Below are 144179 nucleotides of genomic sequence, written 5' to 3'. Positions count from 1 at the left end.
GTTGTTACAATGTAACACAAATCATTTTGTACAAGCAGGGGAAAATGTACATTGGGATAGTACAATAAAGTAACTACAAATATGTACATGAAATAAATAACGATGAATCAATCAGTGTACGTATATCCACCTGCACAAACATGCTATACATATATTTGCTGTAAAGCAAGATATTTTCGCGGCATGAGATTTTCGCGAATTGTCACTGACATTTAGTACATATAGTGTAGATAAGAACTTTCAAATATTATTTTGATCTTCGTGAAATCAATGAGAATTAAGACAGTACGCCTACTAATAATGATCAACAAAGATATATGTACATACATAAAAATACATAAGTAAATGACTGTATCCATATACTAACGTTGATACATGCATACATCATACAGATAAACAAAAGGATAACTTTTTACAAGATCTATTGATCAAGGGAATGCGAAAAGAAATCTGAAATGTATGTGTCCATCACTGCTACTACACAAGGGACTTAAAGGGGAGTGAAACCCAAATACATAGTCATGTAAATTGAGTGAATGCAGAAATATTAGTAGAACACAACAGTGAAGTTTGATGAAAATCGGGCGATCCGTTCCTAGTTATGAAGTTTTTAAGTTGATAAGAAGACTACAACAATTCGTGATGTCACACACTAATTTGGACAACGATATTAAGAAAATACAAAAAGAATTCAACATATTTTCATGTTTCTGGCATAATGAAAAAGCACTTCACATACCTCTTTCAGAAGGCAGGAGGAATGGTATTACCGTCAACATATGCCAGTAACAAGTGAAAAGAATACGTACTTGTCGTAAACTATGATATTTTGGGAATTTTATTTCTATTTTCTGTATATTGTTGTCCTGCTGTGACATCAGGAGGTTTATTCATTCATTTCTTTTTTATTTCATTTCCGGCCAAAGCATAATTTATAATATGAGAATTTCATATAAACAAATTAAGTACAATGTAACTATTACATTTCCAAATGAAATTTAGATACACGTCATTAAATTTTGTTTACATGTCATTTGTTTACACGTCATTTGCTTATTGTTGTCGTACTGTTGCGGTACCGAAATTTCAAAAAATCATAACTTTTGAACGGATTATCTGATTTTTCCGTAAGCTTCACTGATGTGTTCTATATAAGATTTCTGCATTCACTCAATATACTTAAATACTTCACTTAAATATAACATATACATTTTGGTTTCAGGCCCCTTTAGCGCACATTCGTATTCAGTATACGGTTAGCTGTGTGTGTGTGTATGTGTGTGTGTGTGTGTGTGTGTGTGTGTGTGTGTGTGTGTGTGTGTGTGTTTGGTGTGTTTGGTGTGTGTGTATTTGTAGCAACCCTATCGATGTCCTCTTTATTTTTTTTTCAATATCCATTGGGACATTAAACGTAATGTATCACGTGAATTCAGTGAAAGCAGCAAATCTAGGATAGAAACTATTAGTGAAGTTTGAGGGAAATAGGATTGTTTGTTCAAACGTTGTGAATTTTAAAAATATTTCCGACGGAAAGAAAGAGCAATTGACTTGCCTCCTGCAGAACATTGCAGAAAACAGTGGGAAAATATTACCCGTTACATATGCTAGTAATAAAACGAAGGAATGTGAACGTTTCATAAAAAATTAACATTTTGTGTCGTGAGATTCTCCTAATATTTTCTTTGTATGGTTCCAGTCCTGTGACTCATGGATTGTAGTAGCCTTCTTACTCAGCCATGACGGCACGTGGATTTAATCAAAACTTTGAAAATGCACAGCAACTTTGAACTGAGTGTCCGATTTCCCTAAAACTTCACTGACGTTCTTTTACTTTATTTGCATTCATTGGATCCACATAATAGTTGTTCATATGCCGCTTTTAAGGAGTAATGCGATGGCGAAGATTCTCAACGATATGTGAAACATCTGAACCGGGGAGGGGAAGGGACATTCGCAAAATGTATGTCTCAAAACTTCATTTGCGACACTTTACGATACTTTTGCAGGTGACTAGACGCGCCCAAATAACTTGCTATGCATTACAAACTTCTCAAATGTCATTATAGCCCAACATCTGAAGTTGCATGTGGGACTGACAATACAATTGGAAATATTGCTAAAGCTATGGAATATCAAGTCAAAACCAACTACTTTTGACAATGAGAGCCAACGAAGTAAAGTGTATAAGGAACCTACTAAAAAGCTAATTAGCTCGTTTAGTATAGTCCTTCGGGAGAGAGGGGAAAATAGAGAAATACAGACAGAAACATTGAACGTTTAACATAGAAATTTACAAACGCATATGAGTACATACATAAAACATTATGCACGCATATCTAAACAGTACAGTACAGATATTATACATTATTCATCTAAACTTTTATTTATGCAGAAAGATTTGAACATATAAAAACCGACAAACACAAACCTCCCCACTTCCCCGTCCCCGTTCACACGCTCATTACTAGATGTATTGTAGGCCTACATACCTTATGCGTATACCAATACCTCCTTGCGTATACTTGCAGGATGGGGTGATCGAATGGCAGAGAAAAGTACAGTAACCCTAACTACATCACCATGAGAAGACTTCCGTCAAACTACGCGCTGAGATCTGATATTAGATTCAGTACCTGAAATATCTCTATACAACTACGTGAAAGAACGCATGTATTTTTGTTTAATCGAACTAACACGAAGTGGATACAATACAGACAATTTTAATTCTTTGACTATAATTATAATCTAGCAAAACAGAGGAACAGAACGATAGATGAATGTGTTCATCTGATTCGGAACTGAATAATCTCTTAGAAGACGGACTCAGGAGGGAGAATAGTAAGACAGGTTCAGGTGTGCTTTTGTGATTCAATTTCTGGAGAAATGTAAAAGGTGACCATTATACCTCCTTGTTTATAGCCTCTGTTATACAGTAGCAAAGTCAACTGCTGCGTGAGGTAATGCTTTATACAAAGAATCGAGTTCGTTTATCAGTTAGGTTTATTTCAGAACAATTGAAACTACATTGATCTATTATAGCAGGGACAAGTAATTAAGTGTTACACACTTCTAACGTTGAGGTGAATTTCAGAAAAATCTGATGGCAAATTTGGATAGGAACTTTTGCGTAAATTAGTACAAAAACTAGTTACCGTTGTACACAGAAAGAAAACTCGGACACGTCATGATCGTTGACCTGATATTCTAGGTTTTGAGTGTTTAAAGCAAACGAATCATACGGGCCAATTTCTTCACGGATTTTTATGAGCAATTGATTAAAGGGGAATTCCACCGTGAAAATAGTTTATATGCAAGAATAGAAGCAGAAAAAAATAAAGGAACAGGACAGAGAAAGTTTCAGCAAATTCCAATCAAAACTGAAAAAGTTTATATTTTTTTTAAGCTGTGATCAATCAAACAGAAATTGGCAACGCCATGATGTCACACGTGAGCTCACCCTCATTTGCTCTGTACTATCATACAGGTATAACAAGGAATTTCCATTTTCCAATAAAAAAAAAATCCAATCGTAAATGCACCCCTATATACAGTCATTGTAAATGTAATTCTATACAACTCCTGCATGTCATAATATTATGTATATGATATATATATTCCGTTATCAATAACGCAAAATAAGATATGTTATGGAACCTTCTTTTTTTTTGCACAGGGCAAAGGGAAAGTGAGCTCACATACATGCTATATCAGTAACATTTTAACCCAAGATTACCCCTTCCGTCTCCTCCCCCAGTCCCCTATTTCGCCACCATGACCAGCTCTCACCATCATCGCTGTATGATCATGCAATATATACAATATTGCCCGGCCCCCGGCCCCCTCCCACCACCACCACCACCACCACCAACCTACCGGAGGGGGGGGGGGGGGGGCGGGCGTTTCATGAAAGTCTTATGAGAGACTTTTCGCTCATAAGACACACTTATGAGAGACTTCGTGAAATGGATTCGAAAGTCTTTGTTTGTTTGTTTGATAAGTATTTTATTTTCTGCAAATCAATATACATAAGTTACATAATAATGAATATGTGGGAAATATACAAAGTGAATTCAAAACAGAGTCGTTTGACTTGCATAAACAACGATATAATAGGAAATTAATGATATAATATACAGTATGCTTGTCTATGCAACAGGGATTACAATAACAAACTTTTTGTAGTTAAGAAGCGATTATGCAGAGGGCCGCCATTGTAAGCATTGCTTGAAAAAATGGCCGGCCCTAGTCTCATGTATATAGCTACATATGAGCGACTTTGGCCATTCTGAGATTTATGTAAAGACTTTTATGCGATGACGTCAAGAAACGGACCCTGTTTAGGAACAACATGCGCATTTGGATACAGGTTTACCAAGCGGAAATGAAATTGATTTTTATGATGCGTAATGTGTGATATTGACAAAGATTCTCTCTCGGGCGACAAAGTGGGTTGAGATCTGAAGCTGTTTATTGGACGCGCTTTTACTCCGGAAGGACACGAGTGGCGCCCCCTTTAGTCTACACCTGCTGATGTTCTCATGGCCTTGATACGCCTTGATAAAAGAGATAGGGAGATACAGACAAACAAACAAACAAACAAACATGTCTAAAGGTGTGATTCGTTTGATTCGTTAGCAAGCAACGTGGTAGACTAAATTGATCGCGTGTGACACGTAACAGATCAAGAAGGACGTGGGTATAACATGACATCGGGGATCGAAGCTTTTTTTTTTAACCAAAGGGTTATGCAGTATTTCATTGACAACAACAAAAACAACGAAAAAAAAAAAGAAAATCAAAATGGAGTCTCTGATATATTGTATGAGAAAACAGGTCCCAACCAAACAAACGTTTACCTTAACATTTTGGAAAAAGGACGAATGCAAGTATTAAGCAAAGATTGCTTATGGTGTAGGCATGTAGTGTCGAACTGGTGAGCATCTCTATGTATCTCTATAAAAATTGTGTATTTCCAATCGTAAGCTATATGTGATGTGTTATTAATGTTTCACATGATTATACTGGTGATTGTTTAGTTATATTGTGGCACAGGGCCCCAAGAAAAACAGTATACAACTTTCCACGGAGTGACTAAGTACCCTGTTTAAATAAGACGAATGAACAAACAGATAAATAAATAGATAATTTCACAATTGCTGCTGTCATGAAATCCACCTTGATTCGATATTATTACTCCTTTTTTTTGGGGGGGGGGGGGGGAGGCGGCAAAAACAAAAAATTTTCCTTATTTTCATATCTTATCCAGAAAACGTTACCTAAAAAATACCGAAAAGATACCTATCTAACAATTTGAAGTGAACTATTTAAGGCAGTCTTAAACATTTTTCATTTCATTTTTACACAACTAGTAAAAAAAGAACGAACAATACAGAATAACATGGCAATCATATGCAATACAGAATATGGAGGAAGAAGCAAAGGCCATTGACCTGTCAAGGCTTCTCCCTAGTAAAAGGTAACAATAATGATTAACACCAAGACAAAACAATACAAAACAAAACAAAACAAAACAAAACAAAAACTATTAATACAGGGCCTATATATACTAGCATCAATAATGAGTCTATTGCAGGTAGGCACTATTGCATATATATGATTTTACAATATAATTATTCTTTATGTTTTCTCTTGCATGAAGACATAGAAACACACTGCTTAAGATCATCTGGAAGACTATTCCACATCTTAGGGCCGAAATATGTCATTGTGGATCGTGAAAACTCATACTTAAAATTAGGTAATCTATAATCTTCCGCCTGTCTTGTACGATATTTATTTACCTCACTGTTCTTCACAAAAAGCAAAAACAAAAACAAAAACAAAACAAAACAAAATGGCAACATATTACTTCTAAAGAAATACATAAAACAATTTGGGTTTTGTTAAATATCAAATATCTAAAAAACAAAAAAATTCCGAACAGATTTTAAATGATATCATGAAGATTGGCGAAGTTGAAAATCCATTTTGGAAAGATGTATTTCATGCCATGTCCCTATTATGTCGTTCAGAGGGATCTTATTTTTTAACTTATCCATTGTGGAAAAATAGTTATATTCAAATCGGGCATTAAACTGTATTTTTCAAATCGTGGCATGAAAAAGGTATCAGATATATCAACGATTTGGTTGATCAAACAAGGGAAATTTGTTGACCCGGGAAGGCTGTGAACGGAAATTTTGTTTGAAACTTAATTACCTGTCACATTATTCGGTACATCAAGTAATTAAGGGTCGGTTTGGTGGTTACTTTCAAAGATGTGGACAAAATATTGTAGATCCATTATTGCCATCACATATCAAAATACTACTGCAAGAATTAAAGGGATGTAGGTGCATTTATAAAGCTCTTCTTGGAAAAACAAAATGTTTACCATTGATATGCTCTTAATGGGAACGACATTTGGAAAGTCCCCCTGAAACTGTCAAAATGGAAAAATATCACATTATGATATTTCGTTTTACTGTGGAAACTGGGTTGAGACATTTCAATATAAAATAGTAAATATGATTTTGTTTCTAAATAAGCAACTGTATAAGATGAAAAAAGTCAGTAGTGATAAGTGTTCGTTTTGTAAAGAAGAGTTGGAAGATATTGTACATTTTTTTTAATGAATGTGAAACTAGTAAGTCAATCTGGAATAAAACTGAAAATGGATAAAAGAAGGTTCTAGAGGACAAATAAAATTTAGTCTGGAAAATGTTATTTTTGGTTTTAAAGAAAAGAGAAATGATGCTCTAAATTGTGTTGTGATTTTGATTAAGCAACAACTGTTTGTACAAAAGTTAAAAAACAAAGTCACTAGGTTTAACTCTATGAAGAAAAAAAATTATGGAATATTATGCAGATGAGAGATACATTTATTCTGTATCGGGTACTCTCAACAAGTTGAGTTTAAAGTGGCAGTCACTCCAACATTAGTTTGTGTAAATGTTTACGAGAGAAATGTTAAGAAAAAAAAGGAGATTATGGTTGAATGTTTTGAGTTTGTATTATGTTGATATGGAGAAAATGAAATAGTCCATGGAGGCTAAAAAGTTTGGAAAAAAAAGATTGGCGAGCCTACACAATAGAAGTCTTGTGTGTTCTGTGTGGTGTTGATGCGCGTGTGTGTGTGTGTGTATTTATGTGTTTATGGTAGTCCAGCTTATCTCATTGTATATAATATGTTTAATTGTATTTGGTATAGGGCCCCACTCACAAGCCCTTACATATGCTTGTTTGTTTGTTTTTTGGTTTTAAATAGATTGAATTGAATTGAACTGAATTATAACGAGCAGTGATGAGCATCTAAAAAGCTGGCAGTATATGTGGGACGCGGTTACAGTCGACAATATCTATATATTTTTTTCTCTCTCTCTTCCTGAATGCCAAAGAGCATTGAAAAACACGTCGATGTACACTCGACGACTCATTTTACATAGTGATGTACCCTCGACATGATGCGAGTCCTCATCTGTGTCGTCAACTTGAAGTTGACATGAAAAAAAAAAGTGTGTAAAGAATAAGCTGGCATTTGCATACGTTTTCGTCTCATCTCGATGAGCAGCGGTCATTGGTGCCGAGGCGCCATCACTCCACCCACTTTTGTCGCAGAAACGTGGGAGCAACAATGCTCGTCATCCCTTAAATCAAGTGACATTACTAGAGTCGTTTCAGTTTGTTCGACCGCTGCCATACAGGTCACAAGTGAGGCCAAAGCTCCACACAAACACACACACACACACACGCATTCTCTCTCGTTGAGAACTTTTTTCAGAAATGGCGGGAAAATTGTTGTTTCTCTCTGCTTTGGTCGTCGTCTGCGTGTCGACCGCTCTGGCTACACTTGCGACGCCGCAGTGCGGCCCACCTCGCGTTAATGACTGCAACAACAAGGCAGTGCAAGGAGCGGTGTTCTGGGAATCCATGCAGTACGAGTACATCCCGAAGCGTCTCACTAGAGATGAGGCGGAAGCATACTGTAAGCCATGGGACGAACGAGTGTGTACAGCCACATCACGTTTCAGGGCCCACCTGGTCTCTGTCTTGTCCGAAAAAGAACTGACCAATGCAGCTCAGAAGGCCTATGAATCGGCCTGTATCCGCGAAGGCAATTTCTACTGGATCGGCGTCACTTCCATCTCCTATGGAAGACTTAGGTACACTGACGGTCTGTCCTCCAGATTCACGGCTTTCGGAGACAACAATATTTCTTCACTAGGCAGGGGAAGATGCTTGGCGATGAATGGCTTAACTGGAAAGATGGTGGAGATGTCGTGTGCAGAGAAAATCGGATTCGTGTGCAAGATCGCGCCCGTTGGACACTAGAAGCCACTACCAGACGGTCGTTCGTCGTAAGACATCAGGCATATTTCACCATGACAATCCTATGTATACTTCAAAACCTACCTTCGATTTGACTGATGACCACTTACTACTTGACTAAACTGCTAAGTTATTGCGAATAAGAATATATAAAACCTTCAAAACAGATACAGAGATTAAAGGAACAACAACAACTGAAGTTTCCATATATTTTCCTATCAATTCATTATTAGTCAGATTTTTTTTTTATTCAGCTACAACTTGAAAAGCATAATACCAATGACTCTTAAATCAGGAGCTTACTTTAAAGAAAATGCATCTTACTATCATCTTGGTATTATTTCATTCTATCTGGATAATTTATAGAAACAAATGTGGCTTGAAAAGCGCTTCTTCAAATAGAGGAGGTCCTCAAGAGGGAAATATTAGACATTGAGTATGTTTTGTCAACTCAAGGTTTTTAGTGCATCATCCGATACTCGTTAAAAACGTTATATTGCAGTATGAATCATAACCCCAAAGTATTTTCACTCATGCAGTTTTGCGTGGAGACCGTACTATTTCTCTATACTGCCCGAAACTGATGTCGTCGTGTGATAGAAGAAACATGATATTTTGACCTGCTAGTATTTCAGTACAATCAGAGGGGCTCCTCTATATTATAACCTAAGCAGTGAAGTTGACTCTTTTTGTAACTGAGAGTATACGAAGTGTTTTATCCCGAAACGAGTTACGAGCTAAGCGTCATTTCTAAGCATTTTTACAATAAATTCCTCGTTAGACAGAGGAATATGAAGCCTTTCCAGTGATACCGCAATAGTTGCATAACAAGTTGCGAATAAGAGTATTTTTTAGATTTTCTTTTAATTTCATTTGTTTTTTTAAGCAAGTTTAAACGCAAAATCTCATAGACAAGAAAGGTGTTGAATCGATTTCCGATGTTTTCACATTCTGCCTTCCGTTTTGCCAGAAGTAGAAAATAAAAAAGGTAAACGAATTTTGTTGGTCCTGCTCGTCAGAAGTATTGAAGTAGTGATTAGGTTGTAATGGAGCAGATTACCAAACTGAGCTCGAAGAACCATAATATATGACTATCATATACTTTTTTGGATTTTAGGGGCGAATCGTCATTAAAAACGTAGAAAACATAGCGTCATGGATATCATTTCTAATTCGATTCTGATTTATTCTAGTTTCATTACCAACTAATCTTGTTTGAAAAAATACGGAAATGAAACAAACAGACCAATTGATAAAACTGAGAAACCCTACATTTCAACAATCGGAATGGGTATGACAATGTAAACATAGACTTCCTTCTCTGTATTACTTTGACATTCTTGTTTTTCAGATTCATGTTAGCATCCATACCTATCAGCAAACCTAAATAAATACTTGTTTGAATATCACATATCAGTTTGATCACAGGAATCCTTTTAATCCCTCCTACAGGGAGTAGCACAGTGTTGTGAATTTGAGAAAAGCTTAAGAGGATAACACGCTTAGAACATAATGATGGAGAATTTTGATATTAGTTTCGAAAAGCTGTCAAAAGGTACGTTTGTTGGATTTCTATTCGTATTAACTCTTACAGCTAAGGGCGACGATTTTGACATGACACGCCAGCTGTGACTATAGGTCCAGTTCATTGTTATACTTGTACGAGTATTACTATATAGTTACATCATTTTCACACTTGTGTCGTACGTTTCACTTCTTTCGAATTTTGTCACGACGTTCTGTTATAGCGCCATCTGGTGTCCGATGAACAGTAGGCGTATAAAAATGCACTGAACACCGTCCGAACATCGTCATCTCGTTTGTGCTGATTTCATTTGACCTTTGTTGCATTTCGAATGCTGTGCCTGCATAATGAGCCCAATGTGACTTGTCAAGCCGTGTGCTCGTTTGGAGAAGCGGTTGAAAAGATCACGTTTCTTCTATGGATGAAAATGTGTGTGTGTGTGTGTGTGTGTGTGTGTGTGAGTATTTTTTTAAATGTTTGATTTTGCATATATGCATTTATCCTGATTTTGGACATCATGTTCCCCTGTGTGTGTGTGTGTGTGTGTGTGTGTGCGCGCGCGTTTGATGGTATATGTGTTTATTTTTTGGTGATCAATGATATTGTTAAATGTATATGTGTGCATACATTCAAGAGGAATGTTTTAAAATTGTCATAATTATTGGAAAAAAAGACATGTGTTTGCAGGAATGTATGTACTTGCTGGTTAATAGCCTTGTTTAGCATACTGCGTACTGGTGTTCTGTTAGTCACTGGAAGAACACAAAGTGAAATATATATATATATATATATATATATATATATATATATACATGTATATATATATATATGTATATATATATATACATATATATATATATATATATATATATATATATGTATATATATGTATATATATATATACATAGGTATATATATATATGTATATATGTATGTATATATATACATATATATATATATATATATATATATATATATATATATATATATATATATATATTGAAACAAGAAAGCGAAAACTGACCAGAAACAAATAATGAATAGTGAAAACTTTGAGCAAAGAAAATGGGTTTTCGAATCCCGATGAAAACCCATTTTCTTTGCTCAAAGTTTTCACTATATATATATATATATATATATATATATATATATATATTATACACACACACACATAGGTTGTATATAATATATATACAGCTGAAGTAGATTTGGTATTTTTTTAAAAAATTAAAACAAGTCTCACAGACGTCGATAGGTGTATGTTCTAAATTTTTAATCATCGGTCCTTCGTACCCTGATCGTGTGCATCTTTCACCACCAAAATGGACAATTTTAAACAATATGGATACAAAAATTAAATAAACAAGCAAACAGACACGCACAAAATAGTACACATACACAATAAAATAACATAGGCCGAGAGGATTGACTATACGTAGCCAAACAGGCAAACGTGCATGCATATACAATTCGTGCAAACTGGACACTGGGAAACAGGATTGGTTGATTCGGGGTTTTGATATTTCTATCATAACTTTCATATAACCTACAAGGATATTCATCCCCCAATTTAAAGTCGGTTCACAAAAAACGAAAACTAAGCCATAAAACTCGTCTCGGCCCCCGGCGTTGCACCTCGTAGTATGCACACGTCTGCTCATGCAATGCATTTTAACTGATCCTCAGTTCAGCTCAATTCAGTTCAATTTAGTTCCTTGACGTTTATTTCCAGGAAATTATTACCGATAACAATGCAATCATTGTGAATATGTCCGGGCAGTGGCGTATCTAGGGAAAACGGCGCCCGGGGCAAGCGCGAAAATTGCGCCCCTAATTTCTGAAAAAGACTAGAGTTCAACCCCAACCCCATCCCGGTAGGGACTTTAAGCAAAGTCCACATGATATGCTTTTCAAGCCCATATAGGGGTCTTTTGAGGGTGATTTAAATGTAATGAATTTTGATAAATTTTGGCGAGCGAGCGCAGCGAGCGAGCCGAAAATTTCTGTATTTCAGCTGACAAAACATGGAATTCTTGTCATTTTTTGCTTATCAAATCTTACAATTCTAATCAAGATTGTGACGGCCTTATAGATAACGATTTATCTATACCAACAAACTGAGTACTTTAAAAAATATTCTAAATCAGGGGGGCATTTCATGAAGCATTTTGTCCGACAACCTGTCGGACAAAATTTGCTTTCAGCCAATCAGAAGCAAGGATTTGAGTAGCTTTTAACAGTTTGTCAGACGAAATAGATTCTGACAAATTGCTTCATGAAATGCCCCCCCCCCCCATGTACGCGCGAGTGAGCCGAAATTTGTATATTTCCGCGTCATTATCATGTTTTGTTCTTATCTCCTTTTTGTTTAGATAAATTTTGGCGAGTGAGCGCAGCGAGCGAGCCGAAAATTTTTTATATTTCAGCTTACAAAACATGGAACTCTTGTCATTTTTTGCTTATCAAATCTTACAATTCTAATCAAGATACAATGTATAGTGACGGCCTTATAGATAACGATTTTTACCAACAAACTGAAGACTTGAAAAAATACTCTGAATTAGTACGAGCAAGTGAGCCGAAATTTGTATATTTCCGCGTCATCATCACGTTTTGTTCTTATCTCCTTTTTGTTTTGATAAATTTTGGAGAGCGCAGCGAGCGAGCCGAAAATTTCTGTATTTCAGCTTACAAAACATGGAACTCTTGTCATTTTTTGCTTATCAAATCTTACAATTCTAATCAAGATTGTGACGGCCTTATAGATAACGATTTTTACCAACAAACTGAGGAATTGAAGAAATACTCTAAATTAGTACGAGCGAGTGAGCCGAAATTTGTATATTTCCGCGTCATCATCATCACGTTTTGTTCTTATCTCCTTTTTGTTTAGATAAATTTTGGCGAGCGAGCAGAAAATTTTTGTATTCAGCTTACAAAACATGGAACTCTTGTATTTTTTTTGCTTATCAAATCTTTCAATTCTAATCAAGATATAGTGCCGGCCTTACAGATGACGATTTTTACCAACAAACTGAGGGCTTGAAGAAATACTCTTATTAGTACGAGCGAGTGAGCCGAAATTTGTATATTTCCACGTCATCATTACGTTTTGTTCTTATCTTGTTTGATTTTTTTGGCGTCCCCCTTCCCCCCGTATGTTTGAAACCGTTGGCGCCTTCTTTTGATCCAATTGGCGATCGTTTCAGAAGGAAAGAAATTGCAGCCGCTGCTCCGTGAAACATTTTGCCTGCTAAATATAAAATGACATGTGTGAACACCATAGACATTGTCATTTTGTCAGCGTCATCATCACATTTTGTTCTTACCTTCTTCTCCTATATAAAATTTAGAGAGAGAGCGCAGCGAGCGAGCCGAAAACTGTATTTCAGCTTACATAACATGGAATTCTTGTGTGAACACAATAAACATTGTCATTTTGTCATCGTTATGTTTTGTTTTTATCTTTTTTTGATTTGGTTTTCTGCCCCCCCCCCCCCACCCATCCTTCCTTCCCCCCTCCTTTCCGGTGAGTTTCTTCTTGTTCTTCTTCTTCTTTTCTTTTCTTTTTTTTTTCTTTTTTTCTTCGTTTTTTCTTTTTTTTCTTCTTCTTCTTCGTTTTTTTTTTTTGCGCCCCTAAGGAGTGGCGCCCGGGGCACGTGCCCCCCTTGCCCCCCCCCCCCCCCCCCTAGATACGCCACTGTGTCCGGGGCACATCTCCTGAGGGGCATTCCATGGAGCGTTTTGTCCAACAAATTTGTCGTTTACTCTCAGCCAATCAGATGCAAGGATTTCAGTACCTTATAACAGTTTGTTATACAAAATATCTGACAAAACGCTTCATGAAATGTCACGGGTGTGCCTTAACATAAAATAAAGATGATTGTGCTGATAGTATAAATACTCGTAGAAATACATGTTAAATTGCACCTAAGTCACTTACTCTCCATTAAATTCCACAATACAATCTTAACCCATTCCATACGGGAACCTGATAGCCTGTGTATTGAATCTATGAGGATTTCAGAATTCGGCATTTTACTTCCCCCCTCCCCAATTTATTAGATTCCTTTTGCTGAATTAAATCAGCAAAAAACAATTTTCAATGGTAAATTGAAGATTTCTTTGTCCTTCCCTTTATTTGTAGCCTGCCATTAGCTATCTCAAATTTGCGTAAATTTTGAAACTCCTGCATTTTTGTATCATTTAATTCTTTGATGTTATTGTATTTTTATACAATAATTTTTTTTTAAAAACCATTCACTGTGATACCTGTATAATATTACTAGGGCTTGCCTAATGCAGATATTCATTTCGTAGAATTTTGTTGAAATACATTTATTGTTAATTCAAGTATGATTTTTCATATAACAATTCTGATGGAAAGTGCAGAAATAAGATCAAAATGAAATTGGAAATGAAAGGTAAACGTATTCATTGTCTTTCTACCCCTCCCCCTTCCCCTCTAGCTCTCTCTAAGCAGTAGGGGATTTCCCTTGGCCAAGAAATTCATAAGAGGGCGCTTTTCACAAGACGACTGCATGAAAAGAATACAATCACAGCAGCGGACTTCAACTCAATTCAAAGTTTGTATCACTGGTTCATGGTTCCAGTCTACTAAACAGTCCACTTTGTTTGTAAACGCGGTGACAACGTGCTGCAGACTAAATTCAGTGCCCTGTACGTGGAGCGTGGTAAAAATCTCCTTGTTCTTTCATGTCATTTCCACATTTGGCATTATTGTATTTTTTTAACGGTTACTGACTGTGTGTCGTTCGTAAATAGACGTAGACATAGAATGAGGTATACCAATGGGTACTATACTATAGATCCTCCCCAGATCTATACTACCTACATACATTGTATTTGTAATATGACATAATGATAATAAATATAGATCTAGCTACTTCATTTATTACTTGCCTACTCATGCCTATCGTATTGTAATAAATGCATATTAATTTTACATGTGTTTGATTTAAAAACTTACGGTACAGGTGAATCGGAGCACACTCTAACCCTCTAACCCACCCTAGAATGAAAACCTGGGCTGTCACAACGAGTTTTGTTTGAAGATCTATACATCCAAATTTGGTATCAGAGGAGGGTGTCAGAGACAGAGTGTGTTAGGTTTTATGGGGGTAGATTATTTTGCAATCCTGGAGCTACAGGTGTATGGGGCAGAAAGCAGTTAATGGCTAAATCGTGATATCGGTCCCCTCTTGTTCTGCGTGTGTGTCTTCACTATGTGCAAAGTCTATGGAGCTTGAAATTAGTCACCGGCTATGACGAAATGAATGGCAGTGAATTGAGTTGTGGACTATTTCACGATAATGCCCAGTAATCAGTAATGACCCCACCAATTATTTTGGGCTTCTACTAACTTCAGCACAGCCATTCATAATGTTTAATACCCTATTATTACCAAACCCTAACCCCTGGGTGCTGTAACCTGGTGTGCAAAAAGGGATGGCTGCTCTGAATTGATTTAAATTAACCCGTAGTGCTCAGAGAATCACAGCTCCACAGCATGCAGGAGACTTAGCTGGACACCATGTTAACTGCAACCTGCCCAAACGCCAAGCAGATTTAGTTCTATACAATTACAAGGGAGCGCCCTGGGGTTGGACACTATGCACATTGATGCAGGCATCATTGTATGAATGAGGGAAAAACAAAATATTTTGAAGGCCCCAGACAGGTTGTGCATTTGTACTACTGTAAAGTGAAAAATGTTTGCGTGCATTTCAATTTCGCGTATTTCGCGAGAGTCGATATTCGCAAAATTAAAATGCACACAAAAGTTCTTGTCTACTTACCCATTGAGGACGGTTGGATTTTGCTTCAACACGCATTTCCCATAGACGCTTGCCCGAGTATACTCGGGACTCGTCCTCAACGGGTTAATATGCATTGAATGCCAGTGGCAATTCGCAAAAATTTTATGCCATGAAAAAGGCCATAGGCTCCAATTTGCAAAAATTCATGCTGCAAATATAACATGTTTTATGGTATATTCATCATGTTCATACAGTGGACTCCCGTTATAATGAAGTCCTCAGGACCGGAAGATTTCTTTAGTTATATCGAAATTTTGTGATAACCAAACAAATAAACAATAACATTTCGCAGAGTAGATAATGTTGCGGCCTGAATTTTTACTTCGTTGTAACCAGAATTTCCTTATAACCATGTTTGTTATCAGAGGAGTGCACTGTAATTCGTTTGGAGATCTTTGTTTATTTTAAAAACGTATTAATAAGCATCAACTAAACCTGATGATACGGAGTTGAATACGTCAGCGGAATCTAATCATTGATTTTCCATTATATGTCCTGTTGCATGGATCCTCCAGTTTAGGCAAAAGGAAAACTGGGGGAGTGAAATCAAGTTAATTTGTGTAAAGTTGTTTTTTTGTGGCTACACACCTCTTGTCCTGGAGGTGCATTTGAAAAAAGAGCATGTTCGATGCATTATTTGAATTACCATATTAATCTTGAGTTTATGAACCATGGGACTCTTCAAGAATTATGTTTGTCTACAGGTATCTATTATAGGGACGCTTTCATATGGAAGTGTAGTTTGAAACCAGTAGCATCATTTATCACATGTTACTCACCAATGAGTGGAACCCTATTGAATATATTGACAATAAATTTCATCTTCCACCTCACAGATTGGTTAAAATCACCACAGCTATGTTTCACTAATTACACTGACAGCAACTGTGCACATCCTGATCTAAAAGCAATCAAACAATATAATTTCCATAGGATAAAAGTGTATTGATTGAGGGCATCATAGGCAATACAAGTACAGGCCCTATTTATCTTTCATTCTACATATAAGGTAAAAACTGTACCAACAGACAGACTGACATCTGATGGGGAGCTGCATTTTATACCCATGGAGAAAGTATGGAAAAAGTGCATTTTTTAATTATCAGTGAATAATCTTAAAAAGCAGCAATTGTAACGCATATTCAAATATACAAGAAGCACATCTCATTAGATGATTTTCTGAGATGTCAAGGCTAAAATAAGTAGCCCTTCTATCTGAGCCAGTGAGTCCAAATGTGCACTGATTTCACACACATTCAGGCTGTGGACAGGAAATTGATGTCACACACTTAGGCCCAAATTCACGAAGGTGGTACAAATGAATCCATGGTTTAAACCATTGACCAAAACTATGGAGCGCCAAGTGTCGCATGGAATATTTTGTTACGAAATCAGTCATTTCGTCGATGAAATGATTATTTTGTAACGAAATGACATTTTGTAACTAAATGAACATTTCGTCCACGAAATTATAATTTAGTAATAACGAAACGGTCATTTTGTCGACGAAATGACCAATTACGTAATAAAATATTCTGTGCGACACTTAGCGCTCCATGGTTTTTGTCCATGGTTTAAACCATGGTTTCATTTGTACCACCTGCGTGAATTCGGGCCAGAGGGTCAATATTCAGTATCAACATCCTCAAGAATCAGCAGAAGGGCCAGTGCATTCACAGTAATTACATGCTCATTGGAATGTTTGCAAATCCACAATAAAAAGTTTGTGATACTTCGTCTAGTACCACTCGGTAAGCGGCATCAATGCAAACTTAGCTGTTACCTTGATGATACTATACTGGTCTTGAAACCATTGCTGGTTACACGTACAGCATCTCTGAAAAATGATTTAAATAACTATTGGGACTCAAGCCTCAAGATGCTATTGTCAGTAATGCCATTCAGTGAAAGTGTGAGAGAGAAAAGATATATCAGAATACTTTGCTTTTTGTTTTCTTATAATTTGAAGACTTTGCTTACACCATGCCCTTTTTGTTTGGAGTGTCATGATTCAAAAGCCCACATCTGTAAAGTATTGTAACGTAAAGTGCTGAATGTTGAAAAAAAAAACACCAAACAGAATCTTTTATCATATTTTCTTTCCCTCTAAATTTCTTCTTTTTTTCTGAATGTTTAAATGTTATGAACTTCACATTTTTTTGATGACACATGTTACAGTGGTGATTTCAGATGACCCATTGCATTTCAATGGCTGATCTTATACATAAGATTTAACAGTTGCGTGACTTGACTTAACCCGTTGAGGACGGTTTGATTTTGCTACAACACGCATTTCCCATAGACACCTGCCCGAGTATACTCGGGACTCGTCCTCAGCGGGTTAAAGGACAAGTTCACCTTCATAGATATGAGGGTTGAGTGAATGCAGCAATATTAGTAGAACACGTCAGTGAGAGTTTGAAGAAAATCGGACAATCCGTTCAAATGTTACGATTTGTTTAAAGTTTCTGCTCAGTCACGGCTGGATGAGAAGACTACCAAAGCTTGTGATGTCACATGTGTACAACAATATAAAGAAAGTATAAAGAAAATTCAACATATTTTCACTTTTCTCGCATAACAAAAGGTCACTCGACTTCTTTCTTGTAGAAGGCAGGGGTAATAATATTGCCCTTAATATACGTCAGTACCAAGTTGAAGAAATGTGCACTTTCTTCAAAAAGTACACTTTTGCGAAATTCTCTTTTTATTTTCCTTATATCGTTGTACGCATCTGACATCATACGCTGTAGTAGTCTTCTCATCCAGCAGTGATTGCGCAGACACTTTAAAAATTAATAACTTTTGAACAGATTGTTGGTTTTTCCCCAAACTTTCACTGATGTGTTCTACTAATATTGCTGCATTCACTCAACCCACATGTCTATGAAGGTGAACTTGTCCTTTAATGTAAAGTTAAAAATAGGCATTTCTGCAAACCGTGCTTGTCTGGGGGCTTGGCGTTCTTGCAGTTTCAGTATGATAGCTCTTTGGAAGTAAAAGTGGGACAACTTATGTGTCGTTGCAAAGCTTTGAAGAGCACCTGCCCAAATATTTCAAAGATGTGATTATCTCAAACTAATAAGAGCTGATTTTATGTGATGTCACTTTTGGCTTTTGTGGCAATGCATCTTATTTGACTTTAAGCCCAGGTTACTTCTTAAGATATTTATGAATGACAGGGGACAATGTAGGCTTAACTTGTTGGAAACACCTGTCTGCTATGAGGATGTTTTTGCTGAGCGCCCGTCATTGGTTTGGTGAGCTTGGCGAGTCTCGTGCAAGGGTCATGACCCTGAATCATTCAGAGGCAGACAACCTGGCCTAGGAAATGGAGTACTTCCTTGTTTTCATCGACCGTAACCCCTCAGTGTTCCCTGCGCGCCTCATGTGAACGATGCGTACATGTGCCTCATTGTCCTAGCACTCAGATGAGCAGCCGGTAACATGCTAACGAGCCATGCGCGCTGTCTTTCCACAAGAGTGGAAAGTCCTTCTGTCCACTAGTTCTCATGCTCTTACGTCTGATCTATAAGTCATACTCAGATTTGTTTCATGTGAATTTTACCTGCCCCGTCCTTCCCTCCTTCCTATTCCTCTCAACCCTCCCCCTCTCAAACACCCCACCCCCTAATTCTCGATCCCTGGCAACTCTACTGCATGTTGCTATGGTTACCAGTGATTGACAACTGATGATTGGCTGGCTGGGGGGACAAAGTTGGGATGACATCACGCTTCCTGCCGAGCTTCCTGACTGATCTGGTCTAATTAGCCGAACTCGGCAGTCCGGGGCACAAGTATGGATGGTGAAAGATAGCGCCCTGTGAGGCTTGTAATACTTGCGAGGGTAGGGTGATTGCCAGCCATTGTCTGTACAGTCCGTTGGGCAGCACTTTATGTCGGTAAGTGTCTCAAGAAATATATCTGTGACTCGAGAGCTCTAGAGCACGATGATGATATCTACGAAATATTGTTTTACAGAAGGAAAGACAGTGACAGATCATATGTCTGTGTTCAGCAAAAATTTTGTCACTGTGATCGTTGTTTTTCTTTTTAATCTAATTATCTTTTTTTCCCTAAAGTTGTATTAGCTTTTAGCATCCATGCTTTTGTTGTTATTTGTGAAGCGTAGACTTAATTACTAGGTTTCTGTAGACTATCAAGTGCTGCAGAATCTTTGTCCATGCCTTTTATTAAATAGTACAACATTATTGATTGCATTATGCATACATGAATCATGCTATTATTATTTCTTAAAATAAACAAAGCAAACAAACAAGCCTTAATGCTGACTATCCATCCACTCACTATATCTGTCTTTCAATAAATGTATCCCTTAATTGGCATCGTAAAGTCAGTAATTGATGTGATTTTTTTTAATGGATCACCTGTTCTTAAGTTCACATTGATTTAATAGCTAAGTTGCTTAAATGTAACTGTTGAACAAATTTCAAGCCAAACTTGAGTTGTATATTGCACAAGCAAGTAATATCTGTCATTTTGCCAATGTTGCAGAGCAGAGGTAATATTGTATTCAGGTGTTTGAAATATTGAAGGTAGCCATTCATAACTCTTGAGTTTTCATTATCAAATGTCAGCCTCTGATTGGTGGAGTGAGGTTACCTGATCTTGCCCCCACCCTTGGGGCATTCCTAGGTCCTATCATGGCCCCAGCCAGCTCCAATCACCTGCAATTCTTTCACTATTACAGGAAATACTTGACTGGTTTCCTCTGAAAGTTTTCATTTGAATTGTATGCACACTTTATAACAAAGTTTGTCCCTGACTACTGGAAAGCTTAGTAAGTCCAAGGTTTGCCCAACATAGCAACAATTAATTCATGCAAATTTGATTCCCAATACTGAAATCAGTGAATGTTTACAGCTGGATGTGAAAGCTTGTTACTGAATCCTTACAAGAGGAAGAATATCTGTAAATTTGAATAGTTACGCCAGTTCGTAGTTCCACTATGCACAAGAGCAGGGAAAGGTCATTTGTGATAAATGGGCATGTTGGTTTTTAATTCACTGGATATTAAACATCTGTAACATAATGATTATTCATGTAATCCTTATAAATTATGGTTGCCAGCAAGTCCACATGACAGCAACAAAGTGTTCATTAAAGCCTAGTATTCGCAGATAATAATAGAAAAAACTTAATGCATTCAATGAATAACAATGACATGGATGCTTCCCCTAATGTTGAAAAAATTGATGGACCTTATACATTGTAAATGGTCATCTGGTCTATGAAAGTTCCTTCTTTGTTTGAACATGAATTCCACAGACTGCTATGTTGGGCAAGCTTAAATGCATTATTTGTATGTCACTTTAGAAATGAGTAAAGCACCTCACCAACTGGGGAAAAACAGAAAGATCATATGCGCCAATGTGCACATGAACAAATTATGAACTGGCTTATCAGTTAGCGTATTGTTAGCAGATGGCAGTGGACTGTAAGAAACGGTCCAGCAGAGGAGAGTATTACACCATATGTACTGATGTGGCTTAGGGAGCGTTGAATGCTCAATTTGCCAAGGCAAAATCAGCATTTTGTAATGCCGATCCAATCTGCTGATCCAAAATGCCCCTCATGGGGTTACTGTTTAAATGCCTAATTTTTTTTAAGCTCAAGAAAGAGCCGAGTTCATGAGCATACACTGCGCTTTTTTAACCTTGTAGCCACTGACGATTCTGTACATAATGGCCTATGGTTCACTAGAAGGTACAGCAATATTGCTCTATTTCGACAATGTTCTAATTGATATAAAATAGCTCACTGCATGATCATTTTTGTCGATTATAAGTTATGTTTATTTGAAAGCCTAAGACTTTACCAAGAGAATGGTGTGTCACAGAGGTTATTCTGACATACATTTGTTGCCCTTTGACCTTTTTCAAATTACATTTAATTAATAGGAAGACAAACGGTATTTAAAGCATAAAACGGACAGCATGCGGTTTCGGGCGTTTCAATGACTAATGCCAGTGGGTTAAAAAACTATAAACTCCTATTGTAGTGAGCTGTTCAGCACACAGAAACTTTGTGTATGTGATTTTTGTGTGTAAAATGCTTCCCCAGTAAACATGATTGGAGAGAATCGCCAATTGTAAACGTGGCTTGCATTTATGCTTCCCCGGTAAACGTGATTAGAGAAAATCGCAGATCGTAAATGCATCTATTTGTGCATTTCGAATCGGCGCTTTGAAACGGCGTTTATATCGCAGTGAGTCAGAACGCAACCGTGTTTTGCACTAATCACGTTTCAAACTGTGGATTATGGCCCAAAAAAAAGCTAAGCATAAACGCACCCTTAGAACAAGGAGATATTGTGCAACCCTGTCCATTGCATGGAGGAAAATGCAACCTCACATTAGGATGAGGCTTGGAGCATTTGCACTCTACATGTGAACCCCTCGGTGCTACAGAGTTTTAACAGCCAATTGTGATGGAAGCCATTGAATTTGTTGCGGAAATGTCAGAGAATTTTTAGGATTTGAGACTTCCTGGCATTAGTCAATGTATGGTAACCACATTCTCTTTTGTCCATTGATTACAAGATTTGTCATTGCCACATTAAAACTTCTCTCATACATGTATGAATGGAAGTCATTTCCTTTTCAAGGTCTATTTCTCTGTAGAGGTCCATTTTCTATTGCCATGGCTGATAGTCTTTTATCATTCAAGCTGTCACCATTCTTTCAATATTTCCCTGTAGTTTCAGTTTTGAAACTTTCAGCAGTCTATTGCTAATATACCTTAATATTTTTGTTTTTAATTTGAAATGACTTTTTATCTGGTATAAATTCCCTCATCATACAAGATTGAAAGTTAATATGGAGTGAAAAAAAAAAATTCATCGACCCAACCAAACAGTTTAATGACTATACATCAAAGTAAAAAAGCGGTCATTATTTGGCAATTGAAACAGATTAAGAACAGATATAGTCACTTCTTGATCTGAATAACAAATTACACAGATTAATTGTATTCCACATTATATTCATGGTCTCGTTAATTAAGATAGTAATTGCATACACATGGACAGTGAAATACCATGGTATTTTGTGTGGTATTTTGTAATGTGAATGCAATTACACCACAATTACATTGCAAAATACCGTGGTATTTTGGGTAGTAATTCAAACTTCGCATGAAATACACAAATGATGGAAAATTTGAGTGTAAGTCATGTCATGAAATATCACAGATTGTACTGTGGTACATTTCTCACATTACCCAACACTATTTGTGTCTTCTCCCGCTGGAAACATGCGCATGCGCAATGCGTACCAGAAATGCCATGGTATTTTGTGAATGAGAATGGTATACCAAATACCAAGTGAATTACCGCGGTATCTATTACGATGGTATTTTGCCAATGAGAACGGTGCCAACCGAATGTGAATTTGCATAGGGAAAACACCTTGTAAACCCGCCATTATTTAAGAGCTGACATGGCTTGCTGAAGTTGATATTTGAGACCTGTTTTTTTATCACTAACTGTTTCCTGTATAGTGAAACATAACCCTAGAGAAATCAGTGGAATGTAGCTAGTCAATATTAGCTATATTTTGGAACATTAACGATGATATGAGTAGTGAGCAGAAATTTTGTAGATATATTGCACTGTGCATTAAGGACACTAACCAAAAACTTACATCAATTTTTGGTTAGTGTCCTTAATGTGCCCCAAGAAAGTACTGAGCGAATTTGGAGAAATATTCTGTTAAGAGTTCAGTTTTGATATATAATTCTGGCTCTATTCTAAAGACTTTGTAATTGACATATCATAATTACATTCTATTACTTGATTCTACTGTCATGTCTACATTATATAAATTCAAATGTTGTGAAATGAAAGCATCTTAAATTTGCTTCATTCACATTAAACGCTGTATGTGGCAAACCTTTCCAGTTTCAAAATGCACATCTCGTTTAGTAAAAATAATTAATCTAATACCCTACTAACTTTAACAGCATTAAATTATTGGATCATGAATCCTTTCTTGATGTAAACATTGAATGTACAATTTGCCAGCATCAGCATATAACTCCTTGATAAACTTATAACAGTTTTATCATTGATAAGACTTGACTTATGTCCATTCATCCATCCGACACTAAATATTTGAAATCATAATTCAATTTTGTTTTATCATTGATAAGACTTGACTTATTTCCATATATCCATCCAACACTAAATATTTGAAATCATTATTCAATTTTGTTTCCACAATAGACACACAACAGGCAGAGAAATATTGAAATTCACCACAGTATCCATGCAGAATTAAGTAGATTCTGTCAATTGTAATAAGCAGTGAAAATCAGTTCAAACTGATGGAGCTGCATAACTTGCAGCATCATATTTTTCCTCGTAAGTCATATTGACATCACTGTATTAACCCACTGAACGCCATCTTAATAGAGCATTGACTTTCTACATCATAAGCATGATGCTGACGAGACTGAAATCAATTGATATCAGTTTATGGTAGAAAGTCTACTTCTCTAGGAGCAGTTGTAAAGTGTTAACATTTATTTTATTAAACACTTTTGATTGTGGAGAGAATTTCTATAGTGATGTCTCCATTAGTAGGTTTATTTATTATTTTTTTTTACTGGTCTTGGTTACTTTGTGAATGATATTGATTTTTGTGAGCACCTCCTTTGACTTTATTACAATCCTACTTTCAATTTATATAGCAATTATATCTTTTGACCCAAGCAAGATGAAATGTCATGATTTATTTGAAGTATAACCCAGAAAAAAAAAAGAGAGAAAAAAATACTAAGATATCATTGGTTGCAATTTCCGCTTGTCCACCTTGTTGTTGTTCATTTTCCATCTGTGAAGATGGCTGGATAGCCCATATTCAGCTACACTAAGCTGGTCTTCCATGGGGTCCAGTTGGATATGGGGTAGGACCACTTCATCGGGTTAGACACCCTGCTCTTTGCGATGAATGAATGAAGCGGGATCTTTTACGTGCATGAGCTGTGACTCTCTCATACACGGGACCTCCATTTTATGTCCTATCCGAGGGACAGAGTGTTTTGCCTCTTGCTAGAGGGGACGGTATGTTTACACACAACATTGCTCAGTCCAGACTCGGGTTCGAACCCGGGCCGCGTGATCGTGAGGCAGACGCGCTACCGACTGAGCCAACTCACCGCCCGGATTGAAAAAAAATATGTAAAATATTATCATTCCCCTAAAATTGCCTAATAGATAGAACAATAGAATGCAATCATCACAAAGTGTCACCAAATGTAACAAGTCACCATGGATTTTGAGATTCAAAAATAGCTGCAAGTTTGTCATATTATGATGTGTTGCTATTTTAAGCAGAATGTCACAAGTGCAGTATTGATTGACTCCGACTGTGATGAACTTGAATCAGGATCATTCAATAGTAAACATTGTACGTCATCTACAGTTGGATGCTGCAGCCTAATTCAACTTGAAAAGACATAATTGAAAAGTAAATCAGAATGTATCTTAGTAAATATAGTTAATATCACCCACAGATGTGCTGCTGGTGATGAAATTTAGGTAATTTTACAAATCAGGGTTCTTTATCTTTCAAGTGTCAGTACATTGAATTGAATTGAATTTATTTTTCATATCTCACAACAACAAAATACTATACATAATTGGACAAAGCAATATAAAAATTGTGAAAATGCAATGTGAAACAGAAACTGATTACAAAAGTGATTTTCATACAATGATAACAAAGGATTATATTTTGAATAAATGACATGATAATCATATACCCAAGCCTATGGATAATTTTTTGTTTCATTGGTAATTGTGATGTTTGTTATTCCAAAGGTTTGCTAATCTGAAGATGAAATAAGGTTTCTTATTCTGTGGGTTTTTTATTCTGAAACACACTAAATACCCTGTATGATGTTTGTCCATCCAAAACTGAAAGTAAAGTTTCTTATTCGGAAGTTTTGTTCATCTCAAAGTAAAATAAATCTTGTTAATCTGAAGGATCATTAATATGGAAATTAAATAAGGTTCGTTATTCCGAAGATTTGTTAATCAGAAAATGAAAAGAAAGTATGTACTAACGAACCTTGAGAATCATAAACCTAGTATTGTTTTTTAGATTGACACACCTTCAGAAGAACAAACTGTAGCCAAAAGGGGAAATCCCGTGTCAGGTTTTTGAGCGAATGATGTCGTCATTCCCATGAATTAGATTAAATTTCCCAGGAAACTGGCCGACCACAACAGGTCAACCCCTAGCCCTGTAGCCCTTCAATCTGAGATCTGGATTCTTATAGCAAAGCTATGATCTAGAAGGTGAAATTTTAGACACAAACAATTATCATATTCTCAGGTCACTTCCATTAATTGTTTAGTCAGTAAATATTGTCTCAAGGAAGGGTGCGGTTATTACTTACAGGGCTCGTCATTAATGGACTGCTCAATGAATATAAAGTGAATCAAAATTTTAAAAAATTCTTTAAGTATTACATATGTTTTGTGGGAGGTTGTGCAGAAGCAAACTGCTAAATTGTATGAAAATTTTCGAAAAAAACAAATCTCACCAAACTGTGATAATTTGAATCTGTCTGTAATACGTATAGGAGACTGATGGAAATTGAAGACTGAACATTCTAGGTTGATTTCTCCTTAGAAAATGTAAATTCTTGTGTACTCAGAAAGTTGAAGGCAGAGTTAAAGCTCAGGATTACTTAACAACAGTGTTGCTATTGAGCATTATTTACTGTGGTATTAATGTTTTGCAAGAAAGAGAGAGAGAATTGTGAAATTAACATTTTTCCTATTTTAGGAAAAAAATCTGTTGACACACAAAATTCTATTCAGGATGTTATTATTGCAACTTTCTGTTGATGTATTGTTGAAATTACCCCCCCCCCCCCCCCAAAAAAAAAAAAAAAAAAAAAAAAAAAAAGAAAAAGGAAAAAGGAGGAGGAGGAGGAGAAGAAGAAGAAGAAGAAGAAGAAGAGTTTGTAACAATACAGTGTGGAATGTAATGGTTAGGTACTGTGACATGTCTGACCATGGACCTACGTATTTCCATGGTCTGACCAAGAATTTGGAATGAGTGACAGGTTGAACAGAATGCTGTGTTGGATGAGACTGGTGTGATTCTGGACAATCAAGGGGGTAGATGAGTTTCTACAGCATTTGAATTGTGACAATTTTCTGTCTGATACCATGACATCAGATTGCTGTGTATGTTGCCTTTCTCAACCCATTCCACACCTGAACTTGGTGGCTTGTGTATTAAGTTTATGGGGATTTCAGAATTTAGTATGGAACGGGTTAATTTCATTTTGTTCCCTCCCTCTCTTCCCTCAGTGCCCTTATCATGGTCCTGCCATTTTGACTCCAACTCTCCCCACCCTCCCCCATCTCCCAACCCTCCTCTACCCCCCCCCCCCCCCCCCCCGAAAAAAGATAGAAAACTTGCCACATATATACTAAAAACTAATTGGAGAGGAAACGTCTTGTTCTATATTCAGGCTATGGGTCAGGATAGGATAACTAAATATGGAAAGTGACTAAAACGTTCTCGGCCGATCCTCATTCTATTCTCTCTCCCTCTCTCTACCCCTGGTGCTATTTTGGGTTCCAGCACAAACTGCAAATTGTGCTTTGCTGAACATAGCAGGGTTTTTTTTTGGGGGGGGGATGGGAGGGGTTATTTTTTTTTTCTTGTTTGCAATTTTCAGCTCAGATTGTGTAACTGCAAAACTGAGCTGTTATCAGAAATGAACATGTGAAAAAAAACAACCTTCAAATGTGGACATATTTTAAGAGAACAAAGCATAAAGTGAGCTACAGGGTACTTTGCTGTCTTCTTGAAATTTTTTTTTTCATTTTCTGATTTGCTGTTAATTCTTACTGACTTCACACAGTTTAGCAGTGTTCTAGTCGGGTCAAACAAACATCACATGACGTACAAGAATTGATTGTCTGTTCTTGTAGTCTGCTATAAGAACACAGTGAATATTGATGTGAAGTTACTCAAAATAGTGCTCACACTCATCTATTGCTCTTGTGATTCCACTCAAGGTAATATATTCAAATGTTGCTTCGAGAATAATCTTCTCTGCACTTGGAATAAACCTTTTGAGGACGAGTCCCTAGTATACTTGGGTAAGATCTATGCGAAGTGCGTGTTGTAGCAAAATCATCCCGTCCTCAACAGGTTAAAGGAAAATGCTTCATTATCAAGTTCTTGATGTAAATCTTGCAGTCGATGTAGCAATCCCCCATTTCGCCCCCTACTTTAATTCCTAACAGTATGAGGCTATCAGGGCATAGAGATGCCATTTCCTGTTCACCTGTTGCTCATGTTCATTTAACCCGCTGATGACGAGCTGATCTTTTGCCGTAACATGCATTTCCCATAGACACCTGCTGGGACTATACTCGGGGTATACTCACAACCCCCTGTGGCTAGCATTGAATGGGTTAAGATTCCAGCCATATCACGGAGATGTCGAGCTCAGCCATTTAATAGGATACTTTCCATTGCACCATCTTGTAAAAATTTGATGGCAATCGTTTGCTTCTCAAACATCTGCCCCAACTTCCACCGAACTTGTTCATAGCTAACTATAGTAATACCAGAGCCCCACGGGTCTCTGACTTTAAAGGGATGGTACAGTATTGGTGGAGATGAGAATTGGGTTTTTAACTTTTTGCGAGATACCAAGAAATCACTTATAATATAGTACAGACCATACTGTTTAAAGAGGAATTCAAAGTTTATTTGATGAAATCGGGTTTTGGATGACTGAAACATAAAAAAAAAAAGTAAAACAAAGCGATCGTAATAAAGTGTGGGTCCCACAATTTATTAGAATTGCTCTTTTTTGATATCTCAGCCATTTTAAAACCAATTTTCATCAAATAAACATTGAATTCCTCATAGAATTACATGTTCTTTCATATTCCATAAGAGGTTTCTCATTATTTCACCAAAAAATGTTAGAAACCTGAAATTAAGTCTCAACCAAAACTATACGAGCCCTTTAAAATAAGTTGGTGCGGTGCTCCTACCACAAGAAATCTTGTGGCTAGTATGATAGGGCGCATCTGTGAAAGGTACATGTATTTAGTGGACCCCTATGAATGCAGTAGACAACAGGCTCGATGGTTTAAGCTTAAGCTTGACCCCTGTGAGTACATGTTGAATTACTTCCTGTACGTAAATGAACACCTACAGTGCATTTAACGTTTGGTATGCATGAAACGGATGTCATTGCAACATGCATGTGGCACACTGCACTTATGGATTGCGTCATCCAACTTTAATTGCTACTTGTTAATAATAATGATAATAATAATAATAATAATAATAATAATAATAATAATAATAATAGTGGCTACTTGTATAGTGCACAGGTCCACTTTTAAGTGCTCATGGCGCTTCAAAAATGAAAAGATATCATATATTTACATGCATATACATTAATTCAAACTTTTCAACAAAGAAGAAAATGGTAAACAAAAACAAATATATACCAAATAAAGAATACAACATATACCAATTAAAAATACAATATTGATCCAATATTAATGGCATACAACAATTACAGTCCTCAGTATGAAAGGAACAGATAAGTTTTAAGTTTGGATTTGAATGACTCTGTAGATGACAGTTCCCTTAACTGAAGAGGTAGGGTAACTGATTCCACAATTTTGGTCCCATAACGGAAAAAGCACGATCACCATACCCATGTTTTACTCTGGGTGTTTGGAGTAATAAATATGTTTAAATGATATCCTGTATCCTATGTTCTTTACCTAGTCAAATAAATGGTAAATGATAATAACTACATAACTACCAGTGTGTAGCTATGATGTGTCTTTGAAGTAAAGGTGATTGTTGCAACATGGCTAGAGCAAGAATCATAAATTATGTGCACAGAGATTTAAAGATATGTGTGTAGTATAAGAGCAGTCTCGTAGGTATAGACCGATTCGGGTTCGTTGAGGGCAGCAGACAATTTGTGGCACTGGGCGCAGCCATTAGCTCAAATTGCGGCGTCCCAGCCGACCCCCCTCCTCTCCCCCAACCCCCGGGCAAAATGTTTATCGTGCACTTAATAACAGGAGTACGCGCACTTCTCATTTTTACTAAGGTTCGTGCACTAAGCAAGCGTTCGCGCACTCAGTACGAGACGCCTGTTGGCTAAAACAACCATGCATCAGTTTTTCATTCCGTGCGTGTGCTAATGTAGGGAGAGGGGTGGGGGAGTGGGGGGGGGGGGGGGGGGGTCGGCCGGGACACCCCAGTAATGGCGCTGCCCATGCCGATAATACACAAACCGCCTCACAGAATCGGTCTACAGGACCTGCAGCTGTGTACCGAAGGCAAGGTGACATTCTAAGGAGGGGATAGCAAATTTGTGTAGTCCTAGTAGAAATCAGTGGTTTTAAAATATTCATGAAAATGATTATGTTCTTTCTTAGTAATGCCTGTCCATGACAAACCAGAAAACATGCCTTCAGTTCACCTGACATAGCAATGACTGATGCATGCATACTGGATTCCAAATATTGACAAGTATTCATAAGGAAAAGTTAACTGAAATTATAAACTTAAACATATAAAATTTCTTTATTATTATGTTCTTGTTCCTGGAGAAAGAGAAAAAAGTACCGATTTAACACCAAAACCAAACTAAACGACTACGCTCATTACTGTCAAGATAACATTAAAGGAGAATGTTGAATAGTACTGCATTTAGGCCTTTACTTTACACTGCCACGTCTTTCTGGCCATTGCGGCTTCCAGTAGTGAAAGTAGAAGCTATGAAATAACATCCAATACTTTCCACTCAAGAAATGTTAAGTGATATTGTTTGTCTAGTGGGTCATTACCGTTATCATTTTTCACTTATATCTGAAGAGTGTTAACCGTACAAAAACAGAGACATGCCGTAGCTGACATCCTCAGTGGGAAATCCGACACACTTCCTGAAGGAGAGCTCCTGGAAGCTGTGACACAATCGTGCATGTCATTATATACCTTCCCAGCAAGTCGGCGTGTACATAGACACAATCCTGTATTAGAATAACAAAGGGATGGTGGCCTTTGTCGGGTCTATCAAAACAGAGTTTAAAAACAATACATCTAGATATAGATGATTCATTGTAGTAAAAAGGGCTATTTTTACGCCTGTAGAATAAAGATACCTTATAAATGAATTCAGAGATAAATTTGTAAATTTTAAACATTGATGCATAGGCTTGTACAGGGTCACTAATCAGGGGCGGATCCAGGAATTCCATAAAGGGGAGGTGCCTTTTCAAAATTAAAGGGGAGCGCACAAGCACCCATCTGCTAATAACAGATATCAGATAAGAAGAATGGTTGAAAAGGAAGTAGAATTCTATGTGTGGAGTCACTAGGCAGTGTAGTAATGTTTTGCAAGTCTTGTTTAGTGGGATTCTGGTGTAATAATGGTAAACATATTAAATGAAAGCATTTTCTTTATATTCCTGCACAACTTTGGTGTCACATTTCTTCTAGTAAGGTGTTTATAATTTGCAAAAGTTAAAAACATGTGAAATTCATCTTACTGGATTTCATGCAAATTGTTCAAAATGCTGATATTTGTCACACTTTCATGGTAGAAGATAGGTAGAAGATAGGGAGATGAGAAGAGAAATTGGGTTATCATAATTACATCCTCATACCTCATACCTCATACCAGGGCTTCACACTATCCCATTTTTTCTTCTGGTCCAACCTGTCCCTGTGGGACCAGCAGATACCCAGTTTTTTTCCATTTTTACCCAGTTTTTGTTCTTTTGTTCCTTTTTTTTTTTGACTGGCCCTAACAGTGTTATTTCTATTTTTTTACCAGTCATATTGGGCCAGTTATTTTGAGTGTATAATAATCTGCTCTCTTTTTCTGTCTTACACCCAATCCCACTCTCTCTCTCTCGTTATTTCTATCTTTCTCTCGATATGTCTCTCTTCCTCTCTGCATGTCACTCATTTTGAAAGAACAACAATGGGATGTGTATTCACAGAGGTCATGGCATACACCCTTTACTCTCTCTCTTTTTTATACCCCCGCCAAACGAAGTTTGAAGGGGGTATATAGGAATCAGCGGACGGTCGGTCGGGCGGTCGGTCGGGCGGTCGGTCCGTTGCAAATCTTGCGTCGCGAACTACTTCCTCAGTTTTCAACCGATTCCCATAAAACTTGGCACAGATGTGTGCCTTGGGTTGTAGATGTGCAAGACGTATTTTTTGACAGTACCCAAAAGTACGTTGCCATGGTAACGGCATATTATGGGCAAAAATGGGTACAAATCTTGCGTTGCGAACTCCTCCCACAGTTTTTGATCAATTTTTATGAAATTAGGTACAGATGTTCATCTGAATATGTTAATGTGCAAGACACATATTTCCACAGTGGCAAAAAGTGCGTTGCCATGGTAACGGCATGTTATTGGTAAAATATAGGGCAAAATGCTTCATGGCAAAACTGCTTCATCAGTGTTCTTCCAATTCTCATGGAATTCATATTGAATGTTTGTCTTAGGATATAGGTCAGCATGACACATTTCTTGACAGTGACAAAAAGTATGTTGCCATGGTAACAGCTCACATATTATGAGCCAAAATGATGGAAAATTTTGTGTTGCAAACTACTTCCTCAGTTTTTGCCCAATTTCCATGAAATTTGGTACAGATGTGTGCCTTTGGTTGTAGATGTGCAAGACGCATTTTTCGACAGTACCCGAAAGTACGTTGCCATGGTAACGGCATATTAATGGCAGAAGATCAAGGAAAGATCTTGCGGATTTAACTACTTCCTCAGTTTTTTGACCAAAGCTTATGAAATGTTGTTTGGCGGGGGTATAACCAGTCGCTGTAGCGACATTTCTAGTTTTTTCTCTGTCTATCTATCTATCTATCTATCTATCTCTCTATCTCTCTATCTATCTCGCTATCTATCTATCTATCTATCTATCTCTATCTATCTATCTATCTATCTATATATCTCTATCTATCTATCTATCTATCTATCTATCTCTCTATCTCTCTATCTATCTCTCTATATTTCTCTCTCTCACTTTCTATGACTCATTGTAGCAGAATAACAATGTGATGAATATACATGTGATTAAGGTGATTTTAGAACACCTAACCCATCATATCTACCAGTTGTGTATAATGCAGCTTTAAGCTGTTGGTGATGGAGGCTATTTTATGCATGTTTTCTCAACTGTACTCTCTCAACTTTAAATTGATTTCACTAACACTTATGAGAAAAAAAAAGTTTGTGGAACTTTTTGTCAATTGAAAGAGAAAGTTAGGGTCTTTAACCTGTTGAGGGCAGTTTGATTTTGCTACAACACGCATTTCCCATAGACGCTCGCCCAAGTATACTCGGGACTTGTCCTCAACGGGTTAATTAAAGATGTAAATCACTGTCCTGGGATGAATTATAATTATGATGTTACGTCATATGGACATTTACAAATGAAATACACAATTAGGAATGATCATGGCTTATTCAAGAGAAACTAGTGTTTATAGTAAATGGAAAGACAATATTTTTTTTTTCAATTGTCATGATGTAAGCTTTCCAATGATGTACAACTCATAGGGTACCGCACTGTAAAAGTGGAAATTTTGTGCAACCAGTAACTAGCATTAAAATAAAAACATGCAAATATTTTTGCATGCCATATGTTCCAGTACTTCCTGTGTTGATTCTGCGGAATTGGAAATGTGCAAAACTCTTCTTACCAGGCCGAGCATGAAAAAGTAGTTGCGTGAAAATATCCACTTTTACAGTATAATGCTTACAGATTTGAAGAAATATGGAATGGAAAGTGATATATTGCTGTGAACTAGAGTGGACTAACTTATAAACCTACAGATAGGACTACGGTACAGTAAAGTATGTAGGGCCTACATGTACAGCATTATTCGATCTTGCATAGATGTAGACCTATTCTGTTACTGTATAAGCTGTTATTTTCATGAGGGTTCAATTTTCGCGAATTTCGCGAATCTCAGTTGGACCGCAAATTTAACAACACGTGAAAATGTCACCATACGCTAAGGTAGTAGTGCGCTTATGTAGGCCTCTGTGTCAATTCGCGAAAACAACATCTCGCGAAAATGTCTGTGACCTCATTCGCGAAAATATCTGTACGCGAAAATGACAGCATATACAGTATTCTGTAAACTTTAAAAGTGAATGCCAATCCAAACCTCTGATATGAATAGTGACAGGAAGCGAGGGAAGAGACCCTGGACTGTTAGGTCAGAGTTCACAGGACATATTAAAAGCTCTATATATAAATGATGACATCATCCAGGCCATTTCTACTATGGATTATCCCATAGATCGGTGATTGCCCCATTTGTGTGAACCTATGGGACATCCCATTCAGTGGCAGCTAGCTGTATGGGTTAATAGAGAACTGATTACCAGTAAATACTCTAGTTGTCTTCACTTACAAACATACCATTATTGTCTTAATTTTCTCTTCTATCTTGGCTCAGTCCTTTTTCGTTTCTCAATCTCTTTCTGTATTTAACTTTGACAGATAACAATGAACTGAATAGCCACATTGATGATTAACTCCTTCAGTCTCATGGGAAACATTTTGACATACATTGTCATTGGGATATTATAACATTAGTCCCCAAAGGATTCTAAGTAGTTTAATGTTGTTCCAAAAAAGGAGAGAAAAAACACCCACAAATGTAGTGCTGGAGTGTGTTACAAGGAAATTCCATCCTGATATAATGTTGCATCTTATGAAACAAGGAAGATCAGAAAATTGGTCAGTGGAAGTTTTGGGGAAAAATTATGATACTTATTAAAATGCCTTGAATTGTAAAATTCTAGAGAGCAAGAAAAACGGGCATTTCTTTGTCATCTAGGTGTTAAGCAGCTCTGAATTTGTTCTGTACGCAGGCTTTTGCTTTACTTTTTGCATTTCTCAAATATTTGGGCACAGTCAGAACTTATCCACTGAGGAGGATGTGCAAAAAACAACAACTTATTACTCTTATCATATACCTAGAACAGATCTGACAATAGTTTTTTATAAGGAAGATAAAAAAAAGATCAGTGAACCACCTCTCTGATTTTTCTGTTTTCACACAAAGCAACATAATATCAAAATGGAAATTCCCTTCAAATTTCTTGGCACTGAAAAAGCAAAATTATCTGGGGACCTAAAGGATAATTACCTCTCTTATTAATGCTGATAGAATGACTCAGGTTTTCATCGATTGATTGTATTGATACAAATGCCCCCCCCCCCCCCAAAGTTTTTATGAAATGGTGATATGGATCATCCTGATCAAATGATTGGCTGAGTGCAATCACATGATCGGTTTTTAAATTTGCCTAACATGCCCAGTGAGCATAAGTTTTGATCATTGATTGCATACTCATGACCATTCAGAGATGTGCGTGTGACTGTAGCTTGCTGTAATCACGCTCACTGATGTCACAATTGCATGCTTTAGTAATGCACACTCAGTTACAAGCGCGCATGCACTCAATAATTTATTTACCATAAACATCTCATATCAGTACCAGTGTGTCTGGAACATTTCTTCAGACACCTTGGCTTTTTCAAAAGCAAATTCTGTATGTGTAGCTGACTGGTATTTATACCCATAAAGGTGAATATGAAGTAGTTCATCAAACCATTATATGAAACAAATAATGGGCGAGTTTAAGTTCATGATGTTTTCAATAGTGAAGATGCAACTCACTATCGGGTATTCACAATGCTGTGCAACATACACTCAACTGCTCCTTGTGCATGTTACACCTTTGTTATTACCCTTTAGTTCGCTGCATCTCCAATAATGCCCTCTCACTTGTACATTACCTGGTAAATAATATTTAACTGCTCATCTCACTATTGGTCTTTTACAGACAAGTCTCATAAAGCACAGCTCTTCTTTTTAGTATGATTCTGTTTAAATATCATAGTTTGTGAATTGTAATGTACTACAGAATGCCAAAAGCAATATCTTTTTTTTTCTGTCCCCTTAAAACGCTGTTCCCCAAATATGAAATAACCCAAACTTTGATGGGCTTCATATTTGCAGATGTATGTAATTCTAGCTAAATGTATTTTATATGATAAGTTGGGGGAAGACTGGCTTTAGCTGAATAAAATTACAAGTAAACAGACAAATGATATTCAAGTTGCAATTTACAGGAGATTGATGTCTGTGCTATTTTGCAATCCCCCCCCCCCCTGGCCTTTCTGTATGCGTTAGGTTCAGTCATATTTTAGTTGCAACTACCTGTCAAGCATAGACCTTCCAACACATAGTCCTCTATCCTATGTAGGGAAAAATAAATTTACTTCCCCCAATCCTCAACCAAAACCTACAGGAACAATGCAGTTGAACAGCAGACACTCATAACTTCTCTTTGTTCAAAGCCTTTGCCTGCATGCAACACCTGCATCTAATTGCAAGGAGCGCAGTGCTGAACCCATTGTCAGCACACTGATGGCACCATTTTGTGTACAGGGCTTAATATAGTTGCAGAGAAGCCCTTTATTTACTTCTTCCTGTTTTATTGGCAATGGAGCGTAGTCATTACCAGTGTTCTGTTACAGGTGCCTTTGTTTTGTTTTGTTTTGTTTTCGCTTTCTTTTTTGCTCAGGGGCCACAATGGGTTATAGCAAAGACCGTGCATATTCTTGGTTTCTATACATGTATATACAATTTATATCTACCATAACATTGTGATGTACATTGTGATTGTCTTCTTATCCTTTAATACCTTGTGCAATATTTATATAATATTGGATGGCATTGAGGTTAATACAAGGAAATATTTTGCTTAGCGAGTCCAATATTTCCTTGTATTAACCAAAAATAGGACATCCAATATTATCATTATTATCCTGCAGAGGATTTTAGCAAAGAATATTTTCACTTACCCTTTCTGTCTCCTTGAGTGCTGTATGGTCTCCTACTATACCGTACTTGATCCTGACATGGGGTATGGTACACGCTTCAGTGCAAGTTAATTCACTTCATTCCCAGATAAAACAGTGATCTCTGTATTTTGATGTACAATTTTAACTAATTAATGTATGAAATTTGTTTGTATAAGCACAGAATTTTAGAAAAAAACACTATTTAGTTAATTCGTGATTGACCAATCACAGACGATTTTACTTCATATTTCGGGTCATCTCGTATTTCTCAACCAATCACGGTGCAGTTTATAAAATTTGGGGAATCCCCCTCTTGCCGTCCAATATTTCACATATTGGTTGCATCGGCAAAAAAATATTGGTCGAGTTCAACAAACTTTCTAAGTCGGTCAGAGGTTATGAGGTGCGTCGACAAAATAACACTTGTATTTGGGCTCTGAAAATCCTCTATATGGATAATAATGTTTGATATATCCATGATATATTCCTGCGTAGAGTTCGTTGAGCTGTGGGGAACATATCAATTGAGGCTCAACTCATTCAATTTCAAGGTGCTGCAGGGACATGAAAATATCCATTGCGTCTCAATGACACAATAAATTTACAAAATAGCTAAAACTTTACAGTGGAGAATACTTCACTATCAGTGTATTCTTTAGAAGAAGTGGAGTTTCAAACTTGTCACTGCCATCAGCATGCACTTCTAAGCTAGAGGTTTTTATTTTGTGCATTTACTTCATTGTTCAGATGGTTAAAAGTCTTTCTCTTCTCTTTAATGTGCATGAACAAACTTTCACCAAACTTGGCTGAGATCATTTTCAGGGATAGGTTGTTATGAAGTTCTTCAAAACACACAGTAAAGGGACCAAGGGTGTTGGGCTCCAGGTTCAAATATGTGCTGATTTGTAAACATCATGACCTGTCGTTAAGGTGTATCAGATAAGTTGTGCAAGTTGTGACATCAGAGACTCCAACCCCAAGCACCTTCTGATCTGGAGATTCTTCCGCCCGAAACCCCTAGCAAACGGGAGACTCCAACTTGATGTGTGCGAAGCGCGAAGTTCCTAGGGTTGTAGGTGTTCTCTGGTGCTATCTAAGGCTTATTTTTTCAACATACGATGGCAATAAGTAAGAAATCCTTTCCACCGGGAGACACAGAGCCAGGGCGGGAGAAATCAAATCTCAAACGGGAGAACGGGAGATTTTGCAAAAATGGGCTTTCGGCGGGAGATCTCCCGTCGAAAACGGGGGAGTTGGAGTCTCTGTGACATTCTAGAAATTCATTATTAACCCATTGAGGATGTTTGATTTCGCTACAACACGCATTTCCCATAGATGCCTGCCCGAGTATACTCGGGACGCGTCCTCAACGGGTTAAATAATGTAATATTCTTTTTTACCTGAAGAACTGAAGAAAAAACACCTTCGTCATTTAAGTGTCTAGGAGGAATCATCCATTATAGGCATTTTATCACACACACACACACACACACACACACACACACACACACACACACTGTGATATAGCAGATAAGACTTCCGACTCCTGATCGGCGGACCTGAGTTCGAATTCAGTCCAGTACTTATGTCCTTAGACAAGATGTTCTTACCCAACATGTTCCTCTCGACCCAGGTGTACGTGTATAAATGGGCCCGGCAACGCTAGAGTTATAATAATGGCAGGGCCCTCTGGTAGAGCAGTGGCAACACTGAAGAGGCTACCTTGGGTAAATAAGGCCTTATTATCATTATCATTATTATTATTATTATTATTATTATTATTATTATTATTATTATTATTATTATTATTATTATCATCATCATCATCATCATCATCATCATCATCATCATCATCATCATCATCATCATCATCATCATCATTATTATTATTATTATTATTAGTTGTTATCATTATATAAAGAGAGAGAGAGAGAGAAGAGAGATACAGTGTATTTAGTGCAAGGGACATACAAAATCACTATCGCCATCCACAATAGCAAAGTTTCAGCAGAGATAAATTTTTCTAGAAGCTTAGATGAGATCAAGCACCTCCCTCCTCCTCCTCTTCTTCTTCCTCTTCCACTTCCTCTTCCACTTCCTCTTCCACCTCCTCCACCTCCTCCTCTTTCACCTCTTCCTCTTCTTCCTCCTCCTCCTCCTCCTCCACCTCCTCCTCCTCCTCTTCCTCCACCTCCTCCTCTTCCTCCTCCTCCTCCTCCTCTTCCTCCTCCTCCTCCTCCTCCTCCTCCTCCACCTCCTCCTCTTCCACTTCCTCTTCCACTTCCTCTTCCACCTCCTCTTCCACCTCCTCCACCACCTCCTCTTCCACCTCCTCCACCACCTCCTCTTCCACCTTCTCCACCACCTCTTCTTCTTCTTCCTCCACCTCCTCCTCCTTCCACCTCCTCCACCTCCTCCTCTTCCACCTCCTCTTCCACCTCCTCCTTCCACCTCCTCCTTCCTCTCCTTCCTCTCCCTCTCCCTTCCCTTCTTCTTCTCCTCTTCCACCTCTTCTCTTCTTCCTCCTCTTCCATATCCTCTACTTCCTCCTCCTCTCCTCTTTCTTCTCCTTCTCCCCCTCCTCCTTTTCTTCCTCTTCCTGTCCTTCCTCCAACTCCTCTTCCACCTCCTCCTCCTCATATCCCTTCCTCCTTCTCCTCCTTTCCCATTATAAAGAAGAACATGTGTTTTGGTCGCTTACACTGGTTTTGCAATCAGAACTATATACAAAACAATCTTAGTTTTGATTATTTAAATCTGAAGAGGGTCATGAGATATGGTATATTGTTTGCCATGGTTGCCTTTGGTTTATAAATATTTTGAGATGTACTTGGTGAAGAGGTTTAGATAGCTTGTTCTTCTCTTTGTTAAAATGAGAATGTGAGTAGAATAAATAGTGATACCACTCTCTGGTATTGGTTCTGAATGGTTTTCAAGACTTAATTGAATTTTTTGTTTAACCCATTGAAGATTAGTCTCGAGTATACTCAGGCAGGTGTCTATGGGAAATGTGTGTTATCATCAAAATCAGCTTGTCCGCAACGGGTTAATATCACTGTTTACATATATATATATATATATATATATATATATATATATATATATATATGTTTAGATATACTCAGACTGAATTGATTTATAGCAGGTTTCAAAAGTTGCCTGATTGGCTGAAGAGTCCTTCCCACTGTCGTGTAATAGTTTCCGGTTTGGAAAGGAACCACATGAGAGATATATACATGTATTTGTATAAGAGACGATTGGCTGTTGTGCGTATCAATAATGCTGCATATACTTCACAATTTGTACTACCATGCATCTCTAGATACCCAGGTAGATTAGTGAAACTTCTTCTGAGGTGAGAGATAAGTTTCCCACCCCTACTTTCTAGCCAGCGCGGGGTACATGCAACGTGCCATGTACAAAGTTTGCTGAGTGTCGGCATTGCGCAGATGTCTGGTCAAAAACCAATGTGGAGATTTGCATGGTTCTTTCATCAAACAAAGAAGAATTGGAAAGTGTGAACCCTACCCAAAGAGATTATACCTATAGAGTAAGTAGTCGCCATACGCGTGCGTACAAATAGTGCGTCCAAAATTGAAGAGGGAGCGCACACTCAGCTCCTGGCACTGGATCTAAGTCTACGTTCAAGTCATATCTTCTCATATCATATCAGGAGTGATATGTTATTCTTCATTACACATTTTCATTTTCAGAATCACAATGTGGTTAATTGTTTAAATATTAGTTTCTACGATGATATAATATCATTTGAACCATTTGGTAGAGTCCAGACCTTTTTGTTGTTCGCAAAATAAACAGTGGGAACTTGGGTGTAGACTAGACAGTAGTTGAGCATTATGACGTTTGTTTCGCGTACATTCCCAATCACGCCATAAAATCAAACAACATCAGCACCATTATGACGCTTTAACATGACCATTGTGACGTCACAATAAAACAACGCAAGGTCACTGCGCCGAATATTCAAGTCGAGCGCATTAAACAGTGCGCTGCCATCTACTGATTAATAACTGTACAGGATCCGTGCAATGGCGGCTCCCACAGCGCGAAATGGCAGCTCCCTCGCGCGGCTGCCTCCCCACTGGACTACGCCCTCTTGTGTTATAATCTCTTTGACCCTACCATACACCAACCGTAACGTTCATGTGTGTTTGCAACATCAGGAGTATTTTTTCCCCGTCAGTGATATGTTTATGGCAGGTGTTTGCTCATCTTGTTTACTGTAAAGGTGGAAATTTTTGCAGTGTTGAATTTTTCATGCATTTCTCGCAACTAGAAACTAGCGCGAAAATAAAAGCATGCAAATATTTTTGCTTGCCTTATATTCCAGTGGTTGATGTCTTGATTCCGCAGAGTGAAAGGCATGCGAAACTCTTCTTTAATACCCTGTCAAGTGCGAAAAATTAGGAGCGTGAAAATATCCACTTTTGCAGTATTGATATTTCATCTGGGTGATTTTGGAGTTGAGTTTGTAAACACCAGCTCATTATAGGGACTACAGCACTTTTGCAGCCTTTTTGCACCAAACTTGGAGTAAGAAAAACTTGTAATATGGAAAATTTTGCTTATTTGTTTTTTTTTTTTTGGTGTTCTTCTTTTTGACAGATAGGATGAGAATGGTGCAAGAATCCAGCAGCGCAAGACACTGCTGACATGGTTAGCACTTCGTCCCCCCAGCAGGCCGGGGCTCGGGCTGGGACCGGGGCTGGGAATGGAGCTGGGGCCCGCGGTAGTGGCAGCGGGGCGGGGATGATGACCATGCCGTCGCGTCCCACCCTGCGCCGCGCCCCCCACCGCTACGAGGGCTCGGCGGACGCCGATTTCCGGCCCGACTTCAAGGCCAAGCTCCTGCACCAGGCTGCCATCTACTCCAACGCCAGTCTCCTCCAGGACCTCCTGCGGGGATCCCAGCAGAAGTACATCAACGAGGCGGACTCCTACGGGAGGACGGCCCTCCACGCTGTCTGTGCAGCTGAGGTGCTGGAGAAAGAGGAGAGTGTGGAGTGTGTGCGGATCCTACTGGAGGCGGGAGCAGACCCCAACGTCGGTGCCAAAGAGATCTACAGCAAATATGTAAGTCAGGACTTTTCTAGTAGGGCGCCCTCATCTGTCATAACATTTCCCACCTTAATTCTGAGTCTTCCATGTTCTCATGGAACTTTCTACTGCATGAAGGGACATTCCAGAATGACGCAAAAAAACCCAACTCTGTTGTTAACCCATCAGGTCCTGAAAAACGTTTATTTTTATTATACATATTTGATGTTTATTGTTTAATATAAAGTGTTTTGATAAAAAGGTTTATTATTATTTTGTAACATTAATTTCATTTTACTACTGTAAAAGTGGTTTCTTTCGCGGTGGTTTTATTTTCGCGCTTTGAGGTTGAACCGTGAATTTAACATCACGCGAAAATGTTTTGAACTCGTCGCTTGTTACAACGCTATCATTACCGACCGCGAATTTAAACACACGCGAAAAAGTCGGCACCGATGGAAACTGCGAAAGTTTCTGTACGCGAAAGAAACCACTTTTACAGTATCCTTTATTTGTTATGCTTTTGACATCATCACTATTATAGTCTCTGCAGGCACATGGTACTGGTATGTAATGGGGATGCTTTTTTGCACCCAAGAGAGAGTAGTGTCTTTATGGAGAGTCGTGAGTAATCTCACACTCTTCAATTGAAAACCGAGTATCTTCATATGATAGTCATCCACATTCAAGAGTTCATAAGTAGGTACTGTATGTGCAATAGCAGTCTGTCCTACATGAAACTTATCACCCAAGTGAAATATGTCATCTGTCTAATAGCTTACATCTGTCATAGTCTGTCATAGTCACTTAACCCATTGAGAACGGGCTGATTTTACTACAACACGCATTTCCTATAGACACTTGCCTGAGTATACTTGGAACTCATCCTCATCGGGTTAAAATGAACACCTGGTTGCATAGGGCAATTTTTTTTTAGAACAGTTAGTCACTGCACTGTTGAACTTTGGACATTGTAGAGGAAGTGTGTGAATGCAGAAAGCATTCTGAATGATATCCAGTGGTATGTGACTTGGTTTATTATTGAATCTGTTTATGAAGAGGTACTACAGCTGCACAGGAATGTTTGTTTTATTTCCTGTAAATGCTTTTAATACTTGCCAACTCTAACAATTTGGGCGGTAGGCTACCACTTACACATAGAGATTTTAGCCGGCCGGCTACCGATTTGTTACTCGAATATACTGATTTTGTAGCAAACCTGCCATAGGATAAAATGAAAGTCACAATTCCCCTTCTTTGTGAATTGTTTCCCTTGAAAACAGCTAGAAGATTATGCTTGTGCATCAAATTGCATATTTTGAAGTTTAAAAACAAAAAAACTCCACACGGTGGGAGGGGGACATGCACATGTCTATCCCTATTAAATCTATTGTTAACCAATTATGAGGGCAGTGTGACTGTTATTTTTTTTTCCAATTGAATTGAAGTGAATACTCTTTCAGTAAATCTAAAAATTATTTTTATGATCTGTGTGGCTTACTTTATACCGAGTATTTTGTGTCTAAGTAGATTAAAGGAAATATATTATGTATAATCTACCTGAAAAAACTGTAAACCTGTGTGAAGGGACCACAGGTGGCCTTTGGAGAGAGAAAGCCACTATAGGCAGGATGTCAGTCATTTCAGGTGGTTGAAAATCACATGGTAATAGAAATTACATTCTGTACTAGTCTTTATATGCATGTCCTCTATTCACATTTCAATGCAAAAAGGTCACAAAAGACATCAGATCGATAATGATTGGTATTGAACAGAGCATTGAAAATGATATCCAAAGGGTCATGAACTCTTTATGTGCCATGGTAGGAACCCCCTGTGTGCCACACTATTCTGAGACACCAAGATAGTCCTGCTTTGAGAAAACATTCTGTTTTTCAAATCCTTGTAACTTCTATGGATTTCTGTTAACCGGACATGTAGTGAACGAAATTGTAGAAAAAACACCAAGCTTTTCTGTGATGAAAATGTTATGACAAATCAATGATTGTTTTTCTTTGAAATGACCAATGCTGTTGTAGCTACATTACAGTAAAGACATGACTTTTGCACACAAAACAGTGACATGAACTAAGAATTTACACACAAATCTATAAAGGAACACCGCCTGATAGTCAATCACCACATAAAATGCAAGCTATATGTGAGACGAATGGAAACTCGAGAAAAGCTTTCATTGCACTGTGGCATTTGGCGATTTATCGATCGGTTTGGGCGGGTTTGTGGGTTTGAGCAGAATATGTGAAGTTGGCGCGCCGTGGACTGAGTCGGACGTGCAAACGTGGCACATAAAGAGTTAATATCATTATCATTATACAAAATTACAAGAAATCACCTCAACTAGGAATAACCTGTGGAGAGAGCTGTTCTCTTACAATGTGCATTACAGGCTTTAGGTGTTGAATGAATACATTGGCGAGTTTTAGAAGCAGTAAATATTAATACTTGTTTTGGTTTTCGCTTTGAGTAACAGCCTCATGTCCACTTACTCACAGAAACTAGTAGATTGGTGGATCATTATGAAATATAATTTATGCCGGCATTGTGTGATTATCAATTAGTGCTACTTTGTCAGAGTGTAATTCCATTATTGTAATGAAATGCTGGTTAGTCTTGTGCCTCTGATTCTTCCAGACCCCATTGCATGTTGCTGCCAAAGATGGGAAGCTGCAAATGGTCCGACTTCTGGTGGAGTATGGCGCTGATCTGGAAACGCGAGAGGTCAAGAGGCTGACCGCTGTCGAACTTGCCCGCATCAACTTCCGCCAGGAGTGTGTCCAGTACCTACGAAATAAGCAAGGTATGGTTTGATGATGTGAGTCATATATATCATGATTTTAGCATACATTTTTAAAAATTTCCCTGAATAGATGAAGGTGCCATTTAACAGCAATTATACATAGATCTGTGGATCCAGCAGGCCAACTACACCTGAGCTGGGCGAGAACCTTCTTTGTATGATTCTGCGGATCTCATATGCCGTGATTTGACTGTAAAAGCAATTTGGCTGGATTCGTCACTGGTGGTCCCATCTACTGGAAATCATGTCAGCTCCTAGTGACTTGATAGCCTCCCGCAACTTCACGGCAGGCCTTGAGGAATATATGTATTTTACTGGTATTGCGTTTTGACGATTGTTACCGGTGCCTCATCTTGGATTGACATTTCAATGCCGACATTCAACGGAAGTCACTGCAGCAAACACATTTAGTGATTATCGAAGTAATGAAAAATTCCATCACATATTTTGCTGCATTTATTTCGGATACAATGCTTCTAGCTTTAGTTCTCTTTAAAGGGTTTATAAATAATTGTATCCATTATTGATGACAGTCTCTTCACAAAATTTGTGACGTGTCTGGCGTATAAAGCATATCTGCAAGCTTGTGTGAAAGTCAAGACGGAGTTTATCATTACCATCGATCCTATCCAACTGTCAAACAATTAGTAACTTCCTTGACACACTCTCCGGCATTCATGTGTGTAAGTGTTGCATTGTGATTGTACACGTATGTGTGGTATTGATGGTATGCCATTGATATAAATTCTGTCATTTTTTGTCACATCACGTCAGATTTGATATCAAGTCTGTCATTTCCTGATACATGACTTCAGCTTATGGTATACAACCTGAACACAGAAATTTGTTAACTGCCTGGCAGAAGGACCTAAGGCTTGAGCATTCAAAAATATCACAAAATATTATGATTATTTCATACAAAAAAAAAAGCTTTCAAAACTCTACTGAGTTTTATCACAAATCAAAATAAGATTTTGGGCCGAACTTTCATGCTAGGGCCCTTTTGCCTGACGAGCAACAAAATGTGATTTTCATATTTCTTTGATTGCATTATAGTCTGTTGTGGCCAAGATGGCTTTTTTAGGTGCACGAAATACTAGTCCAGTAGTCAAGTATGAATAGAAATAATGTTATATTATATTGTTACATACACCTTCCAGTGCAATCATTAAATAATTATTATCCCCGTCCTTCATCTTTTATGATGGATAGGCCTATATGTAGCAGAAACCTGTTTAAAGGGATTGCACAGTATTGGTTGAGGGGAGGATTGGGCTTTTAACATTTTGTGAGGTACCAAGAAACCACTTTTGAAATAGTACAGAGCATACCATTCTAAGACAAATTCAAAGTTTCTTTGATAAAAATTGGTTTTGGAATGGCTGAGACATAAAAAAAAGTAAAACAAAGCGATCGTAATAAAAGTGGGTCCCACCTTTTATTAGGATTACTCTGTTTTTGGTATCTCAGCCATTTCAAAACCAATTTTCATCAAATAAACGTTGAATTCCTCTTGCAGTTACATGAGCTTTCATATTTCATAGGAGGTTTCTCATTTTCTCACCCAAAAATGTTAGAAACCTGAAGTTAGGTCTCAACCAAAACTATACGATCCCTTTAAGACGAGGTGATTTTGCTATCAATACGTTTCCCGTAGACACCTGCCTATTAACCCGTCGAGGACAGACTGATTTTGCTACAACACGCATTTCCCATAGACACCTACCCGAATATACTCGGGACTCGTCCTCAACGGGTTAAAGTATACTCGGGTATACTTGGGTATTCTTGAGCTTAGTCTTCAACAGGTTAATGGGGATGATCAAAATCTCTGTTTTTACTTTCACTTGGTAATGGTGATGATGATAAAAATGGTGATTATCACTATTACCAGCATCACTATTGTAGCTGTATAGGAGGGGGACGTAGCACATGTGGTGGTACTTCATTATCTCTTGGTTGTAATCCATGTAATCCAGAGGGGGAGGTTTTTACGTCACACAGTAATGACAAATTCCTAGAATAGAAGTGGGCAAAGCGCTGGCTGAAGCGAGATGAACCCCTGACGTCATCATGGAATTATGCTGACGATTTGTGGTTACGTGTTCTTGGGACAGAGGGGTAAGGAACAACTGGTGGCTGTTCAAATTCATGAAATTCTTCCGTCGAGATGTTTTCATTGCAACTGATTGACAAATTGCCCTACATCGACGTAAATAAGCATATATACATCGATGTAGGGCAATTTGTCATTCAGTTGCAACTGGTGGTTGTCTCATCATTTTGCCCCATTTTTTTTTTTTATAATTTTGGTGTTAGGTGTTGAGACTGTTGTTTGAAATATTCTATGTTCTCTTCTTTTTTTATGGATGTAGAGTTCTGGTAGTACTGTATATGCCATATAATTCATGAGTCTAAATTTTCATGAATCAGGAATTCCAACGATTTCCCGAGTGGTTAAATTCGCGATTGTAGAGTCCTGTACTGAACGGAGAAGTGTACACGCGTACGTTGCATTCACATCGGGATCAGAGGCAATATTTTCGCTTGTCTTTAATTTCGCGAATAGCACCCGACTCGCAAAATTCGCGAAAATAAAAACTTCGCAAAATATTTGGCGTATACAGTATATCTGCAGGTCCCTACTTTAAGACTCAGTAGTGTAGGGAGTAATGAGTGGTTTGATTAAATTGAACTTCATTCGGCTGCCCGCAGCGAATAATTATGTGCCTCGAAGCATACGCTCACTGGTAACAGTCGACTCCAGTTGAGATTCTTATGTGTGTATTTTCATAGCGATCAGAGATATTAAGATGTATACAATGTGTTATGGGGTTTCTGGAATCTACGGGCCAGCCGTTCCAGTCCATTGTATAACTGGGTCTTTAGTTCTTCTCCATCGCTATTTAAAGGTGCATAGTCCCGGTAGTGTAGAGGGCGCTGTTGATGATGCTGCCGATCACCGTTAGCATTGATACGAAGATTACCGAAGTTGAGCTGTCGTCAAGAGTAGAGTGCGTAGGTGTTGCTAAGTAACGTTGCCTTCGTTGTCTTCTCTGCGCATTGTGCAGTCTGTAGTAATGCCAGTGTGCGTGCATATGTGCTTGTTATTATGACATCACAAAAGAAGTTTGCTAAAGCTGTCATCCCCCTCAGCCGAATCATGAGCCGTACTGTGATCCGACCACTGACTACAGTGAATCTGACTTCTTCGGACTCAGGGAAGTGGGCCACAGCGTAAGCGCTAAAGAGGAGTTGCTAGCGTAGGTCTCTATAGGAAACTTGCGCCAGGCGCCCGCGTACGCATTCGACTAAAACACCGGGACCATGCCCCTTTAAGAGAATGTTGAGGCATTATCACTTTCTTGACAGGTGCGAACTTGCCATTCAAGAAGAGAGAGATAAAGAAACAGAGGGACAAAGATCGAGGGAGAGAGGGAAGGAGGGAGGGAGGGAAAGAAGGAGAAGGAGAGATGAAAGAGAGCAAGATGGAGAAAGAGAGATAAAAACAACCAGACAAACCAGAACATAGAAACTTTCTCTTGTGTGTTTGAATTATGAGCTTGTCATCCTGTGATCCTGCTTATGGCCACTGCAATTAAGTCACTAAATGTGTTCTTATGTCTTTCTATCTATCTATCTATCTATTGATCTATCTATCTATCTATCTATTCATTTATCTATCTATCTATCTATCTATCTATCTCTCTCTCTATCTATTGATCTATCTATCTATCTATCTATCCATCTATCTATCTATCTATCTATCTATTGATCTATCTATCTATCCATCTATCTATCTATTGATCTATCTATCTATCTATTGATCTGTCTATCTATCTATCTATCCATCTATCTATCTATCATTCTATCTATCTATCTATCTATCTATCTACCTATCTATCTACCTATCTATCTATCTATCTATGTTGTGAACATGGCAGTTAAGAGATTTCAAACACAATTAGCAATTCAAAGCACCATATCAAATAAAAACAACATTTAGTTTTTAAATGACAGATTGCATCACATTTTGTCAGGACTGGAATTGTAGGAATCATACAAGGTACTGTCGAACCTGATCTAATGACCCCCTGGTTACAGTGACCACCTTGTGGCACGATCAGTATCGCGATCCAAATACCATGAAATCTTGAGATTATTTTGGAACTATTGAGGTTATGTATTAGAAATATGATAATATGCGCTACTGCGAGTGTCTGAACGCTACAGCAAATAATCTCTAGACTTTTATCCCATCATTCAAGGGTCAAGGGTCACCATTTTGGTACATTCTGGTCATTAATGTGCAGTTTCGTCGACAAATTATCATGATCTGTAAATAGCGAGATGTATTTGTCCATCTGTAGAGGTGCAAAATATCTCAGTGTTTGGATAGCGATCAACATTGTGCTATAAGCCAGTTCATAGTTCTACTTTGTGCATGAGCAGAAAAAGGTAATTGGTACCAAAACGCATGATGGTTTTTAAATTCACGGAGATAAGCATCTGTCATATAATGATTATTCATGCAATCCTTGTACATGATACTTGCCATTACATCCACCTGATTGCAAACGTGGTATATGGCAATATGAATATAAACATGTTTTAAAGCATTCAATACAAAAAAAAAGAAATGGATGCTCCCCCCCCCCCCCCCCCCGAGGGTTGTTTGACGGACCATTCTGGTCACCTGGTGTTGCTGTGCAAGATCATTTTTTGTTGAACACGAATTTCCTTAAATTGTTACGCTGGGCTAACTTACTGGTAAGCATTATGTTGCTTCGAATACATTGTATATGTGAAGTGCCTAACCAACTAAGAAAATAGAAAGGTCATTTGCACCAATGTGCACATGAGCTAATTACAAACTGGCTTAATTTGTCTGTGTGAATGACACTGTAGTATAGAACCTATGCTGGGGAACCACCATACCGAGTGCGATTTAGTAACCACAGATTTGATTTCCAGAGGGCAGCCAAAAAGTGACCGTGGACAACAACCGTCCAGCGGCATTGGACAGCAGAGTGACCGGCTTACTATAGTTTTGTTGCCGGTGGCATCAAACAAGTGTTGGTGCAACTCGACTACAGCTGCTTCAACCGATGATCATTTTTGAAGGGGTACGGCGATTAGTTGACACATGACTGTGAATCCTTGTACATAATTTTATGTGGTATCATGATGTGTATGTAAATGGGACTATGCCTAAATCCTTACTGCTACTGCATCAAACCTGTCTACAAGGAACATCTTTCAATGATGACCACATTTTATGTTTCTCTTAACAGGGTTCCCAGCCCATAGGGGAAATCAAGAAAAATTATTTTTTTTACATTTTTAACCAGTCAGGGGAAAGTCAGGGAATTTGATAAAAATGCCTCAAATCAGGGAAAAGTCAGGGAATTTTGATTGGCCCAAAAATCCAAAGTAGTCAGTGAGACTCTGTTATATTTTAATGCATATCAAAACAACATCCAATGGGTAAAACTGGAAGTAAATTGGATGTGAAACTGGAAACAAGTTGAAATAGTATCATGGAAATTTGATACTTCATCAGGGAAAAATCTGGAGAAAAATCAGGAAATTTTGCTTTCTGAAAATGCTGGGAACCCTGCTTGAGCAGTTATGTCACTGTACACTAAACCCTGTTTAAAAGACTAATTGCAAGCTACAACAGCCAATTGTTTTTGTATACATGATGCTTGGTATTTCCCTGTTACATATTCTTTTCCTTTCATTTGTAAGCCAAATATCCAAACAATTCAGCAGGAAAAACACAATTTCCTCTCTGCAAGTTTCAGATTTTTGCCTTTTCCTGTTATCCATCAGTTAAGTCCTTATTTTAAACACGGTGTCATTACATTATCCTGCCGACATAGAATCTTGATAGCAATTAAGTCTTAAATCACCTTTTTGGGAAAGGTACACCCTAGTATAGAGTCATGATCAAATAATCTCTGAATCCCTCCTAGAATTATATGCATTTTCATACTTCCTTCCAGGTTCCTCATTATATCACACAAAAAATGTTGGAAACCTGAAGCTCCATCTCAACCACTACTATATGTGACCCGCTACAACAAAAGGATCCGAAAGTCGAGGGAGGAAAATTTTTCTGAAAATGGCATGACATAATTTCCTTACTCTTCTACTTTAATTTCATATATAACACAAATCATAAAAGTACTCGGTTGCGGAGATATCGGTGATTTTATTAGTGCATGACAAGTTGTTGAGAAAATCAGTCTCGAGACAAACGCCTTCAAAGTTTTCCTTCCGACGCTATCATGATCAAAGGGAGGCGAGACAGTTTTCACCGCTTGACAATAGAAGGTATGCTCCTAGCGACCTCCACGATGTTCATTCAAGCTTAGCGCCAGCGATCTACACACGACCAATCAGTTATCAGGGTGCCACACACTGACCAATAAGATCACTCCCTCGTTGCTAGGGGCGGAGTCTAGCTGCGGCGCTTAATCCAAATCTTCGGACACGTTTCTGTTACGTTAAAAGTCGAAAAATCAAGGCCCAGAAAAATGCTAATTTCTTGCTTTTCCTTTGATCATTTAGCTTCGAAATTTCGGCAGATGGTCGACAAAACATTAGACTACAACATTATGCCAAAAACAAAAATCCGATTGTTATGACCAATTTTGATGATGTGACTTCAAACTCGTTTTCTCGGCTCAGCCGGCAGCGACTTTAGGATCCTTTTGTTGTAGCGGGTCACATATACCATCCCTTTAATCACAAGCCTCAAAATCATTATTCATGTTGGAAAAAAATATTCCTTTTCAAAGGTTTCATCAAATAGGGTCTAAGGGATTGATGTTAAAATTATGGTGAGGATGTCTTGGGTTGGCTGTCATGAACGTTATCTCTTTAAGTTCAAAGGACAAACATTTTTTTTTTTTGGACAATTAAAGGGGATGGCTAGTAACTGATCAGTGGGAATCAGTGGGAATGCTGGAGGATGATTGTTCCAATCATTGTGGGATTCATTTAAGAGTACATTATATATTTATTGTTGTGTGAAAATTATTTGCTTCAGAATGGTCTCATATTCAAGCGATGTGCAGTTTAAAGGGATGGTACAGTATTGGTAGAGATGAGAATTGGGCTTTTAACTTTTTGCGAGATACAGAGAAAACACTTATGATATAGTACAGAGCATACCATTTTAAGAAGAATTCAAAGTTTATTTGATGAAAATCGGGTTTAGAATGACTGAAACATCCAAAAACAAAGTAAAACAAAGTGATCGTAATAAAGTGTGGGTCCCACACTTTATTAAAATCGCTCTTTTTTGGATATCTCAGTCATTTCAAAACCAATTTTCATCAAATAAACGTAAAATTCCTCATAGAATTACATGCTCTTTCATATTTCATAAGAGGTTTCTCATTATCTCACCAAAATATGTTAGAAACCTAAAATTAGGTCTCAACCAAAACTGTATGATCCAGGTTAGCGTGCCTGGTCAGTGACGGGGCATTAATCTGCACATTACTTGAATATGAGACCGTTCTGAAGCAAATAATTTTCACACGACAATAGATATATAATGTACTCTTAAATGAATCCCACAAGGATTGGAACAATCATCCTCAGCATTCCCACTGATTCCCACTGATCGGTTTACTAGCCATCCCCTTTAAGATAATGTGTGTGGTGTATGCATGGTATTTTGCTTGCTGTGTGTTGTGAGGAGTTCAAGAGACCCTTGATTCATTTATGGAGGAGTACTGTCATTTGCAGCTCAAGGAGATTAATGTGTATGATTGATGATTCAGGCTCGGACATCGGCGATAATCTCGTGTCTCAATCCCGAGACTCATCACTCGTGGAAGGGGAGGGTGCTGCCGCCAGTCGACCCCGCAGCTCTGGCAACCTTATCTCCGGGCCAAAGGGGGACTGCGCAGAAACCTGGGCTCCATCATCGAGCGTGCTGGATGTCGTGCACGCTAGATTTGGGGCGGCAACATCACATACTCATCGCACATATCAGGACTGTCAAATATCCTCACCCGGCGGGAGAGCTGGCTATGAATGTATAATCTGGGGTGTGTGTATGTGTGTGTATGTGTGTGTTTGTTTGTCCTGAAATTGCCAAGTCCGTGCCACTTCGATGTGAGCCAAGTTTGCCCGGTCAAAGTAGACCAAGCATTCTTCCTGGATCTGTCCGCCTTGCCCTCGAGTTTCCGAAGGAGGGAGATAGATAGAAAGAGAGAGATATAGAGATATATTCAGGTTGGCTTTCCTTGAATGTGGCCAGAAGTGTACAGAGACTCTGCCAAGTACGGTAACTTTCTCCACCGTGCGTAGGGAGTGTATGTTACATTGGGTTTGTTTCTCTGTTTTTTGTTGTCTTGTTTGTCAGTAGAGATTAAGCGGTGGTTATAATGTTTCACAGCAGCACGGAATGAAGGCCTTTGTCAATCCACCCACACACCCACACACAAACACACACACACTTCGTAAGACAGCGAAGGATGTGCCATGAATTGCTTGAGATCTTGACTTTCCGTATAGTCAGAGATCTCTGTACGTGAGACGTGCCATGGATCTGTATGAAGGATACAAGAAGGCCTGGATTTGTGCACTTCCAAGCAGCGGAGGATCTGGTTTGTGATATTGTCACGGAATTCCTAATATTTTTGGAGGTCAGAGCGTGGGCCAGAGTCTCAAACGTTTGATACCTGTATTGGATTAACTGTCAGCTTCCTTCTGTGTCCATTTCCTGCGCATTGGCACTGAAGCCAAATATTAACTTAAAGGTACATATTTTGTTTTTCTGTGAGCCTGAAGATGCATGCTTGTCGATGTCTTTTGCATGAGTAATGGGTAACTTCTTTTACGGATTTTTTTTTTCTTGTTTGCTTGTATAATGTGTGTGTGTGTGTGTGCACTGTATCTAGGGCAACTGTCTTGTTTCGACATAATTTACGTTAAAAAAAGAACACATATTTTTGCCTCTTACATGGTGTATGTATGGAAGATTCCAGGCTGATTGCAGAGTGTGGAACTGAGATCTTTGGACAGTGCCAAAATTTATTCAAAGGTTGTTTGGATCATCTGGTCATAGCAAATATCAACTCAAGTGACTGTAGTGGATAATATGTGGAACTTGGCAAACTTGGCAAGATGCCGACATTTCTCCGACAAGCGCATAGAGACTTATGCTTGTATTATGCACTTATAAGATATTATTATTATTATTGATATTATTATTATTATCATTATTATTATCATTATTATTATCATTATTATTATTATTATTATCATTATTATTACCATTATTGTTGTTGTTTCAGTTGCAATACCATGTACAGGCCAGGATTAGTCACAGCAAATAGTGAGTGTGTAATTTCTGCAAATTTTTCCTTAAGTGGCGGTTGATTCATTTTAACAACCTATGTATTATTTTCAGAGATTTAGTTCATGCATGTAATGTTCATATGTTTAGAAAATACATACACATAGATATAAGATGCATAATGTGTAATCTACTTAAATATCCTCTCAAGGTTCAATGAGACGTGGTAAATTAAGGCCTCGAAAACTCATTGAAATAAACAAAATAAGGAATGGTCTTGGAAAATGATAATAATCTAATTTGTTTGAGTTTTGCCAATTCTGTAATTCCAAAAATTATTTTTTTTCAGCTTCAATTCAAATGACGGAATGTTCATTTTTCAACGATACAATCCCAAATTAACATAATGTTGCTGAAAAAAGTTAAAAGTTTTTTTTTAATCTTACCATTATGAAGTCATGGAAATGTATTTTGTAGAATGATGCAGGAACCTTGTTCACTAGTTTTCCATTTCTTTGTCCAATTTTACTGAAGTTTTTGCTTAGTCCATCTAAAGCAAAGTTAGGGCCTGGCTTTCAATGTATTTCAGTGATTAGAGTAATAGCACACTCAATAAGGTCATTTTATATGAAGTGTTTTGTTTGTGTGTTTATATGATGTGTGAATATTGTTTTTTCTTTGATTTCAACTAATCTCTCCTCCCCCCCCCCCCTCTCTGTCCCTGCAGGGGTTGGGATTGATTGAGATTAGGATGAAATTGATAGCATGATGGGTCATCTGCTTTAAGCTTGTAGGTATTTGTTATGGCTACATCGTTTGTTGTCGACTTGTTGGAAAACGTTATCAGTGTTCATTGACGTCACAATGGCAGTAACCTTCTGTAGTCATTGTATATTAAACATACTATGCCTGTCCTGTTTTCCTTTTTCACTGTCTTTGATGGGATTTGCAGAGTCATAGTGACATGATATAAATTACTATCAACATCTTAACCCATTGAGGATGGACTGATTTTGCTACAACACACATTTCCCACAGACACCTGCCTGAGTATACTGACAGAGGGTAGTAAGAGCTTCATTTGGACATTTGCAGGTTTTTTTATATAACAAAAGGGCTTGTGATAAAACTACAATTAGCTGCTTGATAGGAACTTTGCTCAAAGTTTTGCTCATTAAAGCATTTAGTAAGGGTGTGTAAAATCAAAACCAGGAGTGACTGGACACAAGGCTACCATTGGTACACATGGATGTAGGGTATATGTTGCATGTACAGTGTAGCTTGTGTATCGCAGGTGTTTAACTCTTAACGTGCCATGGTCGCCGAACGGCGACCTTAGTCCTGACGTGCCATGGTCGCCGATCGGCGACCAAGAAGAGCGCAAAAAACATTGGTCATTTAAGTTGTTGTGGTACCAAAACGCGTTACAACAAGAAACTGCCATTTACATGTACTGGTAGCTGATTAGCATATCCATCGTTTCCACTAAAAATATGAGTATGCTAACATTGAAAAATTTTGAGTAAATGCGTGATTTTTCAGCTAGATATATTTTTTTCGCGTCGGGAAAATCCGCAGAGAGCGCACCCTCTGCGAGATGTGTATAGATCAAATGTCTCATTGATAAATCACGCGTGTGTATGCTACTGAATCTGCGTGTGTTGTCTATGCGTTTCCACTCGCATTGTTCTGCTTGGGCGCTCTCCTGCGGGAGCGGCTTTCATTTTGTCCCTAAAAGAGGGTAAAGCTTTCGTTCGTCGGTCAAGTCTTTCATCCTTTTGTCTTGGACAGTGAACTTCACTAATCGTCCCCTCGCTAGCTTATACAAAAGAAGAACACGCTTTTGTTCTTGTCTATGTACATGTACAGTGGACGGAAAGTAGACCTGTAAACCAAGGAATTGCACAAGCACAAACTCCTCACGTACAAAGGCCTGCCAATTTCAATAGAGTACGCCCGGCCGTAGTAGAGACAAAAGAAGGATAAATGGGTGCTTCCTTCTCAAGTGGACAAAAGACACTCTTCCAGGACTCGACGCGGGATTTACTTGAGTTTCAAATACAGGATCTGGGACTAAAGGACACAGATTGGGGAATGAATTACCGAGGCAGAAAATGAAATTGAAAAGACAAATTGAACTGCCAATATCTTTGGAATTATACAACTCTAGAAGACAAATTTGTTATCATTTGAAAGAGGAAATGTAGCTCTAAAACTTTCTCACAGAGTCAAGGGAGCGTTATATTAAAGAAAAATCATGCCTGACTCTTTCTTTCCACACTACACAAAAAAATGTAATAATTTTTTAATGATATCGATTATTTCTTCAATATTTCAGGTTCAGATAAATATTACAGCAAACTGACTACATGACATGAAAGAACAATCATTTCTTGATATTTGTTGTGAAGAACCCAATTCAAAACAGACAATAGTTTCAAAAATATGGCAGTTTTAAATTACATTGTCAATCCAGTTCGCAAACTTTCTGGCGTTGGGTAAAAACGTCTGGCACATTAGGGGTTTTGGGTCTGGCACATTAAGAGTTAACACTCCTTGAACACTCTCGCATGGGCTGAATTTTTTAAAAGAATATTTGTATGTTTTTCTTATAGTAATCTGACGGCAGCTGTGCATTGGCTGTGTTGTTGTAGATACTAATATTTTTTAACATATTCCATACTGAATTCTGTAATCCCCATAGAGCTGATACACAGGCCACCAGGTTCCCGTATGGAATGGGTTAAATTGATACATGTATAACTGACATGATTGATATCAGTTTGATATGACCTCATATCTGACCTTTTGACCTCAATTCCATCAAAGTTTAATTTCAAACTTTGTATTCTATAATAATATACAGCAGAAGTTTAAACTATTAAAGCTAGTGAAGTTTGAACTACCATTCCATCTGTATGTGAGCCATTGTCTGTGCTTAAAGTGTATAATTATTGTGTGTGTGGTTTTTTTTTGTGTGTGTGTGCGTATGTATGAAGATTATTTGTAGCAATGCTTGAAAATTGTTTTTCTTGTACATGCATCATACATGCATTGTATGTACATGACATACTGACCGAGTGATAGAACAGATCGATAGAAATTAAAGTGAAAAGAGATCTATGAAAGGAATAGCATGTGGAGTGTACCTAGGGAAGATAGAAACTTCTATTCTGTCTGTCTGTCTGTCTCTCTCTCTCTTTTTGTCTAAATCTGTGTCTATGTTTTTATCTGTTCAAGGATGCAGTTTAATATTGAATTATCACTTAACCATTGTACTGAATTATCTCTCAGAATGACAAAGCACAGGGTGATATAATTGTTTTCCAGGTGTATTATCTTATAAACAATACTTTAGAGATTGTCAATGATCAATGGTTGATGCAGACTTTCACCCCTATTTCCTGATGTGACATATGTATTTTGTGCACTAGTTCTGTTGGGGCAATTAAGCTAGGGATGAAGAGAAATTAGCAATATAATGGGAGAGATGGTATAAATACTGTATGTTTGGGACAATCATTGTGTTCTAACTTCGTGCTTGTGGAATCAAGCAATGCATACAATTGTATGTATAGCATCACCATTATGTACAGTAGGCACATGAATGTTGGCCCTACTTCATTTTAACCCATTTAGGACTAGTCCCGAGTATACTCGGGCAGGTGCCTATAGGAAATGTGTGTTGTAGCACAATCAAACCGTCCTCAAGGGGTTAAGGCTTACGTTATACAGGAAACCAAGCAGCTACTGCAGTCAAATGCAAACTATCACACACAACCATACACCACATACAACCAAAGACAACCCTTGATTTCTTTTCTTTTTTTGACATAAGACTCCTTTTACTAAAGGAAAATAATTCAGAAAGTGCTATCAAAATATACAAAGCAAGACTTGGATTTTGTGAGGTGATTAATATGCATGTGTGCATAATGTCTGCTTCTGGTCTTTGTTTAGAAGTTGTTTCGGAACTGGCCGACGATCACCAAGTAAACCCCGTTTCATGTTCATGTCCTGTCTTTTTTCCCTCTACTGTGAGTCACTTTTGCGGGGGTTATCGCGGGACCGCAGCAACCTCAGCCATCTTAAAATGTACACATGACAGTCAGAATTAATCAGGCACTTTGGATGGATATCGCACCTGAAAAGCGATGCACACTATCCACATTGTATTCCCGCCTTAGCATCGTTTTGTCTGCATATTAGATATGACCTCTCCTTGAGGTTGAGTATATTACCTACTACATGAAACCCCCTGAGTCATTTAAATTGCTCTTTCAAGGAATTCAGGAAAAAGATCTGGCTGTCAATTGTGATGTCATTGGGACAAGTAATATGACAGTAAGTTCCAACTTGACATGATTTTCAAAGTATTGGACTGAAGAGTATGTAGCGATCCTTGTTTACAATGCAGATGAATTTATCTTTGTTAGATGACGACAAATTATCCCTCAAAATCTTGGCTATTTAAGTAAATCTATTAGATAAATCAAATCAAATCAAATCAAATCAAATCAAATCAAATTGAATTAAAGTCAGTCTGATCCAAATGTGGAAGTTGCACTTTTTGATCCTGGGTTGGCGATTTGTGCCAACAAGTAACAAATCTGATGATTACTTGTTCTTTTGTGGTTGACTAAAGGTCATTCCTGCCATTTCTATTATTGGAGTTGTTCTTCTTCCTTGGCCAAGTGCCGTCTGCAAGGTAAAAGTTTACACCAATGTTGTCATTGTATTGACCATGCACAGGGGCGGTTCCAGGAATTCCGTATTTGTAAAGGGGAGGTGCCTTTACAAAATTAAAGGGAGGCATGCACCCCTTTTTTCTTGATATCTCTTTTGTTTTAACCAAAAATAAACAGGAGGCATGCACCCAGTGCACCCCCCTCTACTGAATCCGCCACTGATGCATGATGCAATTGTAATGAGGGTATCACCAATATGTAGGTGCCGTGCGCAGAGCAGCATTTTAGATGCATTATGGGATAGCTCGTGGGACAAACTTGCCCTGGTTTTGGCTACACATGCACTTACATCACGCTCTTTGTTCATCCAGGGGTATTTTTTGTTGAAGATTTCTTCGCTTTCCATCATGTGACCAGCACACTGAAGCCTTGCAGTAGTGAACCATGACTCTAGTGACCTCAAATCAGTAGAGCTTAGACCCTTCCAACTCTTTTAAGCTGAATTATAGCCAAGAAAAAAAGGGCTAACAACAGAAAAACAGACAAAGAACTCCGTTGAATCGTATGAGAACTGCGACTCGTGTGAGACAACCGGAAGCGAATAAGGGACCGAGGAATCCCACAGTGCATCTGTGACAGAGCTCTTCAGCGTGCGCAGAAGTTCTGCGCATTGGCGATACCGAGAATTCATTCTCTTTAGTGACCAGAATGTCTCACATGGCATTGCATTTTTCATTCATATCAAAAGTTTGTGAAGAATTAAGTAAAATCAAAGAATCAGAACCCGTTGTGGTTTTAAACTCAAGTTCTGCAAAAGGTTTTATCACCAAATAGTAGTAAAAACCTTAACTTTACCAGAAGAGAAATTTAGATACATCTAAACAATTGTATGGCCATGTGATATTGTGCGTGAGCAGAAAGTGTTTTCCTTTTTTTGGGAAAATTGTGTTTAGAAAGGGTGTAGATCTTTGGCTTGGTGTCAAAATGATTCAAGAGATTACTATGATGTTTTGTAGGAAGTGTGGAGGTGTTAGATGTATATTTGTTAGATGAAAATGCTGCCAATGTGTAATGACTGAGGGAGCTCACTCATTGAATCACCGCAGAGGATTCTTCATCACCATTGGCCCAGCCGTGATGGCTTAATTGAAACTGCTGCGGTGCGGGATCAAAGCGTGTTGGGATAGGGCTCTCATCCTTTTAACCATCACCCTGGGTGGTGAGTCTCACATCAAACCGATAATCCAGCTGGTGTGAAGACACCCCCCTGAGACTGACAGTAGACTGAGTCGTAATCACATGCTTACTCCGACATCCCGTCCCCTCCAACTGCCCTCTGGCTGTTCGGCTGCCTGCGCTTCCGAGCACACAACCCCGTCCGCCCCTCTGTGGGTAAAGCTCTGCTGGCATAGGAGGGTCGGTCGATTGTCGCAGCATTAGGATGTGAGTTATTTTGGGTGAGGATGATACATTCTCCGCTCCGTCTCACCCCTCTGTGCATCAGAACCGCCTGGTACTTGTCGCAGAATTCTTTTGAAGACTTTGCAGGATCCACCCCAATCTCATCTGGCTCAGCTCTAATCAAGTTTGAAATCTGGAATTGATAAAATCATAACTTCTGCTCGCGGACAAGGACGCTGGTCTATTTTGGGATAAGCAGATGAACAGGTATTCATGTGTTCTACACAGATGCTCAGTGTTGGCACTCTTTACCTAGAGCTCAGTCTTCTATGATCTTAATAACTTCCGCCGATGAGAGAAAATCCATTAAGATCCTTTTGCCGTCTATTACTTAATCATTGAATTGAAAAACAAAGAATGTTGTGAAACCTCCTGAAAGGTAAACCACCGAATTGTAACCCTGTGCCTTAAAGGGTTTTCCTTCAAAATTCTCTGCGGGAATCAGTTGTGCATAAACAATTACATAATCATGATGATGTCATGGAGATTACTGGAAGTCATGTTCTGACAAAATGTGGGCCTCAGGATATGTGAGGTTCTTGTAGAGACATAGAGGTACAACCTATGTGATCTTCAAAGGGTCTTTCTCTTGTGTGTAACATCAAACCAGGGAGATTCCCAAATGCTTTTCTTCAATGTTGGGAAAGTCGCATCATTGAGCCAGAGTTCTTGGGTTCTGTTGGATCTATTAGTGGCGTAACAGAGACGAGCTCTCGAAGTGGTGCATTTGATATCTTTCATTCTCCAACTGTGAAGGCAGGACACGATTCTTTGACTATAATCAGAACGATAGAGGAGAGCACGCAAGTTCTTGAGGATCCATTAAATTGAAGTGATCTCCACTCTCAGTGTCCATTTACTCTAGCCGAAAGTGAATACGGGACCCAATAATGCCTTGATCCTGATGGCTAGGAAAGTGCGCTTGTTCATTCTCAATGATATGTGAAAGAGTTCTCAATATCAGAGCAAGGAGTCCACATTTCATCAGACTCTCTCAGTTTCCAGACCGGGAAGACAATGTATGATGATGATTGACGTCTTACGGTGAAGGAAATACTTAGCGGACGATAGACTATTATACCAGGTCTTGAGGAAGATAATTGTGAGTTACCCTCTGCGAGGCAATCGTCATCCGAGAATTCAAGATGTCGTCACTCACGCTGAAGTGCAAGAAGAATTTCATGTCGCTTGGGAGAAAGTGGAGCTCCAGGTCATGGAACCAGGGCGACACGGAACCCCTGCGGAGGAGGAAGAGTGAGTAACGTGTGGGCTTTCCCTGACAGTCCACTCTAAACGCTGGACATCACTAAAAATCAAGGGTCCTACTTAACCCATTCTTTCTGGGAATAGGATATACCAGGCTAATATAGTGTCAACTCATAGACAGGAACTGGGCATGCCAGGCTCTCGAAATGTACGCAAGAGTGCCTGCATTTGTGGCCAACATTCATGTTTATTTGCATTACACTGCTAAGTGCTAGAAAAATGACTTTTATTGAAAGATCAGAGTTCTGAGCACTATCAATATCTGATCTGTTCTCAACAAAAGGTGTGAGTTGTTCAAATGTGTTGCTAATGCAGCAATGAAGATGCTTGTAGAGTGCCAAATGTGTAGTACAGTTCTGTGTTCTGCCATAGGTATTGGTCAATAACTTAGAAAGGCATTTCAATGTATAGTTTGTGGTGATCGTGATTGTAAAGGTTTATTTGTTTGTCTTTTCTTTCCCCAGTAGCTTGTGAACTTGTTAATGCCATGAGCAGCCTGTATTTTACTCTTCAATCTAGTGGAGAAGTTGTATATAGGCAGAAGTGGCAACATCTGAAGGGAATAATCATGCAAAATAACAAACGATGCACCATATCGATACCTATCAATAACATTATCAACAAGGATTACTCTTGAAGGTGGTTGTAAAATTATTTAAACTCTGGCGATGTCAATTATGTTCAACATCAAGTACATTCAGCTTAGGTTTGCAGTGTGCCAGTCCATTTTAGGTATTGGTATGCTGATATTTTTCTTCTAGGTTGTAATATTCAAGGTGTTTAATTTTCATGACAAATTGAAGGTATGTTTAAAGCGATATCAAAAGAAGGTGAGTATCGAGAGATATGTTCATTTGTGCACCATATCACCACAACACAGTTGACTGACTTTGGTACAGACTTCTTGATTATAAGTGATTGGACCTGATATATATTCAAGAAACCAAGCACCAAAACAACCACTGCACAGTTTATGTTAAGAATTTGTCTTCCAAGTGTAGATGCAGTTTATAATCGTGCAGGATATTTTTGTTCTTGAAAGTACAGTGAGAACCGGAAGATAAGTTTAAAAGCAAAAAAAAAAAAGAAAGAAAAGCAAAAAAAAAGGTCAGTTTAAAAGTCCATGAGAACGTGCTTCTTAGAAACCACAAAATATAATGTGCACAGTTAAATTACAGTAAGTATGTGTAGGTCAGTTTAAAGCCCATAGAATTGTGCTTCTCGAAAACCACAAAAAGCCCATTAAAACATGCTTCTTAAATATGATCTTGTAATTTTTTTTTGGACAGTGAAATTAGAGTACTAGGAAGTATATAGTCAAGAAGGATATCAGCCAAAGTTTTGAACCAATATCATATTTTGTACTTTTAGTTTCAGCCCTGTATCCTTCCTTTTGAAGTTTGTCAGTTCTACCTTCTACAACTTTGGCATGGTAGCGTGTCGAAAGCTCTCTTTTCTCTTTGCAACAGCTTCTCCATTAACCCTTTATGTGCTACGTTCGCCCATCGGACTCAGTCGATGGCGTGCCAACTTTACATATTCTGCTCAAACGGACAAACCCGCCCAATATGAGTGATAAATCGGCAAAAGCAGCAGAATAATGACAGCGTTTCTCACGCATCCATTCCTCTTGCACTATAACTCACATTTTATGTGGTAATTGACTCTCAGGCAGTTCCTCCTACTGAATTTGAGAGAAAATTCTAATTTTCTGTCACTATTTTTTATGCAAAAGTTATGCGTTTTCAGTAATGTAGCTATTGGTCATGTGAAAGAAAAACAATCACAGATTTGTCATACAATTTACTTCAAATCAAAGCTTAGTATTTTCTCCGCAACTTTGCTCACTTTATGTCCAGCTTACTAGATATGTATGAATAGAAGTTACATACTAGATTTGCAAAACAAAATGTTTTCTCAAAACATGACTACATTGGTGTCTCAGAATAATGTGGCACACGGGGTTTACACCATGGCACATAAAGAGTTAACCCTGGATGTGTGTTAGAATTAACTGAGCCGTAACTTGCTGTGATTTTTCATAATTAGCATTTACAATAGTTAATTTTCCTAAACTTAAGCTGTTTATGAGTTAGCTCGCCCAATCAGGCATGAAAAGGTACCTCTCTCCAGTGGAAAGTCACGGTGATACAATGGCACGGTTATTGCGGTCATGGAAAACCTGGAAAAGTCATGGAAAATGCAAAATTATTATATATTATTTGAAAGTCATGGAAATTCATGAATTTGTATAATTTTTGCCTTTTAGTAATGTTTTATCTTCAGTGTAATTTTATTTTTCAGGAAAACATTTCATGGAAATAAATTGGATGAACTCATTTGCTACAGACAGTGTTGGGGTGGTATACACACTGTCACTAATAACACGGGCACTTCTTATCTAATAGTGCATTACTATATCAGTACTCATTATAATTCTCATGGAGTTACAGTCCAAAGAAGATTCTTTGATATCTTAAATGTTACATGGAAAAGTCATGGAATTGATTTGTGTAAAAGGTGCAGGAACCCTGCAATGTTAAAGGATATTGAAAGTGATCTGTGTTCATCATCATTTTTTTTTTCCAAGACGTCAGTGGAAATAGATGAAGAAAACGCTCCAGTATACTTGCCAATCTGTGAACAAAGTGCAGGAAGGATTAAGAAAAGGCGTGGTTTATTCACAGTACGTAGTTCTTATCCCAAATGCCATACATGGATGATCATATCACATGGAAATTTAGATGGCTTTACAGAATACTGTAAAGAGGAAAGAAAAAACAGAAACAAGGGCTGCAGTTTGAAGGTATAGTCACCAACTTGCAGGCAGCTTGAAGAAGAATGGTGCCAACTCCCTCTTCCTGTGTAGAAGACGGGGAGGAAAAAAAAAATAAGAGGAAAGCTGAAAATGTAGAAGTTCACATTAAGGTCCCCAGTGCCAATGACGTCAGCAATGAAGCCTTGACATTTCACTCTGATTGGTGTTTGTCTTTCCACAGCTTTTCACAACATCCTTTCATGTCTATGCTATCTTACTTTTTGTTTTCTGTAATCTCTTTTTTTTTTTAAACAGTGGTTTAAAATTTGTGTGTCCCTTTTTCAATCTTGAAAATTAGATTCCTTTCACAAGCTGCTATATCGTAGAGACCAATTCAGGCCTTTCCTCAAAATTTGTCTGGAAACTTCTTTATGGTGGAGGGGGAAACAGTGAACTAAAGATCTTTCAAACAGTGACTTATTCAGACCTGAAACAATTCCAGCTTTAATTCTTGGAACAAAAGAGGAATGTATCCTCGAGTGACATCGGACTAGTTTTTCATTTATTTCTTGAAAACTCTTTTAAAAGTTTATTACTGTAAGATTTCATACACAATGTCGACAGACATCATTCTTCAACCATGCAAAATTTTGTGACGTTTGCAACACGGATAATTATAAAACCTTAAAAGGTAGGGTAGGACATAAAAACAGATTCTATCTCTTTCAACAAGGGGACAAGTTTGAAAATGAAATGGGTTAATCCCAGCAGGTACCAGTATTGTACACTAGTTATGACAGTACATGTGTACTTCAAATTGACACTTTCTATTTGGATGAGAAGTCTATGTTTGGTATAATAGTTATATACATATGAAAATGATTATTCATAATCCAACTTGAGATTAGAATGGAACAAGCCTCAGATTGTTTACTTATTGTCAAGGGCAAGAAGATATTGTTGACTTTTAGTGTTATGTGCTGAAATTGAGATTGAGATTAGTGTACCATGACCACAGAATAATCATGTTTGGATTAATGAATAATCTTCTGAGTGCATTTCTACATGTTTAGTTTTTAACCCGTGGAAGACGAGTCCCAAGTATAGATACTCGGGCAGGTGTCTATGGGAAATGCATGTTATAGCAAAATCGGTCCGTCCTCAACGAGTTAAAATATTTATTATTCTGCATTGATGACAAGGTTCATGACACTCAGACATTGTCAGATATTTTTGATACAGCATCGATTGTGTATAATTTATGATTTCAATTGAACTACAGCAATATGATTTATACTATATGTGTAATGGGTTATTTGATGATTTGATTTTATAGAGGCAGATTTAATAATGGGTAACCTGTAAATTTGCCCTCTTTGATACGATATGAAAGATTTGTGATTGCATTTTAGTCATAATGTATAGAGTTTACCCACATCTTACTGTCACTGGATAGGGAAAGTAAGATATTAATGAAAGGCAACCTGCAATGTAACATGTCAATATGGCGTAAAAGCATGCAGGTGGTGGTTAACCCGTTGAGGACAGGCTATTTTTGCTACAACATGCATTTCCCATAGACCCCTGCCCGAGTATACAAGGGACTCGTCCTCGTCAACAGGTTAAAGACAATATGTAAAGGGTTGCTAATTGGGACCTGTAGCTACCGCTTGATGGTGGCAGAAAGGTATGAACACATTCCAAGCCTGCACGTAACTTGTTTCAGTGTCCAGGTGCCCGCCGTTACGTACCCAATGTTTAAATTATGTGATGTGTCTATTTTCTGAATCAGGAAATTGTAGAGATGATTCAATATCCTGGGCTGGTAACGACTGCTCCACTGTGTAGTGCTGTGGTGTGTACGTATACCTCCCTGCCAGATGTGTGTGATCTACCTGTTAACAAGTCTGCTCTAAATATGGTACAGTCATATTGTATAAATCTGAGTCTGACCATCCATTAGTAGAGGCTGTTACTGTATAAACTGTTATTTTGCACAAGGGTTTAATTTGCACAAATTTCGCGAATCACAGTTGGATCATGTATTTAAAAACACACGAAAAGTCGCCTTGCACTAGGGTAGTAATGCATTTATGTTAGCATCGGCATACATTCACAAAAACAAGACCTTGTGAAAATGTATATGGCCTCGTCATTCGTTAAAATAAATGTACGCAAAAATTACAGCTTATACAGTAAAGTATGCAAACATATGTTTACCTGAATGGGTAATGATGTTACATACAATATATTCTGGACAGATCATTTGCTCCGTGGTGATTTTATGATATGTGTGTTTTCATCCCCCCCCCCCCATAAAAAAAAACAAAAAAAAAACGACCAAATCTACCCAAGAAATGGAAATATAGCAGGTCATCAAATAAACACAGACTTTACAAGAAAATTGGCCATAGTTGAGGTTGGGTGATGTCAAGGTGTTCAGGAGAATCCAATGAAGACTTGTCCCGAATATTTTTGGGCGGGTGTCTATGGAAAATGTGTGTTATATCAAAATCAGCTCATTCTTTAACTAGAAAAGCACTCTGAGAGGGCAGACCTCCGCCAAGCAGCTACTTTCCAGCGATGATCTTGCTCTTTTTTTTCCTCTCCACCTCTGGGGAAAAGCTCTTTGGGCTCTTTCATAGAGATCAGTGATTTCCACCCATAGGTACATGCTGAAAAATCGCCCGATTTTCCAATATAGAAGCCTTTGTTACGTCATAAACCCTCAGCTGCGCAGCGCGCCTCGCCCTAGCATGCAGAAAGTAGAGCACGCACTTTAGTGCGCGTTTGAAAACCTCAAAAATGTGCAGCATTAACTCCCAAGTTCAATGACCCTACCTGCCAAAATATCAACAATCCTTCATAAATGTCCAAAAAATTCTCAGATCACTACCAAAATTTAATAATTTGTTACTTGTGTCATTCTCAACCTTTCCTGTAAGTTTCATCCAAATCCGTTAACTACTTTTTGAGTTATTTTGCACACGGACAAACAAACAAACAAACTAACAAACTAACAAACTAACAAACTAACAAACTAACAAACAAACCAACAAACCAACAAACCAATGGTAACGAAAACATAACCTCCTCCCTTGGCGGAGGTAATAAAGCACAATCAATCAGTTCATATCACCAGGCTGAGTGTAATCTGCATGATATTTAAAGTGAAATCACATGAAAATATGACTTGCACAGGGTGTAATGAGTTGAAGAATGTGACTCAAAATCTGCCTGGCATATCAGTGCAGGAGAGGCACAATATTTTAGGTTGGGGGGGGGGGGGGGGGATGGACCCGATCGATGTCTTGAGTCAGTAGATTTTTATGCTATTAGCAACTCATGAAAACAGCCAAGAGATTTTTGTGCTATTATTAAACCTCACCAAACATTGTGTCCCATAGACACACCATGATATGCAATTTTACATCTGCTGCAAGTTGAGAAATTGCCAACTTTGCTTAACTCAAAAAGGGATGAAACTCTTTTTGTCCTTTTGCCCCTGTGGTTCACAACCAAAGATTTAGCCTCATGTGAAAGGGTCAAACAAATCCTACTTCATGGAACATTATTCTTGTGAAGTATGTTAATGCATCATCCAGTAGTGCAGAGTAGAATTATTCAGTAGTACTAGCATGTGCAGGTTTGAACATTTTATCTAGCTGATCTGTTGGTACATGGTGAATGTGACAAGCAGGTGTGTATGAATTTGGGGAGGATGATGTTTGTCATTGTGAAGGTTTGTTGATTGGAAAATGTGTGTATGGTTTGTTTTTTGAAGGTTCTTCCTTCTGAAACACACAAATTCTGTACAACTACATGTAGATGTTCCTTATTCCAAAAATTTGATAGGGTTCGTCAGCCTGGATATGTGTACCGTCATTCTGAAGGTTTGTTAATCTGACGAGGAAATAAGGTTTTATTTTTAGAAGGTTCATTTATCTCACATTGAATAGGGTTCGTTATTCCGAAGTTCTGTTTAAATCTGAAATTGAATGAGGTTCGTTAGTCTGAAGGTTCACTCATCCCAAAAAATGAAATAAGGTTTGTTATTGTGAAGGTTCTTTAATCTGAAAATGAAATAAGGTTTGTTTTTCCAAAGGTTTGTTTGTCCAAAAATCAAAGAAGGTTTTGGTAATATTACGAAAATGCAAGAAAAAAAAAAAAGAAATGCATACTAGCAAACCTTCAGAATTACGATAACAAACCTTTCTTCATTTTTAGGTTAGAAAACCTACAGAATAACAAACTGTAACCTACGGGGGTTATAATCTGTGACACAGGAAAGTCAGCATCCTGTGGTGTTGTGGAAGAAAGGAAATCAAACTTTGGACACTCTGACATTGCTCATTCTATTTTTTCCTGTCTCTGAATTAGAATGACAATTCTCAGTAAGAAGTCAGTTTTTCTCATCTGCAGGTTTATGGATTGGATGGAAAAGGTTAAAGGACAAATCCACCTTCATAAACATAAGGATTGAGAGAATGCAGCAATATTAGTAGAACACATCAGTGATAGTTTGAGGAAAATTGGACAATCCGTTCAAAAGTTACGAATATTTTAAGTATCTGCGCAGTCACTGCTGGAAGAGAAGACTACTACAGTGTATGATGTCACATGCGTACAACTATATAATGAAAATAAAAAGAGAATTTCACAAAACTTTACTTTTTGAATAAAATGCACATTTCTTCGACTTGCTACTGACGTATGTTAAGGGTAATATTATTCCCCCTGCCCTCTGAAAGAGAGAAGTCGAGTGTTCTTTTGTTATGCGAGAAAAATAGAAATATGTTGAATTTTCTTTATTCTTTCTTTATATCGTTGTACTCATGTGACATCACAAGCTATAGTAGTCTTTTCATCCAGCCGTGACTGAGCAGAAACTTCAAAAATTCATAACTTTTTCACGGATTGTCCGATTTTGCTCAAACTCTCACTGATGTGTTCTACTGATATTGCTGCATTCTCTCAACCCACATGTCTATGAAGGTGAACTTGTCCTTTAAATTCAGTACGTCTGCACAAAATCAGAAAGGAATGAACTATTGTAAAGATTTTTACTGATTCAAGAGCAAAAAAGGTGATTTTTTCACTTCTGAAATGTGTGCCATTATAAGGTAGCAATTTATAAGCTTTTTGAAAACTCTGCAAGCTATAAAACTAACAATGATATAGGAACAAGAAAGGGTACATTATTTTTACCTTAACGTACAAAATGCTGCAATGAATAGTGAAAATTATATAGTCTCTGGGACTAGAGGGATTAAACAGTATGCATAATCTGAATGAATTAATCAAATCAAATCAAATCAAATCAAATCAAATCTGAGATCTTTAGTTGTCACCTCAATTATTGATGGCAAGTACCGCATACAAACAAGTTTCTTCTGCTGTGGAGTTTCCTAAATGCGATCAATGTGTTCACGTCGTGTTCCCGCCACCACGAAACCACCTTAATTTCCCCGAGAAATGACATGTCGCAGAGGCTTTTTTTTCCTTTTCCGTGAAAGTCCTGAGATTCATAGCATAACGTCAATCTCTCTAATTGGAGCATCCTCAATTGTTGATGGGTGATACAAACACTTTTCTGTCAAGTTTTTCCTCTTTATTTTTTACATGTGTCATGTGACTCTTTTCATATGAACTTGGATATCCTGAGACTGGTATTACACTTTGCCTTATTTTTGACAATGTGTACGTTGCTGTTATTGATATCAATAGAATGTTAGCAAAATGTTCTACCAAGTTTTTCCCTCATTTACCTGGGGAGTGTATGTAAATGAAGGGTTATAATAATGTCACGATGTATTATAGTAAATAGGTAGAGTGAAATTTGCGTTGTGATTGGTTGGATAGTATCACGTGATTGTGCAAAAATTCCGGTATAGTGGCACGACCGTGCCACTATACCGAACGCTTACAGTGCGTGCCTACGCTTTATATACGAAGAGATTCGCGCAGGGAGGGACGTAGGGCCAAGCATGTAACGTATGCGCGCGTAGAGCACTGCACGCAGAATGTAGGAGTTTATACGCGAGTCTGCTCTGTGATGTATACAATACGCATACGCGGCTGTACTAGCGTCACGCGCTGTGTACGTAAACTACAGTAGGTTGGTGCAGTGCCGGCGGTCCGGTGAGTCTTGTTAGATTAAAATTATAGGGCCTAGACCTACGGAAAATACATGTGGATCGAGGGACCTATTTACTATAACAATTAGTGCATGTTCTATTGATGCACCAGTACTGGACTATAGAACTCCAAATACTAAATTATCCCTCGTGCAGTTCTATTCACCTCGGCCTGCGGCCTCGGTGAAACAAAACAGCACTCGGGATAATTTAGTATTTGTCGTTCTCTAATCCAGTATAGTGCATCATAGAGCATGCACTATTTGTATAATATGTGACCGTGCATCTCAAAACGAACATAAAGTCGCACACATTGATTTTGCGTGAGGACTGAAAATAAGTGAAATGGGTCAACCTAGTCGAACTTGACTTTTTCATATTTTCTGAAAGAGCGGGTCTTCGTTTACATTATGCTAAAATTTGGTATCATAAAATGGGCAGGAAAGTGTGTTTTTTAGCAGTTTATCTCGAACATTTTTGGTAGAATAGTGTGATTAGGTGTGTCTTTAGAATCCCTTTTTCATTTCTGAAAAACCTTGTCCACACTCTTCACTTTCAACTCTAATAACCTTTGAAAGGATAGTGCTACTGCTTTGAAAGTTGGCATTAATTATGGACAGAATGTGTTAATGAGGCAAGCTTAATTTCAGTTTAATCTGATAATCCCTTCATTGTTGTTACCCTGGTGGTGTACTTCCTGTTTTTTGTCCCATTCATCTCACAGCCAGGTCGGTTTGGTAAAGATTAAGCGCTTGAATAGACACTGTACTTCAGAGCCTCTTTTCTCAGTTCACACTTTTCCTGAGTTTGTGCTTTCTTTCCAATATTTAGATAGGTTAGGAGAGTCAATTTGATTTGAGTTATACATCATTTTAAAGCTTAAAGTCTGTTCTTTTAGAATATGGTCTTAACTAAAAATTCATGTCTGGCGACTTTTTGTTTGTTTTGAGGTGCAGGGTCACATATATACTGGCTCAAATATAGAGCTATGCTGTTGATATGATAGATGTGCTCTTTATAGATAATGTGTTCGGATTCCTTTGCATCACACGCAGTGACCTTTCGCCACACAATGAATGTTTTTCGTCAAGTTTTTACGTCAGCAGTGAGCATTTTGGCGTCGTGCCCGCTTATTGCGGATGATAAGCAGTCCCAAACTCAACAAAATGGGAGGAAAAGCGTGAGCCACTGTGCACGGGGCAATCTCCTTCGCGACGAATTAGCGTGCGTAAGTTCCTAGATAGTCTGAGGACTGGCAGCCTGGAACACGGCTATTATCTGCCTACTAATGACTCCAATGTGACTCACTATCCACTCCTTTCCCCGTTGCCATGACGATTGTCTCATGATTCAGGGAGTGCGCATGTGGTGAGGGGGCAAAGAGAGAGAATTTGTGTGTGTGTGTTTCCAGTGTAAATTGTCATCATCCTCAAAATAATTGACTATTAAAGTCGAAATTTTGTGAAAATCTGTTTGTTGCCAAAGTCCAAGGTGCTGAATGAGATACAGCTAGTGGTATAGTTGCCTAACTCATATTGTACCCCCAAGTGGTGCAATTAGTTACGACTGGAATCTTGAATAAAGAATAGGAATTGAGAAACCAACTTGTTTTTATAATTGCTCTCAAAACTTTCAAATATAACTTATGCAATTGTTCTATGTGGGTGACATTGTGACACAGGGAGACATTTAAGAGTCTTCTCAGTTTGAATAAGCTTAACTTTCTCCTGAATGATGCTCCAAGATAAGGGGAGGATCCAGGAACGCCATAAAGGGGGGGAGGGGGTGCAAAGCAGTTTATATTTCTGGTGCCACTTTGGGGTTTAATCAGCTGACAAGCAACAACAAAAAAAGCCGTTCCAGAAACAGGAATTTTGTGCCACTTCCAGGTTTCATCAGCTGACAAGGAAAAAAACAAACAAGCAACGTTTTATTTAAAAAGAAAGTGAGGAAAAAATAAAAATCTCTTTTCATATCTTCATTTAAACAAAAGGGGAAAAAATTAAAGGGGGACATCCCCCCCCCCGATCCACCACAGAAGATCCATCTTTTTACATTGCATTCAAGTGTGTTGCTCATGATCTTGTGACATCTAAATTAGAGCAAACTGAATCAATGAATTTATCGTGGTAGGCCACTGACAGTGAGGGGAGTTAACCCTTTTAGCCCCAAAATTTTAAATGGCTAATCTTCTTAAAACTCCTGATGAACCAATTCATGTCTGCAGTTACTGTACAGGTATATATGCTGGATGCAGTGTTATCTGCATAATGCTGTGTTTGTGTTTTGTTCCTCTAATTCATATCAACTGTGCTTTACCCTATCTTGCAATTTAGTTGCCAAAAAAAAAAAAACATACTGAAATTTATCTGACCTGAAGGCAAAATACAATCGTGTTGAAACCCTTAGCTTTCTTCAGTGAGCAGATATTGACGATGCAAGAGACCTAAAAGAGTTTACCCTAAACAGGTCGGGCTTTTTTTGCTTGGCCAAATTTCTAATTTTAATCAATTAATTAGGCAAATTAAGCCCAACATCTTATTTTAGCCTGTTAAACACTAATCAAAATCATTGAGAATCTAATTTTTGGATTTGTATATTCTGTTTCAACATATTTAACAATTTTACATCATGAAGATGTCCAAAAGTGATTTCAGTTCTTTTGTGTTTTATTGTTTTTGGAATTTCTTATGTATTTCTTTGTTTTTTACTTTTTTTCTTTTTTTTCAGTTGAAATTGTCATGGACCACTTATCTACCATAATTGGTAGAAAATCAATCAAAGTTATGAATAGTAAAAATAGGTTTTTATGAATTTCAATTCCATAGGAAATGTACACAAAATCACGAAATTGTGCACGTTTTGGGGTGACATGCTGTTATAAAAATGGGCATGGCTTCATAACAGTATGTGTGGACATTGCAAATTTGGTCTCAAAAGTTGCACGAGACTTGAAAGAAAAATGTCAAGAAGCCGCATGACGAGGTCTTCTCACGTTGCAGAATGATTGCATGAAATGTGGAGGGGAGTGGATTCTGCCCCCCCCCCCCCCAGCCTGATTAGGGTTAAGGCTTACTGTTGCAATCTCTTACAAGTGTTATTTACACACTGTATGTATCTAGAAAGCCTGTCTTCACAATTCCTCCATGACTGAAAAATTCATTTGACATGAAAATATTAAAGAACAGTATATCCTATATGGATGGTGAAAGAGCCTTTATCAGGATCTACCATTTAGGATTATGAGGGGAAATCTGAAACATGTTGCTCAATGTAAATGTTGAAAGTGCTATCCATCTTGAAGTCCCATGAAGTGCATGCTATTTAAACAACACTCAACTTTCGGACACTTTTAAAATACCGTACTTGAGCATAAATCAAGTACGCACTGCAGTCTAATCACTTTTAAAGTAACATGTCATCAAAGCTCGTGACCATTTGATGGATAGGTTTCTCTTTGATATTAATCTTTTACTTGGTTGTGATAAAGATTTCACTGGCACTGATCTTTTGAAGCTTGTCGAAGCTATTTTGAGTCTCGTGATGTAGATGAACCCTTGAAAACATATGAGCAGCTTGTCTTTTACACATCTATTTGCTAAATTTGGGTGCTGTTCGTTATTCCGAAAGCTTGTTATTCTGAAGGTTTGTTAATCTGAAACACACAAATTCCCTATACTTAGAGGTTCGTTAATCCAAAAAGTGTTAGTTGATCCAAACATTTGTCACATTATTTCGAAGGTTCGTTATTCCGAAGGCCCGTTATTCTGAAAATGAAATAGGGTTCACTAATAATCTGAAGGCTCGTTTATCCAAAAATGAAATAAGGTTCGATATTCTGTCAGGTTCATTTGTCCGAAAATTAAATAGGGTTCATTATTCCGGAGGTTTTGGAATAACGGGCCTTATTTCATTTTTGGATTAACGAACCTTTGGAATAACAAACCTTATGTCATTTTTGGATTAATGAACTTTGGGAATAACAAACCTTATTCCATTTTCGGATTAACGAACCTTTGGAATAACAAATCTTCAGAATAACAAACCTTCAGAATAAAGATCCTTCGGAATAACGAAATGTAGCCCTTAATTCAATACATCCACTTTTATATACATTATGTAAACAGAATGGTAAAATCAGAGATTTTTGTGTGCATGAAACTTTAACAAATTTTGTGAGGAGCAAAGATTTGCGTAAGTGAAATGTATATTAAATATTCTGTTTTTAATACACAGTACATTGAATGCCAAAAGTAATTATCAATTTTCAAAGTTTCATGCGACAAGAAAAGTTTTCAGACCAATTCACCAAAGTTTCATGCCAAAATATAATGTTTTTGGTTTTACAGTATTCTATTCAACAAGGCTAAACCTTGTTGAGTAGAATGCCCATCTTTCATTGACTGTGAAATCTACTTGTACCATTATTGCACTTGTGACCATACACGATTTGTAAATATTTATGCCCTATGTAACATGCATTATTTGAATACTGTTAAACATGATATTTTCGCGGCATGAAATTTTCGCAAATTGGAGCCGACAGCCTTTTTCACGGCATGAAATATTCTCAAGTTGCCTCTAACATTCAATGCATATAGTGTAGACAAGAACTTTCGCGTGCATTTTAATTTCGCGCATCTTGGCTCTCGCGAAATTTGCGAAATTAAAATGCACGCGAACATTCCTCGTTTTACAGTACAGTACTGGTAATCCTGATAAGGGTTTGAATGTGTGCAGCCTAATGTCACTTCAAGGCCCTGCTGTCCTTAAAATGTCAGATTTAGCCAACTTGTCACGCTCTAGGGTAACCATTTGACAGTAGGTACCGTGTCATCGAGGACCCCGAAAGAGAGAGAAAATGGTGCGTGAAAAGGGTACAGTCTAAATATATCCTGTGCTTAATCATGGCTCGTATCCTGTGTTTTATACCAAATATAAACAGAAGGTTCAAAATCCTTGTCTTCATTTGATTTAGTTTTACCTTCTTTTTTTTTGGGGGGGGGAGGGGATTTATTAGCCCTATTGGTTAAAACTGATTCATAAAAGCTACGTAGTACCTAGTGCCATAGGTCTGCAGGACTATTTGCCCAGGGCTGCCCTAACTTACGTGTACTATTGGGCAAGTGAATTTGCACATAGAGGACCTTTTACTGATGACAAAAAAAAAGAGTGAATTTATTTTAAGCTCGCCTGCTTAGTCATGAAGGGAAAACATTTGTTGCAGTGCTCTTAATGTGAAAGCTATTGTAAGGAAACAGCCAGAGACTGAATGTGTGGGGATGTATGGGTGAAAACTCCTCACTGTTTTTTACTTCTACCAAAGTGCATGAGTGGCTCTAAAGTTTCCCCATTTTTTGTGGATTCACAATATACTGCTCTTTTCTTTCATGATTATAAATGCAGTTGTTTTAGGAAGAGATTTGCTGTCATTGTGCTGCTTACAGGGAGGAGTAGCTTCCTGTGTGTTGTGTGTGTTTCTGTATTTTTTTTTTGTTATTTATTTGTGCGTCTTGTTCAATTTCACTCTACTTCTAAATCTTTTGAACTATAAAACGAGTAGTAAAGCACTTCTGTTGATGTGTCACGTGGGATATGCAGTACTTACATTAAAGGTACACCCGTTTGCCTGTTTGTGAAATGGAATAAAGTCTAGGACAATTAACAGAATCTGATGCCTTGTGGTTTTTTTTTTTCATAGTTTGATTATAAGATGTCACATAACAGCAGATTATGCCAAATGACCATAAGCTTGCAAAAGAAAAACATTGACATACATACAGAAGAAGCAACTGATGCACTGCAAATATTGTATAAGCTGTTATTTTCACGAGGGTTTAATTTTTGCGAATATCAGTTGGATGGCGAATTTATTAACAACACGCGAAAAATGTTCCAATATGCTAGGGTAATGACACATTTACGTTAGCGTCGGCGTCTATTCGCGAAAACAACATCTCGCGAAAATGTCGATTACTTCCTCATTCGTTAAAATAACAGCGTATATGGGATTATACTGGGAATTCCAAACGTTGCTGATAACAGCCAAGATGATACTTTTCCAAAATGAGTTTGGTTTCATTTTAGTACATCCCTGAAAAATGAGTGTATGGTACATGGCTGGAATTATTTACTTTCGCAGATCTATTTTTGTTTTCACTCCAGACAGATTTCTTTGAAATGAGAGCACATGATCTTTGCTCAAAACAATAGAAGACATTAGAATATTTGATATCCTGTAAAGCAAAAGTAAAGAGCAGCCGCTAGTCAAGACATGATAGTGCATGTCTAAAACACTGTCCATGATAGTCACAAACCTCTTTACATTTATTGCATTCCAGTGGCAGATCCAGTGGGGGTTGCACCGGGTGCGCGCCCCCTCTTTATTTTTTGTTAAACCAAAAGAAATAAAAAGAAAAAAAATGGGGGGGGGGGGGGCACATGCGCCCTCCCTTTAATTTTGTAAAGGCACCTCCCCTTTACAGAATTCCTGGGTCCACCCCTGCATTCCCCTTCATTTGTTATGGTCTTCTGTCTTTTGTTCACACCGAAATGTCACATTTGAGAAGACATGTATTTTATTACTTCTTTATAGCCTATTTTAGAAGATCTGTTTGAATGGGAACAGGAATGATATACAGACTATTGACGTTCAGTTTGTATATATTGTAGGTTGTGCTATTGCACTAATCAGCACACTCACAAACAGTTGGTGTATTTTCTTTAAAGTCGTGATTAAAACCATTTGCAGATGAAACAAAAACCCAGCTGTAGTGCTTCAAAGTAGTTCTAAAATGTGAGCTAGGGATAGAAACAACCAATGTAAAAAATTGGAATCAGTATAATTGATTTTAAGCATTGTTAAATACACAAAATGTGAACAGTAGTTATCATAAAAATGTTTCTAGACTAAACCGTGTACAAACAGTTATGGTTTATTGAGGAAAATGGTGATATCTCCTTTATATTTTAGGCTTTTTGGGGGGCAAAATTTCTACATGGTAGGATGTTTTGGGACACAATTGACCTACACATATGCATCAAATGTGATATCTTGAACATTTTTTTTTAAATCATTGCTCCAATGGTAAATAGTTCCTTTAATCTTTAACCTTTAACCAACCCATCCTCTTTTTTTTGGGGGGGGGGGGGAGGAGGAGGAGAGGGAGAGGAAGGCCCTATAAGGTTTGTGGTCATGGTTTTCTGACCAAAGTAAAGACATAATTGGGCAAAGTCAAGCAAATCATGATGCAGTATTAGAATCATTTTATATTTGTGTGATGATGTGAATATGACGGCATCCAGAGTATAACAGTGTATGAAGCTGTTATTTTCACGACGGTTTAATTTTTTTGCAAATTTCGCAAATCACAGTTGGATCGCGGATTTAGCAACATGCAAAAATGTCACCATGCGATTAGGCTAATATTGCATTTGTAATAGTGTAGGTGTCACTTTGCAAAAACAACATCTCGCAAAAATGCCTGTGACTTCCTCATTCAGGAAAATATCTGTACGTGAAAATTACAGCTTGTACAGTAGTCTTAACCAGCACAACCAGCCAGTCCCAGCAGTTACCGTACATAGCTATGGCTATGACAGTGGCACAGTACGTGGACGATGGTGAAAATTCAATGAATAGAGAAATGTTAGGACTATTAGTTTAAAAATAGAGGCTTTTCAATGCACCAGATGTGCTTCTCATTTAATGACATGCAACAAAGCATTATTAGTGTCCTATTATTGAGCCTGTCATATTGTTATATTTTTAGTTCCAATCTGTCTACAATTTAGGCTTCAGCACGCAGCTAGACATGTTCATGCCTCACATTGAAAGTTTTGACTTTTTTTTCTCTCTCTCTGCTCTATGTCTCTTGTTTCTTCTCCTTATTTTCTTCCTTTTAATTCTGGCCCCTTCCATTTTTCTGAAATAAACCATGACTCATGGGTACAAGTAGGGATCCATGTGAGCTCCTCTTTGGACCGGTGTGCATGGCTGTGCGGGAAACGGCGATTCCAAATTAGAACTGCAGTCGGAGGCACCTTATAAAAAAGTGTCTGTGAACTCTAGATGACCCCGCCTGCCATTCTTGACAAATCATACCCGGCATAAAACGGCAGTACCGGACACTGAAAGCGACATTCTGTGTGCCAAAGAAAACATTGATGAGTTCCAGTGTTGTACAGATTTTTTCAGCATTTATTCTGTTTAGTCATCACAAAAAAAACCAAAAAAAATCAAATTGTGATTCAAGTAGACTACCTACTAATACTACATTCTGATCTCGTACCTATTCATAATAAACATGTATGAGAGCTCCTATCTGACTGTTGCGGCAATTAGTGTTATAGTCAATACACATTCCAGTGGTCTTAGCTGACAGAATTTTAGTTGTGTGTGATAGGTTTGAGAATATTTCTTTTTGGTCATAATTCAGCGAGCACTTTAGATAGCTCGCCGCTGCCACTGTTATTTTGGGCTTTTGCAGCACATACTATAAATGGTAAAAGCAAGGAGGTATTATCGTAGGCGAGACCTAGTATGTCCTTGGTAAAAGGTATTAAACTGGTCTGCTTTACAAAACAGCATATTCACCAGGTAATGTTCCCTATTCCAGAAGGTTCATTAATCTGAAAGTGAAATCAGGTTCATTCTGAAGCACACAAATTCCCTGTACATAATTGTTCATTAATCCAAAAATAAATAATCTATGGGAAATGAATGTTGTAGCAATTAAAATCAAATCGTCCTCAACGGGTTAAAGATTAATAAATAGTAAGCAAAAATAATCAACGTTGGTGAAGGTGATGGGACAAACTATCACTTCCGAGGCGATCTGGATGTAGCTATCTTTCCGAAGCGCAGCTGAGGAAAGATAGCGTACACATTCAGATCGCCAAGGAAGTGATAGTTTGTCTCATTGCCTGAAACTAAAAGTTGATTACTTGCTTTACATTCATCTAGGGTCATAGAAATTCCCATTTTATTCCACATCTGAAACCGGTTTAGCTCTCTTTAGGTATCCTTAGGGCTTAGGCTACGTGTGCGCGTAGATGACAAAACAATGAATTTGCTGCGCACACCGCGCAGCACCGAAGTGAAAGTGCGTTGCACTGTGTACTATCAAGTGACCTAGTTAGATGATAGTCCACAGTGCAACGCACTTTTATTTCGCACGTACTCATCTCACGTTAGGACTGTATGGACTGAAGAGATCAGCGAAACAAAAGGGACTATCAACATAGAGTGTAACGAACTTTTCTTCTCAGGTGATGTGATGGGTAAAACTACGCTTTATCACATGATCAGCTCTTGACCAATCCTATAGCAAGATTCTTTAGTATGTGGAATATAATATAGTTTAGCCCCATGTGGATGCACTCAGAAGGTTAGCAGTCTATTTGTAGTTGATGACTAGAACCACCAGACATCCTAGGGTTTACCCCTTGTCCACGAGCTGGGGGGGGGGGGGTCCCCACTTGTATTTTACTTTCTGTGGACATGATAATCAACAAAGTTGACAGTTAGCATTACCTCTCTGTGAACCTTATTTCCCCTTAACCCATTGAGGATGAGTCCCGAGTATACTAGGGCAAGTGTCTATGGGAAATGTGTGTTGTAGCAAAATCAACATGTCCTCAACAGGTTAACTTCTCAGTCAACCTTGCCAGTTTGTGTTGTGCACTAAATGTTTCGTCACACATTAGGTGTTAGGACGAGTCCCGAGTATATTCAGGCAAGTGTGAATGGGAAATGCATGTTGTAGAAAAATTAGTCCATCCTCAATGGGTTTAAAAACTCTGATGTATATTTCCATAAGATTTCATACATGCTGTTAGGAGACATTATTCATTAACCATGCAAAATTTTGTGATGTTTGCAATGGAAATGCACAACCTTTAAATCTACAGGGTTATCATCAAAGGTTAAAACCGAGGGTTAATCTTTAAGATTAAAAATATTAGTTGCGTTCACACGCAGTTGCCAAACTTGAAGGTTAGGTCGAAAACTTAACTGTCAATGATTAGCTCCACTCGTGAATTCACGACGCGGGTTCACACACTCCCCTAAACTTTAAAGGGATCGTATAGTTTTGGTTGAGACCTAATTTCAGGTTTCTTACATTTTTTGGTGAGATAATGAGAAACCTCTTATGAAATATGAAAGAGCATGTAATTCTATGAGGAATTCAACATTTATTTGATGAAAATTGGTTTTGAAATGGCTGAGATATCCAAAAAAAGAGCGATTCTAATAAAGTGTGGGACCCATACTTTATTACGTTCGCTTTGTTTTACTTTGTTTTTGGATGTTTCGGTCACTCCAAACCCGATTTTCATCAAAACTTTGAATTCCTCTTAAAATGGTATGCTCTATACTATATCATAAGTGTTTTTTTGGTATCTCGCAAAAAGTTAAAAGCCCAATTCTCATCTCCACCAATACTGTACCATCCCTTTAAGTTACCCACTCGATGATTACAACTGAAGTGCAGAGTCCTTCCTAGATGACCTTATGCCCATACAAAATAGCGCAGCTGGAGGTTGACCCCGATGCGAACAAGAAGCAAGGTTCATGCTTACTCACCAGCTCGTTGATTATTGTGTCCACACGAAGCGAAAGTGGGGACCCCCGTAGCTCGTGGAGAGAGCGTAAACCCTAAGATGTCTTGTTCTAATCATCATGGATCGCCTAAACTTTAAGATTGCTAACTTTCGAGTGCGTCCACATGGTGCTAATTAAACTACAAGCTTATCATTAAGAGTTAAGTTTTCGACCTAAACAACTTCAAATTTAGGAACTGCGTGTGAACCTAACTATTATGACTCTTCAGACATGTCTGCCACATTAATCTTCCTGGATGGTGGAAGTTGGGCTGATCGTTGCACCTGTGCACAGGTATAGTCCTCACCATGTACACCCAAGACAGGTCTATTATTAACCCCAAACAAAGACAATTAGGCTTCATTGTGAGTAGTGTGAAATAGCAGGTTGATCATGTAAGCGTCAAGAGTGGAAGCTTTTTACTTTTCCCCCTCTTCTTCCACTTCTTCAACATCTTCTTCTTCATCTTTTTAATTCTTGATCCACTCCTACCCTTCTTTTTTTTCTCCTTCTTCTCCTTCCCTTTTTCTTCCCCTCCTTCTTCTTCCCTTTCATCTCATTCTTTTCCTTCTTCCCCTTCTCCCCTTCTTATTGTTCTCTTTTATTCTCGTCCTTTGTCTCTTCCTTTTTCTACTTCTTTTTCTCCTTATTTTTGTTCTCTTTTTTCTCTTTTTTCTTCTTTCTTCCTTCTTCCTTATTCTTGTTCTTTTTCTTTGACTCAAGACGCACTCCTTCATTATCTTCTAATCCATTATTGCACAGCTGTTAGTGGTTACAGTTCATTATTCTGAAGGTTCACCATTTCCAAGAGTTCATTTAATAATCTAAAAGCAAAATGAGGTTCATAGTTCAAAAAATCTGGTTAATATCCACCTTCTTATCATTTTTGCATAATTTACGAACCTCATTTCATTTTCCTGATTAACAAACATTCTTGTAGCAATGCTTTAACACATTCATACACAGAATCCCCATTTTGTGGTCATTCCACCTGGGACAAAGTGCATGTTTTCACTGGACACCTCATATTGCCTCATATCACCACAATTTGTTAGCACCTGCGTCACCTGATATTTTCCTACTACATGTACCTGAACTGTTTCTGCTGATGAGCAATGAAATATGCAGTGATGAGGGGTCATGCGAGGGAACTTGCAAAATACACTCAGCAAAAAAAGAAAGTAAACACTTTTTCGAGATCATATTTTTTTGTAGAAGATTTTGATGAAGATCAATGTATTATATACCATATTAAAGGTAATTTAATTGGCTATCAAGTTAGTAGATTGATACAAAAGGAAATTTTTCGCATGAGTGAAGACATTCATTTTTGCCCGCCAAGACACAAAAGTAAAAATTGCAAAATTTGACAAGTTGTCTTTTATTTTGGTAATGCCCTTCAAGATAACAATGACAACAAAAAGCCATTTTAAAACAATGAGAGACATAAATGGAATTGCATAAACAAATTTGTGTTCCCCCTTGTCTCTTTATAACCTCAAACAGAAACAAAATGGGAAACTAAAGGAGGAAGATGAGAATTTCTTGTCAGCTTAAATTTCAAACGACATAGGGAGTAATGGCATAAAGATGATTAGATAAAAAGAATTTCTTTATTTTATTCTTTTTATAGTAAGAAAGTCAAAGATTCATGATATATAAAATAAGAACCAAATACAATGTATCATTTACAATTCTCCTAATTTGAAAACAAATTTCTACCATTTTTATTAATATTTCTTCATCTCCTTAGTCTTATTTCATTTGATTTTGGGCTTGACCCCAGATTCTTCTTTTTCTCTCCCATATTTTTTTTGCCTTTATTGATATTTGGGCTTCAAAGATATTATAGAGATCAAAGGTTAATTTTTTCAAATCAATCAATGTCTCTTATTGTCTTAAATTTGTCTTTTGTTCTTATTGTTATATGGGGAAGCACTTTCGCGTGAATGACAACTCATTCAATTTTGCAATCTTTGCTTTTGTGCCTTGGAAGAGAAAAACAAAGGTGTTCACTCATGCGTAGAGTTTCCCATTTTATTGACCTACTAGGCTGATAGCCAATTGATTAACCTTTAATATGGTATATAACACATAACTTTTGGCCAGATATTTTATGAGAAATATAAACTTGAAAAAGTGTTTACTTTCTTTTTTTGCTGAGTGTACATTTAACCAGGAAGTGATGAATTAAAAGGTCACAGGTCAGGTCGTGCTTGCACTGAGCTGAATCTCCTGGTAAGAATTCAAGACTTCAGACACACTACAAATATCATTACATGCATGCTCTGTTTTTACTGAAAATTGTCCTTCGCAATACCTCGCATTGACTACCGTAACCTGTTGAGGACGGATTGATTTTGCTACAATACACGTTGTAGACACCTGCCAGAGTATACTCGGGACTAGTCTTCAATGGGTTAAACAATAGATGAAGGATCACCTCACATGACGTTGTATCACCCACTACCTGCAGTGTGTTTCTACTGAAGACAAATTTGAGGTGTTTCGTGCATCACTGTGCATCACCTAAGATATTTATTGTTCAGTAGAAACATGCTCAATGCGTTTGCTGGTAATCTAAGCTCATATCATTGGCTGGTCTCTTTCTCTTTCGGGATCAAATTTGAGATCTCGTGTGCATCTGAGGTGAGGTAGGCATGCTACTTTCCTGAGTAACGAGGTTAAAGGCATTATTTTCCATTTGCAGATGAAACAAAAACCCAGCTTTTTTTGCTTGAAAATGGGGTTAAAATGTGGGTTAGGGACAGAAACAACCAATGTAAGAATCTGAATCAGTATAATCAATGTGAAGTATTGTTAGATATACAAAATGTGAACAATGGTTATAATAAAAATGTTTCTAGACTAAACCTATTTACAATTAAAATAAAAATGTTTCTAGACTGTAAAACCATCTACAGCTATGGTTTATTGAGAAAAATAGTGCTATCTCCTTATATTTTAGGCTTTTTTGTAAAAATTTGTGTATGGTATACTGTTTTGTAATACACCTGACCTAGCAATGCATCAAACGTGATATCTTAAACATTTTTTAAATCACTGCTCTTAATGGTAAACAGTACCTTTAACAAGGATCCTCTTTGAATTGGAACTAACTGCCATCATCACATGATTATGATGTATGGCTGTAAAGTTTCAAGAGCATCAGCGGAAAGCAAAACAAAATTTAAAAAAAAGACAATGAACACAGTTCTATTTCTTATCATCAAGTACTTACACGTGAGTAGTTTTGAGTCACATACTACCACATATAATACAACATCATGTGTTGCCTGAAGGAAAACATTGATGTAAAGGAAATTATGACTATTTATCATTTTAGTCAACCAAGTGGGCATTACCTTCAGGGTCAGTTGTGATTTGCATCTTTACTCATATTCTTGATGTCTTTTGCTGTTTTTATAAACTATTTGTCATGAAGCCAATCAGTTCATAGTAGGGCCACCCGGTGCAACTATTCATGATTTCAGAAAACTGCAGTTAATTCTAAAAACAGAATGTGATCACATAATATTCATATTGAAATAGGAAACAATGTTATTGCTTTCTGAGTGGACAAGACATTAAAATTTGACATTTCTTGTGGGTGCATGCATACTCAAATACTCTTGTGTAAGATGGGAAAGTTCCTTTTTGATAATGATCTCACCACACACATTGATACAATTTTTCTTCCACCTTTTCTTTTTTTTTCTTTATTTCTTTCACCCTTCTTTAACCATGCATCCTCATCTACTGTAGATTCAGGCTTCTTTTTTTCCTTAAGTGCTGCTATATATATATAATTCTTCTTGTTCTGTTATGACAGTATTGTTGCTTGACATTGTAGTTTATTAAAAAGAGTGTCATAAACTTGCTACTTTCTTCATCCCTTTTTTTTTTCTTCTTTCTGTCCTGAATTTCCCTCCTTTTTCCATGCCTATTTATTTTCTTCTTCTTTTTGTAGAGCTGTTTGTTTGTTTGTTTGTTTGTTTGTTTGTTTGTTTGTTTGTTTTTTACTGTCTCCGGTGCTGCTTTATATGATTTTATGACAGCACTTTTGTATAATATGGTAGTCTCAAGTAGCAAATTTGTGCTCTGACACAACAAGTTTAACCCGTTGAGGACGGACTGATTTTGCTACAGCACACATTTCCCATAGACACCTGCCCGAGTATACTCGGGACTTGTCCTCAACAGGTTAACTTTGCTCTGAAAACCATTGTGTTCCCACTGTGTAATGTCCACGATATTCATGATTCAAAGTGTTCATCTCATTTTGAAGAGAGGGGAATAAGAAGAAATTAAATGATGTGATATGACAACCAGATTCACACCAAACCAAATGCAGTTATTAAAAGAAAATGAATCAAAGTTTCATTGTTAGTTTGTTTTTACTTTACTCTCACACGAGTCAACCTTAACCTTAAATTAAAATGATTGATGATCTTTATTGTGCAATATGGGAAGTTTTAATGACTGTTTTAATGATGGCAGAATAAAGTTGATGACTTTGCTCTGTGTAGTTTAATTCCATTTATTGCCTCCATTATTGTTCTCACATGATCAGTTGATAGCCGATTATGTGCACATATATGCAGGTAAGGGGCATTATGTCATGAAACGGTGACAAGTACACAGGGGGAAAAAGGACAATTTTGTTTATCTCTGATGTGCTCTTCCACTCTACAATCGAGTCATTCTGAGTTGGTAAGTGCGAAATTAGACGAAGACAAATATTCGAGGTGTGACTGATGTTTGGATTTATGGTTAATGTTTGTTATTCTGAAGGTTTGGTAATCTGAGAATGAAATAAGTTTTTTTTTCTAAGGTTTGTTTTATTCAGAAACACCCATGCAATTCCTTATATCTTTAATGTTTGTAATAAAAAATGAAGTAAACATTATTAATCTGAACTCTGTGGCATTATTCTGAAGATTCATGATTCAGAAACTCACAAATTCCATAATTATTCCTTTATGTTTGTTAGTCTGGAAATAAAATAGGGTTGTTCATTAAATCCAAACATTTGTGGCATTATTGCCAAAGGTTCATTAATCCAAATATGAAATAAGGTTCTTACAGTGCAATGAGAGCATTTCTCAATTCTATTCCTGTCATGTGTAGCTTGTATTTTATAATATGGTGATTGACTGTCATACGTGGTGTCCCTACTGGATTTGCAAATGAATTCTATAAGTTTCTGTCGCTGTTTTGAGTGAAAAGTCACGTCTCTACAATAATGCAGCTACTGGTCATTTGAAAGAAAAACAAAATCATAAATTTGTCACACAATTTACATCAAAGCAAAGCTATAAGGCATTTTCTCTACATTCAAGTTTACTCATAACATGTCCAGAGTAACACAAATCTGTAAAAGTTACATGGATTTGAACGACAGAATGTTGTTGCTATACTAAAGCATACAATAGCATAATTACGATGCTGTTTCAGAATTACGGCACACAGGGATTTACATGTACACTGTGGCACATGAAGAGTTCATGAATGTCCAAATATTAAGTAGCAACAATTTGGCTGGAAAAGTCCATGATTAACATTCTATTTTTACTCTGATATTCCTGCAGACAGAAGAAAACTGAGATGATCTTCGTTCAAATGCTTTGTTTCCCTTTCGATGCAAGTTTGCATTTCCTCTGCCTATTGCCTTTAATACTTGGCTTGTCCAATTAGAGGCTATATTTATGATTTTGTGGTGGTTTTGGCAGCCACATATGATCTAAAAATGAGAATACTGACCAAAAATTGTGTTTTTGTGCCAAGTGTATTGTCTTCACATATTGCCATTTTCAAAATAAAAACAAATCCATCAGAAGTGCAGTTAGGGTAAAGCTTAAATCGAGGTAATGCACACGGTCATCTGTTTGCAAAGTGGTTTTTATCAGAAGGGCAGTGAATTCAGGATGTGATTTGTGGTGTTTTGACGTTTTCAAGGTTGAGACTCACATCCATATCCCCTGTTGGATCCTGGGAAGACCGAGCCTTTGTGTCTTTTGACCATGTCTTGGCATCTTTGTGGTCAGTCTGGCTATGCAGCTTTTGTGTAAATTTCTAAACAGTTGCTGGAATTGATCCATTGTTTTCCAGCTGTCATATATCCCTAGATTTTGTGATTATGGCCAGAGAGCTCACACCATCGCTTGTGCCCGCTGACCTATGCTAAATCATGCATATTCCTGAAAGAAGTAGCGGAGTAACACAGAGTTCTGTAGTCAGAAAAAAAAAAACCCTTTAAAAAGTGATTTATTTCTTGTTATCATTTTTTGTACAGGCCTAGAAAACTAAAGGAAAACTATCAACATGCTTTGGGAAAGTCTTGAAAATTGATGTCACTGAACTTTGCTCATTGGCGATTTATTAAGTAATTTTTGAATCCTTTACATTTTAATGGTAATTAGGTGATTGACGTTCAGTTTTAAAAATCTCCCACTGAAGCTTTTTGAATTGCTAGGCGAAAAAGAAAAAGATTGTAATCTAAAAAAAAAAACTTATTCTCTTTCTAGATTTTTCTTTTGTCAAGCCATGATAATCATCCCTACAAGGACTATGTATTCATGATGCTGTACCACAAACCTTTCTCTTTCATACAATTTATGTACATTGAAATGCTGCTCATAGCCATCATACCGATATTTCACATATATCCATAAGAGGTTTCAATTATCATGGAGCATTCAGACACACAAAATGTGCCACATCCATACATCGTATAGCCATATGAAAACTCTGTAATCTGAAAAGGGTTGTCATAATGTCAAGCAATATGGACAGCATTATTATTACTATTCCCTGCTATGTATGCAGACACTCGGTTTCATGGTGCAATTTGCATGCCCCTGTTAGAAAACTGCACGTAAAATGCAGAGATTCATACAGTCATTGCCTATCGTTATGTAAGTTATAGTGTGACTCTGCAGATATTAATATCCCAATGATTTATCATTTTTATCTTCTTTTTTTTCTGAATGATTTACCGTTTCCCTGTTCACTCTAACCAGGGAGGTGAGATGATCACCTTCCTGCTCTAACACTTGTTTTGCACAACTGCTTTGTCTTAAAAATCTCAATGTTACGAACTACTCTACCCTGAAAACCACCTATGATGTTGATTTTTAGGAAACTGTTTTGTGACTAGAATCATTTCGCTCGAATACCTCACATGTCATGCATCATGATTTCTTAAGCAGTGTTGATGCTCTACTTTTTGGGGCCATAATCAGCATTTTGAAATGAGATTAACTAGTGCAAAATGTGGTTGCATCCATGTCCATTTTGATATAAACGCCGTTTCAAAACGTCGTTTCAAAATGAACAAAAAGGTATGTTGAATTGGCGTTTCTACGTATGTTAATCACATTTTTACGATGCAAAAAGTTGGTCTAGATTGATTTTTTAAAGTACTTTCTTTAAAATTTGCCCTGCATGGTATATTAAGGGTACATGAAGAGACCATCTTTTTTTTTTTTGTTCAAATCCCATAATATTGAACTTGCCACACATACATTTAGATGTGAGGGTGCCTGTGGTGATGCTCCTATGATATTTTTCATCCATGTGCTGACTGGAATAATCAAAGCACTTCTTTTGCAGCCAAGTGATTTTCCAGCAAGTTTGAATGGTGGTAAATGAACAAAAGTTTTACATCGCCGTGCGGAAACTGCTAACTCCTGTATGTGAACAGGGGCTCATGATGCTAATTGCATAATCTCTTCCCTTTGTCTTCCTGTGTGAACACAGCTGAACGAGAACAACTGCAAGCTGAGCTCGAGCTGGACGTCCTGGAGGCGTGTTCAGATGTACGGAAGTTGGAATTTCTCCTCAAGAAGCTTGGCTTCAGCGCCATCAATAAGGACTACAAGGAGACCCCTCTCTTCAAGTAAGACAAGCAAATACATCTTTATGCCTCCGCCACGAAGTGTCGCCGGAGGCATTATGTTTTCGGGTTGTCTGTCCGTCCGTCCGTCCTTCCGTCCGTCCTTCCGTCCGTAATCAATTTTGTAGACAGCGTATCTAAAAAACCGTTAGAGGTAACCTAATGAAACTTGGCATGTATATGTATGAGTGGGCAAAGTTGTGCCTATCAACTTTTGGGCACACATGCTCAAGGTCAAAGGTCAAAAGGTCAAATGCTCAAAATTTCACTATTTCCCCGATACCTGTGCAATGCCTGGAGGTATTTTCTTGAAACTTGGTGTATACATCAACTACCAAATAAAGATTCCCTAGAGAGAGCTTTGAGTCATGAGGTCAAAGGTCAAGGGTCAAAGGTCAAGTGAAAATGTTAAAATTTCACTTTTTTCTCCATATCTCACAAATATTTCAAGGTATCTTCATGGAACTTAGTATATATGCATGTACTGACTGGCAGTGATCATGTAAGGAATTTAGGGGTCATGGGTCAAAGGTCAGGGGGTGAAAGGTCAAGGTCAACTCATCAAAATGTCATTATTTCTCTCTTATCTATGCAATGCCTGTAGGATTTTTTCTTGAAACGTAGTGTATGCATATATTACCCAATACAGATTCTCTTGGAAGTTTCTTGCCTAAAGATCAAAGGTCAAAAGGTCAAAGGTAAAGTGAAAGTGCTAAATTTCACTTCTTCTTTAAACTTATAAAAGGGTTAAAAGTTGGGTACAAATCCTTAGATCCCCAAATATCTGCACTCTTAGACAGTATAGCCATTCATCCATATAAACCTAGTACAAGGATAGTGAATACTCAATGCATTTGTGACAAACCTGTCATTTTAATATTTTGCCAGTTATGTGAAGCTGTTATCACACATTGTTAAGACATTGTGCTATAGACCTATTCGGAGAACCATGCATTATGGCGGAGGCATACCAGTCGCCATAGCGACATTTCTAGTTTAATAATTATCTTTGCATTCCATTTTTGACATTTTACGAGAAAATTACAAAACAGTGGATGCTCAGTATAACGAGATCCTTGGGACCAAGACAATTTGAAGAGTTTGTTCGCAAAAACCGATAAGTCCATATTTGCCAAATGGAGATATTTGCGATTAAAGGTCAAGAAATATAAAGAGAATAATAAGAGAAATTTTGACCATAACTTCAAAAATGTACCTTTATATGTAGTGACCAATATATCACTTAAAAGGTATTATTTTGCACTTTATGAGAGAGACCGTACTTCAAAATCTTCAAAAATTGACTTATCGGTTTTTGCAAACAAACTCTTCATTTGTTCTTTTAATCAGATATTTATATTATATTGGATGGCTATGAATGGGATACCAGGGAATATTGCACGAGTTAGGGCCAATATTGCACGAATCGAAGATGAGTGCAATATTGGCCCTTACGAGTACAATATTCCCTGGTATTCGATGAATCAAGGCCATCCAATATAATTATTATCATCTATACAATCAAGTAGAGCAGGCATAAACTGCACAAAATTACCCGGCTTCTACTCGTCTTTGAAGTTGACTCGGCAGTCACATCCCAGCGCTGAAAAGGGGAAGCCCCTAAAACTGCGTATCAAACAAACAACTGGCAAGATGTTTGCGCGCTTGTGAATTGTAACAAAATGATGCACACTAGTAGCAAGCATTTGCGCATTCAGCAAGTGCTCGCGCATTAAACGAGACAGAATTGAATATTGTGTAATCTTGAACGGCAAGTAACAACGGTAGCCTATGGGGAATTAATACGTTGGCCTATGTGTTTCGTTCAATAAAAATTGAGCGGACTACAATACGCGTTTTTAATGCGCCGCTAAAACGTCCTATATAGATGATAATTTGTTATATCAGTAGTCAATAAACAATGCAAAACAAAGGAAATAAATTTATTGGGACGGAAGAAATTAGTTTGTTATTGATATATCAGATATTTTGTTATGTCAGATCTCTTTATATCAAGTTTCCATTGTTATGGGAATTGAATGTGCAAATAATTAAATACAACGAATGTAAAGAGAATACTTGTAATAAATGAGTGATTTAGAAGCATTGCTTGTATGGCATAGATACTCAGAAACGTATATGAAATTCATTCTTTTATGAAATTTACAGTGATGAAAAAATTACAAATATTGTGGTGAGAAAATGTATATGTTGAAGAATATGATAAAATAAATGTCCATTATATCTAACCACATGAGAGTGACGTAATCATCCAAGCTCATAAATCTGCCAAGCTCATAAATCTGCCATTTATATCTGATATTTAAAAAAGCATATTTTAAAAATGCATAAATTGTATGCATTTTTAAACTTGATTACGCCAATATTTCTGGTAATATTCTACTAGCCAATGTCTTTCACATTGGCTGGTAGAATCATTTATGTATTCAGTTTCTGTAAAATATTTATGTTTCTGTTGGAAATGGGAAAAACACTAATGAAAAAAGACATAGCTAGCTGTTAGAGAATAACGTTGTAAAATATTTGAGCACCACAACAAATGGTAAATCCAATAATTCTCTTCTGTTGGCTACATAACAGAAGAAGTATAATTATTAACTTGTTGAGGACGAGTCCGGAGTATACTCGGGCAGGTGTCTATGGGAAATGTGTGTTGGAGCAAAATCAGTCCGTCCTCAATGGGTAAAGTTTGTTTCCTCAGGTAAAAGCATCATTTTTGGCTTACAACTCCCCCCCCCCTCCCCCACCCCACCAAGAGACAGATCCTGTTGTGGTCAGTTGAACTTTCCTGCCATAGCGGAGTGACTTTGATAACAATGCTTATTAATCTCTAAACTGGAATTTGTTGGCCTCTTGTGTTCAGATGCGTGTGCGTGCCTGTGTGTGTATCCATGGGAGTGTGTGTGTGTGTGTGTGTGTGTAAATGTGACCCGTCACCCCAAAAAGCCTTTTCTTATGTACAGGGCACTCCTGTTATAACGAACACGGTTATAATGAAATTCCAGTTACAACAAAGTAAAAATTCAGGCCTCGACGTTATCCGCTCTTAGTTTTTTATTGTTTATTTGTTCGGTTATAACAAAATTTTGATATAATGAAAGAAAACTGCTGGTCCCGAGGACTTCATTATAAGGGGAGTCCACTGTATCGTGATATCCGAGGCTGTCATCCCAGTCAAGCACATTGCTTATTGATGACGGTCTCCTGCATTTGAGTCTCGAGGTATATGATTTTTCACACATATGTCATTTCCTTTTGTGTACCTGTATGTCTATAGTATGTTACGAGTAAGAATTTAGAGGTTCCTGATTTTATCATTTTCATTGTGTATATGTGTGTATTTCTGTATATTTACACAAGTGGACAAATAAACTCAAAGTGAAACTAAAACTGAGAGAATAAGAGAGAGAGAGAGGTAAATTGAGAAATAATGAGTTTTTAATTGCAGCAATTATGAATGCATTTATGAGCTTTCTATTGTGCATGAAAACCCTATTTTAAAGTTTAAAACCTCATGCAGGTATACAGTGTTGAGAGGTACGTGATGATGTTCAAGTTCAATATAATGAGGTACAGATTGTTATATTATTAGATTGGCAATTCAGTTTCTGATCAATGCTTGCAGAGAGGTGATGCATACCTCCTATAATTGTCATGATCATAATCATCATGAAATCAGCCTTTATAAAGAAATGCAATGTGAGGAAGTCATAGACATACATGGTACAGTGTGCCAATATGATTCCATACAGGATTACAGCTGTGACTGATTGGGGGTAGTGAAGTTAACTGAATAACTCAGCTTTCACGAAGTAACTTTGATAAACTAGTAACATGATTTCTGCCCCCCTCACTTTGATGTATGTGGGATTGAAGGAAGCAACACATTGATACATTCATAATGGTCAAGTATTGAAACCAGGAATTTAACCCATATCGGGCCAACGCACTTGTGTAAACAAACACCGCAGTGGCCCAGCACCGTTTGCACACACACGCCAACAGGCAGACAACTCTCCAAACAATCGCTCTTCATTAGCAAGCAACGAACAAAACATAGACAAGTTATATGTCGTTTGAAAGAGGATAAAATTCCCTTTAAAATGGTATGGACCTTATATGACATGCTACCATTCAATGCACAGTGCAGTCATAGTACTCAGCAGAAGTGAAGTACAGTCATCCAAAAGTTACGAAATCAATTTGTTTGTTTACTTTCATTCATGGATTAAAAATAGCAAATGTTGTAATTTTACACATCCAGTACCGGAAATGAAATGATCAGAGTGTCAGCTTTCTGGAAATATAAATATCATGACATTGATACAATAATTGCAGGTTTATGTTTATGTTTATGACGATGAAGCCATTGTGAGTGCACGGGAAATCGATAGTATAATGTGTGCATCCTATAGTTTGTTGAAGCGAAACTCGTCACGATAGATACACTTCTACAGCTTTTCAGTTTCGACTGAATTATACAATTGTTGTACATACATGTGGATGTACATGTGAGACTATTATCACAGTCGAATCATCACCCGGCAAGTGTCCAAACCTCCTCAAAAGCTGCAGCAGAAAATCCAAAATCAAGCACTTCGTACAGCTGTAGAAAGCACCCACTGACGCTTCGTGGTTATTCGCGTTATTCCATGTAAACACACATTTTTTTCGATGATTTTTACGATATTGTTGGCGTTCGACTGACAGAACCATCTTGAATTATCGCAGACAGTGTGGCAAAGCATTCTGGAATATGTTGTCAAAAGTTAGAAGGTGAAAGAACTTTGGAATGACGTCGTATGTCAGTTCATTCACTACGGGATATTTCGTATATGATAGCCCCTGCGGCATTCGGACGAACTACAGAATATCCCGTAGGTGGACTGATATGGGTTAAGATTCAACTATATCAACATTTACTCCCTCCTCCCTGTAAGGTTAAGATTCCCCCTCCCCCCCCCCCCCCCCCGCAAAAAAAAAAAGAGAGACACACACACATTTTCATATCTTTTATTTGAAACCCCCAGGGGGCCGTTGCATAAAAGTTACAATTATGGTAACTTTGCCATCCGATGGTAACTTCCATGGAATTCTTGATTTTGATTGGCTGTTGAGTATTGTTGCCATGGTAGTTACCATTGGATGGCAAAGTTACCATAATTGTAACTTTTATGCAACAGGCCCCTGTGTTTTATGAAGAGTTACAATCGATTATATAGTTGATTTCTATTGTAAGTCTATGGCAGCCTGTGTGTCAAGGAAATTTGTAATTGATTATATCTTTTGATAAAACAGGGCCCAGGCCTCATCTATAAGTTATGTTAGTTATAAGAAAGTTTTGGTTAAAACTTGATAAAGAAAATTTGGAGCACATTATTAACCTGTTTCTGATGAGCAGAGATTTATTAATGTCATTTGTGTATTTGTTTGTCTGTGGGTCCATTGTGTGTTTGTCTGTCTGTCAGGTTCACGGACAGAGACCGTGATATTGATTGATTAAATCTTGGAACAGCAGGTTAAGTGTTTCAACACTGAAATTATTGGAATGAAATGTGGGTCAAGTATTTGAATCAATCAAGTATGCTCTCTGACAAAAAAAAAAAAAATTGTCTACTTGATTTGCATTAAAAAAAAAAACTCTATGGGGAGGGTGGATCAGGGGTACACGTCTGTGTGTGTGTGTGTGTGTGTGTGTGTGTGTGTAAAGTGTATCATGTGATGGCATCATAAGAAGCTGTCAATGAAATTGATTGGGCCTTGATGTAACACTGAGACTGACAATGGCTAGGAGTGAGCGAGGTGTCAGTTTGGTGACCCTGCGATATGAAGTTTTTTTGACAGTTGTCATGGCAATCGATAAGGACGTCTGGATGTGAGAATAGATATTCACAACTGCAGATGAGCAGACAGTGCTTCCTGCTTTGATTGAATATTGATGAGATCGACATTCATTTGTACAAAGTGTCATGGAATTTGATGAAATTGTGTGTGTGTGTGTGTGTGTGTGTGTGTGTGTGTGTGTGTGTGTGTGTGTGTGTGTGTGTGTGATGTGTTTTCCAACAGACCATCAAATGACAATCCTATGCTTGCAAACACATTATGTTGTTAGCAATACACTTTCCTATAGAAAAATACAAATTCGATGCCGAACAATTCTGTCATCGGTAAAATGGCAAAGTTGACCAAGAAAAAAAAAATTGGAATTTGATGAAATTGATAGTGAATTTATGCATAGAGTTGATCTAACTGATTTTCTACGTATTGTTTATTTTTCTTCCTGTATCATTTAGATGACTTGTATGAAGTGTTACACCATTTACAGTCTATATTATGTGTGTGTGATTAAATTTTTGAAGTGGATCTAAAATAGTCTATGCTTGCTTGATGTAGCACTACTTCAAGCATGCTTGCTTGATGTATAGGCTGCGGTCACAATCTTGGTAATATGCGTCTTATATCATCCTGTACTGCCAGTAATAGTATTGATTTAATCATCACTGTAATCAAATTTGATGTCATGATTAGAACATTGCTGATTAAACTGATTTATGATAATGATAATAGAAGTTTGGCACGTAACATACATGTATATGTGACCGTGCACCTCAAAACGAACATAAAGTCGCACACACTGATTTTGCATGAGGACTGAAAATAAGTGAAATGGGTCAACCTAGCCGAACTTGATTTTTTTCATATTTTCTGAAAGAGCGGGTCTTCTTTTACATTATGCTAAAATTTGGTATCATAAAACGGGCAGGATAGTGGTTTTTTTTTTTAGCAGTTTATCTCGAACATTTTTGGTAGAATGGTTTGATTAGGTGTGTCTTTAGAATCCCTTTTTCATTTCTGAAAAACCTTGTCCACACTCTTCACTTTCAACTCTAATAACTTTTGAAAGGATAGTGCTACTGCTTTGAAAGTTGGCATTAATTATGGGCAGAATCTGTTAATGAGGCATGCTTAATTTCAGTTTAATCTGATAATCCCTTCATTGTTGTTACTCTGGTGGTTTACTTCCTGTTTTTTATCCCATTCATTGCACAGCCAGCACGGTTTGGTAAAGATTAAGCGCTTGAATAGACACTGTACTTCAGAGCCTCTTTTCTCAGTTCACACTTTTCCTGAGTTTGTGCTTTCTTTCCAATATTTAGATAGGTTAGGAGAGTCCATTTGATTTGAGTTATACATCATTTTAAAGCTTAAAGTCTGCTCTTTCAGAATATGGTCTTAACTAAAAAGTCATGTCTGGCGACTTTTTGTTTGTTTTGAGGTGCAGGGTCACATATCATCAGCTGAGAACTAGAAGGGCTCTATTGCAGTTTTGGGGGATATTGAGTTTTAATAGTAGTATCATGTTGTAGAGCTCATCTCCTCTATATTATGGTGTCAATTTCAAATAATTTTCATTTTCAGTAAAATATAAAAAATCAGAACGACAAAGGCACTATATTACACTGTATTTGGAACAGTGCTTTTAAATCTATTGACTTTTGAATGAATAAACTTTTTTATTTCGTGAAAATTGATTGTTTCATTTTTATTCACACTCAAATCTTTGGAATGATGTAGCGCCCTCCTGGTTCTAAGCTGACAATTTGTCAAAATGAATATAAGAAAAGAACTAAATTCAGATGACTACAGAATTAACAACACATTGATTTATCAGACAAATAAAACAAAACAACACATTGATTTATCAAACAAATAAAACAAAAAAGTGAACTAATACAAAACGATACCAACAAAAACAAACATACAGGATATTTGTCTAAAGTTTGTGATGATGGCACAATTTTTTCTTTATTCAAGATAATGAACACAGTGCATTTTGAATAAGCTGCTTATATATTTGGTCATAAAGATTTCATTGTGTAAATGGTCTTCAGTTTTGTGCTCAAAAAAATTGTAATTTTGTCATTATTGTCATCTACATAATACACTAATTGCTATTCACTCCTGTACATTTGAATACACACACACACACACACACACACACACACACACACACACACACACACACACACACACACACATACCGGCATACATACACATGAAACACACACATGCTCTCAGCTCTAGGCATCCCTCAAGCACCTCAACAAATGTTTGAAATGCATTTTCTTCGTAGCAAGGAATTGAACTTCTTCATATGTGTTTATGTATTTTACTCTTTTATATACAACAAATTATAATTTTGTGATTGTATTTGCAGTACAGGTATGGGACAGTTTTGTTATATTCATGATATGTATGCATGTCTTTTATGTACAATTGGGAGCAATTGAGCAATATCATTGCTGGAAGTCACAATTTCAATAAACCATGAATACAGAAGATAATTTTCATATCACCATTGGATAAATCATTAACAATTGTTGCTGTCATGATCTATCATTGATGTTTTATTGTTGTTTGGTTACCTTTCATCTTTCTTCTGGTGCCCAGGGCAGCCCAGGGGGGCCACCTGGGTGTGGTCAATTTCCTCGTGGAGAGGGGGGCCGATGGACGCCCCAACCAGGACACCAAGATGTCCGCCCTCTACGCGGCCTGCCAGCATGGCCACCGTGATGTGGCCGAGACGCTGTTGAAGGTGAGTGGTTGTGTCCATGAGGTGAAGGGCAGCCCCAGAGGCCCGAATTCACGAAGGTGGTACAAATGAAACCATGGTTTGAACCATGGACAAAAACTATGGAGCACCAAGTGTCGCTCGGAATATTTCATTACGAAATTGGTCATTTCATCGACAAAATGACCGTTTTGTTAACGTAATTAACATCTCGTGGACGAAATGTTCATTTAGTTACAAAATTTCATTTCGTTACAAAATAATCATTTAATCGACGAAATGACTGATTTCGTTACAAAATATTCCATGTGACACTTGGCGCTCCATGGTTTAAACCATGGTTTCATTTGTACCACCTTTGTGAATTCGGGCCAGAGTGTTCTAGGAAAGCCTTACATGTATGATTTCTAATGATATAGATATATAGCATAATTATACTTAAATTGGCAACATATTTCACTTACTGCTATAGGAAGCCTCATGATTTTTAGAGATATTGATAAAGATATATAGCATATACTTAAATTGGCAACATATTTCACCCACTGTTCTAGGAAGCCTCATTCAGTGATTTCTAATAATGTATATACATAGCATATACTTAAATTGGCAACATATTTCAGTGATTTTGATACCTGTTTTTCCCTATCATATAGAAAAACATTTGCAAATTTTTGCCTTGATTGTGTACATATGGAGCACATCTAACCAGTTTTATCTATCTTTCTTTCTTCTGCCAGTGTAAGATATCTGAGTGGCCAATTTGATGATTGATCAAAGAAGATAACTTTTGCAGCAAATTTCTTCCTGGACTTGATGGGTTTACTCAGTTAGAATAATGCAAATATTGGGAATTCTTGCTCATTTTCCTTTCTATATTGCTTGTATCTTCAGAATTAAGATGAAGGGTTGTGCTTGATCAGGTAAATTTTTACACTGCTGCCAGTCTGTCGATGATGTCACTTAATGGCGCTTCCCTGAACGAGTTCATGTCCTGACCGCACGCACTGTCAATCTTGACCTCGAGCAAATCCTTTGACCATCTGAGGCCCCCAGCAGCTCATCACCAGACCTTGAGCAAATCAGGGCTCCTCCCTCTCTGGTCTAGCTATGACGAACGTCCCTGCCCTTCCATTTTCACACCTCCACAAACGATCTTCTCTATACTGTGTATTCTAAATATAATCAGTACGTGTGTTAGTCATTGATTGACCCAGTTGAAACAGATGGGATCCGAGATTCCCGGCAATAATAGACGAAGATTCCCATGCACAGTAATGAAAGGTGTTTGAGATGTGCAGAACAGTGTGCACACACAATGCCTAATAGTATAATATCTCACCATGGTTGTGTGGTCATGTGGGTGGAGACAAACTTTTAGGTTTTGATAATCATCAGTCTGTTTTGCATACTGTAGCCATGCCTTTTAAGAATTGCGTGGCCATAGGTATATGTGGTATGGTTTGTTTGTTAATTTGTTGTTGTTATTATTATCATAAATGAGGTTTGTTGATGTTGTTTTGTGACTTGATTTTGTTGTTATGAGGACCAGAAATATGATTCTGTTGATAGTGATCACTTTGGTAGGAATTATCAACATTATTTTATAATGATAACATTAAAGTTCTTGAATTTCTGCAGTATGGTTCAGATGTTGCATTGGGTTAATGTATCACACAGTACCAGCAGGTTCATGCAATTATACAGTGTGAGCAGATGAACAGTCCACTGGAACTTTACCCAGGGATGCAATTAAAAAAAAAAAAAAATGGGGGGGGGGGGAGCAATTCTGCAGGAGACTGGGTGCCAAAATTTGATCATGACATCTTTGTAATAGTGTCACTGGACAAATTCTCCACCTTCGTCCACCCTCTGGCATTGGGTATTTTGACAAAGATCCAAGTCTTACTAGCTAGTCCTTGTAGGTCTACTGCATAAACTGGTTGACGGGAGGGCATACCGTATGTCCCCCCAAAAAATACAATGGTACCCTCCGCAGCGATATCTTGAAAAATAGTGAATCAATCCAAATACAATTTTAGGTTATGAAACTATAACTCATTGCCCACATCTTACAGAAAACCCCATTTGATTTGCTTCAGTGGTCAAAGAGAAATGAGGAATTTTGTCGAGCATGTCAGAAATCTCTTCCCTCCAAGTTCTGTCTATTAATTGTGTTCACACATTAATTTGCATTTCCAAGAGCATCCAAGTGCTAAACTGGGAAGAATCAGACTCATGACATGCTTTACAACAATCCACATTTTTCTGTGACTGCTTAACCAAATTGAATGGGGTTTTCTGCAAAATAGAGCTGAGATGTTATATCTTAAGACCCTGAAGTAGCATTTAGACAGTTTAATCATATTGGGTGTTATCAATGCGAAAAGTGGATTGCAATTTTTTTTGGACATACTGCTGTACATGTGCTATCTTTACACTCATTTTGAGGGCATGCCAATGGAAGGGATTTTATCTAATGAGCCGTGCAAAAGTCTCATGACGAGACGAGAAATCAGTTTTGGAAGAGACCGGCCCCTCGAGCTAGCTGCGATAATGTAATAAATGCTGACTTTGTTATCGCAGGCATCAGGCAGTGTCTCTATGCGGCCGGGGGACTATAGGAACCGCTATTTTTGGCAGATGACAAGACCCATGACTACAAGTCAGGACTTTTAATTTAAAGCGTTCCCCAATTAGCTTTTCCAACGTTTAGTCACATTCTGCATGCCCTGCCAGTTGATGTCAGCACAATGTGTGACACAAAAAGAGGAATTTAGAAAGTACGCACTCATGCATACGTCCAAGCAGTATAATCAGAAAAAAAAAAACTATAATTAAAAAAAAAGCCATGTTAAGGTAACCCATTGGACATCGCATCATGCTGTAGTGGTTATACTCAAGCCATCTCTTAATTTTTTTCACGTTTTGTGGAAAATCTCCCTTGCTCTGTCATATGTCATGACTGTGCTCTCAATGCAAATAGCTTTCTGGTTTGGGATAACATTCAACTTCCCCTCTGTGGAGCAGTCAGTTCTCCTGGGGGCCTCCTTTCCCACCCCATCAGACCCCGCACCCCATCCCATTCCCACCCTTCTCCCGCCTGCTCCTTTGTCTCATATTTACCCCCCCCCCCCCCCCTTTTCTTCTTGAATATAAAACTTTGTAGCAAGAGCTACACATTTGCCGGGTACAATGTTAAAAATTTGCAGAGATGTTGAGCAAAGTTGATAGTACAGCTTTCAGCACTCTCCCCCAACAAGGAAAGTACAGTCATGTACCATTGAACTTTCAGACGATCGATGCATAAGGACACAGCAGGACTTGCCACAAGTTAACAGTCATATGAATCTTAATACCAAAAGTATCCAAATTAGCAATAATGAACTATGGTGGTGCACTGGATCACTTCAAACAAAATTTGAAAACCTTCTTATTCTAGAATCCCTATATAAGTGCACTGGACTTGTACTGTCACTGCCTGACAATTTGTAGATAATTTTATCCCATATGGCGACCAGGGATGACATCTCATTGCGCTTTGTATCCAGTGGAAAAGGCACTCTAAAGAATCAATTATTATCATTATCAGTATCATTATCACCATCATTATTATTATTGTTATTATTATTATTATTATTATTATTATATAGCAGCATATTATACAGGAAGACATGCAGTATAACAACATCATTTCTTTCTGAGACTCACATCAGAGTTGATATTTGTAGTTCGTAGAATTTGTAGATTTGATACATTCATTTTATACCACACCTCATTTTCACACATGCTCTTCTGAGAACCAAATGTAGGATGCAAACTTGTGAAAGCAAAACTTTACAAACTCTCATGCTAGTATCCCATTTACTCTCATGCTGTTATTGAAAGCATTTGAGCAAAACTTTTCCTAAGATCGGTTTAACAATGGAGCAATTTTCATTTTCGGGGTCAATATCAAAGGCACTTTGAAATGTGTGGTATTATATCGAAACTAAAGGTAGAAGTGAAGAGTCCCTCACTAAAGTGTAACTTAATAGGTCAATCATAATCTCATTCAATAAACCCTTTCTGTCCCAGGGACTTTTCAGAGTGAGTATGACAATGTGGGGTTTCTGAGTCAATCACACTTAAAGCACAAGAAGGGTTAAATACTAAAGTGAAAGCAAAATGTCATCCTACCTCTTCTAAACATCCTATACAAATTTAGTCAATGACCCCATAATTATGTAATTGTATACCTGCAATCTCGTAATTATGGGAGTCATCAACCAAAACTGTATATCAGTATCACTTTATAACTGTGGTTAAATTATAATGAATTCCTGCTTATTCTTAACCCGTTAAGGACGAGTCCCGAGTACACTCGGGCAGGTGTCTATGAGAAATGCGTGTTGTAGCAAAATCAAACCGTCCTCAACAGGTTAAATGCATCTTTAGTTGTTGATGTTTTTTTTTTTTTTTAGTTCCTTAGTAAAGTCAATATTTTCAGTCACACTACTTGTACTTGAGTGTTCGGTTCTGATATCATATCGTATACTACGCATACCAGTAGCTGATGACACAGCCCAGGAACATACGAAATGTTCTACCCGAAGATTTTAAAATAGTACATGGGTGACTATAAATGCCACGACTTCATCTGTGGACTTGTGACCTCCCCAAAATAGCAATATTAGACCATGAATTTAGAACTCTCATATATTCCACACAACTATACAGTCATCATTTGTCATATATCACATTGGTTTAGTCAAAGCACTTTATAGAAGATCAGGGGCGGATCCAGGAATTCCGTAAAGAGGGGGCGCGTTTACAAAATTAAAGGGGGGGGCGCACGCACCCCTCCCCCCATTTTTTTTCTTTTTATTTCTTTTGTTTCAACAAAAAATAAAGGGGGGGGGGGGCGTGCGCCGGTTGCGGTCCTCCCTGGATCCGCCCCTGAAGATGATGCATGTCTTTGATTGTTGTTCTTGTTCTTGTTTTTCCTGCAGTAGCCATACTTACAAGTGTACTTTATACCTTCTTGATGCATACTTGTAGTGTACTTGCTTAATATACATGTGTAGTAGTGAATCTGGCCTAAATTTTTCCTTAAGACCATGTTTGGAAGAATACTGTATTTTGTATTAGCATTTTGTTGATAATATCATTATCAAAATCATATTCACAAAGAAATACTTAAGTACACACACACACACATGTGCGCTTGATCATTATTATTGTAAATGTGTACATGCAAAGGAAAAATTTATACAGGTTCATACAAGCAAAAAGGGTTATAAGCAAAGGCCTTCAGCCATGTACACATAAAAGTCTTACGATAAATTGTTAACTGTGAAACACAATATCTTCACGGCATGAAATTTTCGCGAATTGGAGCCAATGGCCTTTTTCGCGGCATGAAATTTTTGTGAGTTGCCTCTAACAGTCAATGCATATAGTGTAGACAAGAACTTTTGTGTGCATTTTAATTTCGCGAATCTTGGCTCTCGCAAAATTCACAGAATTAAAATGCACATGAACATTCCTCGTTTTACAGTACCTTGATCACTTTGATCAGACTTAAATAATTCTGCTTCGATCATCACACAATATACATGAAAAACAATTTCGTAAAGAGAGAACATTACGTAAACAAACAAACACACACACTTTCAAACATCCTTGGAATTTAGAGAGCATTTTAAAAGAAAGTGCCAGGATGTGATTTAGTCTCAACCCTGGACAATGACATTCTCCAAAGTGCATCCTGCATCGCTATTACTGGACAGGTGCTCTTATTACTTGTTTGGATAAAAGCATGTTATAACAACGCTTCAGTTTCAAATTCCGAAACAGTAATGTCAGTATGGTTTTCTGTAAGGTCATTGTGAGCAGTAAGTGCATAGCAGTGAAAGTTGCAGAAACTTTATTGGCAGTGGTACAATTATGGTGATCAATATCCTTATCCTACAAACTGTCTTCCACACAGAATAACACATCAGCATACAGAGTTATCAAGTCCTAAAACCGGTTGTGTAATGAAACAATATCATTCTGCACAGTCCCATGTCATGGATCAGAAGATATTTCTGTCGCAAAGTCATCAAAAATGTCACCGTCCTTGAAATTGATATCAGAACTAACAAGTAAGCGTGACTTCTACTCTTGATATTTATTTGGTTCAAAAATATGGAACTTTAGACAATGATGTTTAGGTTTCCATGGTAACAGAGGAAATGGGTGGAAGTGTGACATGCTTTTGTTTCCCAGCTGGATAATACCATTCGATCTCTGAGATCGAGAGAGCACTTTTGGACTAGTCTATTTTGTAGGAAGATTACTAAAATTAGATGACAGACCGTCATTCCATTCATATAGTATTATCATTCTGCTTCTGAAAATAGTGTGAGTTGTTTATGCTCAACCTTTAGATTTAGTAGAAAGTTTGTTTTGTCTGGCTTTTAAGCAATATTAAGAGTTTGTGAAATTTTTGAATGCCCCGCCCCCTCTGTCATGACCTGGTGTATTGCTACCTGCACTAGATAATGAAATATTCTCAGGTATTCCTGCTGTTGTTGATGTTGTTTTTGTGTGATTAGGTGGTGTTGGTGTTGTGGGGGGGGGGGGGTGGATATTTGATTTGTATCCCAAAAGCCTTAAGTAGGTCACAGTGTCTTCTACCAATGGTGTAGGATGATTTCCTGTAACACCATCCCGGCATTCTACTCCGCGCTAACTTGGCATCATGATACATGTATGATACTTCAGAGGGTAGTCTTATATAGGTGTATTCTACTGGACATTCTCGTCACAATTCTTCCCAGATCGGCAGATCGACCAAGCCACTCAGTCAGCCACACTGTCAGGACATAGTCAATCTCACATATTCAAAGTATGCATGAATTAATGTGTTGCTTGGATAGGTTGCTCCCTGCTGGTAGTGCTCCAAACAGGGCATCCCAGATAAGAGTAAGTGTACGAGATGTTTTGTGATTTTGCTTTGAAGATCAAAATGTTCCTGCGAGAAGTGTGTCCATTTCACCCCTTTCCTTAATTATAAATCAGATGGCTGCTGATGGAGCATATTGTTGGTGTTCTTTTAAATTGCTTTCGATAATATAATGATTTTGATAGAAAGTAGTGTGTTTGTAACGTAACTCAAGCAGATATTTGGTGATTTTATCTCAAGATCTTTTGTGTGAAAGCCAATATTAAAAGATCATTCTCTGGACTGATAATCCTCTTATATCATTTCTCTCCCCCCCCCCCCCCCCCCGAACATTGGCAGGGAATCTGTGTTCCAGACCTTCTTGATCATCACGCCCCTCCCCCGGCCAAGCATACGATTCTGTGAAATAAATCAAATATAAGCCAGTACCACCTCTGATCCATTTTGGCTGTATTCATTTTCCTGTGTACTTACCTGTTCTTGGCTTTTGTCTCCCCCCCCCCCCCCCCACACACACACACACTTTCCGACTTGCCCGTATTTTCTGCAGCGGTTTCCCAGCATGGCCAGCGAGCAGACACAAGACATGGAGCTACCCCTCCATGCCGCAGCTAAGGAAGGCCATGCCAGCCTCGTCAAGCTGCTCCTCGAGTTTGACTACAAGACGGCGGTCGAGGAATCGGTGAGTGCATCGAAAATTCATCGATCATCCCTCTCTTCGAGTCATGTTATTTTTGTACCACGGAAGTTGCTTTCAACCTCTTCTCAAGAACACATATCACACACTGTGTTTTACTCAGCGTATCAGTGAATTTTCCAAACATTTGATCGTCTAGGTGACCAATAGTGTATTCAGAATGATGCATTAGCTATCTTTTTTTTCGGGGGGGGGGGGGGAAGGGTAGATGGATCAGTCTAAGAGTTCTAGACTCGGTTTATCTGTTCAAATCAAGCATGCTTGAAATCTAGTTTGCATATTATTATGCATTTAGTAATCACTGTGTTGGACAACACTTGGGTAAGCTGTCTGGTTGTTAGGGAGCAACCCTTATAAGAGCATGCAGTTGTTGCATAAAAGTTTAAAAGGCAGAGAGAAAGTAGCCAAATTTTGTATTTTCCCATTGCTATAAAGAGAAAAGATTAAATTGATGGCAAAGGGTGTCAAGTGTCATGTTTGTAGCAAAGATGCATTGGTTTTAATTTTGCAATGAGTGGATCAGAACTTGCAACAGTCTAGTGATATGCCCATGGAAAAACTGAGTAACTTGATGGTTACTCATATGGTTTACTACAAAATAATATGCCTGCCAAATATTTGGTTTGCACAGTGTAGTTGTTAAATACAAAAGAGGTGTTGTATCAGGGGTGCACATGTCATATGTTTGTGAAAGGCATTAATTTTCTAAGTTTCTAGTTGAATTCCCCTCCCCACTAAAAAGTTATTTTTATAGTGGTAATGTGTTTGTGAGCAACCCTGCCACTCTTCAAGAGTATTAGGCCTACTGTCTTTACGTATCATCAAATCTTTGTGAAATTAAAATAAAGATAGTATTAAACTGTTACGCTGCATTATATACCAATGGATGTATCTTGCTATTTATTGTATTTCAGAGTATCTGCGAGACTGACCTGGGCACGTCAAGCATAACATTCAAATCCTACAAGGGCAACCTGCCATTCTACATCAACCAGAGGAATATCAATGGACAGACTGCTCTGTACTTGGCTTGTACAGCTGGCCATGCTGAGGTGGTGAGAATCCTGCTTGAGTATCAGCCGTCTGGTGCAGCGAGGCATTCCTACGCCACACTCAAGAAGAAGTCCTACGTCGACGTGGACTGCTACACCGTGCTGGGCCAGACCCCGCTCCACAGCGCGGTCATGAAAGGGGACGCTGAGATCGTTGCACTGCTGCTGCGGTACGGGGCGGACGTGAACCTGCCCATCAAGTCCATACAGTGCCTCTTCGACTCGGACCAGGCGAGGGACTCGCGGAAGGTCACAGAGAAAATGTACTTTGCGGAAGAGGACTCCTCCCTGCTCTACGAGGCTTGCAGTGCAGCTGAGCACAACATTGACATTATCAACATGCTCCTCAGGCAAGGAGCGAGAGATGTGGATGACAAAGCTTTGATGGCAGCGACGTTAGCTGTTCACAACGACATAAAGACTAGCATCCTTGCACACACCGGAGTGCATCCGGATCCAGATTTCCTTATAGGAGAAAAACCCTTGAGCAAGTTCAAATCTTACTTTTTAGAGTGTTCACAGAACAGCAGTGTGGATCTTGATGATTCAGTTGCGAGGTCGGGGAGAGGGTCGCGAGACACGCCAACGATGCAGCGGTCAAAGTGTTCCAGGGAGGATTCCAAGAGAGGGGAGCATCGGAAAGGTGGGACTCCTGATCGGCGGAAAACGGTGGCGAGCATTAAACGCACTGTCAGTTCACATGGTACTTTTGACACAGCAGTCACCATCGACTGGCACGACCACAACCTGACAGACGTGAACGTGGAGTGGCTTGTGGAAGCCGGTTTCCGGCACAATCCTGCCCTCAGACATTACCCGACACCGGAGACGGGTATTCACGATGTGGTGGGTACTATCACGAGGATAGACATATCGGACAACAGTCTCAGTAAGCTACCACTCATCGTGTTTCAACTTCCTTCTCTACAGCAGCTCAATGCCAGCAAGAATAAGATCAGCAGACTTCCGGATGGAACTGTTTCGCACGACACCACAACTGGTGACTGTGAGATTGACCCCGCGGAATGTGAGTCGAAAGATCGATGGAATGCTCCCCTACTGAAACGGGTCTACCTGGAGCACAATCGCATCGCTTCCGTTCCTCCGGACCTTTTCCTTCTGTCCAGTCTGGAACAACTGTGCCTTCAGAACAACAGACTGACTTCCATGCCATTTGAAATGTGGATGGCTCCAAAACTGAGGACGCTAAACTTAAGCAAGAATGAAATTGAAGAGTTGCCAAGTTTTCAGACAGATCCAACAGGCACGCTCAACATCAGTTGCCATGGTGATCCACACATGGTCGATGATGCCTCTGGCGGAGTCAACAAGCGGACTAGCCTGGTGTCTCTGCCAGCATCCCTCCATCCAGAGCTGAAGCACGACTCATCTGGAGGCAAGGGAATCAAGTCGCGCAGTAGTCCTACATTGGATGAAACTGGCCTGGAGAGTCAGCCCTCACCCATCAGGAGCATGAAGCGGCAGCCTTCATCTGGGACGATGTCATCGCCAGAGTCAGAGGGTGCCGAGTCGGGATCACACACACCCCAGCGAAGGTACTCTTTTATCAACATGAAGCGGCATCGGCTCTGCAGCATGGGCACCTACGACGTGGCACACGAAGAAGAGGAAAACCTCAACGCTGATGAGCTCAGTTCACTTGAAGTACTTGATCTGTCCCACAACAGACTCCAGAGGATCCCCTCCGGATTACCTTGTCTTACCCCAAAGCTCAACAAGTTGCTCCTCTCGCACAACAAAATAACTGATTTCTGTGCAATTAGCAAGCTACCCGCAGGCCTCACGGATCTGGAGCTTGCCTTCAATCGGATCAAACAGATCTCCATGGTAGCACCTCGTACCTCACTGCGAGGCAAAAACACATCGTCCAGGATCATTCGGGCCACTTCCACAGTGGAGAATCCCCAATCCAATGCCAACGAGTCCTGCTACAGTCCAAAGTCCTCGTGCCACCATGGACACTATGCCCCTCTCGTGTCCCCAACGGGGTCAAGGCGGAGGAGCCGAGAGTCTGTGATGATTCCGGGTCTGTCGGTGTCTGCCACCAGCCTCCTGCAGGTCTGCAAGCACCGCCGGCACCGGGTTCTCGCCAACCTCAGGACCTTGGATCTGGCGAACAACCAGCTGACACGGATGGAGCTCATCTCCAGGACGGTCCTGGACATGCCCAGGAGTGGAACGGACGACGACGACAGCGACGACCCGACGGTGGTGGCAATACATGGGAAGGACAACACTGATGATCCAGATGTGAGTTCTGTATGTATGCTGTTTCATTGTTTGTTCTGCCTGCACCTCTGAAAATTTATCTCCACTTAATGTATCTGCTGTGGCCTGCATCACAAAACCAACAAAAAGTTTTAACTTTTCTTTTTTTTTCAAGCTAAAGATCAATATGTTGAAGAGGGGATTCTCTTTTCTAAAATGATAAATGACCCATTGAAAATGGATGTCCATAACCCATAGCTGGATGTGAAACATGAAGGAATGCTACATTTGAGAAAAAGGCTTTGTAGTAAACTTTTTTGTTAAAGTGCATAAAATTGCCCTTTAATATGTGTGGAACATAAAAGGGATTAAATAATCCATAGCAACGACTGTAAAGGGATTGTCAGATTAGTCTGAAATTTTGCATAATCGTAACGGCATTCTATTCATGAATGTGTCCATATGTGACAGATACTACATTAAACCATTGAGGACGAGTCCCGAGTATACTTGGACAAGCGTCTATGGGAAATGCGTGTTGTAGCAAAATCAAACCGTCCTCAACAGGTTAAAAGCTCTTGTAGGGTTTCCATTCACGCTGTCACAAAGGTGTACTAGTACCTAATTTGGTAGAAAATGTGTAAACCAACTGAATCTAGAAATCAAAAAGAGTGACCTATACTTGCTTTTGTCCCCCCCCCCCCCCCTATATGGCTGACATTAATTACAGTGTTGTGAAACCGAATATGTCGATCGGAAACACCAAACTCTGAAAATCAGCAAAGGTGACTTAGAATGCATATTCTCATTATCTACTTTGGAAGTCATCCCATGCTACATTGTACTTCTATTTTGTGATGCAGGGTCACATATTTCACTTTTGCACTCACCAATCACTTTGGCTGCATGGCTTCAATGTCTCATAATTTTACTACAAGTTTTTAGGGTTTTTTGTGGCTCAAGAGCCTATCCAGCATTTAATTTTGATTTCATTTTCGCTTGCATCATGATTTCACATTCATTTATACACTGTAGAACTTTAGACTATCCAGATGATGATTAAATCAATTTTGTGTAAAAATGCAACCCACACTTATTTGTTCACTTTGTTGCAGTTTTTCATTCTGTAAACATTAACAATTTCACAGAGTGAACATTTCGGGAGATTTTGTGCTCATCCTGAACTATCACAAAAATAACAACAAACAATTTTTATAGACTTGCTGAAGTTTATACATAATACATTTCATAACTGTTGATTTCAACACCATAACAGCATGCATCATAAAAAGTGAATAGTTTCATATTCAAAACATATTTGGACTTTGAAATCCGGACATTATTCAGCTGACATTGTTGTACTTTCATTTTCGTTCAAGTATCTTATCTCCATATTTTTTTCCTGTAAGATCACCTGATTTTGCTGTTTTCTGAGGTTTCATGTTTGGGAATGTATCAGGGTAACATGCAGGAGGGTCACACATTTTTATTTATTTTTTGTCTAAGTGTTAATTTTGTCAGGTAAAGGAAACCAGGAAATATTTGTCTGCATTACATCCTGGCAATATACACTATAGTTGGTGTAGCAGCATAGAAGGAAAGCAGTACATTATTGCTCTTTCATTTTTTCTTTTCTTTGGCATTATGTGCTTCATTATAAACAATCATACATTGTAAATGCTGTTCAGCCGTATTTGCAAATGAAAAGAACTGAGAAAAATAAGTAAATTGGTCATTGCGTATTAACATGTTCATGCATTATTGTTTTGTTGGGAAAGTGTGTGGATGTGAATGTAACATTAAGCTAGTTTCTAGTTAGCTTCTAGTTTTATATAACTGTACTTTTCTGAGAGAAAGTGAATCATATGTAATATGTTTATTGAAGAGGTATAACTTAATGATTACAATGTGTACAATATGTGTTAGTTGTGTTTTTATGTCTCGTCTGAAGTGCAGTTATTTTTTTTTTAATGTCAATTATGTTTTTCTGCTAATCAAGATACCAGTGGATGCCTGGAAGCTGTACACCAATACCTCAGTAACAGACACAGAGGGCACCCTACTCTTCCCCAGTCTCAACGTCCTGATGCTGTCTAACAACCGGCTGAGTGAGATCACAGCCGACATCCAGTACATGACCAAACTCAGCAGCTTCAAGGTCAGTCAGAAGAACTTTGCATGAACGGCACCAAAAGAAAATGAATAGATAGATAAATAAGTGGAAGAAAATATGTCATCAGGATGCAAAACTTGCTATATAGTCACTGTGTTGATTCTGATGAAAAAGGATCGAGCATTGGCACTTTTCATAGTTTTTTGTTTTTTTTCCCCCTACCCCGAAGCATTAATTTTTGTCCCTTTTCTTTGTTGGGCAGTGACCGGCATCTGCAAGGGCGCCCTCTATAACACAGTTAAAAATTGAGCAGTGGTTATTGTGATTAACAACCATTGCTTGTGATGGTGATTTGGCTTTTACCTCCTTTATCACATCCATGCATTGACATCAAAATGTAATTGCTGTTCTCAAAGGAATAATTTCAAAGGAGTCTCACATGATTCAAGAAAAGAAGGGCCTATTTCTATAGCAAAATTGAGTGTAAAAACATGAGAAGTAAAAGTTGTTTTAAGTTCATTAACTTTCAAAGCTGTATTCATTACGTATCTTGCGATTATCGCAGGTCGACGGTAATACGCACATCACCAACTTGCCCCCAGAGATGGGCCGACTCAAGTGCCTCTATGACTTCAATGCAGATGGCTGCTTACTCGTGGAGCCACTGGGCTCGATGGTCAAGACGTCACTGGTCAAGGATGTTCTTGGCTACCTGCGGTCAATCCTTGATGAGTTAGTGACATTTATATCTACTTCTATACTATATTTATTCTCCTGTCTATACATTGTACATGTTGTAATCCTACATTAAATGAAATGATTTTGTGTTTTACATGCTATGTGCCATGATATATCATATCAATGAATAAATTATGATAGATTAGTAGATAGAGAAAGAGAGATAGAAGTGATGCTAATGGACTAGTTCCAGCCACATTCCTTTGTTTCATTTGAACTAATTTTAATTTGATGCTGCAGTTGCTGTTGATATGTATTTTGTTGTGAGTCGCTGATTATAATCATTTGGACTCATCTGTGTGTTACGTTAACCCGTTGATGACAGACTGATTTTGCTACAATACGCATTTCCCATCTAGACACCTGCCGGAGTATACTCATGACTCGCCCTCAACAGGTTAACTTACTTATTTTGTCTTTCTTGTGTATTTTTTTTTCTCTCTATCTTTCTTTCAATCTTTCTTTCTTTTTTATTTTTTTTTTTCATTTTCTTCTTTCTTCATCACAGTGCCAAGCCTTACACCAGGATGAAGCTCATGTTTGTGGGGAAGGCTGGCATCGGCAAGACCACATTGTTGAATGAGTTAAGGCGAGATGGGATGGGGGCATATCTCGCCCAATCTCTTGGGGTAAGACAGTTCTATAACATTGAATATCATGCTTGATATTCATCACATTGGGATTTTCAACTGTTTTCTTCCTCTCTGTCATCTTCTTTGATCGTTTTTAAGAAATAAAAGAGTAAAATGCGATCAAAAGTCCATACTATTTCATAGATTTGTGGTAATGGTTCTTTCTGTATGTCCCTATTCTCTAAATATTGTCTGGAGAAATTAATGGCTTACTCATAGTTATAATCCTATACTATAATACTCGAAGTTGTTGTTGTTGTCGCGGCCTTATGTATTTCCTGTTTTATTTCGGCGTTGCTGGTTTCTCTATCTCCTCCCGAGCCGTCGGCTCCGGGCAGTTGCGACCGGTGCCGTCGGCCGCAGGAGAGTATCCTACATCGAATGGCGTGGGTTTCGTCCCCTCTCCGCCTCCGTGTCGACGTCGAGGACGAAAAAGAAAAATTAATTAGCTACATGCATAATGCATTTTTGTGCGTGACGAAAGAGCCGAGCGTTTCAATATTCACGGAACCTGCGTTGGCCTCCTGCTTTCTCGATCTTCCATCTTTTAGCTTGCAGAGACACTGGGGGATACTAAAGATGATGGTGCAGCGAAATCTCTGACATCTTCCGGCGGACGCGCACACACACACACAATGTACCTCGCAGAACTCTATACACACTCTACACTGTGTGTATATAGTTCTGTGATGTACCTTTGCCTCCGCCTGTTACGTGTACTGAATGTATTGACGATGGTTACACGAATCTGTGTGTGCGTGATATGGACTACAAGGGCATTTACGTACAGTTCGCCATTATTGGCGTCCCCAAATGAAAACAACGAACGTTGGTTATGTAATTGTATTTTGCACAACTGCAGAATACTATATGCAGCTCAGGTACGTCATTTAGTTTGCTCGCCGTTTGCTCTCAAGTCCGGTGTCATTGTACGCAGACTGTTTAGGACGCGGCTAAATATATTTGCCGATCGTACCCTTACATATCAGATTGCACGCGCAGCTGTGTCCATTCGTTTACTGCAGAGCTGCTGTAATCATACATATTCATAAGATGAGCGGACGTAGAGGAAAACCTCGCTTTGCCGACCGCCTATTTTTAAAATTGCAAGTGGAAATAGAATGTGTGGTTCTATGGTCTATCAAACCAAGTTTTGGTGACAAAAAAAAGAGGGAGCAAATGAAGACGAATGCAGTGATGTATATATTCTTCTTTCTTCCATAACATGGGAAAAATATTAAAGAAAAAAATACAAGGTCGTGAGAACCTACTCCCACGGGTGCCTATTAAACCTGATGACTATGATCTCCCCCTCCCCAAATAATAACAATGATAATAATAATAATAATAATAATAATAATAATAATAATGATAAGGATAATGATAATAATGATATAATAATAACAATAATAGGAGCAATAATTGTGGGCCTAATATTAATTATGATAATGTACAATCTGAAGCAGATGTAGTTCTATATTAATATGATATATCAAGCCAAGTTTTGGTGATTAAAAACAACAAGGAGGGAGCAAAATTATGAAGACGAAAATATCTTATTTTTCTCTCATAACGTGGGGAAAAGAAACATGAAAAAAAAAAAACACAAAACAAACCGAGGCCTTGAGACCAGCCGTGGATTCCCGCGGGTGCCCGCGTGGATGCAAGAGCAGGGGGTAATCAAAGTCATAGTGTTAATATCTTCCCGTTTCGACGGGAACAACCTGTGGGCAGAACTTTCGGGGAATCTCATTTGCGTTTTTGGTAATTTTTCCCTGAATGTTTTTGTTTTTTGCCCTGCGGAGGTGGAAATGTGTGTGTGCGTGAGGGGGGGGGAGGGGTGAGGCGCAACAAGACAACTGTTGGACTTCAACGGGTGCAAATAACCCCTCGAAACTCAAGTTCTATAATAAAAGCAAGTAGTGGCGGGAATGATCCCTACCAATTAATGGACCGGATCGCCTGGCATATACTACAAAAATGTATTATAAAATTTCTGGGAAGGGTGGTCATTTAGAAGACAGCACAATTAACGAAAGAATGAGAAGACTCTTCTTTTTATTTCTTCAATAAAAATGTGCAAAATCGTATTATGAGAAAAAAAATAAAACCCCTCAGACCCGTGGATTTCCACGGGTGCTGCTAGTGATAATTAATAGTGCTTATATAGCGCATAACACAGAGTGCATATGTCCCTATGCACTAAAGAAATGGAAAGACTATACAAAGACATACAGTTCCAATTACTGTACGAGCTGAAATTTTCGCATACAGATATTTTCGCGAATTGCTACTTACGTGGTTGCAAGGATCTAACTGTACTTAGTTATTCATGCGTTGTTATTTTCGCGGTTCACAGGCGATTCGCGAAATTCGCGAAAATAAAACCACCGCGAAAATTTCAGCTCGTACAGTACATTCTTTTCTAATCGTGATGGAATGATTTGTCTCATTTTGATAGTGATTTTTCGAATCTTGTGTCTGCAGACTTTTGCAGAGCGGCAAGGCAACATCCACATCGGGGGCAAGACCCTGAAGGGTACGCACCTGTCCACGGTCGGGGTGGATGTCTGTGAGTGGACATACGGCAAGAGGAAGGGCAAGCACGGCAAGGTCACTTTCAGCACGTGGGACTTTGGTGGACAGGTAGGCTTTGATAGGACAAGGCTGACCGTCATGTAGTAGCCATTATCTTGCCTTTGGCCCCCTTGTTATGCAATTCAAAATGATATGATACAATCTCTGGTTAGTATGCTCTTTCCATATGGCTCAGGGTGTGTACAAAATTATAGAAATGGAAAATTTATAAACACAATGCAGAAAATTAATGAAAAGATTTTTAAAGCAAGCTTCAAGCTTTCATTTGGACATCCTACAGTAGGTTCATGTTCTTCCACAAACAGATGAAAAAGAACAAGAAAAGCAAACCTGCATGTATGTGAATGCATCATCAAGTAAAGTACCTAGAGTGCAGAAGACAGAAGGAGGCAGACTTAATCAGAAGAAGAAGAAGACAATCTTATTAGATTAATATCCATTTCCAATGATGTTGACTTATAGCACATACCAGCATATGTTAATTATTGCCTTTTATCACATGATAAAAAAGGAAATAGCTTACTGAATGGTGTGTGTGTGAGTGTGTGTGTGTGTGCACATTTACTTTATCGTGCAGTGATACCACAGTGAAAATTTGATCATTTTTGCCAAAAGAAAGTACTTTCTATTTTTATCTCTTCTTTGTTTGTTTTCAGCAAGAGTTCTACGCCACACACCAGTACTTTCTAACCAAGCGATCCCTCTACCTGGTCGTCTTCAAGATCACCGATGGGTCAAAGGTCATCAATGAGCTGCAGCAGTGGCTTGTGAACATCCAGGTGGGTGTTTTGTCCGCAAGATTGGCCATCCTGTCCTCAAGGGTCTTAATCATGTTCTAAGAGAATTTATAACTCTCAATGGTAGATTTCACTGTGTAGATATTCTTTGGAAAAAGAAGGAGGTGAATAACATCATCCTGTAACATCATCCTATGACTCAACTCTTTTAACCCATTGAGGACAGTTTTATTTTGCACCAACATGCATTTCCCATAGATACCTGCCCGAGTATATTAGGGACTAGTCTCCAAGGAGTTAGTTGTGACAAAATAGAACAATGGATCCCTAAGATGAGTGTCTACAATATCAGTCAATGTATGAAAGTTATCACATGTGTCACTGTAGAAGGAATAGTACAAGGTCTTGGATTGGATGTATATTTTTCCTTCTGTCCAACAGGCGAGGGCGCCAAACTCTCCAGTCATTATTGTCGGCACCCATTATGACATCATCATGCGGGACAAGCGCTTCTCCAAGGAGTACTGGCCAGACCTGAAGCGCACCATCTTCGACCGCTTCATCAACATCGCCCACCCGCAGGACGCAGGGCTCCCCCACGTGATTGCCTGCGTGGAGGTCAGCTGCGCGGCGGGCTCCAAGTCATACAACGTCAACACGCTGCGAGATCTTGTCTATGACACCGCTTACACACTCACAGGTGAATCTGCAGTATTTTCAATGAAATCACTGAATTGCCTGCAAAGTCCAAGATGTGTAGCCTGTGAAAGAAAATCCCTGTTGGCTGCATGCATTGCTTCTTATTTTAGCAACACCCAGCTTCATCTTTAAGCTTAAAATCCTCAGTAGCTTAGAAGAGAAAAGGATCTCATTTTTTATAAGAGTAGATTTTGCCTACTCCATCTTTGTATCTCAAATCAATGCTCGCGATGTAAGTTTCTCTGTAAGATAAGATATATGTCATTGTTTTGATTTTATCCAAACCAGTATCCAGCAGTGCATATCTGCTTTAACCTGTTGAAGACAAGTCCCGAGTACTAGAAGTATACTTGAGCAGGCATCTATGGGAAATGCTTGTTGTAGCAATATCAGCCCATCCTCAATGGGTTAACTTATGATATCAATACACATTGAACCATCCATGAATAGTAGAAGCCTCTGTATACACCTGTGACCAAAAAAGAATGGAGAAAACAAAAATTGCAGAATCTGTCAAACACGCAGCCATACGCACCCGATTTCATTCAGGATCTAATGGGCAACCATGACTATCTCTGTGTCGTCCCAAACAATCCAGAGGGTCGAGAGAGGGAGCCCTTGCTGATGCAGCGCGTGCCGACGTCCTACCTGGCCCTGGAGAAGGCGGTGATGCAGATTGCGAGGGACATGAGAGTGGCGAAGCGGGAACCCGTGCTGCATGCCACGGAGTACAAGTGAGTCAGACAATTGAAGACGGCATCACAAAATTAGCACACATGTGACAGTTGCACGCGAAGATTGTATAAATATCTATTCTGGAATATGACGCGGGCTAGTGCTTTTTATACAAAGGGATATATGTACATATCTGTCTGTCAAACAGTGCAGACATTAAACTGACATTTCTGTGATCGTAAGAGAAGCGACATCATTTTAATTGCTGGAGGTATAGTTGCTAGTAAGTTTGGATGTAGGGCCTATAACTAAATGTTGATCAAAAAGCATCATTAATGGCAAGTTATTAAAACAAATTAATGCCTGGGTACATAAAATGCAAAAGGATTTAGTGATACAATTGCATGGAAGCATCTTTCTAAGGAGGAGATGACACATCTCAACTAGTCTCACCCCATCATTTTTTTTTTCTGGTAGAGCCGAGGTGATGCGGATGATGGTGGAGCAGTCCCAAATCTCTTTCCACGACAAGGAGGAGTTGTTACAGGCAACCAGGTTCCTGCACAATAATGGTGAGCAAGGCGTCGGAGCGAAGAAATGCTGGGGAGAATCTACATGCTTTGTACCATGACTATGTAGAAGATACTTAGTTTCAGTTTTTGTCCAATCAGCAATTTGTAATGCATCATACTCGTTCCAATTGTTATCTATCAGTGCCGATAGTTACCTGGAATATTCAAGCGGAAATGTGTAAATTATTAGTAATTATGATAATTTCTACAGAAATTTCTACTTGCTTGTAGCTTTCAGTAAATATCGATTTCTAAGAAATTCCTCCTAGGTATGTCCATTCATGTAAGTTGAAGTGAGAATTTCTCGAGAGATTATGTATCTGCCTCTCGTATTTGCATTGTCAGATTTCTCGCGCTATGGAGCAGCAGTGTGTGTATTTTCACTAGGACTACCGGTATCAGCATTTACCTGCTCTTATTGTCAGATATGAACCCTAACCCTCGATGATTTCATTACATACTTTTCTTCTTTGATAGTATGCGGAATCCTAATGCTACAGTGATCACTGAATTTGTAGTCACACAGTGGACTCCCATCTTAACGAAGTCCTCAGGACCAGCAGTTTTCTTTTGTTATAACTGAACAAATAAACAAGAAAAAAATAGAGCCAATAATTTTGTGACCTGGATTTTTACTTCGATGTAACCAGGATTTTGTTATAACTGTGTTCGTTATAACGGGAGTGCACTGTATTTGCAATGAACTTGGGAATGAACTAACGATTGTAAGACAGTTTTGGCTGGTAACTGTATTTTTATGTTGTGTTATCTCTCGTCATGCCAGGCATCTTGCTACACTACGAAGACTCCATGCTGAACGATTACTTCTTTCTAGACCCCCAGTGGCTGTGTGACACACTGGCCAAGGTGGTCACGATCCCTGAAATCAATCCAGATGTCAAGAAAGGTATGATTAAGAAGCCTCCTCTGCTAGATCTGCAGAGATCCCAACTCTTCCGCTTTTGACAGGAGATCTCCTGCCAAAAGCCCATTTTTTCAAAATCTCCCGCTTGAGATTTAATTTCTCCTGCCGTGGCTCTGTGTCTCCCGCTTGAAATGATCTCTTACTTTGAAAAATAAGCCCGGGATAACACGAGAGAGCATCTAGAACCCTAGAGCTTCCAGGGCCCTGGACCCCAGCTGCAAGAACTTTGCGCTTCACACTCGTGATGTGCGCTTAGAGTCTCCAGTTTGCTAGGGGTTTCAGGTGGGAGAATCTCCAGGTCAGAAGGTGCTTGGGGTTAGAATCTTTGGATCTGCAAATCAGCTTTTGAAGAGTTTGAACATACAATGGGTTAAGTGTCATTGTTCCAAAAAAAAAAATTGATGTACAAGTCCATCAGATGAAGCAACTTAAAACCTTTCCTGTAATGCCACACTTGTCAAATAATAAGGAATTTTCTTAAAGTTATAATTAAAGATATCCCATATTTCCCATAATTTTCTTTGTTTTATTAGCAAATTTAATTGCAAATATCTCACCTTAACGAGAATGGAGTGAACTCATTTTGCAATCAGAGTCTTCACTTGTTTCTCCACTTCATTTAATGGCATAATTATGTCAGCATGCCAATTTCAATATTTCTTACATTCTGCTAAGTCAGTTTTGTGTCAGTGTATCTTAAAGTCATAGATTCTTAGTATTTGTATCTGGTGGCAAGCTGTCTTTAAGAAGAAAACAAGCAAACAAACAAGAAACAACTATTTGAAATAATCACCTCCAACAAGGAAGGAGGTTATGTTTTTGTTTGTTTGTTTGTTTGTTTGTTTGTTTGTTTGTGTGTGTGCAAAATAACTAAAAAGTTGTGAACAAAGTTGGTTGAAACTTGCAGGAAAAGTTGATAATGACACAAGGAACAGATGATTAAAGTTTGGTAGTGATCCAACAGGAAGGCTTCTTTAGTGGGAAATTGGGTGATTTTCAGCATGCATGTATGGATGGAAATGAGCTGCTTGGCAAGAGGTCTGTGCTCTCAGAGTGCTTTTCTAGTTTTACATTTGTTCCTCCCTTGTTGATGAAGGAGTGATGTTGGTCCGCGACCTCCACCGGAAGTTTGAGGACTCCAGCGTGAAGGAGTTCATCATCAGCCTGCTGAACAAGTTTGAGGTGGCGGTGACCTATGACTCCAAACACCTCCTGATCCCATCTCGCCTCCCCCAGGAGGGGTTGGATACCACCGTTATACCGGTCTTCAGGAGCCGCAGTGACTCCACCAGGGTGAGCAGACCTCTACAAGTTTGTGAACTTTGGTTCTGCTCTTGATTACACTTTGATACTCTTGTCTGGTGTCTTTTCAGCCCACATTAAAGTACATAACGACAAAATATCAGGCTGCCCATGAATACATCAATATTTTCATTAAATTCAACTTTTTACATCTATGGTATAATGTTGCATTTCTTTATCTGAAAAAAAGTTTTGGAGTTTCATGAGCTTTGTTGCACTTGTTGACCATACAGTATGACACTGATGCAAGGTTAATGTTACCGTGGTTAGGTTATTTATGACTGGTCATAATAGTCGGGTACCTAAGGGGGGGGTCACCGTGTATCCCCCCCAGGACTCCTCGAAACTTACATTTTCACTATCCTCATGACATACCAAAACATAATCAAGATGTTAACAGGAACGAAAAGTGGCTGTTCTAGGTGAAATTTAATGTATTCTATCGTTTTTCATAATTTCTTATGTATTTCTTTGTTTTTCAACTTTTTCAACTTTTGTTTTTTCTTTGTTTTTCTATTGGAAATTGTCACTGACCACTTTTCTACCATAATTAGCACAAAACTAATCAACGAAAGTGATTAATTGTAAAAATAATCAGGTTTTAATGACCTTCACGACAGAGCACCTGTTTTCCATAGGAAATGTACACAAAATCACAAAATTGTGCCCGTTTTGGGGGGGACATTCCGTTACAATAATGGGCGTGACTTCGCAAAAGTATACGCGGATGTTGCAAATTTGGTCTCAAAAGTTGTGCGAGACTTGAACAAACAAAGTCAAGAAGCCTCGCGACAGATTTATAGCGCGAAACTTTGAGGGGGGGGGCGGATCCCCCCCCCCCCCGTCCTTAAAGGGTTAATGTTGCATTCACGAAAAAAAAAATCAATTTTCACATAATCTCATTTTTAAGGTGGTATGCTTTACTAAGTATTTATCCATATCTTTCTTTTTGATAAACCGACAGTCACTTAACTTCGTGGGTGCGTTTGACATAAATGTATTTCTTCTGTTTCCACGACAACAGGGTGTGCTACATATGTACACTTGTATGTATATGCTTACATGTAGGGCCTACATAGTAGGGTACCTAAGGGGGGGGGGGGTGTCACTGTGCACCCCCCAGGACTCCTCGAAACTTACTTGAATTTGTTTTGTTCAAGTCTCACGCAACTTTCGAGACCAAATTTGCAACTTCCCCGCATACTTGTGCGAAGTCACGCCCATTTTTGTCGCGGAATGTCGTCCCAAAACGGGCACAATTTTGTGCTTTTGTGTACATTTCCTTTGGAAAACAGGTGCTCTGTCATGAAAGTCATGAAAACCTGATTATATTTACAATTGATCACTTTCATTGATTAGTTTTGTGCTAATTATGGTAGAAAAGTGGTCAGTGACAATTTCTGATAGAAAAACAAAGAAAAAGCAAAAGTTGAAAAAGTTGAAAAACAAAGAAATACATAAGAAATTATGAAAAACAATAGAATACATTAAATTTCACCTAGAACAGCCACTTTTCGTTCCTGTTAACATCTTGATTATGTTTTGGTATGTCATGAGGATCCTGAAAATGTAAGTTTCGAGGAGTCCTGGGGGGATGCACGGTGACCCCCCCCCCCCCCCCCCTTTAGGTACCCGACTATAAGATTCTCTAAGGTGATATTAAACTTTTGCATATAAAGGATTTGCAAATTTTGGAAGCCCCCACTATGGGTGTATGTTAAAGATTTTGCATTTTTCATTTCTAGCAATAGTACTTGTTCAAAATATGTCAGAATAAGAAGCATTCTATGCGATACATGAGGTTATGGATCAAAACGGCTGCCTTAAAATCCATGAAAGAAGCACACTTATGTCAGTATTTCGATGAAAATTTCACTTTCATCAAATCCCAGACATGTAATCAGTGTGAGATATGATTACAGAACTAGATCAAATATTCTTTGTATAAGCCTGTGTAGACTGAATAGCTGAGAAGACCCCAATGCAGGTATTCTTGGATGCTTGCTTCTCTAAAAACAGGTGTACAAGAAGACTGGTCCAAGGAGCCCGTCTCCCAATCAGATATCCCCCAGCCAGAGTTCCCCCACCGAGAGATGGAACAGGAAGGCTGTCCGAGGCCACAGCCCTTCCCCGTCACGGATGCATCGAGAAGAATCCCAAGGAAGGGAGCCATCTCCTTGTGCAGTTGGCGAGGCTCCAGAAAGAGGGCCAGGGTCCATGTCCATCCCGGTCCCAACCAGGAAGAACCTGCAGGTGAAGGCCCGCATGGCCAACTGTGCATCATCACCTCCCTGCGAGTTCTTCAAGGACGGCCTCTCCCCGACAATGGGGTTGGACGTCGTGGACACTTCCTTTCAGACCACTTTTGACTTCATGAAGAAGGCATCCATACCAAAGTGTCCCAGTATGGGAGATGTTGCCATGGCGGCAAGGGATCGAAAGCTGGACAGAGCAGACATTGCCCTTGTATCCATGCAGGCTGTAGATGATAAGGTGCCCGGACCCTTCGACAGCTTCAAGTTCACCCCTGTGGAGAACCTCAAGACAGCCATCCGGAGGCTGTACATCCTACAGTACATTCCCAGTGGATTCTGGTCCCACCTCATCAGCAGGTTCCTGTCCGACCAGATGATCCCGGACATCATCAACTCCGTCTATGTACTTTCTTCAGACGTGCGTGAGTTCTTCGGAGACAGCATCCTGACCGAGTTTGCCAACGAGTTTCAGTGGGTGTGCTGGCAGACTGGCATCGAACTGAAATTCATGACGGTGACTGTGTTTCATGTAAAGGCAATTGTCCGCGAGAAGCTTTTGAGTTCTGTGTTTGAAAGAGAGAGGAGACCTGAGTGTGTTAAAGTGCTGAGTTTGACGGATGACCCTGACAGTTGTACAAGGGAAGTGTCTCTGTCGAGGAGTGGCCAGCTGGAAATCCTCATTCCAAACCAGTCGTTGGAAGTGACTCACAAGCCAGACATGGCTGGGAGCTCTTGCTCTGATTCTGTGAAGATCACAACGTCGTTAGAAATTGTGTCACGCTTGCTGTCAACAATCATAGATCTGATTGACACCCTCATCGAGAACTTCTACCCCAATCTCTGTGAGCCACTGGGTACAACCTTTGAAGGGGAGCTGTTCATCACGAGGGTGGTACCTTGTCATCGCTGCTGGCGGGACTACAACAAGCCCAGTCTAGACGAAGTGGATGTCTCCGAGTGGGAGTTTGTCCATACAGCCGACGCAGAGGCAGCAGTGCGCGCAGGCACAGACTCACCTCTCCTCTGGTCCTCTATCAGTTCAGCTGAGGCACAGATGTTCCAAACCAACACCGGTGAGCGCAGCAAGCTCTGCTGCGGACTCTCGTGTTCCTATCCACGTCTTTCAGATGAAATCCCTGGGTCAGTGACTTTCAAGCATTTCATTCCGAGGCGGCGTGCACTGGCGCTCCAGCGCAAAGATCGGATCGCGGCCACGATCGCACGGCTCTCTGCCGACGGTGACCTCACACTCCAGACGGACATTGACTGCGAGCGAGAACTGCCCCAGGCAGACACCTGCAGTGAGCTGGGAGTGGAGCCTGACGCTGGTAGTGCAATAGCACCGTTCGAGACGGGCCTTGACAACACCATGGTGAGCTCCATGCACAAGAGCACAGACATGCCCTACGGCATCTGTGTCTACGGCTTCCTGTTCGAGGAGCTGGTCCTACAATCCATGAGGAATGAGTTTGTGGAGTGCCCAAACCATGGGAATGTCGCTATCTCTGCCATCTCTCCAGATGTGGTAAGTCTCCATTGTGTTAACAATCAAGGGACAGCTGAATTGATGTTTAACTCTTTTAATGGCAAGTCCTTATAGTTTATCTGTTGAGAATGTGAACTATGACAGCATTAACCTATCTTCTCTGGGGTAAAATAGCAGATTTCTGCTCTGTATAGAGAAATCTCTCTTTCTGCTCTCTCTAGAGAAATCTATATCAATGGAATATTTTTCTAGGTGTAATTCAGAGAAGATGATTTCACAATACTCTACTGTGACAATGCAGTTTTGTTTTGAAGTTTATAGAATTCATGCTCATTCATTTGCTGATTTATGTACAACATCACAAGGAATTTCAATTTTTGTCCTTGAAAGGCCTAGTTTGCTTGAAAGAACTTCAATTTATCAATTTCCCTTGATTCTTTGTACAGAAGATATCAATAAGTGGCTTGATGATTGTAGTTTAGACTTTAGATGCAATATGCTGATATATCCTGAAAGAAACTCACAGTCATGTAAATTCCCCACATGTGCAGATGTATGCTGATCTTGGCCACTCAATGTTGACGGAGAGGTCAGCCTTGGACATTCAGCGCCTCCTTGGAAGCGGAACCTTTGGTCTGGTCTTCCAGGGAGTCATGACCAGGAATTCAGAGCCGAAGCGACCCGTCGCAGTCAAGATGCTGCAACCTTACCCGCCCGGCCAGGGCGCCGGCAACACCGACCGGCGCCGCTACGAGATCGACAACACCAAGTGGCACCGCGACCCGCTGCGGTTCTCCTGCGAGGCGTACCGCACCGCGCGTAAGGAGCTGTCCATCATCAACAACCTGGACCATCCACACATAGTCCCCTTCCTGGGATTCTGCCGGCACCCCATGTGCCTCATCCTGGAGTTGGCACCGCAGGGCGCCCTCGACACCAAGCTGGAGAACTTCAAGAGGGTCGGGGCCAGGCTGTCACCCCAGACGTTGCAGCAGCTTGTCGTCCAGGTTTGTCAGATCAGTCTGTTCTTGGCAGAGATTCATTGTTGATGTCTTTGTTCTCAGTCAGCTGGGCCTTTACATGTCACATTTTCTTATTTTGGAGTCTGTAAACACTTTATGTGGCCAAGCACTCGGCCTAACTTGCCATGTTTTTTCTTCAGCATTCAGTAGTTCATCCAAACCTGACCTAGCTGTTCAGTTGGCAAACCCACTCAGGTGTAGTAATGTGCCTTGAATCAACAGGAAGGCCATGGTGACACAATAGGGATGGGAGTATTCGGTGATTACCTCCGCCAAGGGAGGAGGTTATGTTTTCGTTACCGTTGGTTTGTTTGTTTGTTTGTTCGTCCCTGTGCAAAATAACTCAAAAAGTAGACAATGGATTGGAATTAAACTTGCAGGAAAGGTTGAGAATGACACAAGTAACAAACGATTAACTTTTGGTAGTGACCTGAGAATTTGGGGGGAATTTATGAAGGATTTTTTGTATTTTGGCAGGTAGGGTCATTGAACTTAGGAGTTCAGGCTGCGCGTATTTGAGGTTTGCATGCGCGCACTAAAGTACATGCTCTAGTTTCTGGTAGGGCGAGGCGCGCCGTGCAGCTGAGGGTTTATGACATAACAAAGGCTTCTATACTAGTATTGGGAAACCGGGCAACTTTTGGCACACAATGCTAGAAGTACATATGGGTGGAAATCACTGATATCTGTATGGAAGAACAAGATCAGTGGTGGAAATGAGCTGCATGCTTGGCGGAGGTCTGTGCTCTCGGAGTGCTTTTCTAGTTTCAAATGAAATTCTACCTTGATTGACATCAAAGGCACCCTCTTTGGAACATTCCTTCCTCAGGTGTCTTCAGCAGTGGCCTACCTCCACAGTAAGGACATCATCTACCGCGACTTGAAGGCCGAGAATGTCCTGGTGTGGCGCTTCCCAGACCCTTACAGCCCCAACCTGGCCCATCCCATCAAGATCAAGCTGGCCGACTATGGCATCAGCGTGACGGCACTGCCGTCCGGCACCAAGGGGTATGGCGGAACACCAGGTTACATGGCGCCAGAGATCGTGCAGTACGATGGCAAGGAGACATACACAGAAAAGGTGACAAGTTGGACCAGGATTTTCAATTTATTTGTAGTTATAAAGAAAAAAGTGTAGCAATATGGCCAAAGCTCTTACTCTGTGACACTTAAATAGTCTGTGCCATTTATCATTCATTTTTGTCCTCTGCTTTTAATGCAATGGTCAAACAGCAAATATGCAACAGTGATGGAAATATGTAAAACAGGAAGAATGTGAAGTAGTGGTGTCTACGTGTTTGTTGTTTATGGGTATGTATGGGGAGAGGAAAGGTTATACATGTACATGTAACATTAGGAAAATCATATCTGTTTGGGGGGTTGCAATATTCCACTAGCTCTCGTTCTCAATGTGAGATACACAGGTAGAGTTGGTCTTGCACTCAAGATAGAAAATAGATAACAGGTGCACAGGCTCTACACGTATCATGAAAAGTTTCACCAATCAAAGTAGATCATGTCTGTTGAGAAAAGTTGATAAAACCGGAAATGTGTCCTATGTGAAAAGTCTCGAATAAACCAGGGCAATCGGTTGTAATACAACAGTACCAGTGGTATCTTCCTTGACACTTTAATACATTGTTTGCATCACATGTGTACGTCCTTCCATTCTCAGGTGGACTGCTTCTCCTTCGGTATGTTCCTCTACGAGCTGATGTCACTCCAGCGGCCCTTCGAGAGTCTGGTGGGGAAGGACGTCGGTCGGCTGTCGGAGGTCATCAAACAGCTCATCAAGGATGGACAACGGCCTGTCCTATCAAGAAAGGTATCATCACTTGGTCTGGGTTGTGGGTAGAGGACGCGTTGCTATGGGCAACCTGCATCCTCGGCATACTCAAAGCTACCTGCATCAGTGGTACAATGAAAGATTAGCACCTGTTTAGATGTGATCGATATCAAGTTCAGTGAAAGCTAGCCCGATCAGACGCCATGCAAAGCAAGGTGTCCCCGTGCGCGACACTAATGTACAGCATCAGGGCTATGTATAGTTAAGTGAAAACATATCAAACTTTGAAATTCAAGAACAGTCTTTTTTATGTCAGATTTTCTGAAACGTTTTCTACCATTCTGTTAATTTGAGTTTTCTCTGGATACATTTTGTAGTAAAGTCAACATGATGTCGTAATGCACTTTAAATACCGGTATCTAATTCTCCCTTGCTTTCACAATGACCGTAATTATGTTGCATGGTTTTCTTCCCCTACCCCACCCCACCCCACCATCCCCTCTCATCCCCTCCCCACCATTCCACCTGCTCCACCCCTACAGGAGAAGTCCTACCCAACCTACATGCTGGACATGCTGATGTGGTGCTGGGCCCAGGATTCCCGGGACCGGCCGTCCATGGAGCAGATCAAGGACATCTCCAGGACGGCGGAGTTCACCAACCTCTTGGAAGTCCTGTCCCTGGAAGAGAAACAGATGGTGTCTTGCGTCAGTGCCACCACCGCCGACTACAGTCCAGATGGAGGTAAGGCAGAAACTTGACTCTTTATGGGTATGTGCCATGTTGGCACGCCTGACTCAGTCAACGGTGTGCCAAGTTCACATATTCTGCTCAAACGCACAAAACTCGCCCAAACTGATCGATGATTTGCCACGTGCCACAGTACAATTAAATCATTTCTCGCAATTCCATTCCTGTCACATGTAGCTTGGATTTTATGTGGTGATTGACTATCAAGTGATCTTACCTACTGGATTTGCGAGTTAATCCTAAGTTTCTGTCGCTGTTTTGGTGGAAAAAAGTCATGCCCCTACAATAATGTATCTCCTGGTCATTTGAATGAAAGAAATAATCATAAATTTGTTGTTGGATTTACATCAAAGCAAAGCTTAGCATTTTCTCTACAACTTTGCTCGTAGCAAAACAAAAATCTCTACAAATTACAATACCTCAGTTTGAAAAACAGACTGTTTTCCAAAAACATGACTTCACTGCCATCTCAGAATGATATGGCATATAAAGAATTAATGTTTGTGTGTTGACCTCTTCAGCAGCCTTAACTGCTTGCGTCCACACCTTTCAAAAAATCACTGAACTGCGTGCAGCTGTGCATTATGTGTGGTTGTCTTTGTGTATGTTGAGGTGTTTGTCCATATGTCGGCTGAAGGTTTGTGAAAAAATATTTATGTGCTTCCTTGCCAAGTTGACACAATAACTGCTCCACCTGGCTCTGCAAACTAATCTGTGGGAGAACTAGTCATTTGCCACTTCCCTCAGTCAGTGAAGATTTATGGCAAGAAATCCCAGGTGATGAGGGGCTTTGCTAGCCCCTCTTTTAATTGCATTTTGTGAGATATTCAACCAGAAGATCTGTGCATTTGACTCGCTGGTAAACCACAGCTACTTCAAAGAAGTAGCTAGAAAAATGTTCCAGTTATAATCACATATAGTGTATCAAGAATAAAGATTTAGGTGCTCTGTAGAGCTTACTTGTACAAGACCAGAATATCACTGCCTTATTGAAATGAAATAGCTGTAGCATCACTGTCTGGAATATAAATGTGTCAGAATGCAGGGCATAAACATTTCTTTATACTCGAGCATGATCTCCACCACCTGTTCTGACCCTTTCCTCTGCAGACACCGTAGAAGGCGTGTCCAACCTGCCGGTCATCTGGATGACCCAGAATGTGGAGGAAGAGCACCAGTCCTCCGTGGTCATCCTGAACATTGACCGCACCCCTAGCGACGACACCGCCTGCTTCACGCTGACCGTGTCCGGGGGCTTCATCCAGTGCATGTGTCCAGTTGCGGATACCATGTGGCTTGGCCTCAGCACGGGGTCAATACTGGTCTACGAGTGAGTTTTAACCTTGACCACAGGGGATGAAGCTGCAATGCAGAAAGACAAAAAACCTTTTGTGTGTGTGTGTGTGTGTGTGTGTGTGTGTGTAAAATTTATAAAATAGAGTGACCAAATAAGCATTTATTCTCTGCATCATTCATGTTTATTACTTGACTAGCTTTAGTTGCCCAAACAGACTTGTTACAGACTTGTTACAGACTTGATACAGAAAGTTCCATAGCTATTTCTTTAAGTATCATGACATTTTAATACTATGGAAGTGAGGTACTGCATGGATGTAAACATTGTATTTCTTCTGTTCATATGTTCTTTTTCTTGATTTTCAGACAGTACTTTGAATATGTAAGCACAATACTCTTACTTGAAATAACTTAATTCAGCAAGTGTATTTTAGTCTTATGAATTTCTGTGGATAGTATGATATCTTTATGCATTGCATGATAGATATTTAGGAAATAAAGCTCCATGCATTTTGGAGGAGCTTTGCATGATTAGAAATTGATAAATATAAAAGTAAGAAAGTATATCGACATTGATAGCCATCAAAGTGACACTTTTAAAAGGGAGGTTGATGTGCAAGAGTATTAACATATAATGCTATTAATGAGGTACCTTATCTGTTACCATTATTCATTGCAGCAATGGAAGGTTTGCCTACCCAAGCGAAGTGACGCAGCTCTCCCTCCCCCAGTATAAGAGCAAGCCCCGTTCAGCCAGGGTCATGGTGCACATCCCGCCCCTCCAGCTTGTTGCCATAGCAGCAGACCACGAGGTTGCCTTCAGGCAGGAGGACGGGAACGGGGCGCCCTCGTTGGAGTCCGACGGGTTTCACTACGTGGACGTCGGCCGGGAGATCGTTGCCATGAGTCTTGTCCTGAAAAAGACCGGCAGTCACAGGTAGCAAAAAAGATAAGAAATAAGATAAGAAAAAGAAAAAGAAATAATAAGAGGGGAAGACCTTTTATCTTACTTTAACCAAGATTTACAGTGTATTGTGCATGAAGATTTTCTCTGTAGAAAACATATGACAGGGGTAAATTGTGTCATTTGATCCTTGGTAAAGTTTTGTAGCAAAACGACATCAAGTGTTTTGCTAGAAAGTATTATTCAAAATTTGTTTGATGAAAAAATTAAAACAATTGAATGCTTCATTCAGTCGTTTAGAAATTATTTCATTCATTTATTCATTCATTTATTCACTCATTTGGTTTTCGTTTCATATCTAATCTATGCATGATATGCCTATAAAGTATGACAGAAAATTTCCCTTGAACAATTATCTAATGAAGGATGCAAGCCCATTTTACGAAACAATGTCGTCCCTGTTTTTAGTGGTAAAAGTAACCAAACTTAAAAATGTTCCAGTGATTTTATCACCTTACAGCAGTGTTTCCTTTTATTCAAGTCCCTATAAAGATGGCTGTGGCTGTACATGAAATTTTTAGTGTCCCTTCCACCTCGTTCTTCCCTTACTTTATAGGTCCTATGAGTTATGGTGTGGCCAGACTGATGGTTACATCACCATCTTGGATGCGGGGAACCTGTCGACGGCCCAGGTCACCGTCTGTCACCTGCAGGACCCCCTCCCCATGGCCCCTGTGACCCAGATGGTGACCTATGACCTCCACATCCAGGAACACATGGGTCTGCAGTATGTGTGGTCCTACGTACAACCAGGTCTGTTTTCTCATATGTCAATAATATTTTTGTAATATTCAATGTGCACTCTGAAAGCCACTGTTTACTATTGGGAGCAGTCATTAAAAAATTTTCGAATTATCACATTTCGTGTATATGTATAGTTCAGTTGTATCACAAAACGTCCTACCTTGTAAGATATTGCAATAAAGCCACAAATGTAAGGAGATATCTCTATCTTTTTAGCAGTAAACCATAACTGGAGATATTTATTCTAGAGACAATTTTGATAAAACTATTGTACTATTGTTCACATTTTGTTGAAATTGATTATACTGATTAACATTGTTACATTGGTTGTTTCTATCCCTAACTCACATTTTAGAACTATTTTGAAGCACTAAAGCTGTTTTCTTCTTCTTCTTCTTCTTCTTCTTCTTCTTCTTCTTCTTCTTCTTCTTCTTCTTTTTTTTTTTGGGGGGGGGGGGGGGGGGGGGGGGGGGGAGTCTGTAAATGATAAATTGTGGTTTTAAATATTCCAAAGCATGGATTACGGTGAGGAATGAGGTTCACATTATTTCCTGTTCGACAGACATCAGAATTTGTTTTCTTTTCCTTCATCTCCCAAGATTTGAGTTTGTTTGTTATTCTGTTGTAAGATGGGGTTTAGCACAGTGATAAACAGCCGTGAAATTCTAGGTCAGATTTCCATGATCAGAAAATATTCATTCAATTTGGGTACTGGTGCATGGGCATAGCTTCCTCTTCTATCAATACAGAGAACTATTCCATAAGTACAAATCAACTAGATTTCTTCGTTCATCCACTGCTCACACCCTTCAAGTTCCCCGTACTCATCATTCATGGGGCAACAGAACTTTGACCCAGTCTGGCTCTTCTCTCTGGAACTCACTGCTTTTGAAACTGAGAATGGAGACCTCTTTCCCTCTGTTCAAGAGGGAAATGAAGACCTTTTTATTTCAGTAACTGTGTGCTTTCTTTCAATTGGGATCTTTTCCTGAATGAAGCAATGTGAGAGGAGGTCTTACCTTTCTGCGCCAGGAGTGCCACTGTGTGACAGACATGGCGCATTACAAGACTCCATTATTATTATTATTAGAGCATATACAGACAACCAGCATGGTATTCGAGTTTATCATTTATGAAAACATTATTTTTTGTTATATTTAATCCCACTTGAGTGTCAAATGCTGTATTTTGATGTGCAAATCTGTGTATGTTGAAGAGTTCCTGCACTTCAAAATGTAAGCCAAAGACTATGCTTCTATGAGACTTAGAAATTCTTCTTTGAATTCATTCATATTTCATGTTTCACTTTGTATTATTCATGTGATTGTTTTCATAATCATCTTTATGTGATGAAATTATGAAAATACTAATAAATACACATACACGTATGTCTTTCTGTGTATTGCTTGCTTGTCCATCTAGGCCCTATAGTGTACAAGTGGAACACAGACACGAAGGCGATTGAAAGCAGAATGGACATTGTGTCTACAATCGCAACGTGTCGATCGAACCCCAAACCTAGAGGGCGGCAGAGTCACCGACCCATGAGTGGTGAGTTGTCGTCTGTAGTGTCGTTGTCTTTTCTTATACCAGTCACTGCTTAGTGGTAAAAGGACGTAGGCTGCTGGTACATATTATGAATGAAAGAGTTGATGGTGACAACCGTATCTATTAGAAAAGTGAAGACTGTTGTTTGGAAATTCTATATTGTGGATTATTTCCCCGGGGAAAACAAAAATTGAGACAAACAAAATGGCTCACAATATTTCAAGAGTAACCTGCAAAACTTATGTTTGTATTTTTGTACAATACAAAGTATGAGTAACAGATGATTTGTGTAGTTTATGGACTTAATATGAAAGCAGGACAAAATAAGATTTTGCGTGAAGTGCACATATGAGACCCAGAATCTGCCCAGTGCATGTTTTTGTCTAGGTAATGGAAAATGACTGATACTGAAAATTGAAGGTTAAGGTATATGTAATGCCTCAAGGTACTTTGACTGAGCAATCTGACATGATGTTGATATTTCTTGTCTGAATTATTTAGAATGTTCTGATGTCAGAGTTTGAAAAGCTGTCTTGGGGAGATACAAGTAACCTTGACCAATTACTTGCACAGTTGAGGTATTAAAGTGATGGTATTGTTTTGGTAGAGATGGGGTTACATGTTCGCAACTATTTTTGTGAGATAATGAAAAACCTCAGATGAATATGAAAAAAACAACAACATACAATTCTAAGAGGATTTTAAAGTTTATTTGATGAAAATTGGTTTTGGAATGGCTGACTAATCCAAAAACAAAAGAGTGTCTACTAAAAGGTGTGATCCACCTTTTATTAGGACCACTTTGTTTTTATACTTTACTTTGATATTTCAGCCGTTTCTCAACCGATTTTCATCAAATAATCTTCATAATTCCTCATAGAATGATATGCTCTTTGATACCTCCAAAAGTGGTTGTTGATTATCTCACAAAAAGTTAGAATCGGAATCCTCATCTCTACCAAAACTATACATGTACCATCCCTTTAACCTTGAATAATAACTTGCACTAATGACTGTATGAACTTCTGTGTTATTGCTGATGGCAGCCTTCAAGTCGCAGGTAAACTCCATGTGTCTGAGTGGTGAGCATCTGTACGTGGGCGTGTCCTGCGGCCACCTGCTGGTCCTGGACGCCTCCTCCCTGGCCCCGGTCATCCTCCTGTCCTGCCATGAGGGGCCGGTCAAGTTCACAGTGCCCATCGTCCCGCACCCCATCAGCCCCCACCACATCATGGCGCCGGACGACCCCTCGGACTCCGTCATGGACGGTCCCGAGCCTGCCGCTGCCTTGTCATCCCATCGCCTTGGTCGCCCCACCCTCATCACCCTGGGCAAGGGGTTCAACGACCTCATCGGCGGCTATGCCAACTCGCCGGCGCGGTTCACGGGACAAGAACGCCTGGGCTGGTACATCCTGCTCTGGAACATGGAATACTTTGACGAGGAATTAACAGAGGGAGGACAGGATTTCCTAGATGGGATTGTCCGAAAGAAATCCAGGACGTTGGAAGTTTAATCTATTAAAGTGCCAACAACACTGTTGCTTCCTGTCTTTCATATTGAGATACAGAAGGATGTTCAGTCATTTGTTTCTGTGCAGTGTAAACTCCCTTCTTGCTTTGAGCTTTGAACATCAACATGAAAACCTGTTACAGGTTGCCAAACTTTGTTTTTTCTTTCTGATGTAAGCTGTCCACCTATCCAGTAATATATGATGTGCCCCACTTTATTCTCACAAACCTAATGCTGAAAAACTGTAGAAAGCCTGTCTGCACACAGGATGCATACGCAGTTTTAAGAATACTAGCTTTGCAATTTACATTGCAACCAAATATGGCAGGAGAGCAAACATTTAAACATAATAGGTTAATTCAAAGCATCATAATGACAGGCTTCATAAGAATTTTAAAAAAGATTCAAATTTGTAAGCTTTCACAGACTTTGACACTCGTATTCAAGTATTCAAGTCATATTCGCCCAAATCACATCATTGTGCATTTCGGAATGTCTGCCACTTTATCAGGGTAACTTGGTGACAGAACACAGCTGTGGTCAATATGAAGCAGGCATTATCACTCCGCTGACACTTGTTCAATAAGCAAAAGACCAATTTGTAGCATATTTGCTCATAGTGTTTTTGTTGTAGTACATCATTCATGACAGCGATCCACGACATTCCTGAGATATACCCATGCAGTAGTGTATTGTTAGCGACACGAATTGTGTGCGGGACAAATTCGAGAGAGTCCATAAAATCAGGTCAAAATTAAAACTTTCTCATCGGCATTTCATTTTTATCAGTGCAGGGAATTATTTCCCTTATTGGAATTGAATAGCAGTTTTTGTCAATTGGACATGCAGTGGGTACATTTTGAACAAATACTATTCTATAAATTGAAGGCTACACAAATGACATTTTGTATAACAGTCATGTCTAATATGCATAGCAAATTGCTATACAAAACCAGCAAAATTATTCCATACTGTTTCATGTATAACAGTGAAATTTTCAGTTGTATTTGAGTTGAACTTTGCTATTAAAGTAGAATGGAAGATTGGGCATCATCTCATGGTATCATCTCATGGTATTTACTGGTATTCGGTGTTCAACACTTTGCCTGTATGTACAAAGAAAGGCAAGAATGACCTCTGTGATATCAATTTCCGTCTCTTTTAAGAAACATCTCATCATAAAGATCTCCCACCTTTGTCTTTACGATATTCATCAGTCTTTCTGTAAACACAGGGGCGGATCCAGGAATTCCGTAAAGAGGGGGCGCGTTTACAAAATTAAAGGGGTGCAAGCACCCCTCCCCCATTTTTTTCTTTTTATTTCTTTTGTTTCAACAAAAAAATAAAGGGGGGCGTGCGCCGGTTGCGGTCCTCCCTGGATCTGCCCCTGAAACATGTGATACCATGTAGAATGGCACATCCTACATGTCCTACATCCTACGCATTCTGTCACTTGTTTAGCCACAGCAAAGTTTATGCAAGTTTCTAAGGACAGGACAAGACCCACCTCCTCCTCCTCCTCCTCCTCTCTCTCTCTCTCTCTCTCCTTTCCTTTCTCATCTTCTTTCTCACATTCTCTCTCTCCCTTTGCTCACTCCGTCTTTAAAGGGATCATATAGTTTTGGTTGAGACCTAATTTCAGGTTTCTAACATTTTTTGGTGAGATAATGAGAAACTTCTTGTAAAATAAGAAAGAGCGCGTAATTCCACGAGGAATTCAACGTTTATTTGATGAAAATGGGTTTTGAAATGGCTGAGATATCCAAAACAGAGCGATTTTAGTAAAGTGTGGGACCCACACTTTATTACGATCGCTTTGTTTAACTTTGTTTTTGGATGTTTCAGTCATTCCAAACCCGATTTTCATCGAATAAACTTTGAATTCCTTCTAAAATGGTATGCACTGTACTATTTCGTAAGTGTTTTCTTGGTATCTTGCAAAAAGTTAAAAGCCAAATTCTCATCTCCTCCAATACTGTATCATCCCTTTAACTCTTCCTCTACTTTGTCTCGCATTTTGTCGTACATCTCAGCTCTTGCCACAAAATCGAATGCATAAAGCCACACGGAGAAATGGGCAATTTTGAAAATACCATTTGGCAATGAATGAGGCAGTTCAGTCTCTTTTCCTCTGTCATTTCGATCAAGACTGTATATTTGGTGATTTTTGTTTTCTTGCTTCCGTCTTTTCTGACAACTCGTACCTGCAGGACAACAGGAATTATTCAAATTTGTGATTGTAATGAAAGCATGATATGTGTGAGCTGTTTTTGGATTAAGCATTTAAGGCAGTCACCTTCATTCACAACCTTTGTTGTATGTGTGTGTGTTCTGTTCGTTGTTCGTAATGTCTTTACCTATTGTTTATTTATTTTTTTCTGGCCTTAATAGCTTCAATTGACAACACAGCAGGGTAAATATATAATAACATTCAATTCAAGGTGACAATATAGTATTCATCTGATAAGGGATATGCTGTAATCTGAAGGTTACATATAGTTAAAGGTGTCCAAAGTACAAAAAAACAACAACAGCAAAGACTCAAGTGACAAACACTGTCATTACCTTACTGTTGCCTGCGTGGCGGGAAGTGTTTTGGCCAAAAATTGTCAATTTCTGTTATCTTAGAATGCCGTTCACACGATACTTTACTCGTTGAAATGCAGTGATGGGCAAGGTGCACATACAGGTATAGAATGACTGCCATTAATCAATGCAGAAAACCCTCTGGGTGTCCAGGTTTTCAATCACTTTGTCTTGGGAGGATAGAGCAGAGAGCGTCTTTTGTCTCGGGTTGCTCGATTTGTGATCGGTATACTCAGCTATTTCTGACAAATTGTCAGACCCTCAGGGGAGTATCACCTTCCAGTCATGCCCTCGACCTCTGTCAAGATGCCTGTGATTGTGGGCGCTGATAGCAGCGCTCAGCCCTCATCCAGCCGCTGAGATAAAAAGCAGTGATAAAAAACCTTGACTTTGGGAGAGAATTTTTTTTTTCATTGCCTCTCAAAGGAAATATGTGACATGTTGACTGTAGTGCAATTTCTGAAAAGGGTGAGAAGAATGAAAACCTGTCTCCGATATTGTTGACATTTTCCTCAATGTCTCTCAAAAAGAGCAAGCGTGTATACTGTAACTGAAATTCAAGTCCTCTAAATCTAGCAAGCAGCGCTGAACTTTCATCATCCATCATTACTTAGAGATGTCCAAACCTTTTACCTAATAAATCATTTCACAGCCGGGTAGATACAATTAAATAAAAAAAAACATGTTTAGCAATTTGGGTTGTTTTTCACAACCTTAAAATGAATGTTGGCATACCACCATGTTCACATTTGTTACTCTACCCGAATGAAAGTGTGCATAGTCAACATAATTGTTAGAAATTATGCTTTTGTAAGTTAAGCCAGTTGATATCCTGCGTGTTTGCATTTTGCAGAGATATGTTATGTAGAGAAAAAGACAGAGACTTAGAAGCTTGTCTGTGCACAATGGCAGCCAAAGTTCTCAAGACTTTTAGATCTCAATTAGTTCTCAAAGATTGGGTCACTGGTGTGCATGTGAAGAGTTTGTTCTTTCTTCTTTCTTGCACATGAAGAGTTTGTTCGCAAAAACGGATAAGTCCATATTTGCCAAATGGAGATATTTGCGATTAAAGGTCAAGAAAAATAAAGAGAATAATAAGAAATTTTTTGCTTCTTTTGACCATAACTTCAAAAATGTACCTTTATATGTAGTGACCAATATATCATTTAAAAGGTATTATTTTGTACTTTATGACAGAGACCGTACTTCAAAATCATCAAAAATGGACTTATTGGTTTTTGCGAACAAACTCTTCATGTGCAAGAAAGAAGAAAGCACGCACCCCTTGACAGTTTTGAAGGCACCGCAAACAGGAAATGGGAGGGTCACGTGTCAAACTTTGCCAACTTTCAGCTATGTAACTGTGTGTTTTCAGACTGCACAAACTTTGAGAAGATTTGCAAAGGTTCGGGGGAGACTTCCCTAGTTTTAGAGAACATTCTTCAGGTAGATTGCATTCAGACTGGCCATACTTTGAGAACATGAAGTTTCACAAGTTTTGACAGTGTGACAGCAGCTAGAGGGAGAGAGAGAGAGATGTCTCTGCCACATTTCTATGACAAATTTGCTGTCAGCCAATCAGATGCAAGGATTTCAGTAGCTTGTAACAACTATTGTAACTTGTTATTGATAACAAGTTTTATGAAATGGGGCCCAGGTAGGACTCTTTCCTTTCGCGTAACTATGAAGTTGACAAGTCAAAGTCAAACATTTCTTTGTTTTGCAATTGCTATTGGCATGGTATTAAGTGGACAAAAGAATTGACATGTTATTAGACACTCTTTTGAGTATACATAAAGTATATACATTTTTTCTGCACCTTTCCTCGGGGTAAATTACATTGAGTCTTCTCTATGAAAGTATACCAGCCAAAAATAGGAGAAGAGAACAGCTTCACATATTAGATTAAATAGTGTGGCCTTATGTGCAGAGAGCTGAAGCAGAAACATTTTTTTTTTTTTGGTGGTGGTGGTGTTGGTGGGACTGTACACTCTTTTTACAAGAATGATATCCATATTTTATCAAGTACTCTTTATAAACTAATTAGCAACATGTTTTAATGCATTTTTGATACACTATATTCTTGTTGTCAAGACTTTGTATGGTCAGGTCATTTTCAAGTGACCACATCATTCCTGTAGTTACTAGTATGAGTGGGATTGTGCAATAATCAGCTTACAAATTGTACAATAATGTTTAAATTATTTACAGAGATTATGTTCAAGAATGGCTTTTGTGATTTAATCTACTTGCCATTCGACTGTACTGGAGGCTATGGACAAATCTGTGTGAAATAGTGAATAATGTGCAATAGGGCAAGGGTTAAGAAATATTTGTGTGGTATATGTTAACCCGTTGAGGACGAGTCCTGAGTACACTCGTGCAGGTGTCTATGGGGAATGTGTGTTGTAGCAAAATCAGTCTGTCCTCTGAGGGTGAGGGTATTGAAATGCTGAAAAGATAGTCTGTAAATGTTAATAAGCTCAAAAGTAAGTTTATGAACTGCACTTTCCAGAGGTTTTTGTGTCAAAAGAGAAAGTAAGTAAACATGCCATGATAAAAGAATGAAATATATCAAGACTATTTAACTGTGCTTTAAACAAACTCTCATGAATTATGTCTGCTACTTGATAGTGTCTTCCATTCTATATTCATTGGGCGATTTCAAGTTCGGTGCTAGTGCTAGTGCTAGTGCTAGCCCCCGAATAACAGCGTTAAATCGAGCTCCAACACCGACGGTCAGATTAACGAGGCGATACCGATCAAAATTATCGATCACCAGCACTAGGTGTTGGAATCGCAGCACCGCGAGCTCCGCGGGAATTGCGCGACGAAAAAAGTGATGGCATGTCATTACAGTCAAATACTTAAACATGTAGCTAAAATTGCTTAGTTTTAGACATATAATAAGGAAGATTGATTAAAATGCCACAAATTTCATCACTTCTTCAAAACACAATTATCCTTATTTTGCTCATAGGCTCAAATTTATAAAGCCATGTCGATGGTGTTCGTTTACGTTACGTGGGCGACCACTGCATTAGCATAGACGTAAATATGAGTCTCGCACGGCAACGCTAACACCAGCACCGAACTTGAAATGACGAAAATGATAATCCCTAGGGGCTAGTGTTAGTCAATGGAGAAAAAGCACGTAAATCGCTAACACAAACGGCGGAGCTCGGTTCAGCAGACGACATTCAACACCGAGCCCAGCACCAGCAACCGGAAATACGTCATAATTTTGAGGTCAACTCCCAACACCGACGTGATTTCAAGTTCAGTTTTATCGCCGGTGCTAGTGCTATCTCAGCACTAGCACTAGCACTAGCACTAGCACCGAACTTGAAATCACCCAGTCTTTCTCCATTCACTGGTGCTAGAATGGAAGTTCTGATTTGATGACATATCAGTATGGGGAAACTTGTTATAATGACAACCTAGAAATCATGACAATCGCCTTGTTATGTCAAGTTTCTCACTGTATCAGGGTAGAAAAGAAAAACCACAATAATGTGAATAGTTGGGACCTGCAAAACTACCTTGTGTAGGAGGATTCTGTTGTATGTCTGAGCTCTTAATAACAAAGTTCTACCATATTACATCCGAGCAATCTGGTGCTATCAGAGCCACCTCTAAAATTGTGCAACACCAGGAAATAGACTACATTTACTATAAATTATATGGACTGTATTCAAATCCATGTTCTCTTGGGTCCTGGCAATAGGCTATACCATCCACCTATAGACTTTCCTGATGTATTTCAGTCACTTGGGAATCCAGTTTGCATGCACTTTGTTTCCTACTACGTCAGGCAAGACTCGGGCAAGGCTCTGTGATTTTCAGGAACAACCTTTGATACACATATGTACAATAAGAATCAAGATATGCACAAAGTTGGCATGCGGTCCATTACAATTGTATGTGGGGTTTTGTTTGCTATCAATATTGTCGTGTATTTCAGGTTTAGATACAGATAACTGACTCAATAATTAGTCATTCTGTGCTCTCATCGAACTTGGTGTCTTGGTAACAAGCACGTCCTCTGCAACTATGAAGTTTGTCCAATATTATCTTACCAATGCCAATGATCTCATGAATGCAGTGGGGTCCAAAGAGTCATAGAATCTAAAAAGAAAAAGAAAAGGTGAAAACTGATCAGTCTATTAAAAGAAGCATCTGGGAATCAATAAATTCTTTTCGTTGTCTTGATTTTTTAATTTTTGCCAAATGTGCCTGGAAATTTTAAGAATATCTGTCTTAAAAGCGTTGTTTCTGCTTTTAATTCCATCAACGAGCAAAAGTTTTCAGAGTTGCATCTTTTCAAAAGCTTTTCAAAGATGTGTTTTGAGTTGAAACATCTGTGGCATTGACTTTGCATACTTTTCTGTTGATAATCGAATTCTTCTCTCATTGAGAAGACATGTAGGCTGGTCCTACTTATATATGTTTGTAATGAAAACTATTTCCAGCTGTTTGATTTTCGTCTTCCATTTTGGATCAATGCTATTATATAATGGTGCCTTTCTCTTCTAAGAAATTAGAAATGTTGTAGTGCATACAGCTGTAGTCTGTATGGTTTGCATATTTTTGTACGAAGAATTTTTTGTCTCTTTTACAAATGGCTGCTGCTGGACAGTAGTGTGTTTTTATTTTCCTACAAATCGACTGATATCTAGGTTTATAAAAGTGTACAGACAAACAGGAGAAGTATGTTTCCCAAAATTGTCATTATTTTGATTGTGCTCTGCGAGTTTTCACCAGATGAGGCTCAGTGTTACAGTCTTCAGTTTTTTGAGAAAAAAAAAAGTGAATTTATGAAACTTAATACCTTTGTATGTTTGACGCTGGCCATGCTAGCATTCTTATGACTGAGTGCTCAAATCGTTCAGTATGATTGTATAATGCCCTAATATGAAAACAGAATTAAAAATAGGCCATTGTGTAGGTTTAATCGTACATTGCTGATGATATGTAAATGGTATGGTATTTGTTGTATATTTCATTTCACGTGTAGCTATTAAAGGATTGCATGTCCGTTTATTAGTCGAATGTAGATATCTCAATAAATTCGTGATGAAATCTCTATGGCAAAGGTGTCATGTGGCAAATATTTGACTGCGCCTGCGTGTGCTGAGATGGATGTAATGATGAACATAAAAGAGAAACCCAATTCAATCCATATCCAAATTGATTTTCATCGCGGCCGCAAAGTGAAACAAAGAGATGGCCGTAAAACGTCACCAAAATCGGACAAGGAGTACATATTAGTAAACATAGAGGGAGGGAAGAGAGAGAGAGAGAGAGAGAGAGAGAGAGAGAGAGAGGGAGAGAAGAAAAAAATGAACTCACACGTTACAATGAAAGCATGTATAAAATCAGAAGAACGGGATAGTCAAAGTTTCATCAAAATGGTACCTAAAACAGGGCTCGACACTAACGGTGGCCCGGTGGCCCAGGGCCACCAAAATTGAAAGTTGGGCCACCAAATTTCAAAAAAGGGCAAATTTGGTGGCCCGCCTCGGGCCACCAATTCTTTTTTTGAAAAGTGTCATTTATTTATGTTAAGATGTTGCAACCCATGTGCCTGTCAATGAATATTTATACTTAGTCTTACCATTCAGCAGTTAAATTTGTTAAAAGGATGGATGAAAAGGACTGAATGAGTGCCTGAGAGTGAGTGTTGTGAGTTTGTTGAGGTTTATTTATGAGTAGACATGTCCAGCTTCCAATTCTTACTATGATAAAACTTGAATATTTGACTCATCAAAAAAAAAACAAGAATTTTAATGTTTTTCATTGTTTTTGGGGCCACCAAATTTTTCTCTCGGGCCACCAAAAATTTGAAATTGATGATTTTGGTGGCCCCATCGGGCCACCAAATAAAAAAGTTAGTGTGGAGCCCTGCCTAAAATGAGAAAGACATTGGATTTAGAGTTCAGCATGTTGTGAACGGGGATATATTATGTTTGAGTAGAGTGCGAACCACAAGGGAGGAATGGACAACAGATGATGTTCGTTTTTCCGTATTAAAGTTCGTTTATCCGAAAATTAAATAAGGTTCGTTATTCCGAAACACAAAGATTCCCTTGGGCTAGATATACCTGTTGATATTCATTTATCCACAACTGAAATTGGGTTCATTAATCCGAATATTTGTGGCCTTATTCCGATTGTTCATTAGTCCGAAATGAAATAAGGTTTGTAATTCCGAAGGTTCGTTTATTTGAAAATAAAAATTAAAAAGCGTTTCAACGAACCGTCGGAATTACGAACCGTATTTTATTTTCGGACTAGCGAACCTTCGAATTATCCAACTTTTTTTTTTTCATTTCGCATTAATGAACCTTCGGAATAATGAACTGGAACATGCCTCACAAGTCTCGCCCACATGAAATTAGAAAAGAAAATTTGCACCCATCACGTTGAATTGTCTTGTCATATTGCGATAAGCTAATATAATGGCAATAATTGATTCTATACGGCGAATGGCTGTCGAAGTCAAATCGTCGACCAGAACATTTCCTTTAGGGGATCATTACGCATAAAAATAATGATGGTAGAGTTGTGAGTTGATGACATAACCACGTCAGCTAATTTGTGTATCTGTTTCCGACCAACATCGCTCTAGGCCTATCACAATTGACAGTAAATAAACATCAAAACCTTGAAATTCCATAACTTTCCCCAGTCCGATTTTGATTGAACTTCTACCTTCAACTGATTCTCCCTCTACTCTTCCTTACAACTGTCCCTGTCTCCTATCCTTCCGTCTCCATTGGTGCAACATCAACTTCTAGCTCACCGCTGCCCTTCGAATGTCACTATTTGTCTTCCTTACAATCTCCCTATGTCGTTTCTCTTCTTCACTCCCCTCTGTCGAGAGTTGTTTTTCGCGAGACAACATTTCTCTCAAGAACTACATACCCATGGTATTACCGCAAACCTCTCTGCCTCTTCTATCGCTCTCTTTGTCTTGTTTTTATTTTGTCTAATTTGTTTACGAAGACTAACAAAAGCTTGTGAATTTGCGCCTTAATGTTACTAATGTTTGTGCCGATTACTGGTGCAAGCGCTACTCATTTTGTTTTTTACTACACATTGCACTCACTTTCAGAATGTTCGGGGCCTGGGTACGAACCGCAGACAGATTTCAATTCAATTCAATTCAATTCAGTTCAAATGAAATGTTATTTCCAATAACACACGTTTGTTATCGATACATAATCAAAGAAAACAAATCGTACAATGTATTACAACAAGAATATGCATATACTGTATACTTATGGAACTAATTCTTCAAAATAATTGCGTTAATGGAAGTAGGACCCACGTAAAAGACAAAAGATTTATAGATGGATGCCTCATATTCCTCATTACATTAGTTGGATTTAGTACACGTGTAGGCCTACATGTATAACCTGAGTCAGACAAAGGTGATCTGGCTTGATCGCACTCTCTCATACGGACATGTCAACGTTACTTCATAGCCAAACATTGTCAGATACCCGGGGGGTCATCCACGAGTCCGACACACACGAGTCATACGGCCCACGAGCCCACGAGTCATACAGCCCATGAGCTCGACACTACGCAAAAAGGCCCACTAGCTCGACACAAATAAGGCCCCTGAGTTCAACGTTGGGCAAACAAGGCCCACGAGACGTACACTGCGTACATTAAGCCCCGTGACATAATGTTGGTCTCGTGGGCCTTTTTTTCGCCTTGAGTCGGACTCATGGGCCTTATTTGTCCATTCGAGCTGATGGAACGTATAGCTCGTGGACCTATTTTACTGGACTTTACTTGTCGAGCTCGTGGGAAGTATTCACTTAGTGTAGAGCTCGTGGACTTTATGACTCATGGGCTGTATGACTCGTTAATTGGCTGCATGACTTATGGACTGTATGACTCGTGGGCTGTATGACTCGTGGTTGTCGGACTCGTAACATGCACCCATTTTGTGAGCATGGAAAGTGAGGGACGTACATATGTATAAAAAGTCTCGTTCAAGGATGTAACGGACCTAGCAAGATTCGAACTCTGGTCGGACGTATTGTTTGCGATTGGAAAACCATGCACGTCGTACGACAATGCCTCCCCCCCCCCCTTCAGTAAAGACTCTACGCGGTGCATATTGAGCAACCTGTCAAATTTGATCAATAATTTGTCAAGCATCGTCAGACACTGATCCCAGCTATATTCCTCTCCAGATCTAATCTCGTTTCCGGGCTTTGTTTTGATTCTGCTATATATGTTTTTTCTCCACTTTTTTATTTCTTCTTTTTGGCGAGCCATCTCCCACGACCCCATCAACCTGCTTTCTCTTGACCGAGCAATGAACGGTCAGGCGTGAATAGGGATCGATCCTGAAGCGGGGGATAAGGGTTACAAGGGAGAATAGAGAGACAGACAATCAGACAAACAGTCAGACATCGAGTGGTAAATGAGAGCAGAAAGAGGGCATAACCTCTTTTAATGTCATCGGCAATCATGTCTTCCGGTTCGATTATGAATTCGACATGTTTGACGTCATGGTCCCACGGGAGGTATAGTTGAGCACGACAGCTTTTCAGGGATCGTTGCTCAGAGGAAGAACTAACGGGCATCGTTATCAACTCCTTTTTGTCGCGTTTTTCTCATTATCAAATTTTGTAATGCCACTACGAATAGTGATTTGGGAGGATGTTTTTTCGGTTCGATTTTTTCATCCGACATATTATCTGACGTCATAGATCCACGGGAGGGTATAGTTGAACTCGACGTCTTTTCAGATATCATTGCGTACAAGAACTCGGTATCGATATCATCTCCGTCTTTTCGCGCTTTTTTTTTTCTCATTATCTGTCGTATTGCCACAAGTGGCAATTTTGGGGTTGTTTTCGTTTCGACTATACTCATTCGACATATTTGACGTCACAGTTCCAAGATGATAGTTAAACAACATGTTTTCATGGATAATTGCGCAGAGGACGCTATCATCTCCGTCTTTTCCATTTTCTTATCATCAATCTTAATGCCACCTAAAAAGGTGATTTTGAGTGATGCTTTTGATTCGATCATTATTTTGT

General features: G+C 38.8%; 1 protein-coding gene across 1 annotated transcript; it reads left to right on the top strand.

Moving 5' to 3' along the window:
- Positions 1-41434: 41434 nt before the first annotated feature.
- On the top strand, positions 41435-132526 carry LOC139731538 (leucine-rich repeat serine/threonine-protein kinase 1-like). The gene is made up of 26 exons (XM_071642426.1): positions 41435-41749; positions 44366-44531; positions 88531-88669; positions 97139-97283; positions 104741-104872; positions 105802-108210; positions 110168-110326; positions 110847-111013; positions 111528-111648; positions 114139-114297; positions 114906-115028; positions 115428-115686; positions 116284-116419; positions 116838-116932; positions 117717-117839; positions 118954-119150; positions 121179-122939; positions 123452-123907; positions 124752-125003; positions 125598-125747; positions 126251-126452; positions 127569-127788; positions 128434-128691; positions 129275-129471; positions 130885-131013; positions 132057-132526. Exons 1-26 carry the CDS (start codon positions 41435-41437, stop codon positions 132524-132526), a joined length of 8940 nt encoding a protein of 2979 aa, XP_071498527.1.
- The last annotated feature ends 11653 nt before the right edge of the window (positions 132527-144179 follow it).

Source organism: Diadema antillarum, unplaced genomic scaffold, assembly GCF_040938485.1.
Source record: "Diadema antillarum isolate AM-2024a unplaced genomic scaffold, OU_Dant_1.0 scf00000022, whole genome shotgun sequence".
Classification (NCBI taxonomy): Eukaryota; Metazoa; Echinodermata; class Echinoidea; order Diadematoida; family Diadematidae; genus Diadema; species Diadema antillarum.
This window is presented reverse-complemented; position numbering and strand designations above follow the sequence as displayed.

What these genes read in the sequence shown, in the direction of transcription:
- LOC139731538 (XM_071642426.1), top strand. Translation starts at nt 41,435, where the DNA reads ATGCCGTCGCGTCCCACCCTGCGCCGCGCCCCCCACCGCTACGAGGGC. An exon ending in AAGGAGACCCCTCTCTTCAA is followed by an intron (nt 88,670 to 97,138) that starts GTAAGACAAGCA and finishes TCTGGTGCCCAG; the next exon opens with GGCAGCCCAGGGGGGCCACC. An exon ending in GTGGTCCTACGTACAACCAG is followed by an intron (nt 129,472 to 130,884) that starts GTCTGTTTTCTC and finishes TTGTCCATCTAG; the next exon opens with GCCCTATAGTGTACAAGTGG.